Genomic DNA, 144,179 nt, shown 5'->3' on the forward strand with positions numbered 1-144,179 from the left:
CTAAGAGAAATAGGTCCTTCCTGTCCACTTTATCTAGCTCCCTCATAATTTTATACACCTCAATCAAATCTCCCCTCAGTCTCCCCTGTTGAAAGAACACAACCCCAGCCTGCACAATCTTTCCTCATAGCTAAAACTCTCCAGTCCTGGCAACATCCTCATAAATATCCTCTGTACGCTCTCGAGTGCAATCACAACTTTCCTGTAATGCGGTGACCAGAACTGTACACAGTACTCTAGCTGTGGCCTTACTAGTGTTTTATACAGTTTAAGTATAACTTCCCTGTTCTTATATTCTATGCCTTGGCTAATAAAGGAAAGTATCCCGTATGCCTTCTTAACCACCTTATCTACCTGTTCTACTACCTTCAGGGGCCTGTGGACATGCATGCCAAAGGCCCCTCTGTTCCTCTACGCTTTTCAGTATCCTACCATTCATTGTGTATTCCCTTGCCCTGCTAGCCCTCCAATGCCTTACCTCACACTTCTCCGGATTGACTTCTATTTGGCACTTTTCTGCCCACATGACCAGTCCATTGATTTCTTTCTGCAGCCTACAGCTTTCATCCTCACTATCAATCACACAGCTAATTTTTGTATCATCTGCAAACTTCTTAATCATGCCCCCTACATTGAAGTCTAAATCATTGATATATACCACAAAAAGCAAGGGACCAAGTACTGAGCCCTGCGGAACCCCACTGGAAACAGCCTCCCAGTCACAAAAACACCCGTCAGCCATTACCCTTTGCTTCCTGCCACTGAGCCAATTTTGGATCCAACTTGGAACTTTCCCATGGATCCCATGGGCTTTTACTTTTTTGACCAGTCTGCCACGTGAGACCTTGTCAACAGCCTTGCTAAAATCCATGTAGACTACATCAAATGTGCTACCCTCATCGACTCTCCTTGTTACCTCCTCAAAAAATTCAATCAAGTTAGTCAGACATGACCTTCTCTTAACAAATCCATGCTGGCTGTCTTTGATTAATTCGTGCCTTTCTAAATGACAATTCATACTGTCCTTCAGAATATTTCCAATAATTTGCCCACCACTGAGGTTAGGCTGACTGGCCTGTAATTACTCGGTCTATCCCTTTCTCCCTTTTTAAACAACAGATATTTACTTCTGTGCTGCTGGAATAGGCTTGAAAGAGGTTAAATTTATGACACCAGAGGTTTCTCAGGGAGAAGCGCCATATCAGCAATGTTACTGCTTACTCATGCAATTTACTGTAGCTTTGCAATAATGGGGAAATCTTAGGCCAGCAATCAAGGTGGTCTTTTTTGTGTTCATTTGATATTGTTGACATATTCATTGTGGGTTAATTAAATCATGAAAGGTATATTTTCTATGTACAGACATACAACAACAACTTACATTTATATTGCGCCTTTAACATAGTAAAATATCCCAAAGAGCTTCACAGGAGCGATTATCAAACAAAATTTGACACCAAGCCACATAAGGACATATTAGGGCAGATGACCAAAAATTTGGTCAGTGGTAGGTTTTAAGGAGCATCTTTCAGGACGAGAAAGAGGTAAAGAGGTGGAGAGGTTTAGGGAGGGAAGTCCAGATCTTATGGCCTAGGCAGTTGAGGGCATGGCTACCAATGGTGGAGCGATGAAAATTGGTGATCCATAATAGGCCAGAATTGTAGGTGCACAGAGATCTCAGAGGGTTGTGCAGCTAGAGGAGGTTACAGAGATAGGGAGGGGCGAGGCCATGGAGGAATTTGAAAACTGGGATGAGAATTTTAAAATCAAGTCATTGCCGGACTGGGAGCCAATGTAAATCAGTGAGCACAGGGGTGATGGGTGAGCAGAACTTGGTGTGAGTTAGGATATGGGCAGCAGAGTTTTGGATGAGCTCAAGTTTATGGAGGGTACAAGGTGAGAGGCCGGCCAGGAGAGCTGTGGAATAGTCGAGTCCAGAGGTAACAAAAGCATGGATGAGGGTTTCAGCAGCAGATAATGGGTAAGGCAGGGGTCAGGTGATGTTACAGAGATGGAAGTAGGCAGTCTTGGTGACGGAGAGAATATGCGATTGGAAGGTCAGCTCAGGGTCAGATAGGACGTCAAGGTTGCGAACAGTCTAGTTCAGCCTCGGACAGTGGCTAAGGAGAGGGGTGGAGTTGTTGGCTAGGGAATGGCATTTGTGGCTGGGACCGAAGATGATGGCTTTGGTCTTCCCAACATTTAATTGGAGGAAATTTCTGCTCATCCAATACTGTATGTCAGACAAGCAGCATGACAAATCAGATGCAGCTGAGGGGTCAAGAGAGGTGGTGGTGAAGTAGAGCTGGGAGTCATCAGCGTACATGTGGAATCTGATGTTGCGTTTCCAGAATGATGTCATTGAGGTGCAGTGTGCAGTTGAGAAATAAGAGGGGCACAAGGATAGATCCTTGGGGGACTCCAGAGGTAACGATGCAGGAGTGGGAAGAGAAGCCATTGCAGGAGATGCAATGGATGGAACTAGGTGAGGGCAGCCCTATCCAGCTGGACAATGGAGGAGATGTGTTGGAGGAGAATGGTGTGGTCAACCATGTCAAAAGGTCAAGAAGGATGAGGAGGGATAGTTTACCATGGTTACAGTCACATAGGATGCCATTTGTGACTTTGATATGGGCTGTTTCAGTGCTGTGGCAGGGGAGAGTTTTAAACATGGAATTGCGGAAAAGGTGGGCACAGATTTGGGAGGTGAAAACATGTTCAAGGACTTTGGAGAGGAAAGGGCAGTTGGACATAAGGGAGATGACAGATATCTCTCTCTCGCATGGTGAGCTTTGTATTGCATGAGCAGAAAGAGGCAGCCCATGTTTTAAAAAGCATGGAGCAGCTTAACTAGAGGAAATGAGCTAATGTTCAAAGAGTTAGTAAGTTGCGTATTTATTGTTTTCCTTAATTTATACATGGCATATTTCAGTAGACTGTATATGGAGTACAGGTTCTTTGTTGCAATTCCCATTCCATACTATAATTTACCTGAATATTGAGCTGTAAAAATGTACCTTTTCAATCTGGAATCTGGAATTCTCTGCCTCAAAAGGCTGTGGATGCTGGGGCAATTGCAGCTTTGAAGATTGAGATCGATAGACCTTTATTATGTTAGGCTATCAAAGGATATGGAGCTAAGGCGGGTAAATGGAGTTGAGGTACACATCAGCCACAATCTAACTGAATGGTGGAGCAGGCTCAAGGGTCTAAATGGCCTACTCCTGTTCCTTTGTTCTTATGTTCCAATTCTAACGGTCGTGAGGGCTACTTATAGGAGTGACTGGTGACTCTGAACCCGAGAACCAAAAATTGTGCCAATATAAAGTAATAGATTGCATCTACTTGTTGATCAGATGGTAACATGGGGACCCAAATTTAGGATAATCACAAAGAAATATGAAAGGATAATTACTAGTCCTAGCCCTTTTCGGGCTATCCCAGATCAGGCATATTCCCCAGACGTTCACCTTCAACTAAAGTTAGAGATAGCCAAATTCCATATGATGCTTAAATGGGTCTAAAGGTTCAGGCTATCTCTCCCTAAAGGAAAGGAACAACTGAAGATGTTACCGTCCTCCAGATAGCACTTTTAATAAGTTTAACTAGACTGTAACCTTCCAGATATTATGAGGGTCCGGAATACCCCCCAGAATTCTGCAACTCCTTATAAAAGAGTGCACAGAAATTGGGTTTGCGAGTTTATACAGAAATACTCTTTGAGACAATTCTAAAACTATATAGTTTTATTTAAGAGCCGACACTCATTTAACAGCTGTTGAGTCAGTCGTAACATTAAGAATTCAAAATACAAATAGCTTACATTTCTTATTTCTCAGAGATCCTTATTCTCAAATCTTTACTTCGATGCATTTCTACATTTCTTACTTATCTCTAAATCCAGAACATCCACCAAAATCAAATTATAGTACCGTTTGATCCCCGAGACTCAAAGTTAAAAACTTACAGATGGTGCTTGTAAAGTTGAGAAATGCTTGGCCCATTCAGCGACTTCTGACTTTCTGTTTGAAAAGGTCTATCTTTTATACCCTTTTTGCAGTGGTTTATTCTTTGAAGTTCTCTGCTGATGTAAGCTAATTGTCTTATTCATTCTCTCTGTTGAATGCTTTCTGTTTTTACTGTCAATTCAACTGCTGCATGCATAATTATGTTTCTACCTTTAGGTGTTTCAAAAACCATCATAAAAACAATATGACAGCAATGGTTTCTGTTTGATGCCATTCTTATCGAAGATTTTCCATTCAATTCTTACTTTCACTTTTAGCTGGCTTAACAGACTTCGAGTCTCCTAACTGCTCCAAGTTCAATACAAACACAATGTAATTGCTTGGTGTATCTATTGAAGTCATATCTTCAAAGTGTTCTTGTTGGTATCATATTTACTATGTATAAATTAAAGACACTTTGACTGAGTGTTTACTTGTTTTCTAGCTATCTCAATTGATTGCATATTTAATCTTATGTTTCCTGTCTTCCAAGTTTAACATAAAAACTATTTGACCAGCAGGTGTTTCTTTTACTTGATGTCATCTTTTCAAAGGCACATGTCTCTTTTAATGTTTGTGTTTCTGTTCAACATGTTGGTTTCCAACACTTCACTTGGGTCTTTTCATTGTGTTTTTCCCAAACTCCAGACCCTCTGGAATCGCCAAACTGCCATTTCAATTTAGTATATTTAACTAATTCCCATTTCAAAGCTTGTATGTTTACAACTTTGTTAAACAACTGATCTTTATCTCAGAAGCCTGTATTTCTGTTTACAGCTTGTGTCTCCGAGGCTTTAGATTTTTAAACCCAGCATATCACATATTAATAAATATCAGAATTCTGTTCATATTATGGTGTATCTTTCTGAAATATGGCTTATTCCTTCACAAATAAAGGGGAGATTAGAAAAAATATCTTTACATAGATATTTGTGAGAATATGGAACACACTGCCCAAAAACATCACTGAAGCAGACTTCATAATTTCTTTTTAAAAGGAGGTTAGATAATTGCTTTAAAAAGAATATTAAAGGGTATGTGATACAAGCAATGGATGGGATGAGACTGGCTCATGGACAAAATTACTGGCACAGACTTGATGGGTTGAAAGCCATGTTTCTGTATCCTATGACACTACACTCCACTTTAGATCAAAGAATAATTGTTAAAAAAATAACTATGAGGTCTTAGATTCACACAGTATTTTGGATGAGGTCTAAAAAATATATAAAATTGAATGTATTTGTGAATTCACCTTGTTCTTAAAAATATATCTCAGTTTTCATTATTGCCCCTTTAACAACCAACGGACATTTAAAGATCCATAAAATGAATTGCTGCAATTCCTTCTTTCCCAATTTAACATATTTTATGGCTTAGAATGTACTTTTCATCAGGTTCAGCTGAAACTAATGGGAGAGACAACTGAATGCATCATAGTTGAAAATGATATCATGTGTTGCCTAGGAAACCTCTAGCTTGAATATTCCCAGCATGGTCATAATATGTGATCTATATGTTGAAAACTTCCATTTGACTGCCAGCTGTAAGCTTAAATGGGGTTCATGCATAAATCTGCCTTTATTTTAAATCTTCTGGTGCCTGGCATTAGATGGCGTGTGCAAATAAGGATGACTGAACTTGTTAGCAGTTTCATGTCCATAATATGCTTGTTTTCTTATAACCATGAGATTTATTTTTTACTTTGAACAGTAAAATGGATTTTTTACTTGACAAGTACGCCACTTCACTGGGGACAGGTTTTATTCCTCTTTAATTTAGGTCACACAAGTGGATTTGCTGTGAAACTCTAGCCCTGAATATATTTGCAATGAACTTGGTTGTCTTTGTAACCAAAGTTTTAAATATGATTACCTTTTTATAGCATTTTTTCTGGAGCCAGTACAAAAGTCGTTATAACATCAACTAGGCTATTTTAAAAACAGGAAATTGTGATCTCTCACTGGAAAAATAAAAAATAACTTCATAAAAACTTATGAATCTGTAATAACTGCATAATGCACACATTAGAGTGTGCAAACACGGAGGCTTCTGTGTAATCGCTGGAGTCTGAGGTCACCACATATATTGATAATCACACAACTGGATTGAACCAGTTCTCAGACAGTGTTGAGCAGTGTGTTTTATTAAGTGGAAATAAATAAGCATCTGGGTAGAACAGAAGTTGGAATTTGTTGTGAATAGGAGACATTAGGGTAACCAGAAGAAAACCAGAACAAGAGCTATCGTTCTAATTATTTGTACACTTGCGCCATACAGTGTTCTAAGGAACTCTACTAGCATTGATATTTTTTAGAAATGAGCTCTCAATAGGACTGAATGCTTTAATTCATGAGTAAATCCATAAAAGCTATAACAATAAAAATTACCATTATGCAGTTCTATGACATTAAAAAGAAACTTGGGAAAAAGTGTCAATAAGGATGCAGGAACCATTTAAAATCCAGTTGATTTTGATTCTTGGAACAGAATGTATGAAAAAGGAGTCAATATAGACAGATCAAAAATGCTGTAAAAATTTCACTGAGTAATTCAAGGTACTGTCTGGATGATTAATACCTTCAAGTTGTGCCAATAAACATTGAGGGCTGGATTTTAATTCAGGGGTGGGTTGGGGTCGTGTAATCCACATTTCGTGTTATCCACACAAATCTAAATCGATGTGGGAGATTGATGCGAATTTAACTTAATTGTCCAATTGAGTTCCAGCGTGTGGGAACCCATGGCAAATGAGTTTTTCCAGTCTGAAAGTCGCCTCCAATGACGTCATCATTGCTGCTGCATTTCAGGTCTGCAACAAGCCTTGCTTCTTCTGCAGGCTGCCAACCTTTTGGCCTTTAATGCTACAGGGGCCTGGAGGCAGATTGGCCAGTGAAAGACCTAGGTCTGCTCCAAGATTTGACGACGTTGCCCTGCAGGCTTTAGTTGAGGGAGCAAGAGCTCATAAGATGCTCTTCCCTTCTTCAGGGAGGAAGAAGCCTCCCCAGCAGACCAAGGCTGTGTGGCTGCAAGTGGCAGAGGAGATCAACTCCTTATCGGTAACCCGCAGAACCTGGATACAGTGCAGGAAGAGATTTCATGACCTTCTGCGCACTGGAAAAGTGAGTATGATTTTCCCATCACCCTCAATCTGATCCCCATTGCCTTTCCTCACCAGCACTCAGCTTTAGCAATCTCTTCTTCCACATCCCACTTGACACTGACATCCCTGCACCCTTACCCATTCCCTTTCTCTCTATGGTCACATTCACCTAACTATTCGACTATGCAGCCCTCACACTCCCTATCACTGTGATGCTATGAAAACAACTGACAACACATAGGGAGGGCCCTTGGTCTTGCCAGCTCACTCCATCTGTGTCTCCTTCTAAGTATCTATGCTATGGAATCTCTACACTCACTCCTTCATTCTCACTCAACCTCCACTTGTCTCCCTCATTGCAGGAAAAGAGAGCACGCAATAAGCGAGAAAGAGCGAGGACAAGAGGAGGGCCACCCTCAGTAGCCCACCTCACCCCCTGGGAGGAGGCAATACTGGAGATCGTAGGAGTGGTGGAAGACGCGCAAGTGGGGGACGGACAGAGGGGTGCATCACAGCAAGCTGGTGACAGAATAGTTTTCCATCTCTCTCATTGACATTGCATGAGTCGCTGATAATGATTCTGAAGTTCTAACAGATGAACTAATAATCATCTGCAATATGCAATGTGCATGTAACCTTGGCATCACATCTCTGACTCTTTCCTTTACTCCCCCACAAGACCATCGCAAGCACCCGTCCCCACTAGCTAGGAGGAAGAGCCTGAACATCAACAATCCTCAGAGGAAGCTGCAACCTCTGAGGGCGCAGCAACAGCTGAATTAAGCACACCCTGCACCAGCGCAGACACTCCCACCTCGGTGGGACCTTTGGGACATAGAGTACTGTTGTCACCTGGTGCATCACAGCTCACAAGTGAGCATCAGCAGATTGTGGAGACAGGGACAGCAGTGGAGAGTCCTCGTTGGAGGGTGCAGGACTCTGCCAACTCGGCTCAGCTGCATGTTGACCCTCTGCCTCTGGGTCCATCCATAAGATCAGTGGTGCTGGAACTCCAGGAATAGATGCAGGAGTCTCTGGCAGGTTTTGTTTCCAGGGTCATTGCGAGTGTGGAGCGAATGGAGAAGTCCATAGTGAACATGAGCAGAGCCTTTGTGGAGTCATTCGCGCATGAACGCATCACCATGGAAAGGATGGCAACCTCCATGGAGGTGATAAGTCGGCAGAGTGCAGAAAACATGGTGAGTGTTCAGAATAGAATGACATCTCTGGAGGAGCAATGGTCATCTATTGAACAGAGAAACCACACCTTCATGGAAGTCCTTCTGAGTAGGACTGCCAGTACAGATACAGGTCCCCATGGCTCCCCTGATGTGCAGCAAGGTGATCTCAAGCCACTTGCAAGCGCTGAGGGGGACCTGACCCATAAGAGGCAAGTTGGTGGCAGACATCAAGGAAGTGGGGGCTCCTCTCCAAGCGCTTACACTTCCGTGCCACTGCAGAACCCTTGGTCAGAGCCCCACCAGAGTCCACACCCAACTGAGATCGGCATCTCAACCCCTGCACAGCCGCAGGAGCAGCAGACTGTTGATGAGCCCTCACAGGTTTGCCACCCCAGAGGCTGCCCGCCAAAGGTGTCGAGACAGGAGCAGCAGGAAAGTGAGCAAGGGGCCTCCACATCTGCTGCAGCCACAGGGGAAGCACCACGTAGGAGCACACGTAAGAGAAAGATACTGCACAAATAGTCACAAGGGTAGTCACTTGGGTGAAATTTGATGTTTTATGTGGAAAAGCCATCAGATGAATAATGTAAATAAAAAATCTGATGGCTACTGCTGAAGTTGTGGCATGTGTCATTTTGCAAATGGGGTTTCCACACTGAGGGCTAAGCAAATCTGGCCAAGATGAGTGCGTTCCTTGCATCCCGGGCAGCTATGTTCTTGCATACTGCTGCCGCTGGTTGATGGGCCTCTGCAAGATGTTCGTTTTTGCTGTCCTCCTCCTCCTCCTCCTCATCTGAGGAGGATATGTGAGGAGCCACTTGGTCCTCAGGAATCTGCAAGCTGTAGGATTCGCAAAATTGAACATTGTCCTATAAGGGTCTATTGGCAGAAAAGGCCTTAATTTTAAAGACTGTTTTAAAAGAAGCCCAGGAAAAGGGGGCACACAAAATGGCCACCAGACCCCGTGACCAGCTTTTTGGGACATTTTAAAATGGTTCCTGCAGTCCACAGACAGCTTTTGTCGATTCAGCCCACAGTAAGTTCTGGAATGTAATTTCGGAGAATGCAAAACCAGACAGAACCCCATACATATAGATTGGTTGCAGATCCAATCAGATCGGCCTGTAGATAAAGGCCATCAAAATGTTTACCCAGACAAAGGGAAACAGCTTCAAGTTCAAAGGGGGACATCAAGACCCATTAAAGACAATACAAGGTCATTCCAGACCAGAAATGGCAGTTACCGGCCATCCCGAAAATACTTTAAACACAATGACTACCCCTCTGTGCTACAAGCCCACCAAAAATTAAATAAAGACGAACCTTGATATGGTGGGAGATAAGGGCCTCCATGAAAAGTATAACTGGAGACCTGGGGTAGCCATTATAGAGAGAGCATTGTAGAGATCATTTTCGAGAGATCGTTTGGGGATCCGAAGAAGGTGCAGTTCGGTTAGAAGTTCGGGTTCGGTAGAGAGGCTGTTCAGACTCGGAAGAAGAAGACGATTCGGTAGACGATTGGGATCGGAGACGTTTTGAAGACTCAGAGTAGCCATTGGTGGTTCAGGTTGAGTCAGCGTCCAGATCCGGGGTAGCTATCGGGAGATCATTGACAAACCCTGGGCCATTGATGAGACGAGAAGACGACGACCCTCCAAGAGGAAACCTTATGAATATGGTCAAACAGATGGGCTCTCTCCACACCGACGTCCAGGCCTGTTAACATCCAGCCTGTCCGTGTCCATTACCTCGAGGGAGAAAAGAGTGTGTCGCAGCCCGCTGCATTCCGCTGACCACGTGGAGACAGGACGCCTGAGAGGACCAAAACGCAGACTTCAAAAACCTCTATTTTCTAACTGGGACAGGTGAGCATGTTTCTGGCCCCTCATAATCTAATCTAGCTAGGTTTAGGGGGTGGGCATTTTAGGGGATAATTAACAATGAGTTGTTGTCCCTCGATGTTCCGTGTGTTTCCTTATTTTATGGTGAACCTTGTAAAGTATAATACACCTGTGGATATATTGGTTAGTATTGTATTATGATTTGTTTTTCCCTCCCATGTACCTTATTGGCTTACATTCAATTTTTCTTTATGCAATAAAATTTAACTTCGTTTCATTAAACTTGGTCTACAGAGTATTCTCTGCATTGTAGTTCCTGCATCAAAGTCCAGTGTACAGAACCTAAGGGGAGAGTGGGTCGAACCACTCGGTAAATTACTGTGCAAAAGAGAGAAGTTTCACCAGAGAGAGAGACCTAGCAAAAACCCCTTACAAAGCCACGGCGCTGTGCCATGTTGTGAAGTGCACAGCAAACCATGATCATTCTGGAGACCCTGGCTGCTGAGTACTGCAGGGCTCCACCTGATCTATCCAGGCATCTGAAGCGCATCTTCAGCAAACCAATGGTTTGCTTGATTATGGTTCTGGTGGACATGTGGCTGGAGTTGTAGCTCTCCTCAGCTTCATTGGATGGCCTCCTTAACGGCGTCATTAGCCACGTCCTCAGGGGATAGCCGTTGTCTCCAAGTAGCCATCCGTTAAGTTGGTCTGGCGGACTGAATAGCGGAGGCACACTCGACTGGCGCAGTATGAAGGAGTCATGGCAACTGCCAGGGTACTTGGCACAAACATGCAAAATTTCCTTCCTGTGGTCACACACCAGCTGAACGTTGAGGGAGTGGAAGCCCTTGCGGTTGACAAAAATACCTGGATTGTGATGGGGTGCCTTAAGGGCCACATGTGTGCAGTCAACGATGCCCTGCACCCTTGGAAAGCCTGCCAGATTAGCAAATCCATCCGCACGCATCGTGACACTTGCTTGATCCTTGGATGTGATTGCGCGTAATGGCAAAGAGGGCATCGGTTACCTGCGTAATGCATTTGTGTGCGGCCACCTGGGAGATGCCGCTGATGTCTGCTGCTGATCCCTGGAAGGAGCCTGAGGCAAAAAAGTTGAGTGCGGTGGTGACTTTGATGGCCACTATTAAGGGTTGTCCACCTGGTCCTCTGGGCTGCAGGTATTGTTGCAGCATTGCGCAGATGTCACCCACTACCTCTCGCGAAAGTCGGAGCCACCTTTGGCACTGCTGCTCAGACATGTTGAGGTAGCTGACCCTGTGTCTGTAGACCCTGTTTGGGGGTATCTCCTGCGCTGACGGGCTCCCATGCTCTGGCCCCTTCTGGCCTGTGCATCTTCAGGTGGGTGAGCAGCAGCTTGGCGCTCCTGCTGGTGCTGCTGCTGTTGGTGCTGCTGTTGTTCCTGGTTCTGCTGGTGCTGCAGCTTGTCTTTTTCCTCATCTAATGCCCAGAAGAGAAGGAAATAAATGGCTCCCATGCTTCTGGTATATGCCTCAGTTGAGGAAGCGCTCCATGCCGCTCTTGGAGCAGCACAGCACTCAGGCTATCCCCGCTGGCTGCTACCTCCAGGAAAAACTCTTTCCCCCCATCTATGGCCGCTAGAGCTGGCACGGTCTGCAGATCCTCCTTGAGCCTGACAAATGCTGCCTGGCAACCCTCATCCCAAGCCCACTCCACTCCCTTGTGTAGGAGTCGGAGCAGAGGGGCTACTGTGGCTGCATAGTCTTCAATGAAGTCTCTGCAGTACCCGGTTAGCCCTAAAAACGACCTCACACCCGTGACTGTGTTTGGGACGGGTAACTCCTGGACCGCCTCCCTTCTAGCCTTATCTATGGCCCTTTCCCCAGCGCATACGGTCAGGACCAGGAATTTCACCTCTTGCTGGCCGATCTGCGCTTTCTTCGGGTTTACTTAAAAACCCTCCTGCCTGAGCAGCTCCAGCAGTTCGGCCAGTAGTGGGTCATGCTCCTCTCTCGAATCGGTGAAGAGGAGCAGGTCATCCACGTACTGCACCAACTGTCTGGGCTGGCTGAAGCCCTTTAAACTATTCACCATGCACTGGTGGAAAATGCTGGGGCTGTTGTGGAAGCCCTGAGGCAAAAAGTTCCAGGTGTACTGTTGCCCTTTAAACGTAAAGGCAAACTTGTACTGATCCTCCCTCCTTAAAGGGATGGACCAAAACCCGTTGAAAATATCCAGCACCGTGAACATGGTCGCAGATGCTGGGATACTTCCTTTCAGGTCAGCAACTGCTGCTACCGTGGGTGCACGGGCTGGGATGTTGCTGCTGAGCACACGATAGTCCACCGTGGCCCTCCAGGAATTGTCCAGCTTTCTAACCGGCCACAGTGGAGAGTTTACGTGGGTGGCTATCGGTCTCAGGACCCCCTGCTGCACTAAGGAGCACATGGCTGCTTCCATGTCTGGCTCCGCTTCCCTGGGGAAGATATACTGTTTCTGTGGTCGGGCCATGGGGCCCCCGTCTATGCTGACCTCAAACCCGTTGACCCTCCCGCAGTCGTGTTTGTGCATGGCAAATGTGGCTAGGTGGGCGCGCACAAATGCCTGGAACTCTTTTGTGGTATTGCTGACCACGAACTCGAGGTTATAACCCTCTTTGGGCTTCATGGTGCACAGGGTCCCCTTCCCTTCTTTCCCTGGGATTACTACTATTTCGCCGTCCTTTCCTGTACTTGCCCCCCATAGGCAATGATTTCTTAAATCCACCAGGATCCCGTGGCCTACAATAAAGTCGGCTCTCAGGATCCCCTTTCCACCCTCCTGTTCCCAATTCATTAGGATACAGGTCCACTTAGAGCGGAGTGTACCCAAACGAATGGAGAGCGGGATGGAAAATGAGCCAGCCTGTTTTCTGCCTGTGAATCCCGTCAGACTGTATGGGACCCCGCTGGATAGAGGCGAGGTGGTGGGGTTAGCTGAATGGACCACGATGCATGATGCCCTGCATCCAACAGATAGGTCCCCTTCACCTTTTCTATCTCCATCTCCACGCGAGGTCTCTTCCATACATTGTACCACAGGGAACACAGGTAAACAGGCTGCGCTGGCTCTAGTCATGGCTGTGGGTTGAATGGGGCTGACGGGGTCAGAGCATGGCGGCTACTCTCCCCTGGCCAGTCAATAAGGACCTCATGGTGTCCAAAAATGACTCGACCGTTGTAAAGTCCGCGCCTCAATAATACACGGACTTCGGGAGAACAGTTTTACAGGTACTTTACTGAACAAGAGGCAGCTTGAAACTGAAACTACAGAAGCCTGCTAGGGCCTTTTATACAGGGGTGGTCACTGCCGGTACTGCAGTCTAAGACCAGTTATTCCCTTAAAGGTACATACACAACAATTCCTCCCCGTTTAGATAAACAGTACATAACATTCATTTAACAACTAAATAATAACTAATTACAATTACAATTTTCTCAGTAATATATACATCAACTGAAATAGTCATTTACAAGTTCAGTCTTTGAGGAGGCTTCCTGATCCAGACTGGATAGCGCCTTTCTCGAGTATCCTGTTCTGGCGGTGGAGTCAATTCTGGCTCATTGTCATTGGTTGGTTCGTCAGCTTCCAATACCACTGCTTCTGAGGTAGACGCAATCTGTACTTCGGGCTCATTACCAGGTGCACATACTTGTGGTACAGGTTTGGCTTGTTCCTGTGACTCTAGAATCTGGTCAGCATGGCGTCTCACGATGCTCTCTCCAACGTCCACTGTGTACATTAGTGGTCCCTGCTATGTGCATATCGTGCCTGGCTGCCATTTTTCTGTTCGGTAGTTGCGGGCCAAGACTGGTTGCCCTATCTTGAAGCTCCTGGTTGGCTTCTCATTTATGTGCTGGAACTGCTTATCCTCAACATCTCATCTTATGTTTGGTTTGAGAAAATCCAAGCGACATCTTAGTCTCCGGTTAAGAAAAAGTACGGCTGGAGTTTGGTTGGTTACTGCATGTGTCGCATTCCGGTAAGCAAACAGGAAGTTATCCACCTTGTGTTGCAGTGGTATGTCATCATTATACATTGCCTTTATGGCCTTTTTAAAGGTCTGAACAAACCTCTCAGCCAATCCATTTGTGGCTGGATGATATGGGGTAGATGTGTAATGTTTCACCCCATTATTCTTCAGGAACCTCCGGATATCCTCAGACACAAACTGTGGGCCATTGTCGGAACAGATCTGTTCTGGCAACCCATTCCTGGTGAAGATGGTCCTTAGGACTGCAATAGTTTTCTCCGTGGTGGTGGTGGAGGACATTTTAATGACCTCTGGCCATTTCGAATGGGCGTCCACAGCGATTAGAAACATTGAGTCCATAAATGGACCAGCGAAATCAAAGTGTACCCGTTGCCATGGAGATAAGGGCCACTCCCATGGATGTAGCGGGGCCTGTGGTGGAGCGTTTTGGACCTTCTGGCATCCTGTGCATCTCTTGGTCATATCCTCGATTTCTTTATCGATTCCCGGCCACCACACAAACGCCCTGGCTAGGCTCTTCATTTTTACCCCTCCCAGATGACCCTCGTGAAGCTCATTGAGCACTCTATCTCTCAACTTGGGTGGAATTACCACTCGGGATCCACACATCAAGGTTCCCCGGCACACTGACAGCTGTTCCCTCCTTGGCGAGAATGCTGGCAACAGTGAGTCGCCATATGCTGGCCGTCCCTTCACCGTCAAAGCATAGACCCGAGAGAGTGTCGGGTCATTTCGGGTTTCCTTCTCAATACTTGCGTTTGTAACAGGCAAACATTCGACTATGGTTGCATGGAATATATCCACAGGGTCCACTGCAGGTGCTTCTTCCGCCGTAGGCAATGGTAGGCGTGACAGCCCATCAGCGTTTCCATGTTGTTTCGTACCTTTGTACTCTATGACATGCTGATGTGCCCCTAGAAAAAGTGACCATCTTTGCAGCCGTTGCGCCATCATCACCGGAATGCCGTTCTTTGGGTTAAAAATTGAGACCAGGGGTTGATGATCAGTCAGTAGGGTGAATTTCTGCCCGTGCAGATAGTGATTGAACTTCTTCACCCCCCACACCAGGCTGAGGGCCTCCCTGTCAATCTGGGCGTAGTTACGCTCGGCTGAGGTTAGCGAGCGCGATGCAAAGGCTATTGGCCTCTCTGAACCATCACGGAATTTGTGTGACAGCACCGCTCCAATGCCATAAGGTGACGCATCATATGCCAACCGAATCGGTAGTGTTGGGTTGTAGTGGGCCAATACTTCTTTTGAAGTGATTTGGCATTTACATTCCTGAAAGGCACGCTTACACTCATCACTCCATTTCCACGTTACACCAGTTTGAAGGAGGGCATTCAGTGGGTGCAGAATTATAGATAAATTCGGCAAGGACTTATGGTAGTAGTTCAGCAATCTGAGGAACGACCTCAGTTGCGACACATTTTCTGGTGCTGGAGCCTTGACTACAGCCTCAATCTTGTCCGGCGACTTATGCAACCCTTCCTCATCAATCATGTGGCCACAATACGAGATTTGTCTCCTGAAGCACTCGCATTTGGGACGGTTGGCTCATAGCCCATATTCCTGCAATCTCGTGAGCATCTGTTCCAGGTTGGCAAGGTGTTCATTGTCATTTTCGCCCGTAACCAGGATGTCGTCCAAATAACACTGGGTCCCCGGGATCCCTTGCAGGACTTGTTCCATTGCCCCCTGCCACATAGCCGGGGCCGATGCTACCCCAAATACCAGTCGATTGTACTGGTAAAGGCCTTTGTGAGTGTTTATCGTGAGGTATTTCCTAGATGCTTCTTCCACCTCCATTTGTAGATACGCTTGAGCCAGGTCAATCTTTGTAAAAAGTTTCCCTCCAGATAGTGAGGCAAAAATATCTTCTATCCGCGGAAGTGGATACTGTACTGTGTGCAGGACTGGGTTCACAGTCACCTTGAAGTCCCCACAGATGCGAACCTTCCTTGGCTTCCCAGGCGTGCTGCTCAATGCTTTCTTCATTACAGGAACGATGGGTGTGGCCCACTAGCTCCAGTCCACCTTAGACAGCAACCCCGAATGCTCCAGACTCTCCAGTTCAGCTTCCACAGCTGGGCGTATCGTGTATGGCACCGGTCTGGCCTTGAAAAATTTGGGGATTGCGTTATCCTCAATCTTTATGGTTGCCTTTACTCCTTTTTGAGTCCGAAGTCCTTGTTGGAACACCTCTTCCGCGTCAGATAGAATTTGTGACAGATGTCCAGATGCGACGTCATCATCTTTTTTGTCAGTCACAGTTAGTGCCAGAATGGAATGCCAATCCAATTGTAGTTTTCGGATCCATTCACGTCCCAATAATGGTGGTCCTCCATCTCATAGTATATACATGTATAGTTTCTGTGTTTCCTTTCCGTTATATTCAACTGGCACCCTTATTTTTCCTCTGGGGTAGACCTTTTGCCCCGTGTATGTCTTCAATACAATGGACGTGTCCTTTAAGGGTATGTGTGAGAATAGCCGCTCATAGTCTCGTCGATTCATGACAGTTAGGGCTGATCCTGTGTCCAATTCCATCTTCACTGGGGACCCTGCTATCATGAGGGTGACCCAAATGGTTCGGTGATCTTCTTTTGCGATCACGTTGTGTAACTTTAAACAACTTAGTCGCCTGCTCCCGGAGTCCTTATCACTCTCCTGATCTTCTGAACTACTATCTGTCATTTTCTTTACTTTCCTGTACTGTTCCTTAGTAGTTCTTGTCATGTTGGTGTTCTTTCCCGACCTGCAGACTCTTGCTATATGTCCCATTTTCCCACATTGCCTGCATATTTTGTCTTTAAACCAGCAGTCCTTCTGCTCACGGGTTGTTCTGCCGCAGCGATCGCACTTTTCGGCTCCATACGCCATTTCGTTAGTGCTGTATTCTTGTGGTTTCTGTTGCATTTCCGCAGCTCACCGTGCTGCTGCTTCGTAGGATACTGCCATGCTGAAAGCCTGTTCTAGTGTCAGGTCCTTTTTTGAACGTCGTCGTTTCTGGGTTCCTTCTCTCTGGAGCCCGCAGACAAACTTATCCCGTAAGGTGTCTGCCAGTCCTGCTCCGAACTGGCAGTGCTTCGATAACTTGCGTAGTTCCTTAAGATAGTCAGCATTGCTCTCATCTTGGTGCTGGTTTCTTTTATGGAACTTGAATCTTTCTGCTATCAGCAGTGGTGTAGGGCTTAGATGTTCCTGTAAGATATGAACAATCTCCTCAAAACTTTTCTCCATTGGTTTAGCTGGGGTAATTAAATTCCGCAATAGGCCGTACGTACTCGCACCCATCAGATTTAATAATACCGACGCCCTTTTTCCATCAGCCATCTCATTTGCCTTGCAGTATACTTCAATTCTTTCCACATACGTGGTCCAGTCTTTTACCTCGTTGTCGAAAGCAGTGATACTGCCACTTTTCGGCATCTTGGGTGATTTAAAACGGCGCCTCCTGCGCTTTTGCTTCTTCCCCAATGGAATAAAATGGCGCCTCCCGCGCTTTTGCTTCTTCCCCTTACTGCCACGCTGCTCCTAGCGTTCTACGGGGTAATGGCGGCGACCCGCAGCTTTGGCGTGTCTCGCTTTCCTTCCCCCCCGTTTAGTTTCTCTCCGCTGTCCTGTTCTCGAGCACCGACTGCGCCCTGTGCGCTCCACCCTCTCTCTCTTGTTTTCTTTTCCCGGCGACGCTGCGCGGCCCGATTTGTAGAGCTGCTCGATCGAGCTTGAGCCCGCCGCAGTCCGGAAGGGTCAGCGCGCTACCTGCTACCAGCACGATTTGCTGGAACCACAGTCTCTCCCGCAATTCTCCAAACACCGATGGATTCTTTGGGCGGTTGCCCTCGGTCGACGCCCGTTGCTCAGACTACGACCTTCCAGGACCTTCCTTTCAGGCGAGATCCCCGTGAGATGATGCCACACTGCAGGTGAGTTCGAACTTACTCGTCGCCACAGTAAAGTCCGCGCCTCAATAATACACGGACTTCGGGAGAACAGTTTAACAGGTACTTTACTGAACAAGAGACAACATGAAACTGAAACTACAGAAGCCTGCTAGGGCCTTTTATACAAGGGTGGTCACTGCCGGTACTGCAGTCTAAGACCAGTTATTCCCTTAAAGGTACATACACAACAACCGTGGTGGGAGGGATCCCTGCCTCTACCTTCTGGGCTGGGGCTGTGGAGTTCTTTCCCTTGCTATCTTTCCAAGGGTTTTTGCTCTCCTTCCTCCAGTGACCATCCTTTCCGCACCCATAACAATTGAGCTTATTGCTCGAACGTTTATTCCCTTCCTGATGCCACTCCTTCCTACCCTGTCCGGGTTTTACCTCATGTACCTTCCCCTTAGGTGGGTGTGCATCGGTTCCCCTACCGTTCTTATAGGCTAGGGTCAACTGTCTGATCACCGTAAGTTCGGTGGTCAGGGGATTCTTGGGGTCGAACCAGGCTTCTGCCTTGGCCCGGGCCTGTGGCAAGCTGTTTGCCACCAGGCAACGGAACCAGTGGGCCAGTTGATCCCTGTTCAGGAACGCCCAGTTAGGTGTTCCCGGACAGGCACTCTGGTACACTGGCCATAACCTGCCCGCGAAAGCTTGCAGAGCTGCAACGTGTTCTCCACACGGGAGAAAGGACTTCCCTCATTCATCCCCATGGCCTCCAGAACTTCATCCCTGAGCACCTCATTCCTGCCCTGCCCCCTCTTACACTCGTCAGAGAGGGACTGGAGGAGCTTACTCTCCAAAGAAAACAGTAGCATTTTAGCCTGCTCAGCACCATTGCATTCATTGATGCTGGCTGCCTGTTCCACTTCCCTGAAGTGGACTGAGGGGTCTCCTTTCTCGGTGAGCTTTGGGATATGGCTCACCATAGCCCTAAGCTGTTGGGTGCTATAGGTTAATACGAACTGGTTTTGGAGGGGTCCCTCTTCCTCGCCATCTACGGGTGGGCCGAACCTCCGATGCCGGGCTGGGCACATCGATCCTGGTTTTAGCCTCTTCCGCGGGGGTTGTTCCACCTCCGCTTCTACCCCTGACTGCACCCCCCTTGCTGCCAGACTGCGCTAAAACCTGGCACTATGGGTGGTGGTCGCGTGACCTCCTGTTCCTCAACCGGGTCGCCCCTTTGCACTACCTGTGGTGTCTGAACCGTTCTCCCCTCGTTCCCTGTGAAATCCGCCTGGCCTGCCTTCGGACTTATGAGGCACACCATGCACTTTGCCTTCCGTAGGGCCAGGCTCAGATTTTCTATCTGTTCCTTGCAGGGGCCATGATCTGCGTCTTCAAACCCCTGTTCACTCGCTAACTTATAAGCTGCCTTTACTTCCTGTACTTTCTCCTCCTGCTCCCTTACTTCTCTCGCTAGGTGGGCGTTCTTTTCCCGTAACCTCAACTCGTTACCCTTGGCTTCGGTGACTTGGCACTGTAGGTATTCCAACCTGGCCTTATGTTCTCCCATTAACTGAACCATTTCCTGATTCAGGGCCTGCAATGCTACCAGTAACTTCTCCCCTGCTCTCCAGGGCTAACTCCTTTATCTCGGCTGCTTGTGCTGCAACGAGCCTGTCCAAAAGCTGGACCTGCTTTTTGAAGCACATCAGCCAGACTGCCTTCTCTAGGGATTTCTTGTGCTCCTTTCCTTCTGTCCACTTAGCTGTGACATCAACCATACGCCCAGCCTTTAACAGAGTGGTGATCCACTTCTTTGTGATATTCACCTTACTAAACACATATTCAGAAATCCTTTCCTCCATCATGGTTTGCTCTTCCGAACAATTGTCTACTGTATCGCACCCCTGTTGCCGGAGTCCTGCCGTGGTCGCCATTTCTGTAGGGGGTTTGGTGTGTGCACAGTCAGCTCTGCCCCTGACTGTCTCTGAACAGTTCGAATCGCTCCCACACCCCCTGAGTTCTAGACACTGGACTTAGGTACAGGCGGCGATACAGAAAAACGAGTAGATAGCTGGTTCGGTGCAAGAAAACCGTAATTTTTATTAAAGGCAAAACAAGATCACAATACTGAGAATTACTAAGATAATTACAGGCATATAAAAATAATACACTTATTTGGGAATGGGGAACACACAGCACATTGAGGGAACAAACACATTAAAATCCCCTTATCCTTATCCCACCCCTATACCTAACTAGATTAAGCTATGAGGGGCCAGGGATTCATGCTCACCAATTCGAAACCTGTTGACTTTGTTAATGGTTGTGAGTTTTGGGGTCCGCTATTGCTGTCCTTTGGGCTATATCATTGCCACGTGGTCACAGGGCATGGCGATGGAGTTGTTTGTGCGACGCACCCTCCTTTTCCTCCGTTAACGTCTTCGTTGATTCACGATGGGTCTTCTTCTTCCTCGGGTGGATTGGTCGCCGACGAGTTTTATAACGGTTGGGGCTCGGTTGGCAGTTTATATTGTCAATATGCTTTTACTACCCATGCTTTGAACACCAACTTAATCATCAAACGCCAGCTTATAACTAGGCCGTTTGTCCCGCAACGCGTCTTTCCACTGCCCTTCTCTGCCTTTACCGGTTTACCGTTTTCTTCATCTCATCTCGTCTCGTCTGCCCGTTTGTGGCCCCGTATGTCCTGTGCTTTTTCGAATTGGGTCTCGTTCGCCTCCCGCGTTCAGCCCTCGGTGTAGTAATGGGCATCCTTTGCATTGAGCAGCGCGGGGAGCGAGAAGAGAGCCCGCCACGAGGCCAGGGCAAGAGAGTTGAGAAGCCCGAGCGGCAAGAGAGAGGCAAGAGGCAAGAGGCAAGAGACCTTGGCCACCGGTGGGCCTACAATTATACCCGGTTCTTCATCCCTTATCTGCGCGCCAAATCAGGTCAGTCCTTTGTCTAACTTTTGGCGGGCTCGTCTAAAATGATTACGGTCATCTACTTTAACAGCTTTTGGGTGGTTGTCTCCTGGTTTTAATGGCTCCGATGTCCTGGCTGTTTGTTATTTATGAAATTTAATTGCCCTCATCCTGGCTTGATGGCTACTGTGAGCTATTACCGATTATGTATGCAGAAACTTAATGGTCTCGATTAGGCCCATTCTGACTTGATCTGTTCCAAGGTGAATGAATGCATATTCTGTGTTTACCTAGCTGTGTGGCTTCACAAAGTCTTTCACAGATTCATGCATTTTAGGTTTTGTTTCAGGTTTTGAAAAGTGCCTGCCTTTTTGCAGGGCCTTGCTTTTAAAATCCTGTACTTTTGGTCACGAGGTTGCAGAAGCCATTTTGGGTACCCTTTTTTAATAACTTGTCCATACTTTTGCTAAATGGGAGAAAAATCATTTAAGTGTATTTTGTGAATTTTAGTGTGTTAAGAAGTCAATTATTTGAAGTAAGTTTAATTTTTTAAGGGTTTTTTAAACTCTTGGGCAGTTTAAACCAGAAGTAGAATCCGGGTATAAAAGGGGAGGGGCTAGTGCAGTGCACGGAGTGCTTTGTGCATTGAGTGCTGCTGGAGTTTTGCTAAGTGGGAGAGTTCGGACAAGTGGGAGGTGAGGGTGTGTTTTTTGCTCTGTTTTGTTCCCCACTCCCAGGCTTAGACAGCACTGCGGAGGCGGAGCAGCGAGATGAGTCAACCAAACAGGCCCCACATACAGTATTCAAGGAGGAGGTTGGTGATCAGCTGGTTGGTTGGTTTTCTTCCTTCTCTTCTCTTTTATACCTTTAAGTTGGTAAGTCCTTTGAATAGTGGTGTGACATTATCATCTATATCCGGGCAGGGTCTTCATAAATAATACTAAGAAATTTAATTCATTATATAGAATGGAGCAGGTGATGTGTTACTGTTGCGAGATGTGGGAGCCCGTGGTCCCCATTGAGGCTCACAGCGATTACATCTGCGACAAGTGTTTGCTGCTAGAGGAACTCAAGTTCCATGTTACGGAGCTTGAGACCGAGCTTCAGACACTGCGACACATCAGGGAGGGGTAGAAGTTCCTGGACTCTATGTTTCAGGAGATGGTCACACCTATGAAGTTAATTACTGCAGATGTAGTCCGTGATCAGGGACAGGACGGTGTGACTAAGAGTGAGGAAGGTACAGGGATCCAGGATGTAGTGTTGAAGGAGACGCGGCCCTTGTTCTTGTCCAGCAGGATCGAGGTTCTTACTCCCTGTGAGGGCGGGAGCGGGGACTGCAGGGAGGATGAGCAACCTGGCCACAGCACCGTGGTACAGGGGGCCATTCAAGTGGAGGGAGTAAAAAGAAATGTTGTAGTGGTAGGGGATAGTATCATGAGGGGCAGAGATAGGGTTCTCTGCAGTCAAGAGCGGGAGTCCCGAAGGCTGTGTTGCCTGCCCGGTGCCAGGGTTAAGGACATCTCTTCTGGGCTGGAAAGAAACTTGGAGTGGGAGGGGGAGGATCCAGTTGTCGTGGTCCATGTTGGTACAAACGACGTAGATAGGACAAGGAAGACGGTTCTGTTAAAGGAGTATGAGCAGCTAGGGGTCAAATTAAAAAAACAGAACCTCAAAGGTAATAATCTCTGAGTTATTACCTGAGCCACGAGTGAATATGGCTAGGATAAATAGAATTAAAGAGTTAAATGCGTGGCTCAAAGACTGGTGTGGGAGAAATGGGTTTTGCTTCTTGGGACACTGGCACCAATACTGGGACTGGAGGGAGCTGTTCCGTTGGGACGGACTCCACTTGGCCAGTGCTGGGACTAGAGTCCTGGCGAATCATATAACTAGGGCTGTAGAGAGGCCTTTAAACTAATTAGTGGGGGGAGGTTTCTAGAGAGCAAATAATAGAAATGACAACAGAGAAGGTCATAGACTTAGGTAGCAGTGGGGGAATTAAAAAACAGAATGTGTCAGGAAGGGACAGAAGGTATGGAGTAAAAAGTAAAGTACTAAAAAGGGAAAAAACAGAAACTAAGTGTTACAAAACATATTTGAAAGTTCTTTATCTGAATGCACGTAGCATTCGTAACAAAATGAATGAGTTAACGGCACAAATAATGACATATGGGTATGATCTTGTGGCCATTACAGAAACATGGCTGCAGGGTGACCATGACTGGGAATTAAACATACCAGTTTATATAACAATCAGGAAGGACAGGCAGGAAGTGAGAGGAGGTGGGGTGGCGATGTTAATAAAGGAAGGAATCACTATAATACAGAGAAATGATATTGGCTCAAAGGAGCAGGATAGTGAAATAGTTTGGGTGGAGATAAGGAATAATAAGGGGAAAAAAACACTAGTGGGTGTAGTCTATAGGCCTCCGAACAGTTGCAACTCTGTTGGACGGAGTATTAATCAGGAAATAGTTGAGGCTTGTAATAAGGGAACAGCTATAATTATGGGGGATTTTAATTATCATATTAACTGGACAAATCAAATTGGGCAGAGCAGCCTTGAGGATGAATTCATTGAGTGTATTAGGGATGGGTTTCTTGAGCAGTATGTAACTGAACCGACCAGGGGGCAAGCAACCTTAGATTTGGTCCTGTGTAATGAGACAGGATTAATTAAAAATGTCCTAGTAAAGGATCCCCTTGGAATGAGTGACCATAACATGGTTGAGTTCCATATTCAATTAGAGGGTGAGAAGGTTGGATCTCAAACAAGCGTGCTGAGCTTGAATAAAGGAGACTATGAAGGTATGAGAGTGGAATTGATTAGAGTGGACTGGGAAAATAGATTAAAGGGTAAGACGGTACATGATCAGTGGTGTACATTTAAGGAGTTATTTTACAACTTCCAAAAAATATATATTCCACTGAGGAAAAACGGGTGTAGTAGAAAAGATAGTCATCCGTGGCTAAGTAAAGTAATTAAGGATAGTATCTGACTAAAAACAAGGGCATATAAGGTAGCCAAATCTAGTGGGAGGATGGAAGATTGGGAAGTCTTTAAAAGACAGCAAAAATAACTAAAAGATTGATTAAGAAAGGGAAGATAGATTATGAAAGTAAATTAGCAAAAAATATAAAAACAGACAGTAAAAGTTTCTATATTTATATAAAAAGAAAAAGGGTGGCTAAAGTAAATGTTGGTCCCTTAGAGGATGCGACCGGGAAATTAATGTGGGGAAACATGGCGATGGCAAAAACACTGAACAATTATTTTGTATCAGTCTTTACAGTAGAGGACAGTAAGAATATCCCAACACTGGACAAACAGGGGGCTCTGGGGGGGGAGGAACTAAATATGATTAAAATCACTAAGGAAGTGGTACTTGGTAAAATAATGGGACTCAAGGCGGATAAATCCCCTGGACCTGATGGCTTGCATCCTAGGGTCTTGAGGGAAGTAACGGTAGGGATTGTGGATGCATTGGTAATAATTTTCCAAAACTCACTGGACTCAGCAAAGGTCCCGGCAGATTGGAAAACTGCTAATGTAACACCCTTATTTAAAAAGGGTAGTAGGCAGAAGGCTAGAAACTGTAGACCTGTTAGCCTAACATCTGTGGTTGGTAAAATGTTAGAGTCCATTATTAAGGAGACAGTAACGGGACATTTGGATAAACATAATTTAATAGGACAAACTCAGCATGGTTTCATGAAGGGGAAGTCATGTTTGACAAATTTGCTGGACTTTTTTGAGGAAGTAACATACAGGGTGGATCAAGGGGAAGCAGTGGACGTAGTGTATTTAGACTTCCAAAAGGCATTTGACAAGGTGCCACACAAAAGATTATTGCTCAAGATAAAAAATCACGGGATTGGGGGTAATATTCTGGCGTGGGTGGAGGATTGGCTCTCTAACAGAAAGCAGAGAGTTGGGATAAATGGTTCGTTCTCAGATTGGCAACCAGTAACTAGTGGTGTTCCACAGGGGTCGGTGCTGGGTCCCCAACTCTTTACAATCTATATTAACGATTTGGAGGAGGGGACCGAGTGTAACTTATCAAAGTTTGCAGATGATACAAAGATGGGACGGAAAGTAATAATAATTCAACTTTATTGTCATTGTGCAATGCACAACGAAATGTGATTTTGCAAGCTCCCATGAGTCCAGTACAAATAACATTAACCATAAATAGCACCGTCCTGGGAGAAGCAAAGCCGCTGCATCTGTGCACGCCACCATGCCATTTCCACCATTCCTCTTGTCTGACAATCTTCAGCCCAACGCCCGGGCTTCCTCACCAGCCGCTCCTCCCGGGGCTCTTTCCGTGACCTTCTCACCAAAACTGCCCCTCGTCAGGGCTCTTTCCATGACCTTCTGCACCTGGTTTTCCCTGATGGTCACCCCTCCAAGTACTAACCAGGCCTGATCCTGCTTAGCTTCCAAGTCTTAGCCAGTGACCCTGTCCCTAGTCCCAGGAAGTAGTGAGTACAGAAGACATAACAAACCTGCAAAGGGACATAGACAGGCTAAGTAAGTGGGCAGAGATTTGGCAGATGGAATACAATACTGGAGAGTGTGAGGTTATGCACTTTGGCAGGAAAAATCATAGAGCAAGTTATTGTCTTAATGGCAAGAAACTGGAAAGTACTGTAGTACAAAGGGATCTGGGGGTCCTGGTGCACGAAACTCAAAAAGTTAGTATGCAGGTGCAGCAAGTGATCAAGAAGGCCAATGGAATGTTGGCTTTTATTGCTAGGGGGATGGAATATAAAAACAGGGAGGTATTGCTGCAGTTGTACAAGGTATTGGTGAGACCGCACCTGGAATACTGCATACAGTTTTGGTGTCCATACTTAAGAAAAGACATACTTGCTCTCGAGTCAGTACAAAGAAGGTTCACTCGGTTAATCCCGGGGATGAGGGGGTGGTCATATGAGGAGAGGTTGAGTAGATTGGGACTCTACTCATTGGAGTTCAGAAGAATGAGAGGCGATCTTATTGAAGCATGTAAGATTGTGAAGGGGCTTGATTGGGTGGATGCGGTGAGAATGTTCCCAATGATGGGTGAAACTAGAACTAGGGGGCATAATCTTAAAATAAGGGGCTGCTCTTTCAAAACTGAGATGAGGAGAAACTTCTTCACTCAGAGGGTGGTAGGTTTGTGGAATTTGCTGCCCCAGAAAGCTGTGGAAGCTACATCATTAAATAAATTTAAAACAGAAATAGATAGTTTCCAAGAAGTAAAGGGAATTAAGGGTTACGGGGAGCGGGCAGGAAATTGGACATGAGTCTAGGTTCGGAATGGTCATGGCCCTGTGGGTAGTGGAGTGAGCCCAGGGGCCGTGTAGCCTGGTTCTGCTCCTACTGTGTTCTAATTCTGTGTTAGATTTCAAGAGATGGTTTTATTCCTGTTCCCGGCTGGGGTGGAGATCGCCTTTACAGAAGGTAAGTACTGTAGAAAATATAGGGGCAGAGTGATCTCCTGGAAGAATTTCGATCGCCTAGATGGGTCGGAGAGGAATTTCCCAGATTTTTTTCTCCCAAATTGGCCATTGGGTCTTTATCTGGTTTTTCGCCTCTCCCAGGAGATCACATGGGTTCGGGTGGATGCAGAGTGATAGAAGATTTCAGGTTAGGATCAGATCAGCCATGATCTTATTGAATGGTGGAGCAGGCTCGAGGGGCCGATTGGCCTACTCCTGCTCCTATTTCTTATGTTCTTATGTTCTTATACAGGGCCCCTTTATCCATAACTTTTGGGGAATGTGGGAATTTTGAGAACCCTACACATCTTGTCAGAAGCAGTCCAGCTGCAAGGAAACAAGTTGATGGAGGACATGATCTGTAGTCATTATTGATGCAGCACTTTAAAAGCACTCCTGTAACATGGCTGGCATTCAAATGCAACAACTGTGTTGTTGGAGGTTTGGGATAAGATTTTGCAAATCTACTGACCTTGTGACTGATCAAGCTGACACATCTGCTGTTTCAACTGATTGGAATAATTTCAGGCCACTTTGAGTGTGCGCTGGCAAGCTTCTTGCCTCAACTGAAATCTATAACAACGGGATGGGAACTATTTACATCCTCGCATCCTGGTCATCAGATTCGGAGGAAGAGCAGCGCAGCTTAGTGCTGCCGGATGAACAAGTGGCTCAGCACACAGCCTCCTTGGAGGAAGATAAAGAGGACGAGGAGGAGGGTGAGGTGGAGGACGGGGAGTGACGCCTTGCGGGGCCGGATGTGGCCAACCCAGCAGCAGGCGACCACATTGATAGCCATCAGGCAAGGGATGCACTCATCCATGCCAGATTCGCGTAAGCTAATTCTTCAACCACAGGTGGCTGGCACATGGAGAAGAATATAAGTCCAACAGTCTCAAACCCCAGGCATCATCTGTCCAATAAACAGTGGTTTGCACTCATTCTACATGGAAATCGCCCTGAGCCCTCACTCTTGAACTTCCATTTCCCAGAACACAGAGGCCACACTTTAGGTGAGCTCAGCAGGTCATTAAACCTTTTTCGACACTGTTGTGTCCGTCAGTAGTAAGACACAGACTGCAGGAGAATGGTACAACAGGTGTTTACTCAACGTGGCTCACTCTGGAACTGAACTGTACAGATTACTACTCAGTGCTATATACAGGTGTGGTCACTGCCGGTACTACAGTATACATGAGCTGTAAAAAGTAGTTCCCCCCTTAAAGGTATATACATTACAATTCCTCCCCTTTTAGATTAACAGTACCATAACACTCATTTAACAATTAAATATCAAACTAATTACAATTAACACTTTTAACATACAACGTTAGCTGAAAATAGTCCATTTATATATTCAGTCTTTGGGGAGGCTTTCTGATCCTTTCTGGATAGCGCCTTTCCCGAGTGTCTCGCTCTTGGTGTGGAGGCGATTCTGGCACCCTGTCGTCGGTTGGGTCATCAGCTTCCGATGCTACTGTTTCTGGGGTAGATGCGACCTGTACGTCGGGTTCCTCACCAGGTACGTATGGGCGAGGCATGGGGTCGACTTGTTCCTGTGACTCTAGGATCTGGTCAGCATGGCGTCTCACGATGCTCTCCCCAATGTCCACTGTGTACATTAGTGGGCCCTGCCGTGTGCATATCGTTCCTGGCTGCCATTTCGCTGTTCGGTAGTCGCGGGCCAAGACTGGTTGCCCTACATTGAAGCTCCTTGTTGGCTTCTCATGGATGTGCTGGAATTGCTTACTCTCAACATCTCTTCGTACGTTTGGTCTGAGCAAATCCAGGCGAGATCTTAACCTTCGGTTAAAGAACATTATGGCCGGGGCCTGGTTGGTGACTGCATGTGTCACATTCGGGTAGGCGAACAAGAAATTGTCCACCTTATGCTGCAGCGGAATGTTGTCATTGTACATAGCCTTTATTGCCTTCTTAAAGGTTTGTACGAACCTCTCAGCCAATCCATTTGTGGCTGGGTGATACGGGGCGGATGTGTAATGCCTTACCCCACTCTTCTGCATAAACCTCCGGAACTCTTCGGATACAAACTGTGGTCCGTTATCGGAGCAAATCTTTTCTGGCAAGCCGTTCCTGGCAAAAATGGTCCGTAGGACTGCAATAGTTTTCTCCGTGGTGGTGGAGGACATTTTGATGACCTCAGGCCATTTCGAGTGCGCATCCATGGCTATTAAAAACATTGAGTCCATGAATGGCCCAGCAAAATGAATATGCACCCGTTGCCATGGAGATGAGGGCCACTCCCATGGGTGTAGAGGGGCATGTGGTGGTGCATTTTGGACTTACTGGCATCCTGAGCAGCTCTTGGTCAGGTCCGCGATTTGTTTATCGATTCCCGGCCACCACACATAAGCCCTGGCAAGGCTTTTCATTTTTACCCCTCCCAGATGACCCTCATGAAGCTCATTGAGCACTCTATCCCTTAACTTGGGTGGAATTACCACTCGGGATCCACACATCAAGGTCCCCCGGCACACTGATAGCTGTTCTCTTCTTGTCGAGAATGCTGGCAACAGTGAGTCGCCATTTGCTGGCCATCCCTTCACCGTCAAATCATATACCCGAGACAGTGTCGGGTCACTTCGGGTCTCCTTTTCTATACGAGCATTAGTTACCAGTAGGTATTCAACTATAGTCGAATGAAATATTTTGACAGGATCCACTGGTGGTGCTTCCTCCGCAGTAGGCAGTGGCAGGCGTGATAGCCCATCAGCATTTCCATGCTGTTTCGTGCCCTTATATTCAATCTCATAGTGGTGCGCCCCTAGAAAGAGTGACCATCGTTGTAGTCGTTGCGCAATCATCACCGGACACCCTTCTTCAGATTAAAAATGGAGACAAGAGGCTGGTGGTCAGTCAGCAAGGTGAATTGCTGCCCGTGCAGATAGTGATTGAACTTTTTCACTCCCCACATTAGACTGAGGGCCTCCCTGTCAATCTGGGCGTAGTTACGCTCGGCTGAGGTTAGTGATCGTGACGCAAAGGCTATTGGCCTCTCTGAGCCGTCCGAGAATTTGTGCGACAGCGCCGCTCCAATGCCGTAGGGTGACGCATCACACGCCAACCGAATTGGTAGTGCTGGGTTGAAATTGGCCAATACCTCTTTCGATGTGATTAGTGTTTTGCTCTTCTGGAAAGCTCGTTTACATTCATCACTCCATTTCCATGGCACTCCAGTTTGCAGTAGGGTGTTCAGTGGGTATAGTATTGTAGACAAATTTGGCAAGAACTTATGGTAGTAGTTTACCAGCCCGAGGAACGACCTCAGTTGTGACACGTTTTCCGGTGCTGGAGCCTTGACTACTGCCTCAATCTTTTCTGGGGACTTATGTAACCCCTCTTTATCGATAACGTGGCCACAATACGAGATCTGTTTTTTAAAAAACTTGTATTTGGGGCGGTTAGCTCAGAGCCCATATTCCTTCAATCTAGTGAGCACCTGCTCCAGGTTGGCGAGGTGATCACTGTCATTTTCGCCCATGACCAGGATGTCGTACAAATAACACTGGGTCCCTGGGATCCCTTGCAGGACTTGTTCCATTGCCCTTTGCCAAATAGCCGGAGTTGATGCTACCCCGAATACCAGCCGGTTGTATTGGTAGAGACCTTTATGGGTGTTGCTTGTGAGGTATTTTTTTGATGCTTCTTCTACCTCCATTTGCAGATACGCCTGGGCCAGATCAATCTTAGTGAAGCGTTTCCCTCCAGATAGCGAGGCAAAAATATCTTCAATCCGTGGAAGTGGATATTGCACGGTGTGAAGGACTGGGTTCACTGTTACTTTAAAGTTCCCACAGATGCGAACCTTCCTTGGTTCCCCAGGCGTGCTGCTCAACAACTTTTTCATCACCGGGATGATGGGTGTAGCCCACTCGCTCCAGTCTACCTTGGACAGTACTCCTGAATGTTCCAAACTCTCCAGCTCTGCTTCGACTGCTGGGCGGATTGCATAAGGTACTGGTCTGGCCTTAAAAAATTTTGGGCTTGCGTTTTCTTCGATTTTAATTGTTGCTGTCATGCCTTTTAGTGTTCCGAGTCCTTGCTGGAACTCTTCTTGCGCGTTGGTTAGGATCTTTGACAGTCGCCCAGGTGTGACGTCGTCATCCTTTTTGGCAGCCACAGTCAGTGCTTGTATGGAATGCCAATCCAGCTGTATTTTCCAGATCCATTCACGTCCCAGTAATGGTGGTCCTCCATCTTGCAATACATACAGGTCTAGTTTTGGTGTTTCCTTACCGTTATATATAACGGTCACCCATATTTTTCCTTTGGGGTAGACTTTTTGCCCCGTGTACGTGTTCAAAATAATTTTTGTGTCTCTCAAGGGTATGTGTGAGAACAGCTGCTCGTAGTCCCATCGGTTTATGACTGTTAGGGCTGATCCTGTGTCCAATTCCATTTTTACCTGGACTCCTGCTATCTTGCGAGTGACCCAAATGGTTCGGTGATCCTCCGTTTTTATCACATTATGTAGTTTCAGACAACTCAGCTCCCTGTTTTCGGAGTCGTTATCACTCTTTTGTTCGTCTGAACTATTCTCCGTCACCTTATGTACCTTCTTGTACTTTTCTTTTGGAGATTTCTTATTGCTGGTTTTCTTTCCCGACCTGCAGACTCGTGCTATGTGTCCTACTTTTCCACACTGTCTGCACACTTTGTCTTTGAACCAGCAATCATTGTGGTCGTGTGTTGTTCTGCCGCAGTGATAGCACTTCTCTGTTCTGTATGACATTTCGTTTGTGCCATATTCTTGCGGTCTCTGTTGTATCTCTGCAGTGCCCCGTGCTGCTGCTTCATATGATACCGCAATGCTGAAAGCCTTGTCCAGCGTAAGGTCCTTTTCAGATAAAAGCCGTTTCTGGGTTCCTTCACTTTGAAGCCCACACACAAACTTGTCCCTTAAGGTATCTGCCAGTCCCGTTCCAAACTGGCAGTGTTTCGATAGTTTGCGCAGTTCTGTTAAATATTCAGCATTGCTTTTATCCTTATGCTGGTTCCGTTTGTGAAACTTGAATCTTTCTGCTATCAGCAGCAGTGTGGGGTTTAAATGTTCCTGTAGTATCGTCACTATGTCTCCAAAACTCTTTTCCACTGGCTCCGCTGGGGTTACTAGATTTCGTAATAAGCCTTACGTCTTTGCACCCATTAAATTTAACAATACCGGTGCTTTCTTGTCACCTGACACCTCATTTGCCTTGCAGTATACCTCTATTCGTTCGACATATGTAGTCCAATCTTGGACTTCATTGTCAAATGCGGTGATACTGCCACTCTTCGGCATTTTGGGTGTGGTTTAAAATGGCTTAAAATGGCGTCTCCCATGCTTTCCTTCCTCCCCCGCTGCTGCCAACGCCGCTCTCAGCGGTTCTCATGGCAATGGCGGCGCCTTGCGGGTTTCTGCGTGTCTCTCTCCCTCTCCTTGACGCTGCTCGGCCCCTGAACACCGGCTGCGCCCTGTGCGCTCTGCCCTCTCTCTCTCTCTCTCTCCCGTCGACGCTGCTCGGCCCTTTGCTGTGCCGCTCGGTCGGGCTCTAGCCCGCCGCTGTCCGGGAAGGGTCTGCGCACTACCTGTTGCCAGCCCGTTTCGCTGGACCACCGCGACTGGAAAGCCAAGCCTGGCTCTCAACAGCCTCCCCCGCAATTCTCGAGTCTCTGCTGGATGACTGGGCGCTTGCCCGTGGTCGACGCCCGTGTCTCTGGCCTTGACCTCCAATCTACTGGACTCCAGGAACGAATCCCTGGGAGGTGATGCAGAGTTGCAGGTAGGATCGAATTTGCCTCGTCACCAATGTTGTGTCCGTCAGTAGTAAGACACAGACTGCAGGAGAACGGTACAACAGGTGTTGACTCAACGTGGCTCACTCTGGAACTGAACTGTACAGATTACTACTCAGTGCTATATTCAGGTGTGGTCACTGCCAGTACTACAGTACACATGAGCTGTAAAAAGTAGTTCCCCCCTTAAAGGTATATACATTACAGATACTAAACCCATGTGCATCTACACAAAGACCTCGAGCTCACCTCCTCAGCAATTTGCAGCCAAGCTGCCTTGGTTTGTTGAGGAGGCCTCCTCCTTCCATTTCCAGGGAAGAGGAGCTCCTGACATTCTCTAACTCCCTCAACAAGAGCATGGAGAGAGCCCTCATTGAACCTGGGTGCAGCCTTAGTTATTGGGGCTGCTGTTCCTGCAGCAGCCAGCACCTTTCAGAGAAAAAAACATTAATATTACTAAGCAAATGATTGGAACACATCTGGCATCTTTTTCATTTTATAGTCAGATAATAAAGTCATATATCAAAAAATCATGTATCTCTTTCTGGAATAATATGACCAGCAATATCATTCATTAAATTTTGCTCAGAACAGACGCTGTCAGCTCCCTAGATGATAAAGCACCAAGCCATCCCAATGACATTTGTATGCAAAGGGGACATGGTCCCTTTAAATTTTCAAACAAACAACATGTCATCAAATGCGAGAAACTGACATCCTCCAAGCAATTACCTGGAGGGACCCGCACATCGGCCATAACGAAGCCAATGAAGCCAAAATCGGAAGTGCTGGGAGGAGACAGCCCTTTGTGTCCTCCTCACAACTTGCTTTCCCACCTATCTTTGTATCGTCAGCAAATTTGGCTACATTACACTCGGTCCCTTCATCCAAGTCATTAATATAGATTGTAAATATTTGAGGCCCCAGCACTGATCCCTGTGGCACCTCGCTGGTTACAGTTTGCTGACCTGAAAATGACCCATTTAACCTGACTGTTTTCTGTTAGTTAGCCAATCCTCTATCCATGCTAATATATTACCCCCAACACCGTGAGCTCTTATCTTGTGCAGTAACCTTTTATGTGGCACCTTATCAAATGCATTTTGGAAATCCAAACACACTACATCTACTGGTTCCCCTTGATCTACCCTGCTCATTACACCCTCAAAGAACTCTAATAAATTTGTCAAACATGATTTCCCTTTCATAAAACCATGTTGACTCTGCTCGATTGTATTATGATTTTCTAAATGTCCTGCTACTATTCCCTTAATAATGGATTCCAGCATTTTCCCAATGACAGATGTTAGGCTAACCGGCCTATAGTTTTCTGCTTTCTGTCTCCCTCCTTTCTCAAATAGGGGCGTTACATTTGCAGTTTCCAATCCGCTGGGACCTTTCCAGAATCTAGGGAATTTTGGAAGATCATAACCAATGCATCCACTATCTCTGCAGCCACCTTTTTTAAGACCCCAGGATGCAGGCCATCAGGTCCAGGGGACTTGTTAGCCTTTAGTCCCATTAGTTTGCTGAGTACATTTTCCTTAGTGATAGTGATTGTATACCAACATTTCTCAGGCTCTCACCATTTAAAAAATATTCTGCTTTTCTACTTTTCCTACCAAAGTGGATAGCTACACATTTCTCCACATTATATTCCATCTGCCATGTTCTTGCCCAATCACTTGTCTAAATCATTTTGCAGCCTCCTTATATCCTCCTCATAGCTTACTTTCCCACCTAACTTTGTATTGTCTGCAAACTTGGATACATTACACTCAGTCCCCTCATCTAAGTCATTGATATAGATTGTAAATAGCTGAGGCCCAAGCACTGATCCTTGCAGTAGCCCACTAGTCTGCCAACCCAAAAGTGACCCATTTATTTCTACTCTCTGTTGTCTGTCCGTTAACCAATCCATATTACCCCTAATCCCATAAGCCCTAATTTTGTGTAATAACCTCTTGTGTGGCACCTTATCAAATGTTTTTTTGAAAATCCAAATACACTACATCCACTGGTTCCCCTTTATCTACCCTGTTCATTACAACCTCAAAAAACTGATTTTTCAAACATGATTTCCCTTTCATAAATCCGTGTGGACTCTGCTCAATCATATTATGATTTTCTAAGTGTCCTGTTATCACGTCCCATAGAAACATAGAAACATAGAAGATAGGAGCAGGACTAGGCCATTCAGCCCCTCGATCCCGCTCCGCCATTCAATGAGATCATGGCTGATCATCCAAATTCAGTACCCTGTCCCTGCCTTCTCTCCATATCCCTTGATCCCTTTAGCCTTAAGAAATATATCTAACTCTTTCTTGAATATATTTAATGAATTGGCCTCTACGGCCTTCTGTGGTAGAGAATTCCATAGGTTCACCACTCTCTGGGTGAAGAAATTCCTCCTCATTTCTGTCCTAAATGGCTTACCCCTTATCCTTAGACTGTGACCCCTGGTTCTGGACTCCCCGACCATCGGGAACATCCTTCCCGCATCTAGTCTGTCTAGTCCTTTTGGAATTTTATAAGTTTCAATGAGATCCCCTCTCATTCTTCTAAACTCCAGTGAGTATAAGCCCAATCGACCCAATCTCTCCTCATACATCATTTCTGCCATCCCAGGTATCAGCCTGGTGAATCTTCGCTGCACTCCCTCCATGGCAAGAACATCCTTCCTCAGATAAGGTGACCAAAACTGCACACAATACTCAAGATGTGGTCTCACCAAGGCCCTGTACAACTGCAGCAAGACATCCTTGTTCCTGTACTCAAACTCTCTTGCTACGAAGGCCAACATACCATTTGCCTTCTTAACCACCTGCTGCACCTGCATGCTTACCTTCAGCGACTGGTGCACAAGGACACCCAGGTCTCATTGCACTTCCCCTTCTCCCAATCTATTGCCATTCAGATAATAATCTGCCTTCCTGTTTTTGATACCAAAGTGGATAACCTTGCATTTATCCACTGCCATGCTTCTGCCCAATCACCCAACCTGTCCAAATCATACTGGAGTTTCTCGGCATCCTCCTCACAGCACACATGCCCACCCAGCTTTGTGTCGTCTGCAAACTTGGAGATATTACATCTAGTTCCTTCGTCTAGATCATTAATATATATTGTGAATAGCTGGGGTCCAAGGACCGATCCCTGCAGTACCCTACTTGTCACTGCCTGCCACTCGGAAAAAGACCTGTTTATTCCAACTCTTTGCTTTCTGTCTGCCAACCAGGTCTCTATCCAATCAATACCTTGCCCCCAATCCCATGTGCCTTAACTTTACACGCTAATCTCTTATGCGGGACCTTATCCAACGCCTTTTGAAAGTCCAAATACACCACATCCACTGGTTCTCCCTTACCTATTTTACCAGTTGCATCCTCAAAAAATTCCAGTAGATTAGTCCCTAACAATAGATTCTAGCATTTTCTCTACTACTGATGTCAGGCTAACTGGCCTATAATTCCCTGTTTTCTCTTTCCCTCCTTTCTTGAATAGCTGGGCCATGTTTGCTACCTTCCAAACCACGGGGCCCATTCTGGAATCTAGGGAATATTATAATGACTGCCCTGCCTCTCAAGATTGGGTTTTAACACACCCATTTGCCACTAACTGGGGGTGGGTGGGATGGGGGGGGGTGGTGTTTCAATTCCCCTCATTGAGGGGATTGTAGATGAGTCAAAATTTATGTTTAGCTATTTTTAAAAAAAAAGCTGCATATGTGAGAGAGAGAGAGAGCTTTTTTCATTTAATGCCTCTTCAATTTTCCAGTTGAATTTTGAAGCCAGTTTCCGCCTGTTTCGTTGACAGGAAAGGTCAACATTGATGACTTACACCTGTGAGATGGAGATACACATTTTTAAAGCCCATGAAACAGAGATTAATGGGGGGAGATTTTGAACTGCTGTCCATAACAGGCGCAAAGTAACACCTTCCGCCCCCCCCACCCCCGCCCCCAGTTAGTGGCAAGTGTGTAGGTTAAAATATCAAAAAATGGGAAACCCTACCCAACCCACCTCCAATACACTCACTTCTGGTTTAACCGGAGGCGGGTTTGGGTGTGGCTGAGTAACCCAATCTTGAGAGGCAGGTCAGTCATTATAATATTCCCTAGATCCTAGAATGGGACCCGTGGTTTGGAAGGTAGCAAACATGACCCAGCTATTCAAGAAAGGAAGGAAAGAGAAAACAGGGAATTATAGGAGCAGTCATGCTGGCCACTGGAAGCCTACGTCGGGAGGATTTTCAGATTTGGTACTCATTTGAATGTAGCCGACAAGCTGCGGGCGCCGAATGGATGCACCGCTGCAGCTCGCTGGTTGTGGGAGGGCAGGAAATCTGCCAGCTATTACATTGAGCTAGCCAGTAGGTTGGGCCTGGGAGGTGGTGGCGCCAAACCCGGAGGGTGGGGGAGCATAGGTTGGCAGAGGGTTACAGTATTTTTGTTGAGCCAGGAGAAGCACTCCTGGCTCTTCCACTAACCACTATGTTGTGACCATGCCGCCAGCACATATCGGCCACTCGACCTCCCACCCAGAAATTGGCATATGGTGCGCCTGTTTTACGTCTGAAAAATGGGTGAAAAGCATACCCAATTGTGCCCCCTTAATTCTATCCTTTAGATTATTGGTTAATCTCATTGTCCCTTGTAATTCATTGGCTGTAAATCTTTTGGGATGTCCTAAGAACCTGTAAGGTGCTATATAAATATGCATTCTTTCCTTCTTTACCATATTTAAATAGAATCATCTTTCCTATACCAACCAAAAGTTGTCCCATTTTTTAATAAAGCCAACTCCATTTAACCTGCTCAACTAATCAATCTCGCATTAACCCTTATGTCTAATACTGGACAGAAATCAAATACATTTATTACTGCATTATTACCTACTAACTGAAAGTGATTAGCAGCCCAGATGAATGCAATGAAGATTTGAAATAATAATTTGTAAGTACACAAATTATCCTACTTCCAACAACATATGCAGCTTACTTCCATTGTCCTTACATTCATTGGTGAATTAATGATATGGTTCTCTGATTACAAGATGGTTCAGGAACTATAATTCCAGTTTTATCAGGATGCAGATAGACACACACACACACACACACACACACACACACACACACACGTGCACACACACTGGTGCACACACATGTACACACACGCTTGAATATACTATGTTGTTCAGGTAGCTCCTTGCACAGTTTTTGTGCAGACAATTAATTGAGTTCCATAGGAAAACAATTCGTCAGTGAGAGTTAAACAGTTACACTGATACTAGAAATGAATACCTAGTGTATTTAAATTTAACAGTTCTCATTCTGACCAAATCTTGATGTTCCAAAGACTTTATATGATTGTGATAGTTTACTATATCAGTTAGAAAGAATTTATTTGTATTCTAATACCTCAAACCATATACTATTTGTGCAAATAATAAGGAAAAGGTAAATCCAGAAAACTACTTTAAACTAAACTGCATGAGTAGAACAAAGGGACACAGTTTCAAGCTAGTAAAAGACAAATTTAGCACCGATATCAGGAAGTTCTTCTTCATACAAAGAGTGATCAACACATGGAATGGACTCCTGGATAAAGTAATGGAGACGGAAACCCTGGAATCATTTAAGAAACAATTGGATGTTATAATGGGGGGACTTTAGGGTCTTTCTGGATGAATGAATTAAGATGGACTGAATGGCCTTACTGTAATTATCTTGCAATCTCTCAAATTACATTTTCTGTACACAAATTCTGTCTTGGCAAAAGATATGTGAAAATGTTGAATGGCTGCCCACCATGAGTTAAATTTAAATGCAATATGGGTAAACTAAATATAGAAACAGAGAAGATAGGAGCAAGAGTAGGCCATTCAGCCCTTCGAGCCTGCTCCACCATTCAATGAGATCATGGCTGATCATCCAAATTCAATACCCTGTCCCTGCCTTCTCCCCATATCCCTTGATCCCTTTAGCCTTAAGAAATATATCCAACTCCTTCTTGAATATATTTAATGAAATGGCCTCCACCGCCCTCTGTGGCAGAGAATTCCACAGGTTCGCCACTCTCTGGGTGAAGAAATTCCTCCTCATTTCAGTCCTAAATGGCTTACCCCTTATCCTCAGACTATAGCACCTGGTTCTGGACTCCCCGGCCATCAGAAACATCCTTCCTGCATCTAGTCTGTCCAGGCCTGACAGAATTTTATAGGTTTCGATGAGATCCCCTCTCAATCTTCTAAACTCCAGTGAGTATAAGCCCAATCGACACAATCTCTCCTCATACGTCATTCCTGCCATCCCAGGTATCAGCCTGGTGAATCTTCGCTGCAGTCCTTCCATGGCAAGAACGTCCTTCCTCAGATAAGGCGACCAAAACTGCACACAATACTCAAGGTACGGTCTCACCAAGGCCCTGTACAACTGTAGCAAGACATGCTTGTTCCTGTGCTCGAACCCTCTTGCTATGAAGGCCAACATACCATTTGCCTTCTTAACTGCCTGCTGCACCTGCATGCTTACCTTCAGCGATTGGTGCACAAGAAAACCCAGGTCTCTTTGCACTTCCCCTTCTCCCAATCTATTGCCATTCAAATAATAATCTGCCTTCCTGTTTTTGCCACCAAAGTGGATAACCTCACATTTATCCACATTATAGTGCATTTGCCATGTTTCTGCCCAATCACCCAACCTGTCCAAATCGCACTGGAGTTTCACGACATCATCCTCACAGCATACCCTCCCACCCAGCTTTGTGTTGTTTGCAAATTTGGAGATATTACATCCAATTCCCTCGTCCAGACCATTAATATATATTGTGAACAGCTGGGGTCCTCGGACCGATCCTTGCGGTACCCCACTAGTCACTGCCTGCCACTCGGAAAATGACCCGTTTATTCCAACTCTTTGCTTTCTGTCCGCCAACCAGTTCTCTATCCAAGTCAATACCTTGCCCTCAATCCCATGTGCCTTAATTTTGCACGCTAATCTCTTATGCGGGACCTTATCGAAAGCCTTCTGAAAGTCCAAATACACCACATCCACTGGTTCTCCCTTATCTATTTTACCAATTACATCCTCAAAAAATTCCAGTAGATTAGTCAAGCATGATTTACCTTTTGTAAATCCATGTTGACTTTGTCCGATCCTGTCACTGCTTTCCAAGTGCTCTGCTATTACATCTTTTATAATGGACTAGCATTTTCCCCACTACCGATGTCAGGCTTACCGGTCTATAATTCCCTGCTTTTTCTCTACCACCTTTTTTGAATAGTGGTGTAACATTAGCCACCCTCCAATCCATGGGTACTGTTCCAGAGTCTATCGAGTTCTGGAAGATGACCAGCAATGCATCTACTATTTCTAGGGCCACTTCCTTAAGTACCCTGGGATGTAGATTATCAGGCCCTGGGGATTTATCGGCCTTCAGTCCCATCAATTTTCCTAACACCATTTCCCTACAAATACTGATTTCTTTCAGTTCCACCCTTTCATCAGACCCTATGTTCCCCGGCATCTCTGGGAGGTTATTTGTGTCCTCCTTTGTGAAGACAGAACCAAAATATGTATTTAGTTGGTCTGCCTTTTCTTTGTTCCCCATTATACATTCCCCTGATTCTGACTGTAAGGGACCTACGCTTGACTTCACCAATCTTTTTCTCTTCACATATCTATAAAATCTTTTACAGTCAGTTTTTATGTTCCTTGCAAGCTTACTCTCATATTCTAGTTTCCCTTTCTTAATTAATCCCTTTGTCCTCCTTTGTTGAATCCTAAACTGCTCCCAATCCTCAGGATTATTGCTTTTTCTAGCCAATTTATATGTCCTCTCCTTGGATCTTATGCTATCCCTAATTTCCCTTGTTAGCCACGGTTGAGTCACCTTTTTTGTTTTATTTTTAAGCCAAACTGTTTCAAAATATCTATGTTTTGTTCTCTCTGATGCAGGAAAACAAAAGAGATTGCTATTAATTTTGAAAAAGGAATTGGCAGAACACTACACAAAGAACTTGTTGATTTTAGACCAAAAGAATAAAATCACGAGTTACATTAGCGGTAAGATAATCAGAGAATTTTAGTGCTGGCTCTTTTCTTCTTTAACTTTAACAATAAAAAAAAGTCAACAGATGACAATGTGTATTCAGGGTTGTGAAGTGTGCACATGTATGCGGGAGAGGAAGGGAATTACGATATGGTCATGTCTTCTTTTGGGAGTAATAATGGCCCAGAAATTCGGGTCTCCATGGATGAGTACGCACGGGGTACTCACCCGTAGGCCCAATGGAAGTGTCGGTTTCCTGCATGCACTGTGCATGCACGGGAAACTGGCACTTCCGTTCCCCTGAAAGCAGGGGTTCAGAGGTCAAACGCGTGCGCGGGAGAGGCTGCGAGTGCACATCGAACTTGCGTTTTTTTTTACAGGTTTTCCCGGGAAGGTAAGCCTGCAGAATTTAGAAATGTAAAAAGCAGGCGTAAGGCCTGCTTTTTACAAGGTAAGTGGTGAATTAATTAAAATTAAAACATTTCTTCCACAGGTTTATTATTTTTAAATACTTTAAAGCAAGGTACGTTTATTTTTAGCCCCATTAGAAAATAAAATAATGTTTTTCAAAAATTTAAGTTATTGTTTAAAATAGTTATTTCATTTAATTTATAATTTATTTTAAAAATGTGATGTTTTTTAAAAATTTATTTGAAGATCTAGTAATGTTTTGTAAGAAGAAAGGGCCCCTAGTATTTCTAAGTTTGACAGCACTTCCTGTCAGACTTATGAATGGAGCATTCCCTGCTCCGATTGGCTCCCCATGGCCCACGTGATCCCAGGGGACGCTTCAAACTAACTGTGCCCCTGGGATACGCAAGCACTGCGCACCGGCAGCTGGACCAGGCCCCGGATCGGAATTCCACAGGGGCCCACAGCTCAACGGCCGGCGCGCTAGGTAAGTGCAGATCGGGGGCTTACACCCACGGGAAGCCCCCGACCCGAATTTCTGGGCCAATATGGTTTCATTTAGATTAAAAGTATAGTAATTAATTTGTACTTTGCAATTAGTCACAGCAAGTGCTTTTTACATCTTACAACAGAACAGCGTTGAAGATTACCTCTATTTTATGAATGTTTTCTATAGTACTGCTTTAAAATGGACATCTAACACAAAGAAGACAACATCATAGCAGACATAGAAACTCTTAAAAGTTTATTTCATCCATGAACACCTTACCAGGACCACAAACACTTTCTGGTCCCCTTATGTCGAACATCTAAACATTCAGTCTAGTCAATCTTGACCAGATTAGGTTTTGTTTTATAGACAGTAACATAAAAAGTGTTGAGTTGCCAACTTCCCTCCCCAGGAGCTAGCAACTATTCTCCAGGCAATATCATGTATTACTTTAGCTCCAAGCTCAAAAAAAAGGATACCTTTCACAGTACAGCTACATTTAAAATATATTGGTCCACTTAAAATGCTCACGTGCAAAGATATAATACAGAAATGTTAGGAGATAATGCAGAGCAGAGCCTTACATCTGTCACAGATTTTAGATGTTGTCTTCAGTGTAATGTCCGTGTGTAATTGAGACACGGACTGCAGAAGTTGGTTATAACAGGTGTTTACTGAATGGAGACAAAACTGGAACTACTATACAAAGTTACTTCACAGGCTTATATACAGGGGTGGTCACTACTGGTACTGCAGTATACAGGGGCTGCAGAATATAGTTCCTTCTTCAAAGTACATACACTACAATTAGGTCTTCATGAAGGAGTTGGCACATCTCTGTTACAGCTTACTTGTTAAATCTCAGCCTTCTTGGGCACATATCCTCTGTCATTCCCAGATAGCTGTGACTGGTACAGTAAATTCACTGTGTTGTTTTGTGGAGGGACCTGACAAAACACTAGAGTAGAAAAGCAAGGAAGTTATGATGACCCTTTATAAAACACTGGTTTGGCCACAACTGGAGTATTGTGTCCAATTCTGGGCAGCACACTTTAGGAAGGATGTGAAGGCCTCAGAGAGGGTGCAGAAAAGATTTACAAGAATGGTTCCAGGGATGAGGGACTTCAGTTACATGGATAGACTGGAGAAACTGGGGTTGTTCTCTTTAGAGCAGAGAAGATTAAGAGGAGGTTTGATAGAGGTGTTCAAAATCATGAGGGGACTAAACAGAGTAGATAGAGAGAAACTGTTCCCATTGGCGAAAGGGTTGAGAACCAGAGGACACAGATTTAAGGTCCAAAGGCGACATTAGGAAAAAAAAATTTACGCAGCAAGTGGTTATGATCTGGAATGCACTGCCTGAGAGGGCGGTGGAGGCACATTCAATCGAGGCTTTCAAAAGGGATTAGCTAAGTACCTGAAAGAAAAAAAATTGCAGGGCTACGGAGAAAGAGTGGGGGACTGAGACTAGCTGAAGTGTTCTTGCAGAGAGCGGCATGGGCTCGACAGGCCGAATGGCCTCCTACTGTGCTGTAACCATTCTTTGATTCTATGAGCATCAATATTGATTCAGAGGCTAAGTAATCGAAAGGAAGATAAACTTACATTTATTTAGCACTTTTCACAACCTCAGGACATCCCAAATCATTTTATAGCCAATGAAGTACTGTTACTGTTGTAATACAGGAAACACGGCAGGCAATTTGTGCACAGCAAGCTCCCACTAACCGCAATGTGATAATGACCAAATAATCTGTTTTAGTGATGTTGGTTGAAGGATAAATATTGGCTGGGACATCAGGGAGAACTTCATGCCATGGAATATTTTATATCCACGTCAAAGGGCAGACTCAGTTTAATGAAAGACAGCACCTCCCATAGTGCCGCACTCCCTCAGTACTAGCACAAGAATATCAGCCTAGATTTTGTGCTCAATTCTCTTGAGTGGTACTTGAACCTACAACCATATGACCCAGAGGCAAGAGTGCTACCACTGAGCCACAGCTAACACAAGATGCTACAATTTCTGCTTTTTCATATCATAAGTTTGACTTGCAACTGACTGAATGACTGGCAAATAGAATTGAGATTGTTTTCTTTCACTGAAATGGGTGGAATGTTTATGAACAGTACTATGAAAAGGTTCAGTCAGTGATTAAGTATAATTGGAGAATGGCTATTGTCTCATTCAACTGAAGATTGTTCCATCATCCCTCAGGGGCTAAACATTAGAAGACCTAAACTCCGAATTTCACTTTTAGTGATTAATAATTACACTATAATAGATGTGCTAATCCATTTCACTACATTTGAAGTAAATTGAATAAAACTGTGCATCAAGTGCTACAATTTTTAGTGTGCATTTCTAGGTGGACTACTGACATAATAGTAATTTGCTGTGTGACACACTGGAAGACTTACCACTCAGACATTCTACTTAGTGCTAAAATAGACTTCTTCTTAGGCAGTCCCTCAGAACCGAGGATGACTTGCTTCCACATTAGAAATGAGTTCTCAGGTGACTGATGAGTCCAATGCGGGACCTACAGTCTCTGTCACAGGTGGGGCAGACGGTGGTTGAAGTGGGGTGGTGGGTGGGGTGCTTGGGTTGACGTGTGCTCCTTGTGCTGCCTGTGCTTGGCTTCTGCTTGCTCCCGGCGAAGAGACTCAAGGTGTTCGGCGCCTTCCCGGATGCTTCTCCTCCACTTTGTGCGGTCTTGGGCCAGGGATTCCCAGGTGTCGGTGGGGATGTTACACTTTTTCAAGGAGGCTTTGAGGGTATCTCTGAAGCATTTCCTCTGCCCACCTGGGGCTCTCTTGCCGTGCCGGATAAAATAGACAGCCTACCTGAGGCTGTCAACTCACCCTCTGGCTTTGCCCATTCTCATGTAAGTTGGCTGGTATAGCACATGCAGAGTGAATTGCACAGCTAATAGGGGAAGGGCAAAATGCAAAGGAAAGTGATGAACTGTATGCAACATAAAGGGGGCGATTTTAACTCAGGTGTGGGATGGTGTCGTGTTATCCGAATTTCGTGTTTCCCACACGAATCTAAATGGGTGTGGGAGATTAATGCAATTTTAACTTAAGTGGCCAATTGATTTCCAACATGTGGGAAACCTTTTCAAATGGGTTTTTCATGACTGAAAATCCCCTCCGATGATATCATCATTGCTGCTGCATTTAAGGTCCACAGCAAGCTTTGCTTCTTCTGCAGACTGCCAAGCTTCTTGACTGTGCAGTGTGAGGGAACTGCAGCAAAAATGCCATCACTTCGTTAATGTACATAAAATTTCTGATGGCAAATGTTGCAGTTGTATCGTCTGTCATTCTGCTATTGGGACTTCCACATTGAGGCCTTAGGCATACTTGCAACTGTCAGTATGATGGTCAGAGTGCTAGGAATCCTCTGGTTCTCGGCCATTGTCAAAGATCTGGTAAGAAGCAGCGAGGCAAAAGTGTTTGATTGATTAGGCTAAGCAACCTGGCCAGGATGAGTGCGTTCCTTGCATCCCGGACAGCAATGTTCTCGCATAATGTTGTCGCTGGTTGATGGGCCTCTGCAGGATGTTCTTTTTCGCCCTCCTCCTCCTCTTCCTCCTCATCTGAGGAGGATATGTGAGGAGCCACTTGGTCCTCGGGAATCTGCAAGCCACGACGCTGTGCCATGTTGTGAAGGGCACAGCAAACCACGATGATTCTGGAGATCCTGGCTGCTGAGTACTGTAGGGCTCCATCTGATCTATCCAGGCCTCTGAAGCGCATCTTCAGCAAACCGATGGTTTGCTCGATAATGGATCTGGTGGAAATGTGGCTGGAGTTGTAGCGCTCCTCAGCTTCGTTGGCTGGCCTCCTCAATGGCGTCATTAGCCACGTCCTCAGGGGATAGCCCTTGTCTCCAAGTAGCCATCTGTTAAGTTGGTCTGGTGGACTGAATAGCGGAGGCACACTAGACTGGTGCAGTATGAAGGAGTCATGGCAATTGCCAGGGTACATGGTACAAACATGCAAAATTTCCTTCTTGTGGTCACACACCAGCTGAACGCTAAGGGTGTGGAAGCCCTTGCGGTTGAAAAAATACCTGGATTGCGATGGGGTGCCCTAGGGGGCCACATGTGTGCAGTCAACGATGCCCTGCACCCTTGGAAAGCCTGCCAGATTAGCTAATCCAACCGCTCGTGCCGTGACACTTGCTTGATCCTTGGAGAAATGGATGTGATTGTGCACGAGCGCAAAGAGGGCATCGGCTACCTGCGTGATGCAAGTGTGTGCGGCTGCCTGGGAGATGCCGCTGATGTCTGCTGCTGATCCCTGGAATGAGCCTGATGCAAAAAAGTTGATTGCGGTGGTGACTTTGATGGCCACTGGTAATGTGTGTCCACTTGCTTTGTGCATTGAGTGCTGCTGGAGATTTGCTAAGTGGGAGAAAAATAATTTAAGTGTATTTTGTGAATTTTAGTGTGTTAAGAAGTCAATTATTTGAAGTAAGTTTAATTTTTTAAGGGTTTTTTAAACTCTTGGGTAGTTTAAACCGGAAGTAGAATCCAGGTATAAAAGGGGAGGGGCTAGTGCAGTGCACGGAGTGCTTTGTGCATTGAGTGCTGCTGGAGTTTTGCTAAGTGGGAGAGTTCGGACAAGTGGGAGGTGAGGGTGTGTTTTTTGCTCTGTTTTGTTCCCCACTCCCAGGCTTAGACAGCACTGCGAAGGCGGAGCAGCGAGATGAGTCAACCAAACAGGCCCCACAGACAGTATTCAAGGAGGAGGTTGGTGATCAGCTGGTTGGTTGGTTTTCTTCCTTCTCTTCTCTTTTATACCTTTAAGTTGGTAAGTCCTTTGAATAGTGGTGTGACATTATCATCTATATCCGGGCAGGGTCTTCATAACTAATAATAAGAAATTTAATTAATTATATAGAATGGAGCAGGTGATGTGTTACTGTTGCGAGATGTGGGAGCCCATGGTCCCCATTGAGGCTCACGGCGATTACATCTGTGACAAGTGTTTGCTGCTACAGGAACTCAAGTTCCATGTTATGGAGCTTGAGACCGAGCTTCAGACACTGCGACACATCAGGGAGGGGGAGACGTTCCTGGACTCTATGTTTCAGGAGATGGTCACACCTATGAAGTAAATTACTGCAGATGTAGTCCGTGGTCAGGGACAGGACGGTGTGACTATGAGTGAGGAAGGTACAGGGATCCAGGATGTAGTGTTGAAGGAGACGCAGCCCTTGTTCTTGTCCAGCAGGATTGAGGTTCTTACTCCCTGTGAGGGCGGGAGCGGGGACTGCAGGGAGGATGAGCAACCTGGCCACAGCACCATGGTACAGGGGGCCATTCAAGTGGAGGGAGTAAAAAGAAATGTTGTAGTGGTAGGGGATAGTATCATTAGGGGCAGAGATAGGGTTCTCTGCAGTCAAGAGCGGGAGTCCTGAAGGCTGTGTTGCCTGCCCGGTGCCAGGGTTAAGGACATCTCTTCTGGTCTGGAAAGAAACTTGGAGTGGGAGGGGGAGGATCCAGTTGTCGTGGTCCATGTTGGTACAAATGACGTAGATAGGACAAGGAAGACGGTTCTGTTAAAGGAGTATGAGCAGCTTGGGGTCAAATTAAAAAACAGAACCTCAAGGGTAATAATCTCTGAGTTATTACCTGAGCCACGAGCGAATATGGCTAGGATAAATAGAATTAAAGAGTTAAATGCGTGGCTCAAAGACTGGTGTGGGAGAAATGGGTTTTGCTTCTTGGGACACTGGCACCAATACTGGGACAGGAGGGAGCTGTTCCGTTGGGACGGACTCCACTTGGCCAGTGCTGGGACTAGAGTCCTGGCGAATCATATAACTAGGGCTGTAGAGAGGGCTTTAAACTAATTAGTGGGGGGGAGATTTCTGGAGAGCAAATAATAGAAATGACAACAGAGAAGGTCATAGACTTAGGTAGCAGTGGGGGAATTAAAAAACAGAATGTGTCAGGAAGGGACAGAAGGTATGGCGTAAAAAGTAAAGTACTAAAAAGGGAAAAAACAGGAACTAAGTGTTACAAAACATATTTGAAAGTTCTTTATCTGAATGCACGTAGCATTCGTAACAAAATGAATGAGTTAACGGCACAAATAACGACATATGGGTATGATCTTGTGGCCATTACAGAAACATGGCTGCAGGGTGACCATGACTGGGAATTAAACATACCAGGTTATTTAACAATCAGGAAGGACAGGCAGGAAGGGAGAGGAGGTGGGGTGGCTATGTTAATGAAGGAAGGAATCATTAAAATACAGAGAAATGATATTGGGTCAAAGGAGCAGGATAGTGAAACAGTTTGGGTGGATATAAGGAATAATAAGGGGAAAAAAACACTAGTGGGTGTAGTCTATAGGCCTCCGAACAGTTGCAACTCTGTTGGACGGAGTATTAATCAGGAAATAGTTGAGGCTTGTAATAAGGGAACAGTTATAATTATGGGGGATTTTAATTATCATATTAACTGGACAAATCAAATTGGGCAGAGCAGCCTTGAGGATGAGTTCATTGAGTGTATTAGGGATGGGTTTCTTGAGCAGTATGTAACTGAACCGACCAGGGGGCAAGCAACCTTAGATTTGGTCCTGTGTAATGAGACAGGATTAATTAAAAATGTCCTAGTAAAGGATCCCCTTGGAATGAGTGACCATAACATGGTTGAGTTCCATATTCAATTAGAGGGTGAGAAGGTTGGATCTCAAACAAGCGTGCTGAGCTTGAATAAAGGTGACTATGAAGGTATGAGAGCGGAATTGATTAGAGTGGACTGGGAAAATAGATTAAAGGGTAAGACGGTACATGATCAGTGGTGTACATTTAAGGAGTTATTTTACAACTTCCAAAAAAAATATATTCCACTGAGGAAAAAAGGGTGTAAAAGAAAAGATAGCCATCCGTGGCTAAGTAAAATAATTAAGGATAGTATCCGACTAAAAACAAGGGCATATAAGGTAGCCAAATCTAGTGGGAGGATGGAAGATTGGGAAGTCTTTAAAAGACAGCAAAAATAACTAAAAGATTGATTAAGAAAGGGAAGATAGATTATGAAAGTAAATTAGCAAAAAATATAAAAACAGACAGTAAAAGTTTCTATATTTATATAAAAAGAAAAAGGGTGGCTAAAGTAAATGTTGGTCCCTTCGAGGATGAGACCGGGAAATTAATGGTGGGAAATATGGAGATGGCAAAAACACTGAACAATTATTTTGTATCAGTCTTTAAAGTAGAGGATACTAAGAATAACCCAACACTGGACAAACAGGGGGCTCTAGCGGGGGAGGAACTAAATATGATTAAAATCACTAAGGAAGTGGTACTTGGTAAAATAATGGGACTCAAGGTGGATAAATCCCCTGGACCTGATGGCTTGCATCCTAGGGTTTTGAGGGAAGTAGCGGTAGGGATTGTGGATGCATTGGTAATAATTTTCCAAAACTCACTGGACTCAGCAACGGTCCCGGCAGATTGGAAAACTGCTAATGTAACACCCTTATTTAAAAAGGGTAGTAGGCAGAAGGCTGGAAACTACAGACCTGTTAGCCTAACATCTGTTGTTGGTAAAATGTTAGAGTCCATTATTAAGGGGACAGTAACGGGACATTTGGATAAACATAATTTAATGGGACAAACTCAGCATGGTTTCATGAAGGGGAAGTCATGTTTGACAAATTTGCTGGAGTTTTTTGAGGAAATAACATACAGGGTGGATAAAAGGGAACCAGTGGACGTAGTGTATTTAGACTTCAAAAAAGGCATTTGACAAGGTGCCACACAAAAGATTATTGCTCAAGATAAAAAATCACGGGATTGGGGGTAATATTCTGGTGTGGGTGGAGGATTGGCTCTCTAACAGAAAGCAGAGAGTTGGGATAAATGGTTTATTCTCAGATTGGCAACCAGTAACTAGTGGTCAGTGCTGGGTCCCCAACTCTTTACAATCTATATTAACGATTTGGAGGAGGGGACCGAGTGTAACATATCAAAGTTTGCAGATGATACAAAGGTGGGACGGAATGTAGTGAGTGAGGAGGACATAAAAAACTTGCAAAGGGACATAAACAGGCTAAGTAAGTGGGCAGAGATTTGGCAGATGGAATACAATACTGGAAAGTGTGAGGTTATGCACTTTGGCAGGAAAAATCATAGAGCAAGTTATTATCTTAATGGCAAGAAACTGGAAAGTACTGTAGTACAAAGGGATCTAGGGGTCCTGGTGCACGAAACTCAAAAAGTTAGTATGCAGGTGCAGCAAGTGATCAAGAAGGCCAATGGAATGTTGGCTTTTATTGCTAGGGGGATGGAATATAAAAACAGGGAGGTATTGCTGCAGTTGTACAAGGTATTGGTGAGACCGCACCTGGAATACTGCATACAGTTTTGGTGTCCATACTTAAGAAAAGACATACTTGCTCTCGAGTCAGTACAAAGAAGGTTCACTCGGTTAATCCCGGGGATGAGGGGGTGGTCATATGAGGAGAAGTTGAATAGATTGGGACTCTACTCATTGGAGTTCAGAAGAATTAGAGGCGATCTTATTGAAACATATAAGATTGTGAAGGGGCTTGATCGGGTGGATGCAGTGAGGATGTTCCCAATGATGGGTGAAACTAGAACTAGGGGGCATAATCTTAAAATAAGGGGCTGCTCTTTCAAAACTGAGATGAGGAGAAACTTCTTCACTCAGAGGGTGGTAGGTTTGTGGAATTTGCTGCCCCAGAAAGCTGTGGAAGCTACATCATTAAATAAATTTAAAACAGAAATAGATAGTTTCCTAGAAGTAAAGGGAATTAAGGGTTACGGGGAGTGGGCAGGAAATTGGACATGAGTCTAGGTTCGGAATGGCCATGGCCCTGTGGGTAGTGGAGTGGGACCAGGGGCCGTGTAGCCTGGTTCTGCTCCTACTGTGTTCTAATTCTGTGTTAGATTTCATGAGAAGGTTTTATTCCTGTTCCTGGCTGGGGTGGAGATCGCCTTTACAGAAGGTAAGTACTGTAGAAAATACAGGGACAGAGTGATCTCCTGGAAGAATTTCGATCGCCTAGATGGGTCGGAGAGGAATTTCCCAGATTTTCTTCTCCCAAATTGGCCATTGGGTCTTTATCTGGTTTTTCGCCTCTCCCGGGAGATCACATGGGTTCGGGTGGATGCAGAGTGATAGAAGATTTGAGGTTAGGATCAGATCAGCCATGATCTTATTGAATGGTGGAGCAGTCTCGAGGGGCCGATTGGCCTACTCCTGCTCCTATTTCTTATGTTCTTATGTCCTCTGGGCTGCAGGTTTTGCTGTAGTATTGCGCAGATGTCAGTCACTACATCTCGCAAAAGTCGGAGCTGCCTTTGGCACTGCTGCTCAGACATGTTGAGATAACTGACCCTGTGTCTGTAGACCCTGTTTGGGGGGTTTCTCCTGTGCCGACAGGCTTCCAGGCGCTGGCCCCTTCTGGCCTATGCAGCCTCAGGTGGGTGAGCAGCAGCCTGGTGCTCCTGCTGCTGCTGCTGTTGCTGGTGCTGCTGTTCTTCCTGGTTCTGCTGGTGCCACTGCTGGTGCTCGAGCTCCTCTAATGCCCAGATGGGAAGGAAATAGATGGCTCCCATGCTTCTGGTATATGCCTCTGTTGAGGAAGCGCTGAGTGAAGGTGGCGAGAGGGGTTTCCCAGGAGGTCACACTGGAGATTGGTGTTCTGGGCATTATGTGACATTCTGGACATTTTTATATGCAGATAGCACCCTCTGGTGGTGGTTATTGTGTTAGCAGTGTGTTTGTATGAAGCAGAGGTCATTTGACCTTTGTTCCTTTCTTCCTGTGTGAGGTCATTTGACCTTTGTTCCTTTCTTCCTGTGAGAGGTCATTTGACCTTCGTACCTTTCTTCCTGTGTAACACAGGAAGTAGAATTCCAGGAAGAACCTGGCAGTAGTGGAGGATTCCATAAGGGTTTCACAATCCAATGTAATCTGATTTCATATGTTAGGCCAAGCGCAATATCTGTGAGTATCTTTGTTTCTTAGCATAATAGCAACGTTGTCAGAGTAGTATTTTGATAACACTATGTTTATAAAAGGTTAATATTTGATAGTTATAGAAGTTAGTCCAAATGTTAGTTAGTTATACAATTAGTCTATTCTACTGTTGTAAATATGTTTATATCTTATGTAATATCGAATGTACAGTACTCAGTTTATGTACAAAACATACTTTATCTTTGTTTACAGTTTCACAAAATTTGATCAAGTAAAGGCTTCAAACAGCAAACGGCTTCACGAAGAATTATTTTGAATAGAGTGTTTAACTTGCTGGATAACTAGATAGGAGCACGTCTAGCGCGGCCAGTACAGTGAAAAGATAGCAATACGGCTAGCAGTGAAAAGATATCAGTGAAAAGATACCAGTGAAAAGGTATCAGTGAAAAGATAGCAATACGGCTAGCTGTGAAGAGCGGAGCAGGAGGAACCCAGTATAAGCCTTAACCTCGTAGAGCACATCTACCTCACATCAACATGTCGGAAGATAATAACGAAAATGCTTTGCAGCAAGTAGAAGACCTTAAACAGGCAGACGAAACTGTAGAACGTGACAATCGGTCTATAAGCTCCGGTTACTACAGATCGCAAGTTAGATCACGGTCATCGGGTGGTTCTAGTGTAAGCATAGCCATCGCCAAAGCACGGGCTAAGCTAGTAGCAACTCAAGCCAGAGCTGCGCTTGCAGACAGTGAAATAGAAATAAAAGTAAGACAGGCCCGTTTCCAAGCTGAATCACACGCCGAACAGGCCCGACACCAAGCTGACCTGACTCTTCACCAGGTTGAACGACGAGCTGACCTGGCCCATCACCAGGTTGAACGACAAGCTGAACAGGCCCATCTCCAAGCCACATTAGACGCCCTGCAGCAACAAAAAGAGATAGATGCTGCATTAGCCGAGACACAAGTATTCGAGGCAATTTTGGAGGGAGCTGATCCCGAGACAGCTTACAAACCGTTAATTCCCATTCCGTGGCAGAGTCCACAACAGCGCACCATAGATTACGTGAGCGACCATGCCGACATACAGTTTACAGGAGAAAGGGATGGAGGCCCGCACATCTCTACAGACGCAAGCACTTCGTATAACATGCCACAAGTTGCCAACCAAGGTCAAAGCAGACGGCGTGCCTCAAGCCGCAGAGTCTCCGCCAGCAGAAAGGAAGACATGGTGCAGAGGAATAGGACGCTGAATAGAGAAAGTCAGAGGCAAATCCCCTCTCGGTTCCTTGAGACCCCCAACAGAGCCACTAGCCAAGGCAACCCTGGCACAGGTCCCAGCACCTACGACCTCGCCAAATACCTTGCATGCACCCAGCTGGTGACTTCGGGGTTAATCAAGTTTGATGACAGGCCGGAGAATTATCGGGCTTGGAAGTCCTGCTTCCACGATGCCATATCGGGCTTAGGCCTGTCGGCAGGAGAAGAGCTCGGCCTCCTTATCAAATGGCTCGGCCCAGAGTCCGCCGGACAGGCCTGCAGGATAAAAGCGGCCAATGTGGGACAGCTGCCAAAGGGGTTGAAGAAGGCTTGGGCGAGGCTGGAAGAAAGCTACGGCTCGCCCGAAGCCATTGAAAGGGCTCTCTTTGACAGGTTGGAGAACTTTCCGAGGTTGACGAGTAAGGAACCCCAGAAGCTCCGCGACCTTGGAGATCTGCTGTCGGAACTCGAAGCCGCAAAGCAGGACGGCTACCTACCCGGTCTATCGTACTTAGACACTTCCAGAGGGGTAAGTCCCATCATTGAGAAGCTTCCATTTAACCTGCAGGAGAAGTGGATAACGTTTGGATCAAAGTTCAAGCTAAAGCACAACGTGGCGTTCCCACCATTCTCTGCGTTCGTTAAATTCATCCGTAAAGAAGCCAAAGCCAGGAACGACCCCAGCTTCAACTTTTTCTCCGCCCATCCAGCACTTGCCAGAAGAGACAAGTTCGACAGACATGGAAAGACACCAATATCTGTCCACAAAATGCAAGTGTCCTCAACTGAGCACACAAAGATTCAGAAGAAACCTGAGGATATGAGCAAACAATGCTCTATCCACAACAAGCCCCATCCTTTAAAGAAGTGCAGAGGCTTCAGGGAGATGTCCCTGGAAGATCGGAAACAATATCTTAAAGAGAACTTTATATGTTTCAAGTGCTGCTCTTCCACGAGCCATCTCGCCAAGAACTGCAAGGTAGATGCAAAATGCACTAAATGTGAAAGTGATCGGCACGTTTCAGCACTACACCCAGGCCCAGCTCCTTGGGAGTCAGAGTTGTCTTCTCCCGCTTCAGAGCACGGCAGGGAGAGAGAGGTAGCTGCCAGTCCGGAGATTACACCCAGGTGCACCGAGATGTGTGGAGAAGGAGTGAGCGCAAGCGCATGCTCCAAGATATGCCTTTTTAATGTGTACCCTGCAGGACGTCACCAAGAATCTGAGAAGAAGCGATCTCAGGTGAGCACACTCAAGACTTCCATCTTGGAGAATGGTCGTCCAGGCTACCTTACCCCATGCAGTAGACAGATCCGCGTGGTGTTTGACTCCAGTGCACCATATCAGGGAGTCTCTCTCAACGACGTACTCCTTACAGGGCCCGATCTTAACAACAGCCTCTTGGGAGTACTCATGAGATTCAGGAAAGAGCCCATCACCATCACTGCTGATATGCAGCACATGTTTCATTGCTTCGTGGTGAGAGAAGACCACAGAGACTTCCTCCGCTTCCTGTGGTATCGGGACAATGACCCCAATAGAGACATTGTGGACTACAGAATGCGTGTCCATGTCTTTGGGAATAGCCCATCCCCTGCTGTCGCCATATACGGACTAAGGAGGGCTGCCAAGGAAGAAGACGACGACTTTGGCAGTGATGTGAGAGGGTTCATCGAACGAGAGTTCTATGTCGATGATGCACTGAAGTCATTCCCGACCAAAGCAGAGGCCATTAGTACCCTCGGACAAGCCCAGGAACTACTTGCACTATCCAACCTCAGGCTGCATAAGATAGCCTCTAACAGACCAGCAGTGATGGAGGCATTCCCCCCTGAAGATCATGCTAAGGATGTCAAGGGCCTAGACCTCTTCACTGATGACCTCCCCCTACAGCTTAGCCTAGGGGTGTCATGGAACATAGCAACAGACACGTTCACGTTCCAAGTCTTAGACGTCAAGAAACCCTTCACACATAGAGGAGTGCTCTCTACAGTCAACAGCCTATGCGACCCTCTCGGCTTCTTAGCCCCTGTCACCATACAAGGCAGGCTGCTCCTCAGGGAACTCTCCACAGGCGCTGAAGAGTGGGATTCACCTCTCCCTGAAGAGATGGAAGCAGAGTGGGACAGATGGAGAGACTCACTCCAAGACTTACAGGAGATCCGAATACCTCGCTGCTATTCGTCTTTCTCTCCTTTAAATGCCCAATTCAAAGAGCTTTGTGTCTTTGCAGACACATCCGCCAAGGTCATTGCAAGTGTGGCTTATCTGAAGGTCACCACTGAAGATGGACAAAACAAAATTGGCTTCGTCTTTGGTAAGGCCAAGTTGGCGCCCCAGCCAGACCTCACCATACCCAGATTGGAACTGTGTGCAGCAGTATTAGCAGTTGAGATTGCAGTGTTCATAGAAGATGAGATTGATCTGAAGTTCGACAGCATCACATATTATATAGACAGCAAAGTGGTGCTAGGATACATCCATAACCAAAGTAGACGGTTCTACGTATACGTGAACAATAGAGTCCAATGTATTCGACAGTCCACGTCCCCCGACCAGTGGAAGTACGTCCCTACAGACCTGAACCCAGCTGACCATGGGTCTAGATCTGTAACAGCGTCCCTACTCAGCAGCACAACTTGGCTGTCAGGACCTGCTTTTCTTCAGGATCCATTCCCACACTTCTCCAAAATCAACGATGTAATGATCAATAGCATGTCATTCTATAGTGGACACTAGGTGGAGCCGTAGAGCTGTGTAGAGCTGTATATAGCTGTATGTATAAGACTACACTACCCAGCTGTATGTATATTAAGACTACATTACCCATGAGGCACTAGGCTACCCACAAGGCAGCAGTCAAGATGGAAGCCTCTACAGATACTGTACCTAGTCCACATGTGTTCAATTAAAGTGTCTAGCAAAAGCTAGCTGTGTTCATAATAAGAATGTTTATTTATTAATGAACATAAGATGGTACCAGGATGGTGAAGATCTGCTGAAAATTGTGAAAAGCAAAATGGAGAATTTGAAGCCACCAGAGCATTTGAAACTCACAGGAAACATCGACTACAATTGCCAGACTCTTAAACAACAATTCGAACTCTACATTGCAGCCATCAGATTCGGTACGAAGCCAGACGCAAGGAAGATAGCATTGCTGCTTATGATTGAAGGCCCACAGGCGATAGAGGTATTTAATACATTTGTATTTAATCCAGAGGAGAACAGAGAAAAATTAGAAGATGTGTTAAAAAAATTTGATGCACATTGCTCTCCCAAAAAGAATGAGACCTATGAAAGATACATGTTCTGTTCTCGGACACAGCAGCAAAATGAGACTTTTGATAGCTTTATAACTGATCTGAAACTGAAAGCACAGACATGTCATTTCTCTGAGCTCAAAGCATCCATGATTCGTGACCAGATTGTGTTTGGTATTCATGATAAAAAAGTCAGGGAACGTCTGTTGAGAGAAGCCGAACTAAATTTGGAAAATGCGGTGAAAATATGCCAAGCCAGCGAGCTAGCTTGAAAGCACGAGAAGGCTTTCAGTGAAATCAATAATGATGCAATTGTAATGAGTGATAATGCTGCTGTCGGTGCTGTGTCCTACAAGGGGAAGAAACATGGGCAGAACAGAAATGAAAAGCAATCGGAGGATGAAATTTTTAATTGTAAACGCTGTGGTTACAAACACCAGTTAAAACAATGCCCAGCGTTTGGAAAAATGTGCACAAAGTGTAATGGAAAGAATCACTTTGCCAAACAATGCTTTTCAAAAGTAAAAACTAAGAATGGGCAACGAGTTAATGTAATTGAGGACACTGATTTAAGTGAGACATTTTTTGTACGAATGGTGTCATGTGACAATATCAAAAAGGATACAGAAAATGTGCAGCCCTCAGAAATGGACAATGCTGAACATAAAGTTAATGCAGTAAAAGAGGACAAATGGATGATCCCACTGCAGGTTAGTTAGATCCCACTGAGCATTAGTTACCTTGAAACTAGACACTGGGGCAAAAGCAAACTTAATCAGTATGAGTGACATTAACAATATGAAAGAAAAGCCTAAAATACAGAAAAAGTCAGTACTACCGAAGGACTATAATGGACAGAAAATAGATAGTTTAGGTGTATGCAGACTTAAAGTGACAGTCAAAGACAAAGTGCTTCATCTCATGTTTTCTGTTGTGGCTGAAAGACTTGATTCTCTACTAGGTGACAAAGCTTGTGAGGACTTAGAACTGGTCAAGAGAGTCTACCGTATAAACTGTGCCATAAACAGACCAGATGACTCAGTGGATTCTGTAGTAAATCATTTCCAGGAAGTGTTCAAAGGATTTGGAGTTCTACCATTCACTTACAAGATCCAGCTAAAGGAGGATGCTCAGCCAGTGGTACATGCTCCACGAAGAGTTCCAGCACCCCTGCGTGACCGGCTCAAGAATGAACTGGATAGAATGACCACACTAGGAGTCATCAGGAAAGTCGAAGAGCCAACAGACTGGGTTAACTCCATGGTATGTGTAAAGAAAAAGAACAATGATCTAAGAATATGCATGGATCCAAAGGACTTAAATGCAAACATAAAACGTGAACACTACCAGATTCCCAAGTGCAAAGAAATCACCAGTGAAATGTCAGGTGCCAGATACTTTACAAAGCTCGATGCCTCACAAGGATTTTGGCAACTAAAACTGGATGAAGAGAGCACCAAATACTGTACCTTCAACACACCATTTGGCAGGTATTGTTTCCTCAGAATGCCTTTCGGGATAATATCTGCATCTGAAATCTTTCATAGAGCGATGGAACACATAAGTGAAGGTCTGGAAGGAGTTCGGGTCTATGTTGATGACATCATCATCTGGGGCTCCACACTGAAAGAACACAATGAGAGACTGACTAAAATGCTACAAAGCATACACCGGAATGGACTGAAGCTCAACAAAGCCAAGTGTCAGTTTGACGTCCAGGAAGTCACTTTCCTAGGAGATAATCTATCTGCTAAAGGGATAGAGCCAGATATGGAAAAAGTAAACGCCATACTCAAAATGCCCCGACCCACTGACAAAAAAGGAGTGCTACGCATCATGGGGATGATAAACTTCATTGGAAAGTTCATTCCTAACTTGTCAGCCAAGACAGCCTGTCTGCGAGACCTGCTACATAAAACAAATGAGTTCGCATGGACAGAAAGACATGAACAAGAGTGGATAAACCTCAAAACAGTGCTGACAACCACACCTGTACTCACCTTCTTTGACCCAACAAAAAGAATCAAAGTGTCAATGGATGCATCAAAAGATGGCCTAGGTGCGGTCTTGCTACAAGCAGAGGGTGAAGATTGGAAGCCTGTTGCCTATGCCTCCAGGTCTATGACTGATAATGAGTGTCGATATGCCCAGATTGAAAAGGAATGTCTAGGCTTGGTAGTTGGACTTGAAAACTTTCATGGCTACATATATGGACTTCCCACCTTCACAGTTGAGACAGACCACAGCCCTCTGGTTGCCATCATAAAAAAGAACCTGAATGAGATGTCTCCAAGGATTCAACGACTCATGATGAAGCTGCAAAGATGTGACTTTGAACTGATCTACACACCAGGCAAATACATAGTGTTAGCAGATGCACTATCCCGAGCACCCACAATGAGTCATGTGAGCTCTACTGAAGAAGACATGGATGTTCATGTGAGTATGGTCACTGCTGCGCTGCCCGTGTCAGACACAAAATCAAAGCAAATAGCAGAAGAAACAGTAAAAGATGCAGTATTACAAACAGTAATAGAGAACATTCATCATGGTTGGCCAAAAGGTTCCTGTCCAAAATATTTTCACATAAGGTCAGAATTGAGTGTTGCAAGTGGACTATTACTAAAACAGAACAGAATAGTCATTCCACAGGCTCTACGTCAAGACATGCTCAAAAGGATTCATGAGGGACACCTCGGAATTGAAAAATGCAAAAGGAGAGCAAGAGACACTGTTTATTGGCCTGGCATAAATAAGGACATTGAGAACATGATAGGCAAATGTGAGACATGTCAGAAACACCAAAACAAACAAACAAAGGAACCAATGATAGTAGCTGACATACCAACAGCATCATGGCAAAAGGTTGGTATGGAGCTTTTTCATTTAAATGGTAAAGACTATCTAATAGTGATTGACTACTATTCTAACTATCTTGAGATGGCGCTGCTCTCAAGCACCACAGCAAGCAGTGTCATAATGCATGTGAAATCCATCTTCGCCAGACATGGAATTCCCAGGATTGCCGTTAGCGACAATGGTCCGTGCTTCAACTGTAAGGAGTGGCAACAGTTTGCAGCACATTATGACTTTCAGCACATCACATCCAGTCCTTTGTATGCTCAGTCAAATGTTAAGGCAGAGAAAGGTGTTCAAGTTCTCAAGCAGCTACTGAAGAAAGCGACAGAAAGCAAGTCTGATCCTTATCTCGCCCTGCTGAGCTACCGAGCCTCAACTTTAGACTGTGGTTCTTCACCTGCTGAACTACTAATGGGTCGCAAGTTGCACACCATGCTACCCTGCTGTGCAAAAGAACAGCAAAGTGAGGAACTGAGACAGAGACTTCAACTGTTAAAGCTGAAACAGAAATCATACTATGACAAGTCATCCAAAACTCTAAAACCATTGACAAGGGATGATGTTGTCAGGATTGAGGATCCAGATGCATGGAACAGGAAAGCTACAGTTCTTGAGGAAGTAGGACCAAGGTCATACACTGTTAGAACTGAGGAAGGACAGATTCTCAGGAGGAACCACCGTTCCCTCCTAAAAACACAAGAGACTATTCAAGAGCAGATTGATGACAATGCCGCAACTGCATCTTGTCATTCACCGCCAGAACAACCTCATGAAGACCCATCAGACTTACCCGTGTTGAGAAGATCCACACGTGAAGTAAAAAAGCCTGATAGACTTAATCTTTGAGTACAATGTAAAGCTTTGAAAATGTGTTGACTGTTTTGAAAATGTTTATGTTTATAGAGCACTAACGAAAGTGTTACTGATATTATCTTTATTGTTTTCTTCAAAGTTGATTGATATTGATTTTGTTAAACCTCAAAGAAAGGGGGATGTAATGATCAATAACATATCATTCTATAGTGGACACTAGGTGGAGCCATAGAGCTGTATATAGCTGTATGTATAAGACTACACTACCCAGCTGTATGTATATTAAGACTACATTACCCATGAGGCACTAGGCTACCCACAAGGCAGCAGTCAGGATGGAAGCCTCTACAGATACTGTACCTAGTCCACATGTGCTCAATAAAAGTGTCTAGCAAAAGCTAGCTGTGTTCATAATAAGAATGTCTATTTATTAATGAACATAAGAAATGAGTCATTCGACCTACTCAACCCTGTTTCTGACTGCGAGATACGCCCACAAGTAACAGCGAACGTTACTCAAATCTGTAAGGACCTGATGAGCACCAAATGCTTCGAGCGTTTCTCCAAATGGAACACTCTCATAAAGACGATAGCACGCCTAACCCATATAGCTCATACCTTCTCCCAGCCTACGCAAGGGAGTAACTGCCATGGGTGGCACATCTGTCGTAAGAGTCCCTCTGAAGAGGAGCTCAAGAGAGCCACAATCCTTGTGATAAAGAGTGTCCAACACGAGTGTTATTCAGAAGAGTTGAAGTGCATAGCAGCAGCACACAACCTACCCCCTCACAGCAGTCTATGGAAGCTGCATCCCATCGTCGACACCGACGGCCTTCTCAGAGTTGGGGGACGCATATCGCAGTCTCAACTAGGAACAAATGCAACCAACCCCATCCTCATTCCAGGTCGTCATCATCTGGCCATTCTGCTTGTGCGTTATCATCATGAGGCTGTGAAGCACCAGGGCAGACATTTCACCGAAGGTGCCATCAGAGCAGACGGCCTCTGGTTGGTTGGAGCTAAGAGATGTATCAGCGGCATGCTTTTCAAATGTGTCACCTGCAAAAAACTCCGTGGGAAGACGGAGCACCAACAGATGGCAGAACTGCCAGCCGAGCGGCTACAAGTAGCACCACCTTTCACCTACATAGGCGTAGATGTCTTCGGACCATGGGACGTGGTCTCACGCCGCACCAGAGGAGGGCACGCCAACAGCAAGTGGTGGGCGGTGATGTTCTCATGTATGTCCACAAGAGCTGTACACATCGAAGTCATAGAAACAATGAGCGCCTCCAGCTTCATAAACGCTCTGAGACGGTTTTTCTCAATTAGATGCCCGGCAAAGCAAATACGCTCAGATTGCGGCACAAACTTTGTTGGTGCTTGTAGAGAGCTGAAGATGGATGGATCTAGTTCCAGCTCTCAGAGTGTGGAGACGTATCTCCAAGAGAAGAAATGCACCTGGGTATTCAACCCACCTCACTCATCCCACATGGGCAGCGCATGGGAGCGTATGATCGGCATTGCCCGTCGTATCCTCGACTGCATGCTTCTCCAAGGTAGATCGTCGTGCCTCACACATGAGGTCTTGACCACACTGATGGCTGAGGTCACCGCCGTGATGAATGCAAGGCCCTTCATTCCTGTATCTTCAGACCCAGAATCGCCCCTCATCCTCACTCCGGCCATGCTTTTGACCCAGAAGACAGGTGTTCCCCCTTGTCCTCCAGGAGAGATTGGGGAAAGAGAACTCTTCAAGGAAGAATGGAAACGAGTCCAGAGTATGGCAGACACGTTTTGGAACAGGTGGCGAAGGGAATACCTCACCACACTACAGAGCCGACGCAAGTGGCAGGACAAGAGGCCGGATCTCAAAGAAGGAGATGTTGTCTTGATGAGGGACAATCAGGTAAAAAGGAATGAGTGGCCTATGGCTATCATCGTGAACTCCCATCCCAGCCGGAACGGGAGAGTGAGAAAGGTGGACTTGAGAGTCATCAAAGAAGGAACAGCGAAGGTCTTCTCTCGGCCCGTCTCTGAGGTGGTTCTTCTTTTGTCGCCAGAGGACTCCAGTGACAAGTAGAGCTCGGACTATGTGGAGTCATTAATGACCCCAGATGGGGAGTGTTCTGGACATTATGTGACATTCTGGACATTTTTATATGCAGATAGCACCCTCTGGTGGTGGTTATTGTGTTAGCAGTGTGTTTGTATGAAGCAGAGGTCATTTGACCTTTGTTCCTTTCTTCCTGTGTGAGGTCATTTGACCTTTGTTCCTTTCTTCCTGTGAGAGGTCATTTGACCTTCGTACCTTTCTTCCTGTGTAACACAGGAAGTAGAATTCCAGGAAGAACCTGGCAGTAATGGAGGATTCCATAAGGGTTTCACAATCCAATGTAATCTGATTTCATATGTTAGGCCAAGCGCAATGTCTGTGAGTATCTTTGTTTCTTAGCATAATAGCAACATTGTCAGAGTAGTATTTTGATAACACTATGTTTATAAAAGGTTAATATTTGATAGTTATAGAAGTTAGTCCAAATGTTAGTTAGTTATACAATTAGTCTATTCTACTGTTGTAAATATGTTTATATCTTATGTAATATCGAATGTATAGTACTCAGTTTATGTACAAAACATACGTTTATCTTTGTTTACAGTTTCACAAAATTTGTTCAAGTAAAGGCTTCAAACAGCAAACGGCTTCACGAAGAACTATTTTGAATAGAGTGTTTAACTTGCTGGACAACTAGATAGGAGCACATCTAGCGCGGCCAGTACAATTGGTGTGAGGCTCCAACCTTCTACAGGTGTGGTTAAGCCTTCTAAAAGTTGCCACAGGCCTGAGACCACTAAGTCCTGCCACCTGCAAATGATGGCTGATCAAATCTCCTCTTTAATGGCCGACCTGCAGTTGATAGTCAGCAATCCAATAGTGCTCCCACCAAGTTTCACATTCGTTTTTCGCACCATGCGTGTTTTACGTGGGAAAAGGGTTAAATTTGCAAGGGTCTGTTAAAATAGGATTATAGAGGCCATTTAGTGGTTATTAAGGGCCTTAAAGACCAGTCCCGCCTGTTGGATGCGGGACGGAGTCGGGACCATCGGACACACCTGAGTTAAATTGCTCAGAGTCGGGAACCAGGCGGGAGGGGTTCCCCCCCCCCCCCCGGCAGTTTTTGCGATTTTAACCCCCCCGCATGCCTCCAAGCCCAACTCCATTGCTCAGTGAAAATCGAGCCCAAAAGGTTTAAATTAATATCATACAAGGTAGATTTTTTTTTAATCTAAAAGCATAATTGAGTTACACTAATGCTAATGTGAATAGATTTTGTATTCTGTAGTTCAGCAATGTTATAAAATGGTGTGCATTCTTCAAATAAGGAACATGTTAATTAGTAGCTCCATTTATTTCTGCCTTTATAAGATTAATACAAGAGCAGGATAAATCAATAAGTAATTACTGCCTGAAATGATGGTCTAGGAAAAGTGTTTGCTTGTGGAAACCTGGCAGCAAAATGTGAATTACACAGTGCATGTACTTCATCAAATGTCAGGTAGAAGAGCCAAGCAGCTGACACGATTTCACAAGCTGCTTCCAATACCATTAAAAACTTTTGACTATATCCTAGGGTGCTTAAAAAAAGCTCCAAGTTTGAAAGGATTGTTCTGAAGCCGTTATTAAAGATGGCAGTTAGCCACTATAACGGTTTCATTACACCTTATGTTAAACTCTGCAAAAAGGCTGTGGCATAATTAAAGGGCAGTTCAATACATTTCCAATCTAAGCATTTACACATCAAAATGCTATTCTAACCTGTAAAGCTAAAATAATGAAAATATATATATATATATAGCTCTTTGCTCATCTTCATAACTTGTAGCAGGAGCTGAATTAACTCTAAGTCGCTTCAAAAATAAGTTTTGCCATACTGTCTCCAAGATCCAGGTACTGTAGAAACTGCACTGTTTATATTGTGAGGCACAACTTAGAGCAGCTGGAATACCAAAGCAACTGTCTGTGTGCAAGCATGAGCACTCCCAGTGATTGTAAAAATGCTGTTGATGAATTCATAGCTGGCAGTGGTACTTCCCCGACAGTGGAGATGGTCAGGCCAGCAAGCACAAAACTACCCTGCTGCATATTCAGTACAACAGTGACTACACTTCAAAAGTACTTTATTGGCTGTAAAGCATTTGGGACGTCCTGAGGTCATGAAAGGAGTTATATAAATGCAAGTCTTTCTCTCTTTTTCTGAGCCACTCAAACTATAGTAACTTCCGAAGGCACCCCGATTCTATTTGTGTTACTATCAGGAGTGGTGCTTCCTTCAGAGGCCCCTACAGGCACCACCTTGCTTAGACTCTACTGCCCCTTTGTTGTTGATGGTTGAGTTGCCAGCAGTAGCAAAACATCAAAGTAAATGAGCTAAACCAAGGTCCCGTCTGCCCTCTTCAGTGGATGTAAAAGTTCTCTTTTGAATAAGAGCAGGGGAGTTCTCCCCGGTGTCCTGGCCAATATTTATCCATCAAGCAACACGTAAAAACAATTATCTGGCTATCATCACATTGCTATTGTGGGAGCTTGCTGTGTGCAAATTGGCTGCTACGTTTCCTACATTACAACAGTGACTACTCTTCAAAAGTCCTTCATTGGCTGTAAAGCACTTTGAGACATCCTGAGCTCATGAAAGGCGCTATATAGATGTAAGTCTCTCTTCTTTCTTTCTTTATAAGATAAAGGTGCAATTTGGACACCAGCTTTGCTCCTACCTATACTGTGTAAGGTTCACAAAATTCTGCAGATTCCCTCAAACCAAGAAAATTACCTCAAAGAAGAGATTTTTAGACTCTTTTAAGAACGTTGGGCCAAAAAGGGGCTTAAAGTTAAAACCCCAGGATTTTGGTTATTTTAAAAGGGCATGTCAAGGCCTGTGGAAGGCTGCGACAAAGGGGTTGGGATGGGCCTCTGTAAAACAAACAGTTTGAGTTGCTTTTAGCCTCGGTGACTTGACATCGAAAATACTCATGTCTGTTCCTGTGTTTCTCCGCTATCTGTACCTTCTCCTGACTTTGGGCCTGTAATTCCTGCAGTTCCTGCAGTAATCCCTCCCCTGCTATAGCTCTTGCTTGAGACTGTTTGGCTGCCTCCCGTAGTTCTTCTGTTAACACCTTAATGTGCTGATCTAAAAGCTGGATCTGTCGCAGGGTGCAGACCAACCAGATGGCCTTTTCCACCGGCTTTTTATGATCCTTGCTCTCAGTCCATTTGGCTGCAGTGTCCATGGGACGCTCAGCGCGCAACAGACTGGTCACCCATTTCTTGGTCACCTTCTCAAACACATAAGAGGAAATTCTCTCTTCCATCTTCGTTCTTTCGTCAAACACAGGGTCTATTGCATTACATCTCTTTTGCCAAAGCCCTGCCGCGGTCGCCATTATGTAAGGGGTGGTGCTTTGCCTCTGACTACTGAGTGGTTTGAATCGCTCCCACTCCCTTGGTTCTAGACCTGGACTTATTTGGGGGTTGTAATGATATTGCAGCAGACAACTGAATTTGATACAAGAACTTTGGTTTTTATTTGAGAAGGAAAATTACAATACAATAATCTTAACACTCTAATAAAATGTGGAAACACTTCGACATACATGAGGGAAAAATTACAGTAGACAAATACCTCACCCCTCCCAATCCCACCTTACTAGCTAAGTTGGACTCTAAAGGATCAGGGCTAATGCTCACCAAACACAGGAATAGTTTGTAGAGTGGAAAAACTTGCAGATCTTCGGTTCCTTCCGAGTTGGTTTCTTGTTGGTCGCGGTGGCCCTGTATTACCTGGTTGGCTTCTGGTAATATTTGGCTGTTGGTCTCGTGGGGCCCTTGCTACCGCAAGGTGTCCGATGATGTGTTACTTCGTCTTATTCGAGAGAGAACTGCTTCCAGGTGCTTGGTTCTGAAACCGCCGAGTTTCGATGGTGTTTTAAACTTGAAGGATGGGCCTCTCCTTTCTTCTCAAACTAGTTGAACTGTTTCTGTTAAACTCCTCCTGCTGAAGTGTACTTATCAAACTGTTCGAACCCATCGAACTCATCGAACAACTCATCGAACTGATCAAACTGATTTCTTGTGGAGACAGGTCTTTAGTTTATACTAATTGAGGACTGCTTATCTGACCGCCAAATCAGTCTCGATTCATTGTTAAATTTTGGGTGGGCTCGTTAACATTGATTGGTCCCATTTATTTAATTGGTTTCAGGATTGCTTCAAAATTGGTTTAAGTGTGTGAAGTGGTTTTGGATGTCTCTCTGAGTGGTTAAACTGTTGTTCGATTGTCTTCTCCTGCTGGGGTCAGGATCCCTTTTGTTGATCAGTGGCATGTACTGCATTATGCATACTCTTGATGGCTCTGTAATTTTGGCAGGAACTGTCCTTCCGTAGGCCTTTTGTCATTTATGTGAAATGACTGAGACAGCCCAGAACATTCCCAGACAGTTTGGCCTATGCCAATACTCAAACTATTTGTTTTACAGAGGTCCATCCCAACTCCTTTGTCACAGCCTTGCACAGGCCTGGACATGTCCTTTTTAAAATAACCAAAATCCTGGGGTTTTAACTTTAAGCCCATTTTTGGCCCAATATTCTTTAAAACAGTAATCTTCTTGGTTTGAGGGAATTCTGCAGGATTTTGCAAACCTTACACTGTCAAAAGGCACGGGGTATTCCCGAAATGATATGATGACTGGCAGGGTTATGCGGACCCCCGCCCATGTGCTAGCCCCGGTGCTCACGGAAGGTCAGCTCAGAGAGGTGAACTGGGGCAGCTTCATCAGGAATCTGTTTGAACACCTTAAACAGATTCACTGGCAGGCTGCTAGCAACATGGGAAAACAGCATCGGAGTAACCGATTGCTGCTGGAAGCCAACAGGCACCACAAGTGGGAGATAGGGGATCAGGTCATGGTGAGGAACTTTGCCCGGTTGTGGAGTTTCGAACCATTGTATATGGGGCCATACATCATTGTGGATAAGGCAAGCCCCATGGTCTATGCCATAAAGATGCCCCGCCGCACAAAGTGGTTCCACCTTAATCAGTGCAAGCTGTTCAAGACTGAGAGTGGGGAACGGCCAGCAAGGGCGAACCGTGTTAAAGCTAGGGATCATCAGCCTGCAGCTGTGGCAGACTCGCAGACCGCAAAGGTGGGGGCAGTGAATTGTGTGACTGGAGAGGCCCTCCCACTGATTAAGTGGGACTCAGGTACACCCCCAGTAGCCGGAACCTTAAGAAGGTCTCCTCGCATACCACAGTCTATACTACCGTGGTCACCCGAGTATCAATTTAAACGGTCCAGCCCCAAGAGAGCCCTTAACAGAAAGGGAAAAACCAAGGTCAGGGACCAGTCTAAGGACACAGATCCCCAGCCTGCCGCCTCCAAAGGTGAGGGACTCACAGGAGAGGTAGCATTGGGCAGAGAGAGAGAGAAGGGTCCCCAGCCTGCAGCATCAGGCTGCGCGGAATCCACAGGACAGGATAGGGTCTTGGCAGCCACACATAAGGGGGTAGTGTGCTGCAGCACAGGAGGGCGCACTCCCCCGGTCAGTTGGGAAACGGAAAAACACCCCGTTCTTTTAAGAAGGACTCTCCGGGTCCAGTGGCACAGGTCACCTTACGCCCAACCGTACAAGCTGCCCAGATTCCTTAAAAGACAAAGGCCTAACAGGGATTAGCCTGGCCGTCCGGAGACGGGCGGCGGATGTATATAGCTTTTAGTTTAAGAGTGTTTTACAGTTTCTTAGGTTTTGGAATTTTAATAGTCTAATTTTAGTTTATGATAAGTTTTCGAAACTTCGTAACTGTGTCAAGCCAGAGAACCTTCTCGGGACATGGCTATTTGTTTTGTGTGTCCCTACAGAAAGGAAATCGGCATGGGAAAGTTTCTGCTCCTGCTCGCCCTGGTAGGGGTGAGCATCGGTGACCGAGGAGACGTGGAGGACTCCCACATCTATGGGTGCTCGGGAGAGAGAGCATGGATCGTTAACGCAGGGGGTGGTGAACGGGGTGTGGAGGAGCTCGCCATTTACTTCCATGAAGGAAGGTGGCCAGGGTGGCTGGGGTCCATCTCGACTCAGTACTCCAGCCAGACCGGGTTCACGTACGGGGAGGCCTCCATCCCATGCCCCAGGGTACAGATTGTTGCTAGAAGGGTCAGCGTCACCGAGGGGAAACGTGTGTGTTTGACATGTAAGGGACAGATTCCTTTGGATAGGTGGTGGTGGCTCAGAAAGCTGAGCAGGGATATAGGAAACCCTGCAGTCGATTGGGAACGACTGGAGAACAATACCCATCGGACGATTACAGGGACCCGAGGTGGAGTGAGTGTGTGCTGGGACAAGTGGTGGGAGCCGGATCAGGGGATTTATGTTTGTATGTGGGGGTCAGAGAAAGTCTGCCCCACAGGCATATCCATCATTTTCCACAGGCAATGGCAAGATGCCGGGGAGGGGATGGAGTGGGATTCCAGCCTGCATGCGTGCGCGATCCCACACTCCCCGATTCCAGTCAACGCCACCGAACTCGTAACCCACCCCCGAAAGCCCCTGTCCATGAACATGACGTCACGGACTATAGTACAGAGGTGTCCTACCACCACCAAGAGACCAGGGAATGGGTTAGTCCTAGTGCCAACCGATAAGGTATTATACCAGGGGGTACACTGCGCAGTGGTCTCAGTGATCCTGAACCTGACCGAGGTACACTTACCTGAATGGTGTCCTAAGGAGACAGAACAGTTGTACCAAGCACTGCTGAAGGAAATATTTAAGAAATTTTATGAATTCGACTTTGCCAATGTGGGCAAAGCGAAACTATACAGTTTACACCCTGAGCATACTATGGGCGCGGGGAGACAAAGGGGGGGGGAACCTGAAATGATATTTTCACTGCCTATAGTACAGGAGCCTCAGTAATAAATAGCCTGGATGATATAGAGTTACAAACCCAGATAAATGGTTTAAAGACCCAATTACGAAAGATCCTAACGGAAGAAAACACAGTGGTAAGCTCGGAGCTACACGAGGACCAGGCTATGACGGACCATTTAAAAGAAATAATTGCTGAGCTGGAAAGACACGCCAAAACAGTAAATGCACTCATACGGGAGGACAGGAATGCTTCGGATCAAGCTGCACAGAATGAGGTGTGCGTGCTATATGGGGCATGGTTGCTGGGTGAGGGGCGCAGCAACCTGGAGGATTTAAAACAAGGTTTAGTCCCCTCCTGGATTATCAATAAGCACCTCACAGCCCTCCACCCATTTAGTAATTCGCTGAGCCCGTGTCAGCTCCGCCTAGCCTCTGAATCCCAGTGGATTGTGGACGTTCCAATCACACTATCATGGGGATAGTAGTGAGGATGCTGGTCATGGGTAGGACAGCCCGACCCGCACCGGTATACAGGGTGGAGAACATTGATCATTCAAGTGGGTGCACACGTCCGTTTCGCAGAGGTCCCAACTTATGTCATAAAGTGGGAGCACGCTATGACAGGTACTGACCTCTCTGGGTGCCGGAGCCATGGTGCACACATAATACTGTGTCCCCAGCACTTGAATGCCTATTCGAAACCACAGTGCAGGTTTAAAGCTGCTGGCGCACAACCTGTGAACTGTACCATGGAGGTAATGGCACACGGCCATGCTTCCCCACAGGTAGCATTCATAGGGGGTGGGACATATTATGTCACCACAAGTGTGGCCCACTACCAGCATGGACAGCACATCTGGTGTCCGGTGAGTGACAGCAGTTTCTGTTTTAAACCCGAGGCAGAAGTTCAAGTGGCCCAGGAACGGATTGTAACCATCCTTGAACCGTCAACTGTTCACCTCACTGTCAGGGAAAACATTACCAACCTGCAAGATTACGTAACACATTTCGGCTATGAAATTCCCCCTCTACCCGAACATCTTACCACCCTATTAAAGGCAGTGGTCATCTCACAGAAACATTTCTACACATTAGAACAGAAGACAGTCGAGATAGGGGTCAAGATCTTGGATATCGTAGTTCCACCTTGGTGTGCTATTTTTGAAAAAAAACAGGTCACTTCTTGGAGTAGAATGGCTTCACACATTTTAGTAGTTTGCCAGTTCGGTATAGTCTTCTACTTGCTATGCACAAAATGCAAGGGAAGGGACAGGTTGCTCCGCTCTCAACATGAGGGAGCATGGGACAAACATAAAAATAAAATCTATGACCAGGTATAAAACCAACCTTAACCGTTACTAAAAATAAAATTTGTGACAAAGGGTTTGGGATGGGCCTCTGTAAAACAAGCAGTTTGGGTATTGGCATAAGGCCAAGCTGTCTGGGAATGTTCTGGGCTGTCTCAGTCATTTCACATAAATGACAATAGGCCTACGGAAGAGCAGCTCCCTCCAAAATTACAGAGCCATCAAGAGTATGCATAATGCAGTACATGCCACTGATCAACAAAAGGGACCCTGACCCCAGCAGGAGAAGACAAAACAGTCATTTGAAGCTAATTAAAGTTTCGATGGACCATCTCAAACCTAGTTTACACCAACTTAAATCAATTAAAAATAGATGGGACCAGCTCAAAACCCGTTAAAGAATTTTAAAAACTATTAATGTTAACGAGCCCACCAAAAATGACAATGGGCCAGTGAAGATTTGGCGGGCAGATAAGCAAGGCCTCAAATGGTATAATTGGGGCCTGATTTTTCAGTTAATACAGCCAGTCAATTGAAGGAGCAGTCATTTGGAACAACAACGCAATCAATCGGTGAGAGCGAAACAGTCGGAGAATCGGAGGTTCGTTGCAGTTGAAACGATCAATCGATGGAAGGACAACAGAAGGAGAATGGAAGGAAAGGAGAAAGGAATCACGGCAACCAAGGGCCCCAAGAAACAAACAACCAACAATATTACCAACAACTAGGTAATATTGGGCCACCGTGACAAACAAGAAACCACCTGGAAGAAACCGAAAATCCGCAAGTCTGTTTCCACTCTACAAACTATTCTGACTTAGCCCTGGGTAAGATTTGATGAAAAGACTCTAAACCCTATTTCTGACCAAAGGAAATTAGGTACTTACCCGGTAGATCCAATACGCACCCGACCACATCAGCGGACACGCGAAGACTGAAAAAGCAACGCAGGTGAAGTCTTCTACCGCGTCCGGGGTACGGCAGGCCCCAACCGCCACACCTAGAGAACCCCGAAATCGCGAACCTCTACAACTGTCAAGAAAGTCGTTTGGTGAGCATTACCCTGGTCCTCTGGAGCCCAACCTAGTTAGTATAGTGGGATTGGGAGGGGTGAAGTATTCTGTCTATTGTTATTCTCCCTCGTATATTCCGAAGTGTTCCCCCTTTTAGAGTGATAAGATTATTGTGTTGTGTATATTTTCTTAACTCAAATAAAATCCAAGTTTTTTTCACCAACTCAGTTGTCTGTTGCAATTTCATTACAACCACCAAATAAGTCCAAAGTCTAGAACCAAGGGAGTGGGAGTGATTCGAACTGCTCAGGAGTCAGAGGCAAAGCTGACCACACACACCACCCCTTACAACTACTACAGTTTGAAACTCAACCATAACAGAGCAGACCCTATTACATCGGATGACATTTTTTCTCTCAATAATTTCAACCTAACTTTCTCAAGTTTCAAAAGTTAGGCTAGGAATCAATACTGGAACAGAGTTGGAAAACCCAGCCTGGAGATAGCACAATTTGGGGGTGGAGGGGGGTTGGGTGGTGGTACTGGGGAATTGCGCGGACCGGGGGTGCGGGGGGGGAAAGAGCTGAACATGGGAGGGGGGCTGAACATGGGAGGGGGGGCAGGTCAGGAAGCAGCACCAACATGCTGAGAGTAAAAACTCAAAATTTGCACATTTAATTCCTGATTTAGGACCCAGGGAAACATTTTCCAGAGATTTACAACACTAGCCAAGCAACTCTATGAATAATAATGAGCATTTCAATTTGAATTGTTCCATTTTTTTTATTAGTTATAAACTTTTACTGATAAATTTTCAGTTAGCTGAAAAATTCAAGCTGGCGGCACAAGCCAACTTCACAAAATAATTTTAGCCGTTTGGTTGATTTTTGTGACTTGTCAGTTTGGAATTGGTAACATTGAGAAAACAGTTGAACAAGTTCATTGTTTAGATTTCTGCTGCTCGCTCCTTCATCATCAGTACCCACTGAATGAATTGAGCTGCTATTGGCTCATTCCTTTTGGATATTTGATCGGTAACTTAAGTCCTTGTTTCAGCCAGTCACTAATTTCTGCTGAAATAACAACAGAAAACGCTGGAAATACTCAGCAGGCCAGGCAGCATCCGTGGAGAGAGAAACAGAGTTAACGTTTCAGGTTTGGGTCCCTTCATCAGAACTGGAAAAAGCTGGAGATGTAACAGATATTAAGCAGGTGCAGAGACGGGGGGCGGGGGGCCGGGGGGGGGCGGTGTTAGGAGGGGATGGACATACACTAGATGCATGACTTTTACATTTATAAATAGCTTCAGTTTATTGATTTTCATTCCAGTTGATACAGAATGAGTCTTTTTTCCAGATGGTGCTTTGAACTTTAATTTTAAATTTAACAACCTATGTAGGCCGAATAGTCTCTGATAACCTCAGGCAAATCCAGCCTGAGCAGTACATCTAAAGTATACGCTGTTATCAAAAGCAGGGGAACTTTTGACGTAATCTCTATTTTTTGAGCTGTCAAAAACAGAAGCTCATTTATTTTTTTGTGTGTGCATTCTTCAAAATAATCAATATTATTTTTGAAGTTGTTGGCTTCAATCTCCTCTCCATATTTGATGTTGCAATCCAAGCTTATTGTCTATAGAAATAGCGCTTCGATATTTAATCTAATAAAATGCATTGCTAGTGAATTGCCCAGGGAAGCAACAGCTGAGTGACAAAGAAGGGCATCTTTTGTGATCATGACAACCAGCAATCTGTTGCCACCCCGGGGAACTAGGGTCCTTTGAGAATCCAGCTAATGGAAAACTGGGCCAATTTCACCCTGCAGAACATATTTCAGCATCTGCCTACGTTCAGGGGCTGTGTGGTGCATTGAATAAAATAGTGCTACTCTGCTACATGCACATAAATCACAAAGTTTACTTTTACATCCAGTTCATTTGAAATGTTAGCAAAATAAATGTCCACTGTGATCTTCACTTTGCTCTTTTTATATGCAGTTAAATCTGTAATAATTATGTCCTCTAATTTTAGTTAACAGTTACCACTGGATTAAATACGTCCCTACATTTAATCCAGGCTTGAGCATTACTACATGAAGAAAGCAGTTCAAAATGATAAGGGAACCTGCGTGTTTCTCTAAAAGGTGTACTGTAAGAATTAAACCCTACTTATATACTTCCTTTGTACTGGACCCCGCCTTCCTAAAAAATGAAGTGGAATTTTTTAATAACATCAATATAACAGCATCAGTAGTGTCCAGGTTTCTCATCAGTACAGATATGTAAATAATAAAAGTAGAGAAAAATAATCTTGTTAAATGGGTTGCATGGCTGTGTTTGCCTTATGAAGCAAGTTAGGGCATTGCTTCTGATTGTATGGAATAGCATTTATGAGCTTCAACTGAGGTTTTATGTATCAGGGAGCAGCATTGTCATTTCTTGTAACAATCATGTAGAATGGTGCAGCATCAATTGTGGCCTATAACATAGTGGAACCATAGTGGGGAAAGCAGAGAAGCAATGTTGGGTGAAGCTCAAACTAAACAAAGAAAAGCTGCTGCTTAGTTATGCCGCTTGGAGCAGGAAGATCGGCAACAGACATCGATAAAAGCAACAACACCATCAGCAATATTGTCACTGTACAGTGAATTGCTCCATTGGAAAGATGACTGAAGTTCTGTCCCTTCTTCACCCCTGTGCTGTGCAATATCTAGTGCTTCTTCCTGCTCCAGCACACCCGTAAATCTCGAGATGCCAGTATGTGGACTGGGCCTTAGTTCAGGTTCAGATGGTACTGTTAGGTTGCATAGGATTACATTACATAGGATATAAGGCACAGAAACAGGCCATTCGGCCTAACCAGTCCATGCCAGTGTTTATGCTCCACTCAAGCCTCCTCCAGTCTTTCCTCATCTAAATCTATCAGCATAACCCTCTATTCCCTTCTCCCTCATATGCTTGTCTAGCCTCCCCTTAAATACATTTTTACTCTTTGCTTCAACCACTCCCTGTGGTAGCGAGTTCCACATTCTCACCACTCTTTGGGTTGCTCTGGTGTAATGTGTGGTTCCAACTGCAAGTGGATGATACATTTGTGTGCATTTATAGACTTTACCAATTCACAACTGCCTTTGAAAGTAGTGATGTGGAAAACTGATGTTCTCTGTGTGAAAGTGTTAAGCCATTCATGATAGCTACTTTGTGAAACGGGAGAAGATAGCACACATTTGTGAGACACCAGCTAGTGACCGATTCTCTCCATGGGAATGTTTCCACTGTTTCTGCATTGATTTAGACCTGGATCTTTTGTTCAAAGGGTGTTAGGCCTTCAATGTATTGCTGCCCCCACCAGTACCAATGTGGATCTGTTGTACACCATATTTCTCTGTAAAACTTAGATTGTTGCTATGTCTTTTCAGTAAGACTCATTAATGTTGCTTATAGTTTCCTGTACTCTCATGGTCTGCAATCATCTTTAAACAATTAAATTTGTGTCAGTAAAGGGCTAAGTAGGGTTTTTGATAACCAATAGATGATTAAGCAACTTATTAACTGCTTGAGAAATGAAAATGCCTATCAGTGCAGATAAGCGCTAATTGGTCAGTTTGTGCCAAGGGAGATTATCAAATTTATGTGGCACAAATCCGATCAGAGGAAACCAAGGTATGGCCAACAGTTTGACGGATAGGTGCTACTCCAGAACACAAATGGGCCAACTTCAATGTTTTCTGCTAATTAATATCTGACAAAAAAGGGTAAATTTTTGCAAGGCTCCACAAAATGTTGTGCCTCGCAAAAATGGTGGGTAGATAGCCTGTTTTCAGATCTTCTCTAAATGCACAGACTATGATGACCACAGTGTACTTGGGAATCTCTAAATAGTCTGTTTTCCCTTACTCCTTGTTGAAAAGGCCATGATCTCTTTGTTAAGTCTGTGCGTTCCAGTTATGGTTAATATGAATCACTGCACACAGACCACAAGAATAACTTTAACAGGTCTTTACTAGTCGAAGGTCAGGGCTGAACTGAATACCATATTATTACACTGTGCTTATATACCGGTGTGGTCACCACCGGTATTACATATACAGCAGCCAAAGAAAGTAGTACCTTTCTTAAGGTGGACCAGGCTTAAGTTCTCTTAAGGTGGAACAGGTTACATACACCACAATCCTCCCTTTTTAGCTTAACAGTCATATCCCCAAATAAACATAACATATATACATATATAACTTCAGGTATAACAGTTCAAAGGTTCAGTCTCTCAGGAGGCTTTCTGATTCGGCTTGGATAATGCCTTTCAGTGGTCTCTGATTCTTGTTGTTGAGGTGCCTCCTCTAGTTGGTTGCCAATGTATTGGGTGTCATCATCATCAAATACATTCTCGGCCGAGGTAGATGCTTCAGGTTCATGAACGTCTTCCACAGCTGTCTCTGTCACAACCATGGGTTCGACCCTTGCTCTCGACTCTACCAGTTGATCCGCATGACGCCTTATCACATTATGACTAATATCTACGGTGTACATCAGAGGTCCTTGTCTGGCCCGGATTGTTCCGGACTGCCATTTTTCGTTTCCATAGCCCCTTGCCATCACTGGTTGTCCTACGTCGAAAGTTCGAGTGGTCTTGCTGTTAATATGCCGAAACTGTTTGTTTTCCACTTCCCTCCGCACATTTGGTTTTAACAAGTCCAACTTGGACCGCAACCTCCTGTTATAAAACATCATAGCAGGACTTTGGTTAGTCACGGCATGATCGGCGTTTCTATATGACATCAGGAACTTATCGACCTTGTGTTGCAGCGGAATCTGATCATCATTCATGGCCTTAATAGCCTTTTTGAATGTCTGGACAAATCTTTCAGCCAACCCGTTTGTCGCCGGATGATATGGGGCAGAGGTATAATGTTTAACTCCATTCTTCTTTACGAATTGCTGGAATTCTTCCGATACAAACTGTGGTCCGTTGTCCGAACAGATCTGTTCTGGCAATCCGTTCCTTGCGAATATTGTTCTTAACACCGCAATTGTCTTTTCTGAAGTAGTGGTATTCATCTTGATGACTTCTGGCCATTTGGAATGTGCGTCCACCGCGATTAGGAACATGGAGTCCATGAATGGACCAGCAAAGTCAATGTGTACGCGTTGCCATGGGGCTGAAGGCCATTCCCATGGGTGTAGCGGTGCTATCGGAGGTGCATTTTGCACTTTTTGACACCCAGCGCAGCTTTTCGTTAACTCCTCAATCTGTTGGTCAATACCCGGCCACCATACGTAAGCCCTAGCAAGACTTTTCATTTTAACTCCCCCCAGATGACCTTCATGTAGTTCTTTTAAAACTCTTTCCCTTAACTTGGGAGGAATAATCACTCTTGTCCCGTACATCAAAGTACCATGGCAGACGGACAGCTGGTCTCGCCTTGCCGAGAATGCCGGTAACAGAGGATCACCCCGTGTTGGCCATCCTTTCACTGTCACCTCGTAGACTCTGGACAGTGTCGGGTCGTTCCTGGTTTCTCTTTCAATACTTGCGTTGGTGACAGGTAAACACTCGATAATGGTCGAATGAAATAACTCAACAGGGTCAACTTCCGTCGTGTCTTCATCTTCAGGTAGTGGCAGGCGCGACAGGCCATCAGCATTGCCATGCTGTTTCGTACCTTTGAATTCTATCTGATATTGATGTGCCCCTAAGAAAAGAGACCATCTCTGGAGACGCTGTGCTGTCATCACCGAAACACCCTTCTTAGGGTTAAAAATGGACACCAACGGTTGATGGTCCGTCAGAAGTGTGAATTTTTGGCCCTGTAGGTAATGATTAAACTTCTTCACTCCCCATACAAGGCTAAGGGCCTCCCTATCGATCTGCGCATAGTTGCGCTCAGCGGAGGTCAATGATCTGGATGCAAACGCGACTGGCCTTTCCGTGCCATTTGGCAATTTATGTGAGAGTACTGCCCCAATACCATATGGAGAAGCATCACAAGCCAACCGAATAGGCAGTGTCGGGTTGAAGTGAGCCAACACTTCCTCTGAGGTGATCAATTCTTTGCTTTTGCAAAATGCCTTCTTACAGTTTTCGCCCCAGTCCCATGGTACCCCTTTCTGTAAAAGAGCGTTCAACGGATGCAGCACCGTGGATAGATTTGGCAGAAATTTATGGTAGTAGTTAATTAATCCTAGAAACGACCTCAACTGAGAGACATTCTCCGGAGCAGGAGCCTTTACAACTGCCGCTATCTTGTCAGGAGACTTATGAAGCCCCTCCCGGTCAATGACATGACCACAGTACGAGATCCGCTTCTGGAAGAACTCACATTTCTGCCGATTTACCCTAAGCCCATACTCTTTCAGTCTGTTGAGCACCAGTTCCAAGTTAGCGAGATGCTGTTCATCGCCATCACCTGTGATCAGAATGTCGTCCAGGTAACATTGTGTGCCTGGAATTCCCTGTAATACCTGCTCCATGGCCAACGTGGCCGACTTGCTGCTCGTCGCTGATCGGCTTACCCACCACCGTGGTAGAAGGGATGATCACTGCCTGTCGCTGATGGAAGGCTTCGTGTCAGGATTCTTCCTTTGCTCTTCAGACCCGAGTCTTTTCTCAGCAGGATGATGAGGGCGGATGCCTCTTCTCAACGCCCGTTAAACTGCCTTGGATGTATCTCTGCTGCAGGGTAAGATCGTACTCGTCGCCACTGTTAAGTCTGTGTGTTCCAGTTATGGTTAATATGAATCACTGCACACAGGCCACAAGAATAACTTTAACAGGTCTTTACTAGTCGAAGGTCAGGGCTGAACTGAATACCATATTATTACACTGTGCTTATATACTGGTGTGGTCACCACCGGTATTACATATACAGCAGCCAAAGAAAGTAGTACCTTTCTTAAGGTGGACCAGGCTTAAGTTCTCTTAAGGTGGAACAGGTTACATACACCACACTCTTCACTACAATTTTGATCTCTTCACTACACTTTCCCCTGGTGTTAAGTGGGGAGTGAGGGAAATTAAGGCTGCCAATCCATATCTTACCTTTACGGTGCGCAGCATGCTCGTGTTCTAATGCATCGTGCCTACACATCATTTTCATTGACAGGAAACCATGCAGAGGGTACCTGTAATTTCCTATGGTGGTGGGCTCCCTGGCGGAGCGAGAGTATTCAGGAAATTGACTTTTTAATACTGTATGAAATTAACAATTTATGACTAACATAATTACAATCAAAGTAATCTAATGATCTTATGCAATGTCATAGGTTTGCTTGACTCAAATGTTTCTTTCCATGTTAGCCAAATGCTCATTCAGTCCATGAGTCAGAGAAGAGACTGGAGGTGATATAAAAGAAAGACTTACATTTATATAGCACCTTTCACAACCACCGGACATCACAAAGTGCTTTACAGCCAATGAAGTACTTTTTGAAGTGTAGTCACTGTTGTAATGTGGCAAATGCGGCAGCCAATTTGCACACAGCAAACTCCCACAAAGAGCAATATGATAATGGCCAGATAACCTGTTTTTGTTGTGTTGACTGAGGGATAAATATTGGCCAAGACACCAGGGATAACGCCCCTGCTCTTGCTTTGAAATAGTGCCATGGGATCTTTTATGTCCACCTGAGAGAGCAGACCTATGGTTTAATATCTCATCCGAAAGACAGCACTTCTAACAGTGCAGCACTCCCTCAGTCATTGCACTGGAGTGTCAGCCTAGCTTTATGTGCTCAAGTCCCTGGAATGGGACTTGAATCTACAACCTTCTCACTCAGAGGCAAGTGTGCTACCCACTGGCCACAGCTGACACAATAGCAAAATACTGCGGATGCTGGAAATCTGAAATAACAACAGAAAATGCTGGAAACACTCAGCAGGTCAGGCAACATCAAGGAGAGAGAAACAGAGTTAACGTTTCGAGTCGGGGTTCTGACGAAGGGTTCGACCTGAAACGTTAACTCTGTTTCTCTCTCCTCGATGCTGCCTGACCTGCTGAGTGTTTCCAGCATTTTCTGTTGTTATTTGAGCCACAGCTGACACTGTGTAGCATTAACAATTATAGGCTGATAGCCTCTCTTTTTCTTTACACATTGTAATTCATAATGTAAGGTCCATTTTGAACAAAATTGCATCTATCATCAAAAAGTAACATAATAAAATAATAATAATGCCAAGTATTGGCATTTCAAACCTAAATTAAACGTGTGAAAGATTCAGATTTTTTACTTTTTTTAAATTTTGAAGGCAAGTACAAGAAAAAGGTCATCTATAGTGAATCTTGTATAAAGATCAGTCTGTCATGAACCTTCCTATTTAAAGAGCATCTCTGTTGTGAATTTCCTCCTATAAATATTCTGTCCAGTTTAGTGAATCTCTTTGCATGTTATTTAAGTAGCCCTTCAAAATTACTGCACAACCTAATCACTTTTAGGAAATACACTTTCAACATAAAATACACCAACAGATGTAGCTCTTATTTTCTCATTAGCCTGGCTGCCATTTACCTTAAGGCAAGAATGTGATACCGTGGCAGATCTCAACCTCACTTCCACTCCAGTCTGTTATCATTTGACAGTTGAAATATATCTTTCTAATTCAAGTAGATGGGGTGGACAACTGCTATCAATTTCCTTCACTAGTAGCTGAGGTATGTTTCTCTGTACAACAAAATGGCACCTAATGAGCACGTGATATTGTTATGCATATATTGCTGCTGCATTTACAGCATAAGCTCTGTTTTGTGCTAGAGCATAAACATTGCTTTTAACTTGACAGTGAAAATAATTGCTAGAGTAAACATATGTGCTTATCATTGTGCAGACTAAGAATGTTGTCTCCACACAATTCAGTAACCTCAATCCTTAAATGTTCTCTCAGCCTGCTATATCCACAATGGCCTCCTTGTATTTATCCAGCCTCCCTACTCACAAGCTGTTGAGTATTTATGGCAATTTCTTCCTGAAAAGAAAGCTATGCAATACATGCAAGAGAATTTTGATAAGTGAAGGCTACAGAACCCTGTGCATCGCTAAACCCAATGAGGCCAAATATCTGCCACTCCGCTCCGCTGCTGTAACTATGGTCCACCAGCAGGCCTTGGGGCTAATCTTTACTTTGGGCTATGTTCTAAAATGGGCGATATCGATTCAGCCGTCTGTTATATATCTCTCCTGATTTTAATTTCCATTGAAGTTATTAAATTCATTTCATGATACTCACCTTTACCTTCAAATCCCTCTATGGCTTTTCCCCTCCCTGCTTCAATGAGTTTTCCTCGATATATTTCTTCATACTAGCCCTTTACTCCTCTTACTGCCTTCACTACTTTATTACCACTGATGGCTGTTTTAATCACTGTGCCCTTGCCATCTGGTGCTTCCTCACCAAACAGCTTCCCCCTTCCCCTGCACCCCCACCCCCCCACACCCATTACCACCAACCTACTTGCTTTTAAAATCCTCTTAAAGATCCTTCTTTACAATTGTGCTTTCTTCTCTCCTTTCTGTCCCCCTTCTCCCTTCCGCTCAGTGTCCATCTTTGTTCTCTGCCCAGTAAAATGCTCACTTTGTACATGAAGAGCATTATAAACACAAGGTTTTCTTTTCTTGTTGCTGTACTATTATGGTTCGGAGTGGGAATAAGAAAGGACTAATTTTTAATGAATTAGAGCTCCCGGTGGAGATCTGTGAATGAGGGGGCTGCTCATTTATAAAATGTACCCTTATATGTTTCTATTTGAAAATTATTTTTATTCAGTTAAGGGCTAGCTTAAATCCCAGTTCAAAATATCTATTTTAATGGAAAACATTCTAAAATATAAGATTAAATGAGAATCTGGCAAACCACGACTGCTTAATAAATTAAAATAATTGATCATTGCATTGTTTAATAAATTCATCCAGATGCATATGGATAAGACAGTGTAGAGATATGGCTGACCAGTAGAGGACAAACTTTTCAACATTCAAGAAGCAGCAACCACTTAAAGTTGGTAAACTATGAAATAATATTTAGATAGAGCCTTCATGTTAGGTAAAAATCTGCTCTGCTACCCAAGATACCATCTTACAAACAATAATCTCTGGAGATTTCTGGGTAATGAAATTACCACCTTTAAAGGGAGCTGGATGAATATCTGTATTGGAACAGGATTTAAATAGAGATAGAAATGATTGAATGTTGTGTAGAATGTGATGGCTCCTGAATTCCTGGGAGCATGGGAAAATCATGTCAAGGAAGGAGGACTTTCCCATTGGCGAGCATGTTATAGAATCTAATCATATGTAGCCCAGTCCTTTTTCTGAAACTTCGCATTTGCCAAAAAACCTCAGACTTATACCTGTAACAAACTATTAGCTGCACATCACAGGACCCGTTTCTTCCCTCCAAAGGACTGACAAGGTTGATTTCACAAAGTCCACTGTTAAACAATTCCATGTTGGTAAATACTTTTCCCTTTCTTAACTTTTTTGTGTTTCTTGTAGAAACTGTGGACAAAATACTTGCCTGGGCACGAAGTAAAACTATAGTTCGCACTAGCACCAACGTACTTTCAAATCTAGCACTGGAGTGAATTGAGGGTTTGTACTGAGTTGTTGTTTTCATACCCCCATTAATAGTGTATGCTTGAAGTGATATCAGAACCAAACCAAACCAGTGTCAGATATGGTACTGTTGATATGGCCTAATTAAACATTTCCCAGGACAATGACTTTTTTTTGAACAATAGACTTAAAAAAAGCATCTCACACTTGATCATCATTTACCAAAAAATGTGAGGGTATACATATCAGGAAAGGATGAACAGGCTGGGTCTCTTTTCTCTTGAAAAAAGGAGGCTGAGGGGTGACCTAATAGAGGTGTTTTAAATTATGAAAAATTTTGATAAAGAGTGGATACAGAGAGAATGCTTCCACTTATAGGGAAGAGCATAACTAGAGACCATCAATATAAGATAGTCACCAAGAAATCAAATAGGGAATTCAGAAGAAACTTCTTTACCCAAAGAGTGGTGAGAATGTGGAACTCACTACCACAGGGAGTGGTTGAAGCGAATAGTATAGATGCATTTAAGGGGAGGCTAGACAAGCATATGAGGGAGAAGGGAATTGAGAGTTATGCTGATAGATTTAGATGAGGAAAGATGGGAGGAGGCTCGAGTGGAGCATAAACGCCGGTATGGACTGGTTAGGCCGAATGGCCTGTTTCTGTGCCATATATCCTATGTATGTAACCCTACGTATGTAATCCTAGTTTCAGGAATATCTGTCAGGATGAGACAAAATAAGTTTTTGCAAAAACCGCACAATGAGGTGAATTTTAACCCCCAAAAATAGGTGGGTTGGGGTCGGGTCAGATGTTAAAATTAAAAAATCTCAAACCCGACCCCAATCCTCCTCTAACCTGCCTACTTCCAGGCTAAACAAAGGCGGGAGAAGAGGCTAGCAGCCAACTCACTCCCATGAGGTGGGTTGGTAATTTAAATATGCAGGTTTAGCAGTGGCTGGCCCAGTGTCCCAGGCCTCGGGAAACCCGATAGCTGAAGGGATGTGAGGACAGCTTTGGGGAGAAGGTAAGTGCCATTACAGCACTGCTTGTGGGCCAGGAGGAGCAGGATTGCTTCCCCTTGCCCCCCAAGCTGCCCCCCATCCCATCTGACACCCCCCATACAAAGACTCCCGGGGTCGGGGATTGTACGCCCCCCCCACCCATACACGCTCCCAGTAGAAGCAGCAGGAGACTTACCTGCTGCTGCGGCCCGCTCTGGAGTGCTCCCCACCTGATTGGATGCCAAGCCTGCCAATCAGGCTGACTTCCATGCAGCGAACCTGTCAAGGAGAAAAGTTAAAAACTCCACAGCATATGGGGAAACCCGGACTTTCGGGTTTCCCATCCGAAACTCCACCCACACCCCGACTACACAACCTGTGCCAGTAAATATCGGGGCCAATGTCCCATAAAGGTAGCCACCTCAAGCTTACCTTGGGCTTACATCACACTGTAAATTTCAGGAGATTTTAAATTTCATTTTAAATCAGATGATCTTATAAAGATAACCATATAGACTGGAACACATGAAAAGGATGGAAAAAGACCATCTAGCCCATTAAACCTACTTGATCCAGATGTGGTGCAGACATGTACACCATTAACCCAGCCGTCAGGCATACAATCTCCCACAACCTACTTTTTAGAACTTGAAATGTCCTCTCTCAGGCAGATTTCCAGCTCTCTTTTAATGGTCTACAGCAGTTGATGATTTGCTGAAAGACTCATTCTTTGGTTATTTACTTTACAGCCATGCCCCCTGGTTCTTGCATCCCTATCCATCTCAAAGAACTTATCCAACTGGATAGAATCTATTCCATCATCATTTTAAAAACTTCAATCACTCCTCCTTTAATCCTGTGTATCTCCAATGAAAGAAGTGCCAATTCCCTGAGCCTATCCTGAGAATTATGAGCCCTAAATAGGTATCATTTTGTTTGCCCTCCTCTGGATCCTGTCCAACTCCTCAATATCCCAAAAGGGGACGCAGTGCTTTAAATTGGCCGTAACAAGGCCTTATAAAGTCTAGGGCCTAGAAATTCAGTATAGCCACTTTTGGGGCGGTAAAGTCGGGCGGGCGCTAAAGTTTGCGCCCGCCGGAAAGTGGAGGCCACTTCGCCGATATTCAGTAGCTTTGGCCAAGGAGTTTGCTCGAGCGCTAAAACTGGCGTTGCACCCCTATCTTTAGGCGCTAAGCCGGCGGTGCAGACTGATACCGCCGAGGCCGGGCGCAGCGCAGGTGCGGTCATGTTTTGATTGACAGCAGGCACCCTGGCGCCGGCCAGCTCTTAAAGGGGGAAGGGTCGACTTGGTCTGCTGCCACGCCCTGGATACTGCAGCCCTCCAGCTAGGCCTAAACACTGCTGCTGGAGAGAAAGAGCGCCAGCAAGGATGCAGAGGGCCCGTGAGCGAGCGCAGCGCTTCTCTGCCCATGATTTAAAGGTGCTGGTTAGGGCTTTGGAGAGGAGAAGAGATATCTTGTTCCCGGACAGTGGCAAGAAGGCTCCCAAGAGGCTGTACAGGAGAGCCTGGAGGGAAATCGGCCAGAGGGTCACAGCCAACAGCGATGTCCCCAGGACTGGTGACCAATGCCGGAAAAAGTTTAACGACCTCACTCGGATGGTCAGGGTGAGTACCCTTTCCAGTGTCCTCCTCATCCTTGCATGTGCACCTCACATTATGGGCAAAGGGACCTCAAAGGCCTAATGGCCAGCCCTCCTCCAGCAGCTATGGCACTGGCATGAACATCAATAGCACTTTCTGCACTTTACACACTGGCCAAGCTATTCGACCATGGGAGGCAGTGCACACAACAACAGGGCACCACACTGGCCAAGCTATTCCACCATGGGAGGCAGTGCACACAACAACAGGGCACCACACTGGCCAAGCTATTCCACCATGGGAGGCAGTGCACACAACAACAGGGCACCACACTGTACTTAGAAGCCGTCCTTTCTCTTGCAGGCCAAGCTGGCCGAGAATCTGAAGAGCCGGACTGTCACCGGGGGAGGCCGTGCCCAGTTCCAGGAGCTCAGTGACCTGGAGGAGCGCATGGGTCGACTCATGGGTGCCCGGGTGATTGGCCCCGTTGCAATTGGAGATGCTGACCCTGTGCTGGGCCCCAATGGTAAGGACATGACCGTTTGGACCTCTCTCGTTCCCCTTGCGCTTCAGATCTACATCCTTTGCCACTGTCCGACAAATGCGCAGAATGCCACCACTCATGCCTCCCTCGCTGACGCCCTGTCCTCACTCTAAAGCTACTCTTGTGCCTTCCTGCTTTCAGCTGGTGAGGAGGAGGTCCCTGAGGCTGCGAGTGTCAGTCCCTCGGAAGAGGAGGACGATGAGGAGCAAGAGGAAGGCGGCACATCGGGGGAACCCTCATCCGCGCCAGGGGATGGCAATGGAGGGGACACGTCTTGCCTGGAGGAGAGCCAGGGGGAAGTGTTGCAGGGGGGTGTAGCTCCTGTGCCCAGTGGCGTCCAGCCACGTGGGAAGGGTCGGGCAGCACGGCTGCCTTCTCCCCAGAGGGGGGAAGTGTTGCAGGGGAGTGCAGTTGCTGGGCCCAGTGGCGTCCAGCCACGCGGGAAGGGTCGGACAGCTCGGCGGCCTTCTCCCCAGAGGGGGGAAGTGTTGCAGGGGAGTGCAGTTGCTGGGCCCAGTGGCGTCCAGCCACGCGGGAAGGGTCGGCCAGCTCGGCGGCCTTCTCCCCAGAGGGAGAGTCCGGCCTCCAGTCCGGAGACGGTCCTCGCCCAGGAGGTGCGCCTCCTTGATCAAATGTCCGCGGACTCGGATCGTCGCCACACCGAGTTCATGGGGGTTGTGGCACGGTTGCCTGAGGCCATTGAGTCCCTGGCTCATAGTGTGGCCGATTTCGGGGCCTCACAGGCCAGGGGTTTCGAGCAACTCGCGGCAGCACAGGCCAGGTGTCTCGAACAATTCGGGGCATCACAGGACGCGAGTCGGGCAGAATTCAGGGCATCACAGGACGCGAGTCGGTCCGAATTCAGGGCAGCACAGGCAGCGAGTGGAGAGTTGACGAGTGGTGCCGTGCAGTCACTGGCTGGTTTGATGCGGGCACAGACCAGGGCAGTACGGGCACTCACTGCTGCCACACTCGCTGTGTCACGCACGCATCGCCAGGGCACCCGCCGCGCTGCTGCAGCACAGCGGTCTGGCCTTCACCAGATTGCTGCGCTTGCTGCAGTGCCAGCCCGGCCGACTGCCAGTGTCTCTGGTGACCAGCGAGCGCCTGGCATCAGCCAGCTTGCCCCCATTGCTGCAGCCGCCACTGCCACTCCCCCAGCAAAGCTGCGACGAGCTGCTGGAGAGGCTGATGCTGCCCAGCCACAGCTGCAGCAGTCAGCAGCCGGCCCCTCCAGGGCCAGAGCTTGTCTAGGCCGACCCCCAAGGGCATCTGCCGTCACGCATTGTGCCCCTCAGGAGCCTTCTCCCAGCCTTGCAACACCCACAGGGCCCAGGTTGAGGCGGAGCAGCAGGTCGGCCAGGGGCCGGAAAAGCCTGGACAAGGACTCGCCCTCTCGGCACACAAAGTAGAGTGTGTTGCCAAATGTTTTTTTATATGGGGGTGTTTGTGTTCTGTATGGGGGGGTTTGTCTTGGTAAGGCCGAGGATGAAGGCCATTTGGATGGACAAGTTTTGTTATTCCTCCCCAGGTTGTGGGAGTGAGATATGTTTTTGACTGTTTTTTGGGGGTCTTGTCTGTTTTTGGGTTTCATGTGGGAAGGGCCCTGAGTTTGTTCAATAAAGCTTTTTATTTATTCAGCTTGTCCATGTGTGATGTTTCAAGTGGTTGTTGCGTTAACCGGCTGAGGGCTTGCGGAGCGGCTGCATTCAGGTGCGTTCGTTGCCACAAGCCATTCCCTGACAGGGGGCCTAGAAGTGTCGTTCAATAAGCCGCCGACAGACGGCCCTTGGACCTTGTGGCTCCCTCCTGGGCTGGTACTCCTCCTCCTCCTCCTCCTCCTCCTCCTCCTCATGGTCCTCCTGCTCGTCCTCCTGAGGTGGTGGTCCAATGTGAGGTGGCAGTGCCTGAGTCCTGCGGATAGCCAGGTTGTGCAGCATGCAGCAAACGACGACGAACTGGGAGACTCTATCCGGCGAATACTGTAGAGATCTGCCGGAACGATCCAGGCAGCGGAACCGTTGCTTGAGGACGCCAATCGTTTGCTCTATGATGTTCCTTGTGGCTTGATGGCTTTCGTTGTATGCCTCCTCAGCAGGGGTCCTGGGCGCGCGGAGCGGGGTCATGAGCCATGTACACAAAGGATAGCCTTTGTCCCCGATAAGCCATCCTCTTGGGGGAGGCTGTGCCTGGAACATGTCAGCCACAGTAGTCTGGCGCAGGATAAATGCATCGTGGCTGCTGCCTGGAAAGCGGGCATTGACAGCTAGGATGCGCTGCCTGTGGTCACACACCAGCTGTACATTGAGGGAATGGTAGCCCTTCCGGTTGTGGTAATCCTCGGCATTGTCGATAGGTGCCCGCATAGCCACATGCGTGCAGTCAATGGCGCCCTGCACCATGGGGAAGTCGGCGATCCTCGCAAATCCGACTGCACGCTGCTCCTGCCTCTCTAGGGTCATGGAGAAGGAGATGAATTGGTGTCTCCTTGCGAAAAGGGCATCGGTGACCTGCCGGATGCAGCGATGCACGGCGAACTGGGAGATGTTCGCTATGTCCCCAGCAGCGGCTTGGAAGGAGCCGCTTGCATAAAAGTTCAGAGCCACCGTGACCTTCACTTCCACCAACAGAGACGTCCTGCACATCAGCTGTGGACGCAGATCTCTGTGAAGCAGCTGGCAGATCTCTGCAACCACCTCCCTTCTGAAGCGCAGCCTCTTAACACAATGCGCGGCAGTCATGGTGAGATAGGACACCTGCTGGCGGTATTCCCTGAGTGGGTAAGGCCTACGTTGCCAACGCCTGATGGCCCCTCTGCGTCTAGGCATGGCTGCCCCTCTCACACAGCGTCTGCGAGCCCTTCGCACATAATGCTGGAACTGAGGGTTGGAACCCCATGCAGCCCCCATAATATACTTGCAAACAGTGAAATCACAATGAGTCAAATTTCCAAGCTCTGGCCAGAAGCCAAAAATACCTCTCCTATGTTGGCCCAAATCAGTAAGGTCTCTTCCTTGGTCTCTGTCCAGAAATCCGTAGCACTAAAGTCATTGCAGCAAAATGGCTGGCCTTTATAGTTCAGTCTAAGTGCCCTTTAATTAGCGCTCCCCGAGGCCTGCAGGGCCTCTGCTGCGTTCCACTTCACAGTTCTTAACAGCGCCACGCCCACATTGGGCGGGCGCCACTGAAGTTCCGGTTTGGGGCGCACAAACGGCGTTGCACGACGAAATGACGTCATAAGCTGCGCGCGCAGCTGAGCGCGCGCAAACACTTTGCGCCGGCGCTAAATGGCAACTGAAGTTGGGCATAGGCGCAGATCGGTCTGCGCCCGGGCGCTAAGTGCCTAGCGCTCGAAATCTACTCCTCTTATGGCGCTAACGGCTGGCGAACGCAACTGAATTTCTAGGCCACGGTATAATATTCCAAGGCCTAGAAATTGGGTATAGCCCCGCTTGAGGCGTTAGAACTGGCGCTGCGCAAAGTTTACAGCCAGATGCAACTTATCGCCGCCTGGTGCGATATTGGGTTGCATCGCCCCCAAAGGTGATTGAGGCGCGAATTCAGATGTTGCACGGGACTCCTAAGGCACTAAACTTCCGGTGCAACCCAATATCGGCGCGGACGGGTGCAGCGCAGGTGCTCTCAATTACCGATAACCACGAGACTTCCAGGCGCCGGCTGGCTCTTAAAGGGGTGGGTCAGTCAGCCTCAGCTTCCACACTCAGCGCCTTGTAGGCCTCAGAGTCGGCGCAGGCCCTTCTCTGGCGCAAAAAACTTGGACCAGATGGAGAAGGTGAGACAGAGAGCAGAGCGCTTCAGCAATGAGGCTCTGGAGCAATTGGTGGCCGCAGTGGAGCGCCATCGAGATGTTCTGTACCCAGACAATGGCAGGAGGCCGAATCAAAAGGAATACCGCCGAGCTTGGAGGGATGTTTCTCAGAGGGTCAACTCCAGCAGCATGGTGACCAGGAGCCCTGTGCAGTGCAGGAAGAAATTCAACGACCTCACTCGGGTCGTGAGGGTGAGTGGTGTTTATGCAAACTTCTGAATCCCTCCATCTGCACCTGACTTTATGGCTACAGGGTGCGCGATGCTCCAATGGCCATGTGTCAGCAAGCACCCATGGCCCTTTCTGGGCACACACATGCACATTTGACTCAGGGCATCATGTAAGAGCTCTTCCACCATGGGGGGCATGAGATGATCACTCAGGGCATTATGTAACGACTCTTCCACCATGGGGTCATGAGATGATCACTCACGGCATCATGTAAGGGCTCTTCCACCATGGGGGGCATGAGATGATCACTCAGGGCATCATGTAAGGGCTCTTCCACCATGGGGGGCATGACATGATCACTCAGGGCATCATGTAACATAACTTCCCCTCCTTTCCCCTGCAGTCCAAGCTGGCGAAGATTCGCAAAGACCAGCTTCGAACCGGTGGAGGACCTCCACAAGTGGTCACTCTCACGGATCTCGAGGAGAGAGTGCACCAGATTCTTGGAGAACGTCTGAGTGGTCCTGTTACAACTGCAGCTGCCGACCCCATTGTCGACAGCGATGGTAAGGTTCTCACCTTTTACAGCTGTCTCCTTCCACTTGGTCCCCCCGCCAGCATGCTTTCTCACTGTGGAGCCATGTCATAGCCTTGCCGCAATCTGGCATCCCTTGCTGCCAACCTGTCCTTTTGCTAAAGCCACTCTTCCACCTCCCTGCTTTCAGATGCTGCATCACCGGCTCGGGATCCGGGCCCTGAAGCTGCCAGTGCCAGTGCCTCCGGAGGCGAGGATCTGGAGGAAGCCGAACCATCCGTTCCAGCCTCAGGGGAGCCTACACATCTGCAGACTGGGGATAGTAGTTCCCTGGAGGGGAAGGGGGGGCTCTGATGAGGAGCCAGTTGCCGGAACAAGCGGCCTGCAGCAACACGAGGGGGGTAGGCAAGTTCGGGCACCGGCTCCCCGGAGGGCAAGGCAGGGAACGATGACTGCTGCACAGAGTGCAGAGGAGGTGCATAGACGGGCTGGAATGACCACCCAGGCCCGGCTCAGGCACACTGAGCTGATGGCTGCAGTGGGAAGGATGCCTCAGTCGATCGACACACTGGCAAAGAGTGTGCTGGACTTTCGGGCAGCAATGGAGAGGACTGTCCAGGGCTTCGGGGCAGCAATGGAGAGGACTGTCCAGGGCTTCGGGGCAGCAATGGAGAGGACTGTCCAGGGCTTTGAGGCCGCTATGGAAAGGACTGTTCAGAGCTTCGGATAATGCCTGGAAAGGTCTGTCCAGGGCTTGTCCGAGGCAGTGGAACGGACTGCTCCGGCCTTGTCCGGAGCAATGGAAAGAACTGTCCAGGGCTTCTCCGAAGCACTGGCACCTGCCACACAGGTCCTCACTGCTGCCACGCAGTCACTTGCTGGCCTCGTCCACACCCAGATTGAGGCAACGCAAACTCTCACTGCTGCCACCCTATCTGCATCAGCTAGGATCACCCCGGGCCCTTCCAGTACCACACGAGGCCAGGAATCAGTGGAGCAGTCGATTGTGGTGGATGATCCGAACCGGTCCCCTCAGAGAGCCAGTGTATCATCCGACCATGGTGCAGGTGTCCTCTCTCGGCAGGTGATCATTGCTCGTGCCACCGCTGGAATGTCTGCAGTGCAGCTGCCACCACCTGCAGTGCACACTGCTTCCAGCCATGCCCAGTTCAAGCAGCCAGCTTCTGCGCCCTCCAAGCCCAGAGGTCGTCCAGGCCGTCCCTCAGGGGCTTCTGTGCTTCCAGACAGTCAGCAGGCGTCCCCCAGCCTTGACGCCGCCACTGGGGTTCAATTACGTAGGAGCAGCAGGGAGGGAAGGAGCCGATCACGAAAGAGAAGTCATTCTCCATCAAGGGGCCAGCAGTAGAGGGAGGTGCTGAGACGTTTCTTTCTCCAAATTCAAGGTCGCCCTCACCTGTTGTGATTGTTTGTGATGGTTTGTTTAGTTTTGCGGCTTTGCCAGAGAGTTAAATGTTATTTTGTTAGTTATGGTTTCTGTTGACATGACGTTGTTATGCTGGAAGGAAGCACTTTTTGGACAATAAAGAATTTTTTAAATTTACAATGGTACTCGTAACTATTTACACTCATGGTGGCCTTCATAGGCTTTGTACGAGCCGAAGTGCGCAGTACGAATGACACACATCATTCCATCAGAGGGGCCTAGAACCGAGTCCTTATGAGCCTCTGACGGACGGCCCTTCCAGTTTCAGGAGCCCTCCCATCTTCCTCCTCCTCCTCCTCCTCCTCCTCGTCCGCATGCTCCTCCTCCTCCTCCTCGTCCGCCTGCTCTTCCTCCTCCTCCTCCTCGTCTGCCTGCTCTGCTGGACCTTGAGGGTCGGCTGGCATTGGCTGGGTTCGTCGAATGGCCAAGTTGTGGAGCATGCAGCAGACGACGACGATGCGACCCACTTGTTCCGTCGAGTACTGCAGGGCTCCCCCCGAATGGTCTAGACAGCGGAAACGCTGTTTGAGCACACCAATAGTGTGCTCCACAATGTTCCTGGTTGCCTGATGGCTGCTGTTGTAAAGCTCTTCTGCCGGGGTGGCAGGCAAACGGAGTGGGGTCATGAGCCATGGGCAGAGAGGATAGCCCTTGTCGCCAAGAAGCCAGCCTCGTGGGTGAGCCGGGCCCTCAAAAAGGTCAGAAACTGAGGTCTGCCGCAGGATGAACGCATCGTGGCTGCTCCCAGGGAATTGTGCGTTGACTGCCATGATCATCTGGCGGTGGTCACAGACCAGCTGGACATTGAGGGAGTGGAACCCCTTGCGGTTGCGGAACTCCTCAGGATTCTGTAATGGCGCCCGCAAAGCCACGTGTGTGCAATCAATGGCCCCCTGCACCATGGGGAAGTCCGCAATAGCAGCGAAGCCCTGCGCGCGCTCCGCCTGCTTCTCCAGGGTCACAGGGAAGGTGATTAATTGACGCCTCCTTCTATAGAGGGCAGCTGTCACTTGCCGGATGCAACAATGCACTGCAAATTGTGATATATTCGTGATGTCCCCAGCGGCTGACTGAAAGGATCCGCTGGCGTAAAAGTTCAGGGCAACAGTCACTTTGACGGCCACCAACAGAGAGGTCCTGCACCGTAGACGCGGCTGCAGATCTTCAGCAAGCAGGTGGCACAGCTCAGACACAACCTCCTTACCGAATCTGAGCCTTCACAGACACTGCTCCTCCGACATGGTAAGGTATGACACCTGCTGCCTGAAAACCCTTGCAGTGTATCGTCGGATTGGGCGACCTCCATTGCCCCTCCTCCTTCTGGCCAATCCCGGCCCTCTCTCCCGCCATCTCTGTGCCCATTCCAAGTGTCCGGCCATGAGGACATTCCCCTCCAAAGCAGCTCCCATTGCTATGCCAGACGGGCAACACGCAGTAATGTCTAGCGCTCCAACTGCTCCAGACAGGGCTGCAGGTCGCAAGTCTCCGAAGGCTAAATCCGAAAAATACTGCGCAACAGTAGTTTACCAACTCTCTCCAGCAACGATCAGAATGAACAGGCCAAGTGGCTGCAGCTTTTATACTAGAGCTGTCCCCTTTAAATAGCACCCCCCCGACTCCGAGAAGGGCCTAGGAACGTTCCATCCAACTGTCACTAAGAGCTCCAGGCGGAAAGGTTCCGGGCGCCACCGAATATCCGGTCAGGGGTGCCAAAAAGGCGTTGCACACTGAATTGACGTCAAGATCTGCTAAGAGTTAGCGCAGGCGCTAAATGGATACTCAATATGGGAGGTGGTGCTATCTTCATTGCGCCCGCCCGAACTTTGGGTAACGCCCCAATTCTCGGGCTCTTTAGGCGCTAATCGCTGGCGCAAACAACCGAATTTCTAGGCCCTAGTGTTATAGTGTACTCTCCTGGCAATACAACATATTTGTTTGCATAATAGCCTTTTCATATTGATTGTGAACCGTCAATGTTTTATGCTCTATTACAGTACCACCACCCCCAACTCTCCCCCTCCACCCCATTAAACATTTCCATGGGAGTAAATACTAGCACCCAACCAGTCCTGCTCCTGCTCTTTTCATTAACACTGACTATAAATGTCATGATAAGGTCCATTTACCACATATACTCTGCAACCTATTTATTTGCTCTACATTCTTAACTCCAGTGTATATTTTTGTGTCATCCACAGACTTGTGAATGGTTGCATCAATGCCCTCATCCATTACATTACATCACAGTTAATGGGAATGGTCCTGTACAGGAAGACAAAATGACCTTTAGTAGAATTTGATCTCATCATCGCTGAAACCAAATTCAGATATTGTTCTCCTAACAATTCCGACATTTCAATGATAATAAATTTGAAGGTAATGACTGCTCAAGAATATTGTAATGTGCACATGGAATGCTTGGTTTCTCTTCAATGTTTCTTTTGATTTTCATAAAGTTATTATTTTCAGTGGCAGCAACTCTTGACAAAACAAGTCATTTCTGAATGTCTCACTGTATTTGAAACCCAGAAAAAGAGTAGACATTGCTATAGCAACCTTGCACTGCTTTGGATGTTCAATGTCACAGTGGCTGGCATTTGTGCAGGAAGAGATTAGACTTCAAAGAAAAGCAGAGCTTCCAATTCCAGTAATATATGTATAATATTAACTATCGTGTAATTCTCCAGCATGTTATTTATGTACAGGTAATTGGTATTTTCCAAACTCCTAAAGTTGTTTCATAGAAAATTTTGCAAAATAAATTGAAATTTGTATGAATGATGTGTCCTTTACATTGTAAAAGTGCATATTTTGCAATCCTAATTCTACATAATAAGGAAGAAATACAACAAAAAGCTCAGCTACCCACTTTATCATGGCTTTTATCATTAGTGTTCATGAAAAAGAAACTACAAACAAAAATTACGCAGCATCCGTATTTGTCTAATGCCAGTTAGATTAGCAGAAATAATAGAATAAATTAATAGCAAAGATGAAAGAAGAATTGTGTTAAACGTGGGAGCTGTTGTGCCATTTCTATGCATTACTAACTGATCCCTGTAAGAAACCTTTTAGCAAATGTTCCTTCAGGTTCCAGACTAAATTTATTTGTTGATTTGCGTTGCAACCTCTACTGTAGATAATTTCATGGGCACAGCAGTGCTGGTCACTCCCGTAAGTGGTTTGAGTGCCTTATGTTCAGAAGTGTGCCCAAACTGCCCAACTTCTAATTATACAATAGTGTAACCCATATGTGTAACAATAGGATCCCCTTGTGATCTGAACTGGATATCATGCCCTTCATATATCGCCACTCATGTGCTTCTCTAATCTTTTCAAGGGTGGACTGATACACTTTAGTGAGATAAGGCTAGGTACAAATAGTTAAATTGCTTTTATTGTGCAGACAGCAAGTGAATGTACAGAGTAACAAAATCTCACTTCAACTCAACTAACAACAGAACCAACCCCGAGAACAAGGAAAATAATAAAATAATACACCACACTAACCCTATTAGCGGGCTCCCTCTTCCCCACCACTAACATTCCTACATTACTACAGTGACTACACTTCAAAAAGTACTTCATTGGCTGTAAAGCGCGTTGGGACGTCCGGTGGTCGTGAACGGTGCTATATAAATGCAAGTCTTTCTTTCTTTCATTTACAGAATCTTCCCTGTGCACTGTAAATCATGCAGCTCCCCTTTATTCCACCAGGTGAAAACAACTTCTAAATCTTGCACTCAAAAATCAAAATTTATTGCAGCCAAAATTTTAATGCAATCCCTTTTTTTTGGCGAGTGTTTACTTCTTTTTTCCACTAGTGTGTGATACGTGACACCTAACCTCATGCTTATCAGTGCTACCAAAGTGGCAAGATTACACGAGGTGGCTGACTGCTGCAGTAGTAGAGGAGCCATATGGACCATATGGACTAGGCTACACTTCTTGTGTAGAAGCATGGGTGACCTTGTTCTTGTCTACTTTGGGCCTATGTACCAAACCAAGTATCCCTCTGCTGTTCAAGTTCTGATAGAAGCACTTCCACATTGTCATCAGAAAACTTGTAGGCCCTCTGCCCTATAACAGACTTCACAGACATTGTTCACAATCCTAAACTAATACTTTTTCAGCAAGAAATTGTCATGTGATGATCCCTTGAAGCTGCTACTGTCCTTTAAATTCTGCAGGAGCATGCAAGATCCCACCCGCAAATGATGACTTTCCAATCAGAAGCATTACTAATGCTGGGAGCTAGCCAGAATGATTAAAATAAGGTTAACCCCCGAAACTTTGGTGGGGTCACTCCATTTGGCATTGGACGTGTGCAAATAAAGGGTCATCATATTTCCATCTGGGGTTTCATCAGGGGAAGATCTGACCTTCAATGTCAGCAGCCTACCATAGCCAAAGCTAATCCACCTCACCCAACATTCATATGCAAACACTTTCTAGCGGGATGAATGGGTAATAATTAAGATCCATTGACTGTTCTTCACTGCTTCATCCCCTACCACTATCCAACAGAGATCAGTTAACTCAATGTACATCAGGGATTGGAGCACAATGTGTGGTTGTTTTTGAAAGGTTGGTTATGTAAGGAAACATTTACACAGTGGAATGAAAGTAGATTTATCAAAGATTGAGAAATGTGATTTTCACATCAAATGACCTATACAAAAAGACAAAGGGGTAGAATTTCTGCAGAGGTTCCCTGAACTCCCACCGTAGCTCTGGCAGAAACTCTGGAGAAACAGTGCAAACGCTGTTTCTCAGGGGTTCCTACTGATCTTCTGCCGGAGTTATGGTGGGGGATTGGAAAGGAAAAACGTTCATTTATATAGTGCCTTTCATGGAATTATAGAATGCAATAGCACTTAAGGAGGCCATTCAGCCCATCGTGCCTGTGCTGGCTATTTGAAAGAGCTATCCAATTAGTTCCATTCCCCTGCTCATTCTCCATAGCTCTATAAAATTTCCCCTTCAAGTGTCATTAGGTCACAGATCAGCCATGATCTCATTGAATGGCGGAGCAGGCTCAAGGGGCTAAATGACCTACTCCTGTTTCTATGTTCCTAAGTGTTTATCCAATTTTCTTTTGCAAGTTTTCATTGAATCTGCTTCCACCACCCTTTCAGGCAGTGCATTCCAGATCACAACAACTCACTGCAAAAAAAACATTCTCCTCATCTTGCCTCTGGTTCTTTTGCCAATTACCTTAAATCTGTGTCCTCTGGTTACTGACCCTTCTACCACTGGAAACAGTTTCTCCTTATTTACTCTACCAAAACCATTCATGGACGCCTCTATTAAATCACCCCTCAACCTTCTCTACTTTAAGGAGAACAAACACTCCTAACATGAATTCAGGACATCACAAAGTTCTTCACAACGAAATAAAGATTTTGAAGTGCAGCTGCTGTTGTAATGTAGGGAAACACAGCAGCCAATTTGTGCACAGCAAGAAGCCACACGAATAGCAATGAGATAAATGATGAGTTACTGTTTCTCTTGGTGTTGGTTGAGGGATAAATGCTGGTCAGGACACTAGGAAAAGTTTCTTGGAAGAGTGCCATGGGATCTTTTATGTTCATTTGAAAGGGCACGGTTTAACATCTCATTTGAAAGCCAGGACCTCCAACAGTGCAGCAGTCCCTCAAGACTGGACTGGAGTATCAACCCAGAATATGTGCTCAAGTCTCTGGAGTGGGGCTTGAACCCGAATCCTTCTGACCCAGAGGTGAAAGTGCTATCACCGAATAGAGGCTAATTCTTATGAATCCCCATAGAAATTCGAGGTGAAAGTGTTAAACTTAGTATACTGGTGCAAATGGGAGTGGGACTGGTTATTTCTCTTTTTATGTCCCAATTTACTGATAACGGAAAAGTAAAAAAGGGGGAATTCATATCAAAGCTTTCAAATGAGATGTTAAACCGTGGCCCCATCTGCCCTTTCAAGTGAACACAAAAGATCCCATGCCACTCTTCCAAGAAACTTTTCCCAGTGCCCTGACCAGCATTTATCCCTCAACCAACACCAAGAAAAACATATCAAATCAACAGCTGTTCCAGTGTGTGAAGAATTAAAATTGTTTGGACCCCTGCCACCAGAATGAAATTCTCATAACTTTGCCATGGAGTGTTACGACACAGGCTACTGCCCGAGATTCTCTGTACAATGACCTTCCGATCTTCGTGTGGTGAAAGGGACAGATGCCATGGGGCTAATATGGAGATAGGTACAACCTGGGCACTTCCTCATATCCAGCTGTAGAACAGCATTACCAAAGGACTGTTCTCAGGATATGGGCGATGCTGGCATTTATTGGCCATTTCTAGTTTCCCTGAAAAATAGTGGTAGGCCTTCTCCTTGAAATGCTGCAGTCCTTGTGATCATTGTACTCCCACATGGATGTTGGGTAGGGAATGCCAGGATTTTGATGCTGACAAAACGTTCCTGTCATTTATGGTGGGAAATTTAAAAAGGATGAGGTCAGTGCAAATATTTTAGGATTCCAAAATTTCTACACGTACAGTATGATCAGTCAGCTCTAAACTGCCCACAGGATACAGCACAAGCCTTGCTGGTCAGGACACTGGGAAAAGTTTCTTGGAAGAGTGGCATGGGATCTTTTATGTTCACTTGAAAGGGCAAATGGGGCCACAGTTTAACATCTCATTTGAAAGCTTTGATATGAATTCCCCCTTTTTTACTATTCCGTTATCAGTAAATTGGGACATAAAAAGAGAACTAACCAGTCCCACTCCCATTTGCACTATACTAAGTTTAACACTTTCACCTAGAATTCACCTAGAATTTCTATGGGGGTTCATAAGAATTAGCCTCTATTCGGTGATAGCACTTTCACCTCTGGGTCAGAAGGGTTCGGGTTCAAGCCCCACTCCAGAGACTTGAGCACATATTCTGGGTTGATACTCCAGTCCAGTCTTGAGGGACTGCTGCACTGTTGGAGGTCCTGGCTTTCAAATGAGATGTTAAACAGTGCCCTTTCAAGTGAAAGTAAAAGATCCCATGGCACTCTTCCAAGAAACTTTTCCCACTGTCCTGACCAGCATTTATCCCTCAACCAACACCAAGAGAAACAGTAACTCGTCATTTATCTCATTGCTATTTGTGTGGCTTCTTGCTGTGCACAAATTGGCTGCTGTGTTTCCCTACATTACAACAGCAGCTGCACTTCAAAATCCTTATTTCGTTGTGAAGAACTTTGTGATGTCCTGAATTCATGTTAGGAGTGTTTGGTCTCCTTAAAGCAGAGAAGGTTGAGGGGTGATTTAATAGAGGCGTCCATGAAGGGTTTTGGTAGAGTAAATAAGGAGAAACTGTTTCCAGTGGCAGAAGGGTCAGTAACTAGAGGACACAGATTTAAGGTAATTGGTAAAAGAACCAGAGGTGACATGAGGAAAATATTCACGCAACAAGTTGTTATGATCTGGAATGGGGTATCTGAAAGGGTGGTGGAAGCAGATTCAATTATAACTTTTAAAAAGGAATTGGATAAATACTTTAAGTGGAAACATTTTAAGGGCTATGGGGAAAGATGAGGAACTAATTGTACAGCTCTTTCAAAGAGCCAGCGCAGGCACAATGGGCTAAATTAATTCCTTCTGTACAGAACTATTCTATGATTCTATGGTTTTAAGAGAGAGAAATAAAGTTTGGATTAAAAGAGAGAGAAAATAAAGACAGAAAGGAAAAGTAAAAAAAAAACTTTAAAAGTGACATTTTTAAACTCTCCAACAACAATTAAAAGCTGAAAAAATGAGACTCCACACTTTTCACAGAATCATAGAATAGTACAGCACAAAAGGAGGCCACTTGGCCCATCAAGTCTGCGCCAGCTCTTTCGATGAGCAATCCAGTTAGTCCCACTCCCCCTGCTCTTTCCCCATATCCCTGCAATTGTTTCGCCTTCAAGTATTTATCCAATTCCCTTTTGAAGGCGACTATTGAACCTTTATCTACCACCCCATCAGGCAGTGCATTCCAAATCCTAACCACTCGTTTCGTAAAATAGGTTTCCCTTATGTCACCTCTGGTTCTTTTGCCAGTCACTTTAAAACTAGTTGAATTTCAGTGAAATTGTGGTTGTTTGGCAGTAATTAATGCGTATCACATGGCTAAAAGGTACTAAGACTGAAATGGACAAGACTTAACTTTCTTTGGCGAGTTTAGTTCGTATCTACCGCGCAGATACAGCAACTTCATGCCATTCAATGCATTTCAATTGTGAGTCAAACAGAGAGAACAGATTCTGGCCCTTCCGTAGCTAGCCCCTCACATGCCAAGACTGTTCCTGCTGAGCATTTCTGGCCTTCCCAGACTCAGGCCTGCTCCCATTCAGCTCAATTCCGAATATTCTTGACCTCACCCATTGCTCCATAAGCCCTTGCCACCCACGCCCCTACTCTTGCTGGGCTCAATTACCCCCCCTAAACTTTCATCCCATTCCTTGTTCCCGCCTCTGCCCAGGGCATGCTTGATAAACCAGTTGCTGGTCTTCACCGGGAACCTGCATTTCCTATTTTAAGTAACAGGGCCTTCCTCAAAGTCATGGGAAGCCCATTAGAGAATCCTTCCCCTGCACTTCAAAGCCCAGCCCCCTGTGAAGGACAGGAACAGCTTTTGAATTACAAGGAATTAATTCCCTTAAGGGCTTACCCACGACTTGGGCTATTTACATAAGAACATAAGAACATAAGAAATAGGAGCAGGAGTAGGCCAATCGGCCCCTCGAGCCTGCTCCACCATTCAATAAGATCATGGCTGATCTGATCCTAACCTCAAATCTACTATCACTCTACATCCCACCTGAACCCATGTGATCTCCTGGGAGAGGCGAAAAACCAGATAAAAAACCCAATGGCCAATTTGGGAGAAAAAATCTGGGAAATTCCTCTCCGACCCATCTAGGCGATCGAAACTCATCCAGGAGATCACTCTGTCCCTATATTTTCTACAGTGCTTACCTTCTGTAAAAGGTGATCTCCACCCCAGCCAGGAACAGGAATAGAACCATCTCCTGAAATCTAACACATAATTAGAACACAAGAAGTAGGAGCAAAACCAGGCTACACGGCCCCTGGGCCCACTCTGCTACCCACAGGGCCATGACCGTTCCGAACCTAGACTCATGTCCAATTTCCTGCCCGCTCCCCGTAACCCCTAATTCCCTTTACTTCTAAGAAACTGTCTATTTCTGTTTTAAATTTATTTAATGATGTAACTTCCACAGCTTTCTGGGGCAGCAAATTCCACAGACCTACTACCCTCTGAGTGAAGAAGTTTCTCCTCATCTCAGTTTTGAAAGAGCAGCCCCTTATTCTAAGATTATGCCCCCTAGTTCTAGTTTCACCCATCATTGGGAACATCCTCACCGCATCCACCCGATCAAGCCCCTTCACAATCTTATATGTTTCAATAAGATTGCCTCTCATTCTTCTGAACTCCAATGAGTAGAGTCCCAGTCTACTCAACCTCTCCTCATATATCCACCCCCTCATCCCCGGGATTAACCGAGTGAACCTTCTTTGTACTGACTCGAGAGCAAGTATGTCTTTTCTTAAGTATGGACACCAAAACTGTATGCAGTATTCCAGGTGCGGTCTCACCAATACCTTGTACAACTGCAACAATACCTCCCTGTTTTTATATTCTATCCCCCTAGCAATAAAAGCCAACATTCCATTGGCCTTCTTGATCACTTGCTGCACCTGCATACTAACTTTTTGCGTTTCGTGCACCAGGACCCCCAGATCCCTTTGTACTACAGTACTTTCCAGTTTCTTGCCATTAAGATAATAACTTGCTCTATGATTTTTCCTGCCAAAGTGCATAACCTCACACTTTCCAGTATTGTATTCCATCTGCCAAATCTCTGCCCACTTACTTAGCCTGTCTATGTCCCTTTGCAGGTTTTTTATGTCCTCCTCACTCACTACTTTCCTTCCCATCTTTGTATCATCTGCAAACTTTGATATGTTACACTCGGTCCCCTCCTCCAAATCGCTAATATAGATTGTAAAGAGTTGGGGACCCAGCACTGACCCCTGCGGAACACCACTAGTTACTGATTGCCAGTCTGAGGACGAACCATTTATCCCAACTCTCTGCTTTCTGTTAGATAGCCAATCCTCCACCCATGCCAGAATATTACCCCCAATCCCGTGATTTTTTATCTTGAGCAATAATCTTTTGTGTGGCACCTTGTCAAATGCCTTTTGGAAGTCTAAATACACCACATCCACTGGTTCCCCTTTATCCACCCTGTATGTTACTTCCTCAATGAACTCAAGCAAATTTGTCAAGCATGACTTCCCCTTCATAAAACCATGCTGACTTTGTCCTATTAAATTATGTTTATCCAAATGTCCCGTTACTGCCTCCTTAATAATGGACTCTAAAATTTTACCAACCACAAATGTTAGGCTAACAGGTCTATAGTTTCCAGCCTTCTGCCTACTACCCTTTTTAAATAAGGGTGTTACATTAGCAGTTTTCCAATCTGCCGGGACCTTTGCTGAGTCCAGGGAGTTTTGGAAAATTATTACCAATTCATCCACAATCCCTACTGCCACTTCCCTCAAGACCCTAGGATGTAAGCCATCGGGTCCAGGGGATTTATCCGCCTTGAGTCCCATTATTTTACCAAGTACCACTTCCTTAGTGATTTTAATCGTATTTAGCTCCTGCCCCCCTAGAGCACCCTGTATGTCCAATGTTGGGATATTCTTAGTGTCCTCTACCGTAAAGACTGATACAAAATAATTGTTCAGCGTTTTTGCCATCTCCATATTTCCCACCATTAATTTCCCGGTCTCATCCTCTAAGGGACCAACATTTACTTTAGCCACCCTTTTTCTTTTTATATAACTATAGAAACTTTTGCTATCTGTTTTTATATTTTTTGCTAATTTACTTTCACAATCTATCTTCCCTTTCTTAATCAATCTTTTAGTTATTTTTTGCTGTCTTTTAAAGACTTCCCAATCTTCTATCCTCCCACTAGATTTGGCTACCTTATATGCCCTTGTTTTTACTATCCTTAATTACTTTACTTAGCCACGGATGGCTATCTTTTCTCTTACACCCTTTTTTCCTCAGTGGAATATTTTTTTGTTGGAAGTTGTAAAATAACTCCTTAAATGTACACCACTGATCATGTACCATCTTACCCTTTAATCCATTTTCCCAGTCCACTCTAATCAATTCCGCTCTCATACCTTCATAGTCTCCTTTATTTAAGCTCAGCACGCTTGTTTGAGATCCAACCTTCTCACCCTCTAATTGAATATGGAATTCAACCATGTTATGGTCACTCATTCCAAGGGGATCCTTTACTAGGACATTTTTAATTAATCCTGTCTCATTACACAGGACCAAATCTAAGGTTGCTTGCCCCCTGGTCGGTTCAGTTACATACTGCTCAAGAAACCCATCCCTAATACACTCAATGAACTCATCCTCAAGGCTGCCCTGCCCAATTTGATTTGTCCAGTTAATATGATAGTTTAAATCCCCCATAATTATAGCTGTTCCCTTATTACAAGCCTCAACTATTTCCTGATTAATACTCCATCCAACAGAGTTGCAACTGTTCGGAGGCCTATAGACTACGCCCACTAGTGTTTTTTTCCCCTTATTATTCCTTATCTCCACCCAAACTGTTTCACTATCCTGATCCTTTGACCCAATATCATTTCTCTATATTACAGTGATTCCTTCCTTTATTAACATAGCCACCCCACCTCCCCTTCCTTCCTGCCTGTCCTTCCTGATTGTTAAATAACCTGGTATATTTAATTCCCAGTTAACTGGAAAGGCTTTAAATAACAAGGTTTTCCCATAATCTGCAGTTGCAAAGACAATTAAACATTCCTGCTCCCTCCTGCCATCATGAGAGCCCGCTCCTTCTGGTCCCGAACCCTTTCCCTCTCCTTCCTATTACCTCTTGCATTAAGCATGCTGAATGCCATTCCTTCCCATCACTTTCACTCTCTCTACCGCCTTCCATCCAAGTAGCCAGACACCCTGCAGCTTCCACCCTTCACTCTTTCCCTCTCTTTCCTACTGTGTCCTATCCCTGACCACACCTCTCCTGAACTGGCAGCCCACATTTTTCACATCCCTCCCACTCCCCACCAGTGTCACCTGCAGCCCAAAAGGCACCGATGACCCACTAGCCTGAATTACTGCGGATCTCCATCCATTTGGTGCCCCTTCATCTATTCCTCACCGCTACCACCTCCCACCCGGGTGCCCATTCCTTGAAATGTGTTCCAGCGCCTGTACCTGAATAACCTATTCAAATGAGAGACAGTTGGAACAAAAATGAAAGAATTTTGCATCCCATGATGTTGTTGGAACTGGAAGTATCCCGTGCCTGTAAAATGATAGCTAGCAAAAGAGAAAAACAGATCTCCTATAATGAAGCTGGCTTCTGTTGTTATGCTGAGTTCTGAATGCTTTAAAACAACTTGCAAATCCTTTCCTTAATTCAGTACTGATTGCATTTACTGCTGTATTCCTTTGAGTATAATAGTTGGATCCAAATGTCTACTCTGTGAAATAGTGTGATCTGGCCTTAGACTGTGGGCTGAGTTGAGTTTCACCAACTATCTCAACTGTCTGCTGACTCCAGGGGAGGTTCCCTCATTTCCATCTGATTGGCCTGCACCACTAGGGGTCACATGGGATACCCACCCACTGAAGGAGGCAACAAGTTGCAATACTGATTGTCGATTCCAGGGGGTGGCTTGGCCTCAGTCCCTTTGTAGGAGAAGAAAAATATGTGTTAAAAAATATTCATCCTCTTTAATGTTCAGGTGTCAACACAGGCTTGGGCTCCCAGGCCAGGCCCACATCTGCCACTCGGCAGTCTGGTATGCAGGTGTACTGGCTGCTAATGATCCACCTGGCTACGGAGAAGCTGGGGATTCAGGATTGCAGGCTTTGGGTTTCCCAACCATGGCTCCACTGCCTCCCGCCCCCTGCACTAATGGTCTTGTTTGTGACAAGCAAAGGCTCTGGTCCAAAATATGGCCAAAGAAAATCTTTGGAAAGGTCAGGACCCAGCATCCTAATCTAATTTGCAGTCCTTCTGCTGCACTCCCACTGGAATTATAGTGAGGTTTTCACTAGAAGAGTTGTGGATTTTCAACCCCATATTTTCCTTACCAATTTCAGGTGGATAAATACATTTGTACTTTCATATCCCACCCTTATATTAAGTAATAAATACATCTCTGCATGTAATATGAGCACTTTTTTTTTACCTTTATTGTCCATTTATTTAGAGTAGGGCATGTTAAAGCACAGGTCAAGAAATATCTTCAAAATTTCATTTTTTTCCTGATTCCACATGTATTTCTTTAACAAATATCTCTGCAAAAGGATTTACTGCACTGAAGCAAAATCTTTTGGTAAAATATTTCCACCAGTAATTTCTGTGAGGTTCATTCGATCTCCTAACATAACTTTGGTACAAGATTGGTGTAAATCCCTAGGAAATGGTGACCCCCCCCCGCAGAAATTCTACCCCTTTAAGTTCAACACGTCTATTCAGAACCCTTTTCCAAAGTTAATGGACTCATTTTTATATTCACATCTAAGTCAGCTCTAAATGGTTAAGAACTGGGGCAAGAACTGAAAGGTCAAATGGAAAGAGCATTCAATATTCCAATGCAAGCTCTTTTGCATAATGGCTCACAGCACTAAATGCAGACTCACATGGTTCTAGTGAGCACACTTGTGGTGGGAAAGGAAAATTGTACATAAGTCAAATTTGGAGGTGGGATAATTAGCTACATAGGAACATAGGAACAGGAGTAGGCCGTTCAGCCCCTCAAGCCTGTTCCGGCATTCAATGAGATCATGGCTGATCTGTGACCTAACTCCATATATCCCTTAATACCATTGATTAATGAAAATCTAACAATCTCAGATTTAAAATTAACAATTTATCCAGCATCAATTGCTGTTTGCGGAAGAGAGTTCAAAACTTCTACCACCCTTTGTGTGTAGAAGTGTTTTCTAATTTCACTCCTGAAAGGTCTGGCTCTAATTTTTAGACTCTGCTCCTAGTCCTAGACTCACCAACCAGCAGAAAATTTCTCTCTATCTACCCTAACTGCTCCCTTTACTATCTTGAAAACATCGATCAAATCACCTCTTAAACTTCTAAATTCTAGGGAATACAACCCTAGTTTGTGTAATCTCTCCACGTAATTTAATCCTTGAAGACTGGGTATCATTCTGGTAAACCTATGCTGCACTCCCTCCAAGGCCAATATATCCTTCCTAAGGTGTGGTGCCCAGAACTGCTCACAGTACTCCAGGTGTGGTCCAAATAGGGCTTTGTATAGCTGCAACATAACTACTGTCCTCTTGTATTCTAGTCCTCTAGATATAAAGGCTAGCATTCCATTAGCCTTATTGATTATTTTCTGTACCTGTTCATGACATTTTAATGATCCATGTACCTGGACTCCCAAGTCTCTTTGGACCTCCACAGTTTTTAGCTTTTCACCATTTAGAAAGTACCCTGTTCTATCCTTTTTAGGTCCAAAGTGGATGACCTCACATTTGCCTACATTGAAATCCATTTGCCACAGTTTTGCCCATTCACTTAATCTATCATTATCTCTTTGTAATTTTATGCTTTCATCTACACGGCCTATAATGCCACCTATCTTTGGGTCAGCGGCAAATTTGTATATATGGCTTTCTATGCCATCATCTAAGTCGTTAATAAATACTGTGAATAGTTGTGGCCCTAACACAGATCCCCACTAGTCACAACCTGCCAATTAGAGTACCTGCCTATTATCCCTACTCTGTCTCCTGCCACTCACCAATTTCCTAACCAGATCAATAATTTGCCTGCAATTCCATGGGCTTCTACCTTATTTAACATTCTCTTATGTGGGACTTTACCAAATGCCTTCTGGAAGTCCATATAAGTAACATCCATAGACATTCCCCTGTCCACTACTTCATTCACCTCTTCAAAAAATTCAATCAGGTTAGTCAGGCATGACCTACCTTTCACAAATCCATGCTGGCTCTCTCTGATCAGCTGAAAATGTTCAAGGTGTTCAGTCACCCTATCCTTAATTATAGACTCTAGTAATTTCATAACAACAGATGTTAGGCAAATTGGTCTCCCTCTCTTGCGATTCTTAAAAAGCGGAGTGACATGCGTAATTTTCCAATCTAAAGGAACGGTTCCTGAATCGAGAGAACGTTGGAAGATTGGGCCGTATTTTCCGATCGGAGGCTTCCTGTGTGCGGAGGCCTTCCATCTGGAAAAAATCTACGGACTTAACTGAGGGCTCCCAGGGTCTGAACACTTTCGCTCCTGGGCCTCTCCACAGTCGAAATGTGCAGGGCCCACGTGTCCCTGAGGCGCATGTAGTTCGCAAGTGTCCCTGGGATCACGTGGGCCATGGAGAACCAAATAGGAGAAGGGAATCTCCCTTCATACACTTGACTGATAGAACTGTCAAATATATGAATGGAAATCACCCCCAAAACATTGTAAAACATTAAATAATTTTTTTTAAATATCACATTTTTAAAATTAGCTGAAATTACAATAAATTAAATATTTTAAACAAAAATTTAATTTTTTGAAAAAAATAATTAAAGTTTTTTACGGGGCTAAAAATAAATTTATCTTTTTTTAAAGTATTTTTAAATGATAAATGAGTGAACTTTTTTTTTACTTTTTTCAAATTTTATGTTGGTAAAAGCAGGCCTTACGCTTGCTTTTACCAGGCGTAAGATTTCTAAGGGTTTTCTGCAGGCGGAGATTCTCCAGAAAGCGGAAATCTCCACCTGCAGAGGCTCTTCTCCAGGGTAGGCGTTCGATCTGTCAAGAGCATTCTTGACTGTTCGGAAATGCTGGTTTTCAGCGCATGCACTTGGCATGCCTAAAACCAGCATTTCCGATGTTCCTACGGGTGTGTACACAGCCCGTACACACCCGTAGGCATCGGAAAATACGGCCCAGTATACTTAGGTCATCTGAGCAACAGCTTGTTTGCTAATAAATTTGAGCTCCATGCCTATCCACCAACTCTAGAATGCCTTGAATACCGGATCCTCAACCGAGCTCTGAATCAGAGTACCATTGCTCCACATTCAAATTTCTGGTAGCGACTTCAAATGGATTGTAAGCATCACAGGACATGAGATCAAGAAAAAGACCATAAACTGAGACATGATCTGGGATGTACGGTACTTGATTCTTCACTTTTTTTTTAACTGCTCGAATATGTATTCTTGTTTAAATGTGTTTGTACTTTCCATGAACAGCTGCTCGTTGAGTTGTAGACACGGCATGAAAATGTCAAGAGATCTATCTTGTTGACATTTCATACAAAAGCCACCTACTCTTTTTTTTATAGGAATATCCCATTTTTTTTTCTTTTGACACCATGGAAATGTTGAGTATAATTTTAAAAGTCCTGGGTAGGTATAAATTCAATAGTACGAGAGCACTCCCTACCATCTGTTCTTGTATACGGTGAGCGAAACCAATCCCCTTGCACTCCCATTTATTTTAAGAGGGGGGAGGGGAGGTAATGAGTCAATTTGGGTTGCATAGAACTTAAGCGTATAAACATTATGTACTGTAAGGGATGCCAGTCATTGCGCACAGGCTGTGTTTGCATGTTCCATGAACAGCTGCTCGTTGAGTTGTAGACACGGCATGAAAATGTCAAGAGATCTATCTTGTTGACATTTCATACAAATAGCCTACCTACTCTTTTTTTTTAATAGGAATATCTTTTACGAGGCTCTGATGCCGGCATAAGAGCATCGAGGGATGGGAGCGCAGGTCGGAAATGGGGCCTGTAAAGTCTGTGGGTTGTACAGTTAATAACGACACAGACTTCAGGAATAACAAACAAACAGGTCTTTACTATTCGAAGGTCAGGGCGAATCTGCCCCAGCAATCCTGCCACAACACTTATATACTGGTGTGGTCACTGTCGGTATTACAGTATACAGAAGCCAAACAAGTAGTGCCACACCTAAAGTAGTTCTCTTAAAGGTGAACGGTTACATACAATAGTTTCCTTAAAGGTAGACGGGTACATACACTACAATCCTCCCTTTTTAGCTTTCAACATACTGAGTCCATAGTGAACATACATTATAACATATATACAGCTTATGTAAGACAGTTCATAGATTCAGTCTTTCTGGAGGTTTCCGGATTCTGTCCGGATAACGCCGCAGTGGTGTCGTCATTCCAGGCGGGCTAGTAGGTGCTTCTGGCAAAGTCGATTCGGCTTGAAAGACAGTGTCAGGTTCAGCTGATTCCAGTATTACCAGATCGGAAGTAGGTGTTCTGGGTATCTCAGACTCAACATTACCCGGGTAAGGTGGTGAAGTCGGTTGCCCATTTGTGACGGACCCTATGATTTGGTCAACATGGCGCCTTATTATATTGTCCCCCAATGTCCACGGTGTACATCAACGGCCCTAGCCTTTTTCCAATAGTTCCAGGCTGCCATTTCTCGGTACGGTAGTCCCGGGCCAAAACTCGTTGACCGATCTGGAAAGATCTAGTGGCCCTTTCATTCATGCCCTGGAATTGCCGGTTCTCTACGTCCCTTCTGACGTTTGGTTTGAGCAAATCCAGCCGGCATCTTAGGCGTCTATTACAAAACATCATTGCGGGAGTTTGATTTGTGACCGCATGTGTTGCATTCCGGTATGCCAATAAAAAGCTATCCACCTTATGTTGTAGACTTATGTCTTCATTACTCATGGCCTTTACGGCCTTCTTGAAGGTCTGGACAAACCTTTCAGCCAATCCATTGGAGGCGGGATGGTATGGGGCTGACGTGTAATGCTTAACCCCATTGCTCTTTAAGAATTTCTTGAATTCTTCGGACACAAATTGCGGTCCATTATCAGAACAGATCTGTTCCGGCAGGCCATTCCGAGCAAACATAGTCCTTAACACTGTGATGGTTTTTTCCGTCGTGGTGGTGGTCATCTTAATTACTTCCGGCCACTTGGAGTGGGCATCCACCGCTATTAGGAACATCGAGTCCATAAATGGACCAGCAAAGTCGATGTGTACTCTTTGCCAAGGAGATGAGGGCCACTCCCATGGATGCAGAGGAGCCTGTGGTGGCGCGTTCTGAACCCTCTGACATCCTAGGCAGTTCTTCGTGATCTCCTCTATGTCTCCATCAATGCCTGGCCACCACACAAACGCTCTTGCTAGATTCTTCATCTTTACTCCACCCAGATGTCCTTCGTGCAGCTCCTTTAGCACTTTCTTTTGGAGTTCGGGTGGAATCACCACTCTAGATCCACACATCAGGGTTCCTCGACACACTGACAGTTGTTCTTTCCTCTGTGAAAATGCTTGCAGTGTTGGTTCGCTCTGTGCTGGCCATCCCTCCACTGTTACATCATAGACTCGTGAAAGAGTCGGGTCATTCCTTGTCTCATTCTCAATCATTGAGTTTGTTATCAGTAGACACTCCACTGTGGATGAGTGGAACAACTCTACTGGGTCCACTGTACTCGCTTCTTCCACCATCGGCAATGGCAAGCGTGATAACCCATCAGCATTTCCATGCTGTTTGGACCTTTTGTACTCAATTTCATATTGGTGTGCCCCAAGTAACACGGACCACCTTTGTAACCTTTGTGCTGTCATGGTGGACACGGCCTTGTTTGGGTTGAATATGGACACCAACGGCTGGTGGTCTGTCAGCAATGTGAACTTTTTACATTGTAGGTAATGGTTGAATTTCTTCACGCCCCACACAAGACTGAGGGCCTCCCTATCTATTTGAGCGTAATTTCGCTCCGCGGGTGTCAATGATCGTGACGCGAATGCCACTGGCCTTTCCGAGCCATTTGGTAACCTGTGCGAAAGTACTGCCCCAATTCCGTACGGGGAAGCATCACAAGCTAGACGAAGGGGTAATGCTGGGTTGAAATGAGCCAACACTTCTTCAGAGGTAATCAACTCCTTGCTTCTGCGAAAAGCCCTTTTGCATTCTTCACTCCACTTCCATGGTGTTTCTTTCCGCAACAGATCATTCAGCGGATGCAGCACCGTGGATAAATTTGGCAGAAACTTGTGATAGTAATTAATCAACCCCAAGAATGATCTTAACTGTGAAACGTTTCCTGGAGCGGGGGCCTTCACGACCGCTTCTATCTTTTCAGGTGACTTATGCAGTCCCTCTCGGTCAATGACATGACCGCAGTATGAGATCCGTTTTTGGAAGAACTCACACTTCTTGCGATTAACCCGAAGGCCATACTCCTTCAACCTGGTGAGTACCAGTTTCAAATTCGTGAGGTGTTCTTCCTCATCTTTTCCCATGATTAAAATGTCATCTAAGTAGCACTGCGTGCTTGGAATTCCTTGTAACACCTGTTCCATGGCCCTCTGCCAAATTGCTGGCGCCGAAGCTACCCCAAAGACCAGTCTATTATAGCGATACAAGCCTCTGTGAGTGTTGATGGTGAGGTACTGGCATGACTCTTCCTTGACCTCCATCTGTAAATATGCCTGAGCCAGGTCTATTTTCGTGAAGTGCTTCCCTCCAGCCAACGAAGCAAAGATATCTTCAATCCGCGGAAGCGGGTATTGTACCGTGTGAAGCACCGGATTCACAGTGATCTTGAAATCTCCGCAGATACGGACCTTCCCCGGTCCCCCTGGCTTATTACTTGGTGAGGACTTCATGACGGGAACAATGGGCGTGGCCCACTCACTCCAGTCCACTTTTGACAGAACCCCTGATCGTTCAAGCTCTTCCAGTTCTGCCTCCACCGCTGGTCGTATTGCGTAAGGTACCGATCTGGCCTTAAAAAACTTTGGGCTTGCATGTTCTGCAATCTTAACCTTTGCTTTAATTCCTCGCAGTGTTCCCAGTCCTTGCTGGAATACCTCTTTAGCTTCGTCCAATATTCTGGACAACCGTTCCGGTTTGACATCCTCTTTTTCCGAATCCACCGTCATGGTGTTTAGTGAATGCCAGTCCATCTTTATTTTTCGGATCCACTCCCGTCCCAGAAGTGGTGGACCTCCCTCAGGCAACACATACAGGTCCAACCGGTGGTGATCTTTATCCTTGTATCTCACCTTGACTTCTATCTTTCCGATGGGGAATACTTTGTGCCCCGTGTATGTCTGTAGTACTAGTTCCGTATCCCGTAGTGGAATATGCTTGAAAAACTTTTTATAGTCATGCTTATTCATGACCGTCAACGCCGATCCGGTGTCCACTTCCATTTTTACTTGGACCTTTGCAATCTGTAGCGTTATCCAGATAGTTTGTCGGTCAGCTTCATTACTCACATTGTGAATTCTCAGACTGTCCAGTCCTTTGCATTTGGAGTGTGAGTCCGACTTCTGTTCCCTCAGACTCTTCCTAGTCACCTCTTGCACTTTTCCGTACCATTTTTGTGGTGACTCCTTATTGTTGTACGTTGTTCCTGACCGGCATACCTTAGCTATGTGCCCGATCTTGCCACATTTCCTGCATTCTTGGTTTTTAACCCAGCATTGATTCTGGTCGTGTGTTGTCTTCCCACAACGATAGCATTTTGTTGTCCTCGAGGTAATTTGGTCCACCCCGAGTGCCGCCGCCTTTAGCTGCATTTCCGCCGTTCCTTTCGCTGCGGCTTCGTGCGATGCAGCTATAAGGACAGCCCTGTCTAGTGTGAGGTCGTTCTCTTCCAGTAGTCGCTTTTGCGTCCCTTCTTTGGACAATCCGCATACGAACTTGTCTCGCAGTGCCTCTGTCAGATTCCCTCCGAACTGGCAGTGTTCCGCTAGCCTACGCAGTTCGACCAAGTATTCCGTGTTGCTTTCGTCTTTCTTCTGCGTTCTTGCATAGAATTTGGATCGTTCAGCCAGTATCAACAGTGTGGGGTTCAAGTGATCCTTCAGCACTGCTACAATATCATCGAAAGTCTGATCCGCTGGTTTAGCTGGTGAGAGAAGATGCTTCAACAACCCGAATGTTTTCGCACCCATCATGTTAAGTAAGGTTAAAGCTTTTTCATCCTTAGCTATTTTGTTAGCCTTACAATGTATCTCAATACGTTCCACGTACGTGGCCCAGTCTTCTATCTCAGAATTAAAATCGTTGATGTCCCCCCGCTTAGGCATCTTCCTTTCCTTGGGTACAACACAATTTTTTTTTTTTTTTTTTTTTTTTTTTCCTAAGATGGCGGCTTTTCCCGCGAAAATGGCGGTTTCCCACTCTTTCCTTCTCTCCCCGCCCACTTCAATGGCGGTTTCCCGCTTCTGTCGTCTTCGCCGCCTAATGGCGGCTTCCCGCGTTTCTTCCCTGGTGGAAGGGGTACGCTTTCCCCACAACGGACAGGTTCAGCTGCTGGGCTGGCTCTCGCACAGATCCCCTTACTCGGCTCTGTCTTTCTCTCTCCTGCACGTTCGGTTCTACCGGCGCTGGGTACCCCATTGGTGGAGGACAGTTCAGCCGCTGGACTGGCTCTCGCGCAGTCTCTCTCCCCTTGCTCGGCTCTGTCTCTCTCTCTCCCGCACACTCGGCTCTACCGGCGCTGGGTACCCCGTTGGTGGAGGACAGTTCAGCCGCTGGACTGGCTCTCGCGCAGCCTCCTTTGGTCGGCTCTGCCTCTCCCACACACTCTGTTCCCGTTCGCCTCCCAGCCCTCACGCAGTCCGGTGCTTCCCTCCCCGGCTGCGGCTGAGTTTCTCTCTTCCCGCGCCAGCTCCCGGTCTCAGCGCTTCGTGGCTTCGGTCGCTGCCCAGCTTTTTCCCGCCGATCACGGTCCGGCTGTCTCACGACGCCATTGGACCCGACTTTCTGACCGGCTCCGCTCCCCCTTGACCGTGGTCGAGTGCACAGCCCTTATCCTCCGGATATTCTTTACACTTTCCCCTACTCACAGTCTCCGCGGCCGCCTTGTTTCCTGCTGATCGGCTCACTCCGCACCGTGGTAGAAGGGTAGTCAGTGCCTGTTGCTGATGGAAGCTTTTGTTGCTAAAGTCTTCCTCCTTTCTATTGCTGCAGCCTCGTGTTTTCTTCCAGCAGAACGACGAGGGCGGTTGCCTCTCTTCGACGCTCTTTAGTTGCTTTGGTAGTCTTGCCGCAGGGTACGATCGGACTCGTCGCCACTGTAAAGTCTGTGGGTTGTACAGTTAATAACGACACAGACTTCAGGAATAACAAACAAACAGGTCTTTACTATTCGAAGGTCAGGGCGAATCTGCCCCAGCATTCCTGCCACAACACTTATATACTTGTGTGGTCACTGTCGGTATTACAGTATACAGAAGCCAAACAAGTCGTGCCACACCTAAAGTAGTTCTCTTAAAGGTGAACGGTTACATACAATAGTTTCCTTAAAGGTAGATGGGTACATACACTACAGGGCCTGTGACATTAAAGTCATTTCTGTGACCCCACCACCACTCTCACACCAGGAGTGGTACATCCCAACATTACCCCCTTAACTGCTCGCCTCTCTTTTTAAATCTGATTTTTGAAGTGAAGTACTGTGACAAAATGAAGGTGTCCGAGAACTAAGCAAACTGCCTGAGAAGTGAAATAGTTCCACAAACAAAATGGCTGCCCTGCTTCTTGCAATTCTGGCCATCAAAAATTCTCTGATCTGTTCAAGTTAATTTTTTTTTTAAAGGACCATAGGATTCTTGGAAATATTCTCAAATTTTATTTTTCTAAGAGTTCTCAAAGGCAATAGAGAAAAAATTAATTAAAATTGAAGAAGAATGTCACAATAGAAATAAAAAAATCAAAATGCCTTAAAAGAAAAGGCTGAAATCTGAGGAAATTAAGAAGTGGAAGAAGAAGAGAAAGGGATCCCTAGTGCAGGCATAAGTCTGAAGACAAGTAATCAAGCAACCCGGTGCCCGATTTCCTATTTGGTGCTGCTGAAGTTGAGGTGGTGCTACTTGAAGTGCTGGCGGGATTGTTTCCTGTGCCATTAAATGGCACCATCTCCATTGATCTGCATAGAATTTTTGTTCTCCTACTGGGAAACCCTTTTTTAATTGCGGAGTAGATGCCGCTGACCTCTGCTCTGACCATCCCAGCGAATATGAGGTCAGTGGAGGATCAGCTCATTTGAATTACTTTAGTGGGCAGATGAATCAGTATATAAATTTATAAGGGAGCCAATGTTACTGACTATTCTAGTATTATTATGGGGGATCCAGACCAGGACCCAGGCCTGGACCCTGAGAAGGCCCCCACTTCTGTACCTGATTTGACCCTGCATGCTGGGTTCTTCCTGACATACAGATCGCTGGGTGGAGTGGAGGGCTTAGGGAATTCAGATGTGGAAAGCTCTCTCAATTTAGTAAGAATTCTGAATGGATGATTTAACAACAACAACTTGTATTTATATAGCTCCTTTAACGTAGTAAAACATCCCAAGGCACTTCACAGGAGCGTTATCAAACAAAATTTGACACCGAGCCACATAAGGAGATATTAGGGTGTATGACCAAAAGCTAGGTCAAAGAGATAGGTTTTAAGGAGCGTCTTAAAGGAGGAAAGAGAGGTAGAGGTGGAGAGGTTTAGGGATGGAATTCCAGTGTTTAGGGCCTTGGTAGCTGAAGGCATGGCCGACAATGGTGGAGTGATTATAATCAGGGACGCTCAAGAGGCCAGAATTAGAGGAGCACAGATATCTCGGAGGGTTATAGGCTGGAGGAGGTTACAGAGATAGGGAGGGGCGAGGTCATGAAGGGATTTGAAAACAAGGATGAGAATTTTAAAATTGAGGCATTGCTCAACCTGGAGCCAATGTAGGTCAGCGAGCACAGGGGTGATGGGTGAACGGGACTTGGTGTGAGTTTGGACACAGGCAGCAGAGGTTTGGATGACCTCATGTTTACAGATTTTAAAAATGGGAGGCCGGCCAGGAGTGCCTTGGAATAGTCAAGTTTAGAGGTAACAAAGGCATACATGAGGGTTTCAGCAGCGGATGAGCTGAGGCAGGGGTGGAGTCGGGCAATGTTATGGAGGTGGAAATAAGTAATCTTAGTGAAGTTCCAGTATGTGGTTGGAAGCTCATCTCGGGGTCAAATATGACACCAAGGTTGCGAACAGTCTGGTTCAGCCTCAGACAGTTGCCAGGGAGAGGGATGGAGTCAGTGGCTAGGGAACGGAGTTTGTGGCTAGGACTGAAGACAATGGCTTTGGTCTTCCCAATATTCAGTTGGAGGAAATTTCTTCTCATCCAGTACAGAGACAGTGGAATGGTCAAGAGAGGTAGTGGTGAGGTAGAGCTGGGTGTTGTCAGTGCACATGTGGAAACTGATGCTGTGTTTTCTGATGATGTTGTCGAGGGGCAACATTTAGATGAGAAATAGGAGGGGGCCAAGGATAGATCTTTGGGGGACACCAAAGGTAACAGTACAGGAGTGGGAAGAGGAGCCATTGCAGGTGATTCTCTACCTACCACTCGATAGATAAGAATGGAACCAGACAAGTGCAGTCCCACCCAGGTGGACGATGGTGGTGAGACATTGGAGGAGGATGGTATGGTCAGCCGTGTCAAAGGCTGCAGCCAGGTTGAGAAGGACAATGTGGGATAGTTTACCTTTGTCACAGTCACATGGGACATCATTTGCAACTTTGATAAGAGCCGTTTTGGTACTGTAGCAGTCACCTGATTGGAGGGATTCAAATATGGAGTTCTAGAAAAGATAGGCATGGGTTTGGGAGGTGACAGCACATTCAAGGACTTTGGAGAGGAAAGGGAGGTTGGAGATGGGTCAGTAGTTTGCAAAGACAAAGGGGTCAAGGATTGCTTTTTGAGGAGAGGGGTGATGACGCCAGATTTGAAGGAGAGGAGTACAGTAGCTGAGGAGAGAGAACTGTTAAAAATATCAGGTAACATGTGTGGTGTATGTGCCTTTAAGAGCCCCCTGTGTACTGTAATGCCGGTAATGGCCACTCGGGCTATATAAGCCTGTATATTGTCTTGTATCTGTTAGTTCACCTCCAGACTTTGTTCAGTAAACACCTGTGAAACCAACTCCTGCCTCCCGTGTCTCCATTAACACACGGATACAACAGTGGCGACGAATTGGAAATGGACTTACCTGCAATTCGGCAGCACCTCAAGGAGATCGATTCCTCAGACGAAAGTCGAAGAAAAGCAAGAAAAAAAAACAAAACTCTGGTTTCACCAGCTAGCCGAGCTGGTGACAGGTACTGCATTAATCCTTCCTGGGCGGTGGGCTGGGGCTCCATCGGCTGGCTCTGCAGCAGGGCCGAGCAGCGAAGGCGGAGGAAAACAGAGACAGAGGGGGGGAGCACTCGGGAGACGGCCGGCGCTGCAAAGCAGGTCGGCGTTCGGACCAAGCAGAGGGAGGGAAAAGTCCCAGAGAGTCCGGCGGGAACGAGTCTCCACCTGTAAATAAAAACCACGGAAAACAGTGTTGTCAGCAGCAGCAGCGGCGGGAAAGCGCGGGAAGCGCCATTTTTTTCTGCAGGGAAGAAAGGAAAGCGCGGGAAGCGCCATTTTTTTTCACGATGCCTAAGGCTGGCAATATTAATGCTTTCGATAATGATATAGAGGATTGGACCACATATGTGGAAAGAGTGGAGGTATATTGCACAGCAAATGAAATAGAAAATGATAAAAAGGCATCAGTACTTCTAAATCTAATGGGCGCAAGGACATACAGGCTGTTACGAAACTTAATCACTCCAGCCAAACCAAAGGACAAGAATTTTAAGGAGATTGTTGATACCCTACAAGTGCACTTAAACCCAACACCGCTGCTGATAGCAGAACGATTCAAATTCTTCAAGAGGAATCAGCACAACAATGAAAGTAACGCTGATTACATCACCGAATTAAGGAAGCTATCAAAACACTGCCAATTCGGACCAGGACTGGCAGATTCTCTTTGAGACAAATTCGTCTGCGGTCTCCTAAGTGAAGGAACACAGAAAAGGCTACTTTCTGAGAAAGATTTGACACTGGGCAAGGCTTTCAGTATGGCTGTATCATACGAAGCAGCCGCAAGAGGAGCTGCAGAGATACAGCAAAAGCCACAGGACTTCGGCACCCATGAAATGATACAGGGTTTCGAGAGATGTTATTGCTGTGGCAGATCCACCCATGACCAGAGGGACTGCTGGTTCAAGGACAAAGCATGCAGGCAATGCGGAAAGATTGGACACATTGCACGTGTATGCCGATCTGGACACAAAAAATCCACGGACAGGAAAAAAATCAATAAGGAAAAGTACAGAAAGTTACAAATGATGACGGACAGTAGCTCCGAAGACCAGAAAAGCGATAGCAACTCCGGAAACAAGAGACTAAGCTGTCTCAAATTACATAATGTAATTGCCAAAGAAGATTACCAGACCATTTGGGTTACCCTCATGATAGCGGGGTCCCCAGTTAAAATGGAGCTAGATACAGGATCAGCTCTGACCGTCATAAGTCGACGGGATTACGAGCGGCTATTGTCGCATATACCTTTGAAAGACACATCCATTATCTTGAAAACATATACGGGGCAGAAAGTATACCCCAAAGGGAAAATAAGGGTGCCTGTTGTATGCAATGGCAAGGAAATACAGAAGTTATATTTATACGTTCTGCAAGATGGTGGTCCACCGCTGTTGGGACGCGAATGGATCAGGAACATACGTTTAGACTGGCACAACATTCAGGCACTGACGGTGACCAGTAAGAAAAAAAATGATGAAGACGTCATACCTGAACGATTAAAAGACATCTTGGCCAATGCCAAGGAAGTGTTTCAACAGAAACTGGGAACCTTGAAAGGCATCACCGCCTCAATAAAAGTGGAAGATGCGGCAATCCCAAATTTTTTAAGGCAAGGCCGGTGCCATACGCAATTCGTCCAGCAGTCGAGGCAGAGCTGGAGAATTTGGAAAAGGCAGGCGTATTATCCAAGATAGATTGGAGCGAGTGGGCAACACCCATCGTCCCGGTCATGAAGAAAACGTTGAATAATGATAAATCTGAAGAGCAGAGAAAAATTCGCATCTGTGGGGACTTCAAGGTGACTGTAAACCCGATCCTTCACACGGTACAGTATCCTCTTCCGAGGATAGAAGATATTTTCGCCTCACTATCCGGAGGGAAACGTTTCACCAAAATTGACTTGGCACAGGCATATCTACAGATGGAGGTTGAAGAGGCCTCTAAAAAGTATCTCACGATAAATACACACAAAGGCCTGTACCAGTACAATCGACTGGTTTTCGGAGTAGCATCAGCTCCAGCTATCTGGCAAAGAGCTATGGAGCAAGTCCTCCAAGGGATTCCGGGGACTCAATGCTACCTAGACGACATCCTTGTAACAGGAGAAAACGACAACGAGCACCTTGCCAATTTGGAGCAGGTGCTCACTAGGCTGAGAGAACGGGGCCTACGAGCAAATCGCCCCAAGTGCAAATTTTTCCAGAAACAAATATCATATTGTGGTCACATAATTAACGAGGAAGGGTTGCATAAGTCACCTGAAAAAATTGAAGCGGTCATAAAAGCCCCAGCACCTGAAAATGTCTCACAATTAAGGTCATTCCTGGGATTGATAAATTACTATCATAAATTTTTACCGAACTTGTCAACTCTTCTGCACCCTCTTAATGAACTGCTACAAACAGGAGTAATTTGGAAATGGAGCGAAGACTGTAAACCTGCCTTCCATAAATGCAAAGGCTTGATCACGTCCAAGGAAGTTTTGGCTCATTACAATCCATCACTGCCAATCAAACTGGCGTGCGATGCATCCCCTTACGGCGTAGGAGCGGTATTATCGCATAGATTCCCTGATGGCTCGGAGCGGTCGATAGCTTTTGCGTCACGCTCATTGAACTCAGCTGAACGTAACTATGCCCAGATCGACAGGGAAGCACTCAGCCTGGTATGGGGAGTGAAGAAATTCAACCATTACCTACACGGACATAAATTTACCTTGTTGACTGACCATCAACCCCTCGTCTCCATATTCAACCCTAAAAAGGGTGTTCCCATTATGACAGCGCAAAGGCTACAGAGGTGGTCCCTTTTCCTAGGGGCACACCAATATGACATAGAATACAAAGGATCAAAACAGCATGGGAATGCTGATGGTTTATCGCGCCTACCGTTGCCAACGGTAGAAGAGGCACCTACAGTAGACCCAGTGGAGATGTTCCACTCAACCATAGTGGAATGTCTACCAGTAACAAATTCTGCCATTGAAAAGGAAACGAGAAATGACCCGACTCTCTCACGAGTCTACGATTTAACGGTGAAGGGATGGCCAGCACATGGCGAACCACTGTTGCCAGCATTCTCGCAAAGAAGAGAACAGCTGTCAGTGTGCCGAGGAACCTTGATGTGTGGATCCAGAGTGGTGATTCCACCCAAACTCCAGGATAATGTGCTAAAGGAGCTTCACGAGGGGCATTTGGGTGGAGTAAAAATGAAGAACCTAGCCAGAGCGTTTGTGTGGTGGCCAGGTATCGATGGAGACATCGAAGAAATGACCAAGAGCTGCCTAGGATGCCAGAAGGTCCAAAGTGCGCCCCTCTACATCCATGGGAGTGGCCCTCATCTCCATGGCAAAGGGTACACATCGACTTTGCTGGTCCATTTATGGACTCAATGTTCTTAATCGCGGTTGATGCACACTCCAAGTGGCCGGAGGTAATAAAGATGTCCTCCACCACCACGGAAAAAACCATCACAGTATTAAGGACCATATTTGCCAGGAATGGGCTGCCAGAACAGATATGTTCTGATAATGGACCGCAATTTGTGTCCGAAGATTTCAGGAAGTTCTTAAAAAACAATGGGGTTAAGCACTACACGTCCGCCCCATACCATCCCGCCACCAATGGATTGGCTGAAAGGTTTGTCCAGACCTTCAAGAAGGCCATAAAGGCCATGGGTAATGAAGACATAAAACTTCAGCATAAGGTAGATAACTTCTTGTTTGCATACAGGAATGCAACACATGTGGTTACAAACCAAACTCCCGCCATGATGTTCTTCAATAGAAGCCTAAGATGCCGGCTGGATTTGATCAAGCCAAACATGAGAAGGGACATGGAGAACCGACAATTTCAAGGCATGAATGAAAGGCCAACTAGAACCTTCCTGATAGGTCAACAAGTTTTGGCCCGGGACTACCGTACCGAGAAATGGCAGCCTGGAACTATTTGCACACGACTAGGACCGTTGATGTATACCGTGGACATTGGAGAAAGCATAATAAGGCGCCATGCTGACCAGATCATAGAGTCATCCGAAAAGGGACAACCTACACCACAACTCTATACGCCTAATGATGAAGTAAAGATACCCATAGTATCTACCTCCGATCCGGTGATACTGGAACCAGATGAACCCGACACTGGCATTCAAGCCGAATCAGCCTTGCCAAAAGAACCTACTACACCACCAAAAACTACTACACCACCGAGGCGTTATCCGGACCGAGTCAGGAAGCCTCCAGAGAGACTGACTTATAATTGATTAACTGCAGCAAATATGTAGATTATTGTTCTTGTAACATGTTAATTAATGATTACTTAAAATATTATGTACTGGTTGTCTAAAAGGGGAGGAATTGTGGTGTATGTGCCTTTAAGAGCCCCCTGTGTACTGTAATGCCGGTAATGGCCACTCGGGCTATATAAGCCTGTATATTGTCTTGCATCTGTTAGTTCACCTCCAGACTTTGTTCAGTAAACACCTGTGAAACCAACTCCTGCCTCCCGTGTCTCCATTAACACATGGATACAACAACATGGGAGCCAGGAAAGGAAGTTGGGTGGACAGCAGTTTAGTGGGAATAGGGTCGAGAGAGCAGGAGGCGGGTCTCATGAACAAGCTGAGCTCAGAGAGGGCATGAGATAGGAGAGAAACTAGAGAAAGATGCAAGTTCAGGGTTATGGCAGGGGGGAGCCCAAGAGGGAGTTTGGCCCAGTGGGCATGGGGAAGGGAGGGAAGTGGCAGAGGCAACAGAACGGATGGTCTCAATCTTAGTGACAAAGAAGTCCATGAGTTCCTTGCACTTGTTGTTGGAGGTGAGGGTGGAGAAGACAGGGGAGAGGGCTTTAAGAAGACGGTTTGCAGTAGAGAAAAGAAGCTGGGGGTTATCTTTGCATACCAAGATGATTCTGGAATAGTGAGCAGTTTTGACAGACGGGCGAAGAGCCTAATAATGCTTCATGTGCTCCAGCCAGACCTGACGATGAATGGCTAAACCAGTTGATCACCATATCTGTTCAATTCTGCTTCCCTTGGGCTTAAGGGAGCGAAGATGAGGACCATACCATGGGGAATGGCCACAGTGAGAGAGAGTAGGGACTAGGGCATCAAAGGCGGAGGTGAGCATATGGTTGAGCAGATTGGTAGTTGCAGAAATGTTGTGGTGAATGGCTAGACAGTTAGGATTTTGAAAGTGCAGTTGTAAGTGAATTGGGAGAGAGCTTTTTCCGGGGGCGGACACAGAAGGAAGTAGGGTTGGGAGGGAGAAGGAGCATGTGGGTGGAGAGTAATACAAGGAAGTGATCAGAGATGGCCTTATCTGCAATTGACACGATGGGAGTAACGAGGCCACGTGAGATGGCAAGGCCAAGGGGGTGGCCGTGAATACGGATTGGGGAGTTTATATGGAGGGAGAGATTAAGGGAGGGTAGGAGGGCAGTGAACTCAGAGGAGAGAGATATGATGAATTGAGATGGAGGTTGAAATCACCGAGGATGAGAGTTCTATCTGAGGTCAGTATCTATAGTATAAATATAATCTTTAGTTATCTGCCATGGTAGGTTACATAGGTTACGTAGCAGAAAAAAAGGATAATTATTTTAAACAGTGAAAAGATCCTCCATACACAGAGGGTAAAGGAAACGCTGTGTTTACCAAGTTTGTCTGCCACCAACCATTCTATCATAAACATCATAAATGTTATATATTCCTGTTTACGATGTTGTAACCTCCTGTTACTAGAGACCTTTGTATTGTACTGATTGCTAGTCAACTTAATATTTGTGATTAGATACTCTAAAGAGAATTTTATTTTGAAAAATAGTTCATGAAAAATGTGTCCACACAGTTTTGTTAATGACTCATTAATTATAGAGAAATTGGCCATTCTCCCATCTCAACTGCACTGCTGTGCTGAGCATTAAGTAAAGATGAATATTTTTTTCCACCAAGGAAGGAGGGAAAATGGGATCAAAAGTCATTCCCCAGCCAGACCCAGCAGGTGACTCAGAACAGCGTAAATGGTGGTGTGGAATCTTTGTAGAAGGAGACAAAATTAATTAAAATTGGCTGAAAATTAGAGTGCAGAGTAGATGGTCGGAAGAATTGGATTTGCAGCCAGGCAGTTTAAATAAGAGCACTCCCAGCTGTGAGTGGATGTTTTATCTGAGGTCAGTATCTATAGTATAACTATAACCTTTAGTTATCTGCATTTCACAGATCCAGCGTTATAACCTTGATCATTAGAAATTTGCAGAGAAACAATTCAGTAGGTTACAGAGCAATAAAAAGGTTAATTTTTTAAACAGTGAGAAAATCCTCCCTACACAGAGGGTAAAGGAAATATTGTTTTTACCACGTTTTGTACCACTGCACAGTTTGAATAAATATTATCAGATGATACTTTATCAATATTACAGTGAATCCTTCTGCAAGCGGAAAGGAAAGCTTAAAGATCAAAGATTGCTGTAATTATAAAGCTTGCATGCTTTCCTGCTAAGTCTTTGTACTCTGTGTTCCCATCTTTGAACCTGACCTTTATTCCAAAGTTCTCAGCTATTAGACCCCCTTTCATCCACTTTAAACTGCTGGGTGTCCACTACCACAGATGAATAAATGCTAAAACATTACACACAATGAATGATTTATTGCATTTTATTGGAGAGAATTACTGTACAAAACAGCTTTGTACTGTCAGTTAGTGAGTGCTGTGGCTGATATCATCACAGGAGTAAAGGTTGTATACAGAGCAACTTTTCCAATTTACACCCTTCCCTCACCTTCACCTGGTCCATCTCCGTCCCTTCCCTTCCCTTCTTCGACTTCTCTGTCTCCATTTCTGGGGATAGGCTATCGACCAGTAGCCACTATAAGCCCACCGACTCCCACAGCTACCTGGACTACACTTCCTCCCACCCCGCTTCCAGTAAGGACTCTATTCCATTCTCACAGTTTCTCCATCTCCGTCGCATCTGTTCTGATGATGCCACCTTCCATACCAGTGCTTCCGATATGTCTTCCTTTTTCCTCAACCGAGAATTCCCCTCTAATGTGGTTGACACGGTCCTTGACTGTGTCCGTTCCATTTTCCGCACTTCTGCTCTCACCCCTTCCCTTACCTCCCAGAACCACGAACCAGAACCCTGTCCTCACCTTCCACCCCACCAGCCTTCACATTCAACAGATCATCCTCCTCCATTTCCGCCACCTCCAGCGTGATCCCACCACCAAACCCCTCCCCTTTCAGCATTCTGAAGGGTCTGTTCCCTCCGCAACCCCCTGGTCCACTCCTCTATCACCCCCAACACGCACTGCCCTTCCCATGGCACCTTCCCATGCAAGTGCAGGACATGCAACAGCTGCTCTTTTACCTCCTCCCTTCCTACCATCCAGAGCCCCAAACACTCCTTCCAGGTGAAAGTTATTTACTTATACTTCTTTCAATTTAGTATACCATATTCGCTGCTCACGACACGGTCCCCTCTACACTGGGCGACCAGATTGGGTGGTCGCTTTGTGGAACACCTCCATTCAGTCTGCAAGCGTGACCCCAAACCTGTTATTTTAATTCTCCAGACCACTCCCACTCTGACCGCTCTGTCCTCGGCCTCCTACACTGTTCCAATGAAGCTCAATGTAAGCTCGAGGAACATCACCTCATCTTTCTATTAGGCACTTTACAGCCTTCTGGACTTAATATCGAGTTCAACAATTTCAGACTATAACCCCTGCCCCCATTTTCTCAGACGGCAGCTGTTGCTGATGATTCTGCTATTCCCATTTACAACTCTTCTGAAGCAACTTTTGTTTCTTTACTTGTCCCATTACCATCTCCTTTTGCCTTGCACCATCATACCTTTTGACATTTAGGGGGAGAAATTCAGTATCACCCCATTTGGGGCGCTATTATTGGCATTGCGCAAAGTTTAGCGCCTGGTGCTAATTATCGCCTCCGACAGCAAACTTGGCTTTTATCGCCCCGGGAGGTGATTGGAGCGCTAAATCAGGCGCTACACACCTCTCTTAAGGCGCTAAGGCCGAGGAGCGAGGCGCTACCTCACAGCGCTGGCGAAGCTCATGTGATTTCAGTCAGCAATGTAACACAGACACACTGGCACCATCCAGTTCTTAAAGGGGAGTTCTGACGAATGGTCATCGACCTGAAACGTTAAATCTGTTTCTCTCTTCACAGATGCTGCTTGACCTGCTGAGTTTCTCCTGCATTTTCTGTTTTTATCTTAAAGGGGAGGGTTGATCTTGCTCTGCATCCACATCCTGCTTATTGCAGCCTTGAATCTTGGCCTGAATCACAGCCTGGAGAGACCTGTACATCAAATCTGCTGGAAAGAACAATGGACAGAACCAGGGGAACAGCTCAGAGTGCAGGCCCCATAGTCTCTTCTAAATCGATACAAGGAAGGGCAAATTAAAACCAACCTGCAAAGTGCTGCTCAGTACCCAAAACTCCTTCACACAGCGTTGAATCTCTCCAGAAGTCTCTCTCTCTCAGAATGTGCGGTGCAAAAATGTCACCGACAAAAAAAGGCAGGAAGTGGTCGCCTTTAAATAGCGCTCCCCTAGTCCCTTTCTGACAGCAGAACGCTCCCCTCAACCTGTCGTTGCTAGCGGCAGGCGGTAAGGCAGGGGGCGCCACACAATTTCCGGTCCGGGGCGCTAACGGGGCGTTGCACACTCGACTGACGTCACGATCTGCCGGCGCAGGAGATCGGGCAGTATTGTTTAGCGCCGCCGCAAAATGTCCGGTCAATTTCGCGAGAGGCGCAGATATTGCCGCGCCCAGGTGCTAGTTGCTTTGCGCCCCACTTAGCGCCCTCTTAAGGCACTAACGGGTGGCACTACCAACTGAATTTTTCCCCCTTAATGTTTCCTGCCCTTCACCCGATCACAGACCTTCCCTTTTGTTCTTTCCTCCCCTTCCCCCTTTACCTGTCTCTGTACTTGCTTAAAATCTGTTACATCTCTAACTTTTTCCAGTTCTGACGAAAGGTCATCAACCTGAAACATTAACTCTGTTTCTCTCTCCACAAATGCTGCCTGACCTGCTGAGCATTTCCAGCATTTTCTGTTTTTATTTCCGATTTCCAGCATCTGCAGTATTTTGCTTTTGTTTTATAAAGGTTGTAGAATGGTTCCATTTCACGCCAAACATTGCTACCACAATTTAGATGCAGTGGTATATTCTAAAGCTATATATTGACCAGATGAACTACTGTAATACAGTACAACAGCAAAATACTGCGGATGCTGGAAATCTGAAACAACAACAGAAAATGCTGGATACACTCAGCAGGTCAGGCAGCATTGTGGAGAGAGAAACAGAGTTAATGTTTCAGGTCGATGACCCTTCGTCAGAACTGGGAAAAGTTGGAGAAGTAACAGATTTTTAAGCAAATGTGGGGCAGGGAAAGGGGGTAGGGGAGGAAAAAACAAAAGGAAGGTCTGTGATAGGATGGAAGGCAGGAGAGATTAAAAGACAAAGGCTGCAATTTTGTCATTGGATGCGGGTTCAGAGCGGGTCAGGTGGTTTCCGGCTTCCAGTCCCGCCCCCAACTGCATCCGGCCCACAGACATGATTTTACGTTGATTGACCTTGTTAAGCCTGCCCTGCAGGCTTGCTGGCCAATTAAGAGGAAGCCGGTCAGATAACGTCATTTGATGATGCACATCTGCCGGTTTTCTTAAAGGGACCACGCACAATTTTTCTTTGAGAGCTGATTTCTCAGTGTTTGACAGCATTGAGTTGCTGCAAACACTGAGAATCACTGTACAAAGGTGAGCTCTTGCACTCAGGCTCTCCAGTGACTCTCTCCATAGGCTGAAACAGATGGCAGCTGCAGGTGAGGTTACAGAAGTGATCTGTCACTGGTGAGAGAGGTTCTCCCAATAAGGTGGGAATAGACATCGATTTCAAAACTTGTTATCTACAGAAAAGTGTAAATGGAATAAAAATGATTTTCCCAACATTTTCATACCTCTGAAACTCAACAGTGCACCATTGGATCCTTCACACCACTTCTGTAGCTGTCATCAATGCAGAAACATTACAGTGGACTCACAACACGCCACAGTTACCTGGCGTGGTGTCTGGACGTCGGGAACCCTGAGGCAGAAGCGGCAAAATTGAAAACGAGCCTGTTAACAACTATCAAGTACCTGTTAACAGGAAGGTGAGTGGCTATAATCCTCTTCCCGCTGCTAGGTATCAGGTCCATTTGCAAATCGGGGACCCGACACTTGAGAAAATTGTTTGGAAGCGGGTTGACGGCAGCTTCGAAACCCACCATCAATCAAAGCTATTTTAACCCTTGATCCGCCTCCAAGCCCACTCTCTGAGTGGCGATAAAATTGCGGCCAAAAGAGATGATGGTGCAAGGCAAAAAGAGATGGTAATGGGAATGTATCTGCAGAGTTGCTGCATTACTAAGCATAGGGACATAATGTAAACATAACCTCCAGAATCGGACTAACTCCCAGTGGAATTGGAAGTATACAGCAACTAGATTCAAATCCCCAGGCACACACCACAACCAAATTTAGAACCAAATTTGCTTTACAAATTACCTGAAATTTTGAACCAATCCCAAGTCAGAAGATTGATCAACATGCACCAATACTGACACATTTGAAAACTTGTCATGTGATTGCTCATTAATGGATAATGAAACAAGCAAAATACAAGACAAAATGGTGTAAGATGGCTCTGGTTTACCAGACTACACTGCAGTTGAATATAAATGTTCTGAATAAGTAAAACACCTTACATTTGAACATGAATTTGATATCATAGAAAAATATGAAAAAAGTCTATTTACTGGAAAAACTAGCAGAAGCTCTGATGAAAAAAATGAATCATATTGTCATAACTAACAGAGTTAATAGAAACCAGCATGCTGAAACATTGCTGGACCTTTTAGTTTGAGGATTACAATGTTAACACTTACGTACATTCACAAAAAATATGCTTAAAAACATTTCTGCTCAATTTTTTGGAAATGGTATAGTACTTTAGTTTGATTCAGATTTTTTTTTTAAGTACAATACTTTCCTTTTGTCTTGACTTACCACTGGCCATAATCCAAATTCTCAGTGGATTTTAACCTATTAAGGGTATTGAACTGAGTCGTCAGTATTTGTGATGTTTCAACCACATTGTATTGTATTCTGAAAAGTGACCTTTTGCCCTAAATTGCATGCTATAGATACCCAAGTGAAAGGTTTGAAAATTGAGACGGAGCCTGTTCCTTTTACTTGGTGCTTACCATCTGTTGGTGGCAGAGGGTGTCTGGATGTGAGGATGTATCATCTGTGAGCTGCTGTGTCCTCTTGTCTACTTCATCTACAGTTACAATCTGCTTTGGACACACTACAACTACTTATATTTTTCTATTATCTTTAACAGAATAACACTTCCCAAGATGCTTCACACAGTGCAAAAAACAAGTTGCAAGCAGTAATGGGAGAAAAGCTGGGGGATGTGATTAAAGGCACAGTTTAAAAAAGGTAGGTAGGTTTTCAGGAAACTTTTGAGGATGGGGAAAGGTATCAGGTGAAGGGATTTAGGGAGAGAATTACAGAGTGCGGAGCTGAGGTGGCTGAAATTAAGCTCGAACCGGGCGTGATTTGCAAGCAGCGGGTGCTGCCCATGCCTAATGAGGCTGGTGGCAGGATTCCGGGAAATTGGTCCACCGGCCTCTTTATTATAGTACCAGTGCGCTGCGGGCACCAGCTGTGGTGTCGGAGGCAGCTCGCCTGTTGTTGGTGGGGGGTGAGGGGCAGCAAGATCAGCCGGTTGGGTTACCGGCCAAGGGCCTAAGTGAGTTAGAGCAGGGGTGGGGGTGGGATGGGGTCGAGCAGTGGCCAGCAGCGACCTGTCGTTTTACTGTGGAGCTGGGAGGAGCGCTCATGCTCTTCCTGGCTCCACATTATGGTGAGAATTTTTTTTTAAACTTACCTTTTTGGTGGTGGCCTCCAGCCATTTTTTAAGGACTACTGGTCATGCAGTATTACATTTCTGATAATTCTGATCACAGCAGACTTGACTCCTGCTGCGCTCAGGGATAGCTAATTCCGGTTTGGGCCCTAAAACAGGTGATAACCCCTTATTAGCATAGTCAATGGTCCTAACTCCTTAGGTGACCGCCAGGGATGCCTCTACAGCATCTGAACCAATATGGCATTGGACTTCTTTGCAATATTTTTGGGTGCGGGAGGTTGGCCCACCAATTTGGACCTGTTTGCACCTATTTTCCAGGTGCAACAAGGTCCAATTTCAACCCCTCTGCATTTGAAGGCTGTGTGGAGTAAGGGGAAAAGCAACAAGACCCGGCTTGCTCCGGCACACAGGCTGGAGGATATTGTAGAGGTAGGGTGGGCTAAAACCATGGATGGACTTGCACATTAGGGCAAGCATTTTGGATTAAATATTTTGGAAGCTGGCGAGAAAATGGATGATAGTTGAGTGAGGCGTAGTGTAGGATACAATGCGTGCAGCAGGATTTTGAAGAAGTAGCAGTTTATGAAGGTTGGAACTTGGCAGATTGGTAAGGAATAAACTGGAGTAATCGAGCCTGGAGGTAACAAATGCATGAGTAAGGATTTCAGTGGTGGTGAGAATGAGATAAGGCCATGTTGCTGAAGTGACATTTGGCATTCGGATATAGGGTTAGAACCAATGTTCCCTCTAAGCTGCACGTGTGCACAGCTGCGTAGTAATCTGCAAGGTCCTGCACAGGCCGCTCACAAGCTTTTTAACATTGGAAATACAGTACACACGTAGAAATTTAAAGGGACCGCACATTGAAAGAAACAAGCCGCGCAGGACATAGTGCAGCCTACAGGGAACATTGGTTCGAACAATTCAGGGTCAAACAAGCCACTGAGGTTGTTCACTATCAGGTTCAGCCTGAGAATTGGCCCCTGCCCAAATTTGACTCCTGCCCACCTGAGTTATATGAGAAACTTGAAAGGAAAGTCCTCCTTCATGTCTACAAATGATGTCACTGAGAGGTATCATGTAGATATGGAAATGATGGAGACCTTGGATGAAACCTTGGGACACATCTGATGTAACCATGCTGGTGTGAGAGGAGAACTCATTCCAGGACATGTGCTAGCTGTGTTGGTGCAGGTAGACATCAGGCCAAGTAAGGGCAGTTCCATGAAGGTGGACTACAAAGGAGGAAGGCGGAGTGGCTAACCATGTCGAATGCTGCAGAAAGATTGAGGAGGACAAAGAGGGACAACACACTATGGTCACAATCGCAAAGGATGTCATTGGTGATTTTGACCAGGACAGACTTGGTGCTGTGGGCATGGTAAAAATTGGACTGAAGGTAGTCAACCAGAAAGTGATGGGAGAGGTGGTGATGGAGTTGCTTGCCGAAGACATATCTAAAATACGGTGGTAGTTAGATAATTGGTGAGCATTTTGAGGAGGGGGATCTTTACAACATTTTTGAAGGGTGGCTGATGGCGCCTGAGTAAAGGGAGCTATAGATGTTGGTAAGCATTCTACTTAAGAGAAGTTATTGTGTAGTGAGCAGTTAGACTTAGAGGCTTTTGAGGGTGAAGGAGATGGACCTCATGCTGAGGGGGTAGATACAAGTCAAGCTACACAGTGTCATGAAGTCAGTACATAGCTAGCAGCCCAGGGGTGGGGAGTGTTGGAGGAAATTTTAAAATGGCACCGTAGTGCCTGCTGAAATTCTGGACATTCATTAACATTTTGCAGACACTGGCACAACAGGCAGCTGACTTGATCTGCTTACACCAAACGTGTGATGTCACTTGCACAGAACAGTAATATAATTAAGTTGTTTGTTAACGGTATAATAATATGATCAACTTGTTTTTGATAGAATGTGATTAAGGGTTGCTAAGCTATTGGATTGGCCAAAGTTAAAGAATGCTAAAGTGCCCGATTGGTCAAATGTAATATGGTATCTTTCCTGTTTTTAAATGGTATAAAAGGAGCACGGCTGCTATTGCAAAATTGAGAAGTTTGGCGATCACATCCATAAGGTGTTAGCGCTTCTCCCAGAGCTCTGTAGTATAATAAATACTGTTCTCCTTTGATTGGTGTCCGTGTCCGGTTTATTTAAAGCAGAGAGTTAAGTTGGGTACGCGTCGACTTTGTATATCACTTAGTCCGCTCAGGCACCAATTAATTCTATATCAATTTGGCGCTGCGAGCAGGGTGAGTGGAAATTACGGGGGACGCTCGACGGGGTGTCTCGGGTAATTAGTAACTCATCAAAAGAATCTTAGAGGACCGGGCTACCAGAAAGGATACCAGTTTAGTATTTTAATTAAGTATAAGTTAAGGATTGTCTTTGTGAAGGATAAATGTGTAGTGTTGTTATGCCTAAATTTGTTATAGGATAAGATACGGTTGCCGGTGAGACACTGATCCCGTCTACCTAGAGACCGGACTAGTGGTGGTGAAAACACGCGATTCGTCTGAGAAACGCTCAGACTGTGATCCGTGGCCGTGAGTATTGAAGCTCGTGGTGGTGAAAACACACGATTCGTCTGAGAAACGCTCAGACTGTGATCCGTGGCCGTGAGTATATTTTCTCTCTCAAATATGGGGAAGAAAGATAAAGAGGTCCAAAAAGGATCCGAGGGAAATCCTATGGAAGGTAAACAAGTTAAGAAGGGACCAGAAGGGACCCTGTCACACACCTTTATGACAAAAAGACAATCTACTATTAAGTGTATGCAGAAAGATGGGTGGGATATCACACAGTCTTTAGAATGCCAAAGAGTCTGGTGGAACTTCCAGACTAAAGATAAGACTAAGAAGGCAGGAGTAATGTTAGTACACCAGTTAAATGGTCTGCTAGAACAAGTAAATACAGTTAAAGAAAAGTGTAAGAGGACAGAGGAAGAAAACAAGTCTCTTAAGGAGAAAGTAAGTGACTTAAAACGAACACTTAAAGAAATGGAGGCAGGGAATAACATGTCGCTCCCGCCATATAGCAGCCTATGGCCCTCCGCCCCTACCGCCCCCTCGAATAATGAAAGTAGTGATGAGGATGAAATTAACGACATGGCTCCGGTAACAAGGGGAGGAACTACGGGAGATGGGGGCAACAGCCCAAGAACAAAACATTATTATAAAACCTTCACTCCAGGAGAAAAACAACAGATAGTTGATGCCTTAGGGCCCCTAAAACCAAGAAGTAGAAATGCCCAGTTCTGGACTAAATTAGACCAGATGATACTAGCACATGACCTCCATCTCCGGGACGTACATATACTAGTCCGGGCAGCCTGTCCCGCGGATAAATGGAGATTGGTACCCCAAGATAATGCACAGCCCAATCAGGACTATTTAGGGGGTCGATGGGTAAACCAACAACCCTTGTCAGCAACCCATGAACAACAAGAGGTAGCTCGTCAGGCTTTTAAAACTGCCATACAAACAGCCCTTGGAGATTCCCCGACCAATTGGGGTAGAATAACATCAGCTAAACAAAATAAGGGAGAAGGGGCTTCTGAATTCGGAGAAAGATTGTTCCTTATTTATGAGGAGCGCTCAGGAATAGCAGGAGATATGACGCGAGATGATCCAGGCTTTGTACAAGCATACAAAGATGGACTATCAGCTGGACACCAAGCGGTCCGTAAAACCGGGTTGGTTTCATACGAACGCTATGACGAGGTGGTTCGATGGGCAACTAGACTGGAAGGACAACTTAACCAACAGGACGCAAATAAATCCGTAAAACAAGAAAAGATAGGGGCAGTATCTACGTCAGACCAAGGCGCTAAACCAAAAAGAGGAACCTGCCATAATTGTGGCAAGGCAGGGCACTTTGCGAAGGAATGCAGAGAATCCAAAGGGGGAGTTAAAAAGACCTGTGGTTATTGTGGCAAACCAGGCCACTTTGAAGCCACATGCTTTAGCAAACACGGGAAACCTACCCCAGGACCTAGTAGAGAAACCATGAGCGACAAAGATTGGGAGGAATGGAAGCAGTGGCAAAAGTTTAAAGAACAGAAGTGAAGTCCTATGGCCCCCATTAAGGCCAAAAAGGAGGGACGCATTTACGTGTCTGCACTAGTAGGGGGCCGACAATGTGAAATGCTAGTGGACACAGGCGCCTCCGTATCTGTCACCGATCTCCCACTCCCGACAACTCACCAGTCAACATGGTTACGAGGGTTGAGCGGAAACCTAACCCAAGCCTTTTTAAGTACTACCCAATTGGTAGACGTAGGAAACATATACTTGCCCATGAGATTCTATGTGCACAGGTCTCATGAGGGAACTATATTAGGAAATGATATTATGAAAGAGTATCAAGCTCTCATAGATTGTGGAAAAGGGAAAATAACCTGGCCCCGACCTGACGGCAGAAAAGAAAAACTAGCAAAAATAGCTAACAACCTGGGAACAGTGGGAATAGCCACTGTTACCACTAGGGATTGGAAAACAGAGAGAGGAATTTATGGACTAATTTGTGAAAATGTTCCCGGAGTATGGGCTCAGAATAAATTAGATACTGGAAAGGCTAATATAAAACCAATTAGTACTCCAGGACCGGAACATACCCCACATAAGCAATACCCAATAAAACCAGAAGCTAAAAAGGCTGTAAAAGAAATAGTAAAGGGTTTAGTAGAAAAAGGAATCTTGAGAGAAACAACAAGCACCACTAACTCACCTACCTGGCCGGTAGGAAAGCCGGACGGGAGCTTTAGGCTCACCATAGATTACACGGCTCTAAATAAAGTGACTCCGAAATTACACCCGATTGTTGCCAGTCCGGCTACAATCTTGAATGGATTGTCCCCGGAACATAAGATATTTACAGTATTGGATATAGCCAATGGATTCTGGTCCCTGCCTTTGGACCAGGAATCACAGGAAAAATTTGCCTTTACAGTGGACGGCTGCCAGTATACCTGGACCCGTTTACCACAGGGGTTTCATAACAGCCCGGCTATATTTCACCGGGTGATGAGTAATATGTTGGCAACAATTCCCATCCCAGAGTCAAGCACAGTATTACAATATGTAGATGACATATTAATTGCTTCGGACACAGAAGAGTCACACAAAGAGGCCCTTACCCTAATATTAGAAGGTTTAGAATCAGCCGGCTTAAAAATAAGCCCCAAGAAGGTACAAATAGGACAACCTCAGGTCCTATACTTGGGTCACTTGATCTCCCAAGGACTCAAGGAAATGCCCATAGACCGAAAAGATGCGGTGCAGAAAATGCCAAGGCCCGTAACAGTAAGAGGAGTTAGAAAGGTCTTGGGATTATTTAATTACAGTAGAAATTTTATCCCAGGGTTTGCTAAATTGGCAGAACCCATACAGAGATTAGTCAAGGGAGGAAAACCCGCTCTTGAATCCATAGAATGGGGATCAGAACAAGAAGAAGCTTATGATCAGTTAAAGGCAGCTTTAATCTCAGCCCAGGATTGGGACTCTCGGATATGTGCAAGGACTTTCACATCCATTGTAATAACGAGGGAGGATTTTATTCGGCAGTAGTAACCCAGACACATGGGGATAAACGCAGACCCATAGCATATTACTCAACCGCGGAAGGACCCGTGGTTGCAGGTTTATCTAGATGTATACCCGCTTTGGCCTGTGCAGCCTGGGCGGTGAAAATCAGTGAACCTATAGTAATGACAGGAAACATCATCTTACACACCAAGCATACCTTGGTGGAAATGCTTAACACAGGAAAACTAAGGTCTGTATCAAATTTACGAAGAACAAAATGGGAGGCAGTCCTCCTCCCACCTACACAAGCTCTAACCATTGTTAGAGACATTGGCGAAAATCCAGCTGAAGGAATATTAGGGGAAGGAGAACCCCATAATTGTGGAGATGTAGATATGAATCTAGAGGAAGACAAAATTAAGGACACTCCTCTGGAACAAGTCGACGAGGAGTTGTATGTCGACGGGTCAAGAAAATATGTAGAAGGTCTACCCCGGACAGGTTGGGCAGTAGTTAACCAACAACTGGAAACTCTAGAATCAGGAAGGATAGACGGAGGACTATCAGCCCAAGTGGCTGGGTTAGAAGCCCTCACAAGAGCTTTAGAGAGGTCTGAAGGAAAGGTAGTAAATATCTACACAGACAGTAGGTATGCCTTTGGGGTAGTACATGACTACATGACATCTTGGGGTAGAAGAGGGTTTATAACCACAGGAGGTAATCCCATCAAACAGCAGGAGAGAATTAAAAGACTCCTGGAGGCAAGTGAAAAACCAAAGCAGGTAGCAATAATTAAAATTAAGGCACACCAGAAAGAACCAGATCAGAGTAGTCCAGAATGGCCACACCACTGGGGAAACCAAGCAGCAGATCAGGCAGCGCAAGACGCTTTAGAACAAACAATGATAGAAGCACCCATAGCCGCCTTATATAAAGAGGAAGATGAGGTCAGCTTAGCAGAGTTACACGAGGACTCCACGGATCAGGAAAAGAGTAAGTGGGAAGCACAGGGTGCCATCAAAGGAACGGATAAAGTATGGAGAAAGGAAGGTAAGGTTGTCGCCCCAGAATGTATACAACAGACGCTGTTGGAGATCAACCATGGGCTTGCCCACTCGGGCAAGGAAGCCATGACGGGGATTATTAGTAAGGAATGGTGGTGGAAGGGAATGGGACGAGACATAGCGAGGTATTGCCAAAGGTGCCTCACTTGTGCCCAACATAACCCGGGAAGACCCATCAAAATTAAGATGGGACACCAACCAAGGCCAAAGGGACCGTGGGAGCAATTGCAGATTGACTTCACGGGACCCCTCCCAAATTCTCGCGGAAAAACCTATTGTTTAGTAATAATTGATCAGTTTACCCGATGGGTGGAGGCATACCCTACTAGAAACTGCACTGCCCTGACGGTAGCCAGAATATTAGCTGAAGAAGTAATCCCTCGGTGGGGAGTGCCGGTGCAAGTAGATTCGGACCAAGGAACACACTTTACTGGAAGTATAATGAAATTAACATGTCAGTTAATGGGAATTAAACAAAAATTCCACATACCCTACCACCCCCAGAGCTCAGGGATGGTAGAGAGGATGAACAGAACGCTTAAAAATAGCCTAGCAAAGGCCATGGAAACATTGGGAAAAACATGGACAGAAGTCCTGCCCATCATTCTGATGAAGTTGCGTGCTACGGCAAACAGAACTACAGGATTAACCCCTTATGAACTAATGACAGGACGAGCGATGCAATTACCAGGAGGCATCATAACAGGTGGAGCCGATGTCGGCCCATTAAAGGATAAATTAAAACGATTTGTAAGGGAATTAAGTTCCCAACTTAAGGAAATGCGAAAAAACGTGAGAGATAATCAGGAAAAACAGGATGATGATCCCACCATAGCACCCCAGGTCCCTTCCGCAGGGAGTAGGGTGATGCTAAAGGTCCTACCAGGAAAACCAGGGTTTGTACCGAAATGGAATGGGCCGTATGAAATTATAATTAGTGGAGACACCTGTGCCTGTCTGGACATAAGGGGAAAGGGCATATGGAAACATTGGACTCAGTTGAAGTTATATAAAGGACATGAACGTGAATAATTACCCCCACTGTTCTGAATCTGTTCCACAGAAAAAAAAGGAGGGAGACCCCTTCGGCAATAACTGGAAGAAGAATATTGCATCAAAAACATGTATAAGTTAATGTGTATAGTTGCGTTGATACGTATTGTCACGGGAGATGCGCGACAGAACCGCGTAGAAAACGGGGATTGCATGTAAATACGTTTTTATATATATCATATAAGTATGCCAAACGGAGTGGGATAGATGCCTGTTGGGTATGTAGCCATACTCCCACTCATGCGAAAGGAGGGATACCCTTGCGACCAATACCCTTGAACCTCACAGATATGGCAGAATGGATAATTAATAGAAATCATACGAAACAGAAAAATACCACTTTATCCACCTTCGGAAAAACCTGGGAACAGAAATGGACTAGCCTAAGGAATGAGTTCCGGGGGGAAGGATATTCGTTAGAAAATTTTAAAGAATGGTATAAGCCAACATATAATTATACGAAAGAACCCCCCTTTTTAGTTCTTACCAATACGTCAGGAAAGGGCCAGCCGATCGGGGAAATATGTTGGGAGTGCGGCACAGAACAGACTGAAGGGATCAGAATTGATGTGGGGAAAGGTCATTGTATACAAAATTTTACCACATATAATGCAGGAAATTCCATGGAAAGCTGGTGGTTCAATACCACCAATTTGATGAATTTGACCAATAATAAACCATGGAATGGGACCAGGCGAACAAATACTGACAACCAGATGGGTTTTACCGTCTTCCGCGCCAACATAAACCCCGAACAACCGGGACAGATAATGACAGCCTATAATGGGACATACTTCATATGCGGTCATAGAGCATACCCCTGGCTACCAGAGAATTGGGCAGGATCATGCTATTTGGGGTATGTAGTACCATATATACACCACATAAAGGAATTGAAAGACTACCACAAGCATAGTCGTACTAAAAGAGAACTTCCCACCTGGCAGGTGGTACTAGGAGCTATGTTCCCCACGGCTGGAATAATGTTTACTTCTCAAGAAATATGGTTACTGGCAACCATAATTGAGGGAGTAGCCAATGACATGGCTGAATCCCTGAGAGAGATGAGTGCTGAAATGGTAGCCCTAAGAACTGTCGCCCTACAAAATAGAATGGCACTAGATTACCTACTAGCTGCACAGGGAGGTACACGTGCCATGATCGGAGCAGAATGCTGTACATACATCCCAGACAGTTCTGAAAATATTACCAACCTAGCGGACCATATTCAAAAACAAGTAGCTTTGCTCCATCAATCCAATATTGGAGGCAGATGGTTTGATTGGTTACTGGGAGGATCAGGCTGGGGTGCGTGGCTAGTGCAAATGATATTGATCATGGTTGTGATATGTATACTGCTGTGCTGTGCATTGAGTATCATTAAAATGTGCTGTCAAACTGCTGTGAAAGCTGTGCTGCCAGTAGCTTCTGTCAAAGAATACACCGACCTCCTGCCCAGAAATATGGGTGAAGAAGAAGAAACGTATGATGACGTGGCCGGAACGGCCGGTTCTCATGAGATGAGTCAGTGGTTGTAAACCAACCCTGTGAAGAAATGAAGAACGATGGTCATCTGGGAGCAAGAGGATCGTGCTCCAGGACCAAAAGGAGGGCTGTTGGAGGAAATTTTAAAATGGCACCGTAGTGCCTGCTGAAATTCTGGACATTCATTAACATTTTGCAGACACTGGCACAACAGGCAGCTGACTTGATCTGCTTACACCAAACGTGTGATGTCACTTGCACAGAACAGTAATATAATTAAGTTGTTTGCTAACGGTATAATAATATGATCAACTTGTTTTTGATAGAATGTGATTAAGGGTTGCTAAGCTATCGGATTGGCCAAAGTTAAAGAATGCTAAAGTGCCCGATTGGTCAAATGTAATATGGTATCTTTCCTGTTTTTAAATGGTATAAAAGGAGCACGGCTGCTATTGCAAAATTGAGAAGTTTGGCGATCACATCCATAAGGTGTTAGCGCTTCTCCCAGAGCTCTGTAGTATAATAAATACTGTTCTCCTTTGATTGGTGTCCGTGTCCGGTTTATTTAAAGCAGAGAGTTAAGTTGGGTACGCGTCGACTTTGTATATCACTTAGTCCGCTCAGGCACCAATTAATTCTATATCAGGAGGAAGAGGAGTAGAGGGAGGAAATGAGCAAGAAAACTGAGTCTTGATCTTGATCTTTGAGATGCAAAAATTCATGGGGTCCTCACACTTGATATTGAAGGTGAGGAACAGAAAGCAGAGGAAGGGGGGAGTTGAGGAGACTGGTGTTGTCATTACCCTTCAGGATAATCCTGAAGCAGTAAGAGGATTCATTGATAAAGAGATCAAGTCAGATCTCATAGTGAACGACAAGGCCAGTCATGAATCGGGTGTGCTGAAACCTGCAGCCATCAGATTTAAGGGTGCCAAAGTTGGAATTATACAGTAGGCTGTGCAAGAAAGGGTTACTTTGCTTGAAAGCTTGGCGATAGCATTTATAAGTAATAACTAACTAACTAACTTAGTTAGCAGCTATTGTGTAGAGAACAGCAGAGTCAGCAAGCTGTATCCTGTTATTGAAGCCGGAATAAAGCTCAGTTACATGATCAGAAATCTGATTGGTGCAGGCATATGGTGTGATCAGCACAGGAACATTAAGGAAAACAAGGGAAGTAAGTGTGGTACCTGCAGATTGGTTTAGGCTGTGTGTAGTTCCATTTTCTGGTGTATCAAGGACAACATTCGAGGCTGTTTAGTGTAGAAGAATTTCAAGGCGAGAGGTGATGGGAAACATCCAAGAGGAAGGGAACAGACCTATCACGTAACATCAAGAGGCTCACGTCTATCCAGGACAGAGTGGGTGGAATACTTTCTGCTTGGTTCTGTAAACTATCGCTCATGTACTGTAATATGTTACGTTTTACAAGTCTTAAATAAAGTATCATTGCATCCAATTGGAGTTGATTCGAATTCCCTAGAGCTGTCTGCAGTGCTTGAATGTCTCTTTTGTTTCTCAACAACCAAAACTGGGTACTGTATTCAAGGTGCGGTCTGACCAGAGTACGGTACAGTTTGATCATTACATCCTCTGACTTATATTCTACAGTTTTGACTTTGTAGATCAATATCCTATTGGCTTTGTTGATTGCTGCTTTGAATTTGTTGGACATGTTTATCATCAGTCCAATAAGATGCCTCAGTTTTCTTCAGCTTCATCCTTAGCTATTTCAACACCATTCATGAAGTACAGATGTCACCTATATTTCCCTCTTTACTTTACACTTGCATTAACTTTGTTCTGCATCACCATTCTACTTGTTTACAGAGTCTGTTCAACTCATTTTGTCTGCTAAATCCATTTAGAATAAATTCATTAAAGTAGCAAAGGATTTTCACAATACTTTTACATATTTGTTATTAATATTACACAGCCCAGCTTCAGCCAAAAGGACATGGAGTCCTTCATGAACTGTGTAACATCCTGAAAATCACTCAAGCGTGTGCACCACTGAAATCCAGATTGATCCTTTCTCCCTCCCCATCTGCTTACATTAAGAATAACCAAACCCCCAAACTGGACTGGCATATGTGTGGGCCATCGAGGCTGATTCCTCGGACAAAGGACAAGTGACTGACTGTGTCTAACATCTAGTCAGTGTGCAGTCAGATTTTGCCAAATGTTAATAGCCTGATCAGACCAGCCATTGAGACCAGATGAAACTGCGGCCTTACGCAATGTGTTATTTTATCTGATTTGTCTCTGACCCCATTGCTAACAGGGCAAAGATTTTCCTTTACTGTTAAACAAGCTTTACACAAATATAACTATGGAGTTTTCATTTTTCACTGGTAAGAACTTAATTGAAAATATTAATTTTATCAGCAGACAATGCAGCATTCTCTCACTGTAATCTGAATTAATTAAAGATGCTGTTCTGTTAGCATGATTGTGCACAAAGGGCTAAAAGTTTGGGGCTTTACACCACCCATTATCAGCAAAAAATGGCCCAAAGAGGGCAGGTGGCAGGTCCCACGGTGTCCTCCATTTCCCCAGGCCCGGCAGCGCTGCTGGTAAGATCCATCGCCCTGCAAATTAAAATGAGGGAGCGGTGACGTGCAACACCGACTTAACATTCACCACGGCGAACTTGGACCTTTGCACTGAGTTCAGCGCTGGGTCCTAAGCTCGCCATGTAAACCCAGCGTGCAAGCTGTCAGCACTTGTTAAAGGGACACACACATCTTTCAGGTAAGTTTGCATTTAAGCTTTTGGATTGGGTTTTTTGAATTTACTGAAGTAGTGGCTTGCTGAAATTGATTTTTTTAAGTGTGTAGGGACTGCTGCTGCACACTTGCAAGGCTTTGAATGGTAAAGGAAGGCCTCTGAGAAGACAGAAAATGCTTCAAATACTCAGCAGGTCAGGCAACATCTGTGGAGAGAGAAACAGTGTTCACGTCTCAGGTCAAGATGCTGCCTGACCAGCTGAGTATTTCCAGCATTTTATGCTGTCATTTTAGATTTACAGTATTCGCTCGCAGAGGGAAGAGGAAGACGCAGATGCAAAAGAAATAGAAGAGGAAGAAGCCAAAGAGGAGGAAGCCGAAGAGGAGGAAGCTGAAGGAAGGATGCAAAGCAGACAACCCCTTTCTGGCCAGGATATCCGGGATGGAATCATCCGTCTGCGGTTCCAGTGACCACAACCCCAATCACCTTTCAACTTTAGTCCCACACCTTCCCTTCTCTCTGTTACTGACCATCACAGCGTCCTCTTGGCCACAATACTAAAATAAAAGCCACCACAATGCAAACTTTACAATCCAACTTTATACATCTATCCATACAATATGACATCAAGAAATCAACTCATCACTCTTATGCATTCCCTTAGTGACTGTCTTTTGTGTGCCTTTGCCTATCCTATAGATATCATGCAGTGCTACCCCAGTGGCTGGTGGAAGGCTGCTGACTTTCAGTGGGGGGCACTGCAAATGGCCTTGCTGGTCAACCTTAAGGAGGTGGTGGCTGGGACTGTGAAATCAAGTGATGGTGGTTCTTCTTCTTCTTCTTCTTCACTCTCCTCTCCCTCTTCTTGGTCAACCACTGGCTGGGCAGGCTGCATTTCTTGGGTGTGAAATGAGGAAGGCACAAGGGTGAAGTTGTGGTGAGGGGAGAGCAGGAAAGCAAGAGGTGCATGCCAGAAGGAGGATAACGTATGAGGATACCAGCATCTGGTATCCAAGGGTTCAGCCATGCCACTGCCCAGAATTGCCTGCACCGTCTCCTCCAAGGGGGTGAGGTGGAGCTAGGAATGGGAGATGTGCCTCGTGATTGGTAGGTGAGTGATTGGTGGGGTGGGGGGAGGGGAATCGTGCATTAAGCAGTGTGTGAGGCTAGTGATTCAGTTGGTAGGAGATGGCTTTTAAAGATGCATTCACTGACCATGACCAGTGGTCTGAGGTGATGAAGATTCTTTGGGCACTGGAGCCAGGTGTTGGGGTGACACTGCTGGCAGTGACAGCCTCAGTGATTTAGCCCCGCATCCTTCTTTCTGGAGGACCTCCTGGCCCCGTGGGTAGAGGACCTCTCTTGCAGTGTTGACCCCCCTGCACAAAGCTGGAGTGCTGCATGTGAGACCCTGAGTGCCCCTTCTCTGGCTTGCTGAGCCATTTGTGTTAGTGCTGAAGCACTTTCACCATTTTTTGAGGTTTGGAAGGGAATTCAGCTTTAAGTGCTGAAGATTCCCATTTGGGACTTCTTTTTAATTTTTTTTCAAAGGCAGTAAGGGCTGGAAACTGCATTTTTTAACTTCAGTTTCATTTTTATTAGTTCTGAATGAATTGCCCCTTTAATTCATAGCCCTTTTAATTGCCCACAATTCCTAGCGAACACTAGAGCCTCACTCCTTAGAAGCTGGAACACCACTTCAGGGCGGGAACTTCGACTTCCAGGCCTGCACTAACGCCACCACGAGGGCGTTACACAGTAAGTTAGTGCTGGGCTAAATATCTTTAGCAGATGGCACAAATTTTTATTGGGGGAGCGCTTTGTCCATTTTCAGTGGCCGTTAACCTGAGTTGCTGGTGACACAAATTCCCCCCCCCGCCAAACCTTTCAAAGGAAACCTTCAAAAATAAAAACATTTGGATAAAAATACAGGTGTTTAACTCCATCCGTTACCGCCATGATACGGCAAAAAAAAGCTTTCGGCTCTCTTCCGCCACCCAGTGGCGGGTCCCGCGATGGCCGCCATTTTGCGAGGGCCGGCAGTGCTGCCGATTAAAAGCGATCGCTGAAGGAATTGGAACTTAACCAGGTCGTGCCTTCAGTGAGTGTGCAATGCTCACTTGATTCCAGATTTGCAGCATTGGATTTTGCTGTTCAACTTATTGGCATACCTTAACATCAACAGGCAGAGCAAGCGTTCAAAAGCAGGAAGGAGGTTCCAGCAGCGATATTTAAAGGGAGCATCAGCAAACTCTTGTACCTGACATGGTTATGCAGTTTGACTGGTTCTGTGCTACTTTCTGCAACTCCACCAGCTTTATTAACTTCTTTCAAGGTTCCAAGGTTCTAATGTAACAGGGAATGTTGTTGCAAGTGCAGAATGCCTTCATTATTATTTAAAGGCTTCTGCTCACAACACTTGCTTACAGTCATGGGAGCTGTACTGGCAGTCGACCTCTTGCTCCAGGATCTTCGGAGGAAGCAAGGAAGATGGGAACATGCAGAAGGAGGGCCAGGAGGGCCAGGAGGGCTCTCAACAGGAGGCCTTACCCAACTAGGATCTTCCGACAGCACTTCTCCTACCTCCACTTAAGCGAGGAGCAGTGTATTAGGAGGCTACACTTCACCAAGAAGGTGGTCACAGAACTCTGCCAGCTCCTGCAACCAGACCTGCAGCCTGAGAGCAGGGTGACCATGACTCTCCCAGTGGCAGTCAAGGTAACCATGACATTCAATTTCTTCACCAGCAGATCCTTCCAGTCTACAGCAGGAGACATAGCAAACATCTCACAGTTTGCTGTCCATCGCTGCATCTGGGTGGTCACTGAGGCTCTCTACACCACTCTGAGCAGAGAGAAGCAGGACAAGCGCGCATGTGGCTTTGCCAGGATAGCGGGCTTCCCCATGGTGCAGGGCGCCATCGACTGCACATATGTGGCTTTATGGGCGCCGCATGACAATCCTCAGATCTTCCGTAACCGCAAAGACTACCATTCACTTAACGTGCAGTTGGTGTGCGATCACGCACAGCGAATCCTGAATGTCAATGCCCACTATCCTGGCAGCAACCATGATGCCTTCTTCCTGCACCAGTCTGGCATGCCAGCAATCTTCCATCCACCGCAACAAACTTGAGGGTGGCTGCTCAGAGACAAGGGCTATCCGCTCTGCACCTGGCTCATGACTCTCCTCCACAACCCCAGCACTCGTTGCCAGCACTCATTTAATGAAAGCCATGCTACCACCAGGAACATCATTGAACAGACCATTGGGCTACTGAAGCAACGGTTCCGCTGCCTTGACCACTCGGGAGGAGCCCTCTAGTACTCGGTGGAGCAGGTGTCCCATTTTGTGGTGGTCTGCTGCATGCTTCTGTAAGATTCGCAAAATTGATATTGTATTAATAAGGGTCGAATGGCAGAAGAGGCCATGGGCTAAAAATTCGGTATCGCCGCGCCAGGTCTTTAGTGCCTGAAATTTTGCGCTCGCCCGGATTCCCGTAGCGCCCGCCTGAAATTCAGTTGCGCCACCCCAAGACGGAGGCGGGCGCTATTGCAGGGTTTGGCCGCCTCGTTTGGGGTGATGAAAGTCAGTTTCAGGCGTCCAGCTGCCGCTGCGGCACCCGATGCGGTGCGGCAGGCTGGGGTACTGCAGGCCTCCTCCTTCTCTTAAGGAGGAGCTGCCTGCAGCCGTGAGATCGCCGCTGGATTCCCCGGCAAATGAGCCCGGCACCACGGAGAAGTGCCGGGCTCGCGGGAGTCAGACACCAATGCAGGGGGTGGTGCAGGAGTCCGGGGAGGGAGGTGCGGCCAGGCGGCTGCCGGGAAAGCGGCCGGCCGCCCCTCCACCTTTATGCGCCGGCCTCTCGGAGCTGCAAGGCACCGTTTTTCAAACGCTGTTTGCGGCCGCTACGGGCGAGGCGGCCGCAACTGAATTTGGCCATCGGCACGGAATAGCATTGGAACCGGGGCGCTGCGCACACCGATGACATCATCGGTGCCGGCGCAGTGCTACCGGCTAACGCCGATGTTAGGGACCAACTGAATTTCGGGCGCTAAAAAACTTCCGACGCAAACCACTCTATAGCCAATAAGTGGGCGCAAACGCGACTGAATTTCTAGGCCCATGATTTTTAAAACTGTTTTATAAGAAGCCCAGGAAAAATGGGCATTCAAAATGGCCGCCAGACCCCGTGACCAACATATTGGGACACTTTAAAATGGTTCCTGCAGTCCCCAGACAGCCTTGTGGATTCAACCCACAGTAGGTTCTGGAAGCCGTTTCTGAGAGAACGAAACCAGACACCCACACATGCATAAAGATTGGATGCAGATCCAGTCAGATCGGCCTGTAGATAAAGGCCATCTAAATGTTTACCCAGACAAAGGGGAACAGTTCCATATTCATAAAGAACGCATCAAGGACCCGTTAAAGACATCAAGAAGACATAAAAAACAATGAAGGTCATTCCAGACCAGAGATGGCCCGTTACCGGCCATCCAAGAACAGTTTAAAATATAATAACTACCCCGTTGTGCAACCAGCCCACCAAAATTTAAAACAAAAGACTAACCTGAGTTGGCGCGAGATAAGGGCTTCTGCTGAGAAGTATAATTGGGAGACACCGGGGGTAGCAAAAAAAAAAGAAAGATGGAGGAGCTTCATCTTAGATATTGGGAAGAGAGAGGTTCTTTTTCTTCATCATCTTCGTGGGATCTTCGGTAATAGCCATTACCTTTGATAGCAGCTGGAGTTCGGAGAAGAAGATGGTTTGAGCCGGCGTCCCGCCCCGGGGTAAA

The sequence above is a fragment of the Somniosus microcephalus genome, chromosome 2 (assembly GCF_052327205.1).
Source record: "Somniosus microcephalus isolate GS21.2 chromosome 2, FLI_Smic_1.0, whole genome shotgun sequence".
Lineage (NCBI taxonomy): Eukaryota > Metazoa > Chordata > Chondrichthyes > Squaliformes > Somniosidae > Somniosus > Somniosus microcephalus.